This window comes from Ostrinia furnacalis, unplaced genomic scaffold (genome assembly GCF_004193835.3).
Source record: "Ostrinia furnacalis isolate ACB-3 unplaced genomic scaffold, ASM419383v2 OfSCF7613, whole genome shotgun sequence".
Lineage (NCBI taxonomy): Eukaryota > Metazoa > Arthropoda > Insecta > Lepidoptera > Crambidae > Ostrinia > Ostrinia furnacalis.
In genome coordinates this window covers 555,106-699,284 of record NW_021137852.1, presented here as the reverse complement: position 1 = coordinate 699,284, position 144,179 = coordinate 555,106, and the positions used below count along the sequence as shown (strand labels likewise).

General features: G+C 36.7%; 2 protein-coding genes and 2 non-coding genes across 4 annotated transcripts; 3 read left to right on the top strand and 1 right to left on the bottom strand.

The window, feature by feature from the left end:
• The first annotated feature begins 4,740 nt into the window (after positions 1-4,740).
• Positions 4,741-22,860, top strand: LOC114365701 (uncharacterized). Its single transcript, XM_028322334.1, has 3 exons — positions 4,741-4,861; positions 5,535-5,995; positions 22,699-22,860. Exons 1-3 carry the CDS (start codon positions 4,741-4,743, stop codon positions 22,858-22,860), a joined length of 744 nt encoding a protein of 247 aa, XP_028178135.1.
• A 1,690-nt stretch (positions 22,861-24,550) lies between these two features.
• On the bottom strand, positions 24,551-24,622 carry TRNAM-CAU (transfer RNA methionine (anticodon CAU)). The gene has a single exon. It is a non-coding gene; the product is annotated as a tRNA-Met (tRNA).
• A 27,909-nt stretch (positions 24,623-52,531) lies between these two features.
• Positions 52,532-117,400, top strand: LOC114365682 (uncharacterized). Its single transcript, XM_028322305.1, has 4 exons — positions 52,532-52,969; positions 110,641-110,700; positions 114,880-114,954; positions 115,224-117,400. Exons 1-4 carry the CDS (start codon positions 52,841-52,843, stop codon positions 116,220-116,222), a joined length of 1,263 nt encoding a protein of 420 aa, XP_028178106.1. The 5' UTR covers positions 52,532-52,840; the 3' UTR covers positions 116,223-117,400.
• TRNAL-CAG (transfer RNA leucine (anticodon CAG)) lies at positions 68,066-68,137 on the top strand. The gene has a single exon. It is a non-coding gene; the product is annotated as a tRNA-Leu (tRNA).
• Positions 117,401-144,179: the final 26,779 nt, after the last annotated feature.

Sequence of the window (144,179 nt, the reverse complement as noted above, 5' to 3'; positions counted from 1 at the left end):
ACCCCATCTCTATCTGTGTGCCACGATTTGCTATCACGTAGATAGTTTAGGTACACATTGCTGCTCAACATTTAAAGTTGATTTATAACCTGCCTCAGTGTTACACAATTTCAAACAACTGAATTTTCCACTTGATGTTAAAATTGAAAAACCCTCCCAGAATACGGATGCACCTTGATAAAATAAATAGGTGTAGTTTCTCTTGAACAAAGTGGGTTATACATCGTTCCCACAGCACGGACGCTTATTGAATAAATAAGTGGGATTTTATATAACTTTACAGTCTGAATTGTTGTTTGGGAACTAGTATGAAGAAAGAATAAATAAATAAAATGAGATTCAACTGTCATCAAAATATTGTCTCTACGATTTGGTTGCTGGAGAGTTTTCTCGTAGCTGAATAAAAAAGGTGCTATTCAGTAGGACCCGTATCATCATCATGATCATTTCAGCCATAGGACGTCCACTGCTGAACATAGGCCTCCCCCAATGCTTTCCACGTTGATCGATTGGTAGCGGCCTGCGTCCAGCGCTTCCCTGCTACCTTTAAGATATCTTCGGTCCACCTTGTCGTCCTTAACCCGTATGTTGTTCAGAATTATCGCACGTTTGGCTGAACTAATTTTGATACGCTTTTCAGTAAATCAATACAACACGACTATTGAGACATAAGCTAGATATTGGTGTAGTAACTTTTAAAGATAAAATACTAAAATCTAAAAATACTACTCTCTAATGTCTACCAGGCTTGGTTATTATTGCATCCAAACAAAAACAACAAATCTTCAGCCCTTAGTCCAACTAACATTACCTAAATAACAGTGACATCATACATAACGGTTTACTAATATATTCCTATCGTGAGACCGCTGTACTAAATGGGATGCGACAGTTTTTATCAACTTAATAACCGAATATGTATTCAAGTGTAGTGCTTAGCTTTACTCCACAACACCAAATTACATTTACGTCTCATAATCCACAAAACAAACCTTATTGTAATGACTTACAATCCATTATAAGTGAATAGAGTCATAGTGGTTAGATATAAAACAGAAATGGTCTCACGAACCAGTGGCGCCGCCAAGCGGCGGTTGGTGGCAACTCAGAGTTCCTTGTCCTATAAACACTATCAGCTCATACATGATTCATGGTGTTTAAAACCCTTTTATTATGTACTTGAGGTATAGTACTGGACAGGGAAGTGTAAAGTCATGTAAAAGGAATAGAGCTATTAATATAAGTGGGTAATCGTTGAATAAAAGTAACAATGTTTCTCATTAAAGTACAAGAATCTAGTTCAGCTTATGAAAACCTGTAGGCTGAAAAATTGTTTGAAGCTTGCCTAGCAAGTGAGCGGGAATAATGAGATATTTTTCCCATAAAACTACCCGTAAGTATTGCACCATCCCGGCTGATTTGCACTATCTTATTTTAACTTTAGCAAACGTCAAAAATCTGTCAAACTCCATACAAAAAAGACCGCTTATTGTTACAGTTACGGTTAAAGTAAGTTGATGCAACTCAGCGTAATACTTTTCGCCCTAACAGCTCATGTAACTACAGTAAAACAATATCAATAGGTATAAATAAAAAGTTACAAAACCTTTAAAAGATTATGACAAGGTCCAAATCCACTCATGCCTGTCATATTTTTATTACAAATCAACGCCCTCACAAAAACAAAACCGAGCAACAAAACAAAAGACGAATTATCTTTACCTGCGCGCCATCTGTCAACGAAACTCGAGTCGCAAAAATAATAATTCAATTACGAAAACGGACAAAATCCGATCGGATCCGAATCGACAAGCATTAAATGAGTCGGTCGTGCTGTCCTGATTACCATCAGCATCTCGAGATGTGCAAATCTAACTGGCGTACGCCACTGAGACGCGATTTGCGATTTCGAGTGACAAAAGTTACAATAAGTAATTAGTAATTATTACAGCAGGCATACATTATTGTGAGCTAAATTGTTCCTCTCAATGGCACGAGCTTTTGCTTGTGTCATAATCATAAGTATGTATGTAGTACATAATACAATATTATTATTTCAATATAGAATATACCTAGTTCCAAAGCACATCTTTATTATACATTTTGGATGCAAAAGCACGACAGATAAAACTACGTTAAGAAACCACTGCGTTTACCTTAATGAAATGTGTCGACGTCGGTACTTCAGGCCTAAATTGCCGTATATCATTTGTGCACCCATTACCTATCAGAAGAGAATTCTATTCCGATCTCTCGTTCCCACCATTGCAACTTCTGTGTAGCCCGGACCTACAGCCTTGACAGCCAGTCAAAACCGAACCAGTGAGAGCCAAGTTGTCCCGGTCTTAACTCCCCAGCTCTAAAAGTAGTTGCGATTTTTTCCTCCTTCGCCAAAGGCGTCAAACCATTCGCATCCTTGTGGCGGCCCGTCCGCCCGGTAACATCTTAATAATCCGCTGAGGGCTCGTGTCCGCGCAGCATGACGTACTGCCGCCATAATTATTTTTCAACCGCGACAACTACGCGGAATAATGTGAACATGAACGGGCGGGTCAGTTTACACGGGATGACTTCGATCGGTGATCTTTTAGGCTCGTTTACACACCTTTCCATCAAAAAAATTTACACGTAAAACACTTTTGCAACAATTTGGTTGATTTAAGCCTAAAAATATCTAAAAACTGAGAACAATAATAAAACGATTTACTACCCTTCTACCTACGAGTATGTGTCCAACCAGCAACTGTAACAGCAGAAAGAGTTCATCTTTTAACCGCGCTGGACACTGCTTAAAAAAGTTACTCGTATTTGTATGTTTAAATGAACTTTACTTTTTATATTCTTATAAAAATTAAGCATCAAACTTAATAAAATTGTTCTTCCTTGAAACCACGAGCAAACGTATTGTCTTGCGCAGATTTTATTCTCATTTCAAGGTAAAACCCTTCCAAACTATTTTAAGATAATTATGACTTAATTCTATCTCAGCATTCTAAAGTGCAATTTGACACTAAGCAATACATTTCCGCCAAGGACACCAATACCCATTTGATCAGAATCTTAACAATTTAATTTTACGGTCGAATTAACTACAAAGCAATTACGGGCCGATTGCACCTTGCAATATTGTTTTGATAATTAGTAAACCTAACGCAGAAAAACCAAATTGACCGACATAGTCCGCAGAATTGCTAAAATTAAGTGGCACGGGGAGGGGCTGATGGCCGCTGGGGCAGAAAAGTTCACGATAGTAGCGACCGAAAGACGTAATGTGGGCAGGGCCCCTAGATGGACCGACGATTTGGTGACGGTCTCGGAATGTAGAGTACATACTTGGGGGAGGTATTTGTCCAGCAGTGGATGTCATTTGTTTGAAACGAACGAACTTAAACTACGATTATAATCGAACCGTATGGATCTACCTTCGCGACCTAAACATGAGAATAAATAACAATGAATTTAGTGTTGGGTGTATTAATTAATTATCGTCTTAGCAGATGAGTCCTTTCGCCGGCTTTACATTTGGGTGATGTTCCTGAGATACTGTTATTGGCAATACGAAAATATGTGCTTAATTATCAACTGATGTAGGGTTACTTTGTTGTTTAATTTATAGTAATTGCCGTAAGAATACAATACTTTCATTACAGTGTTGCATGTAGGTAATTCTTTTAGAATAACTCTCAACAATGAAACTGTACTCGATACTACATTTTGTTGGCATACATAGTGAAATTCTATCAATTGACTGAGCTAAATCTAAGGCAAAATTGACTTTTAATAATTACCTAATCAATTGAATTTGCTCGAACCTACCTACCTAGTTGTTATACTAAAATGAAGACACTTCATCAATGGTGAGAATCCTCACAAAACGGTTGCAAAGAAGACTAAAAATTTTAAAATAAGATAGGAAATTCTGTCAAAAGTTGGAAAAGCAGTAAAAGCTTTATTGTAGTTTTTATTTTTAGTTTATGTCACTTTCAATTATGCTTGTTGAAGATCTGTCATTTCCAAATGCTATATAGTTATCAAAAAGATTACCTTTATGCGTAAACAGCAATCAGATACCTAACATAGATACGTATCAAGTTCTAAACCCGTCACGAACTATCCGACTGAATATACAGTTTCATTATCACCCAACATGGTTATTAACTGTCACCGGATCCATGAAACTAAACACCTAACCATCAAAGCTCATGCTCTGTCAAAAAATGTCTATTTGTGACACAAAAATATCAGGTGATCCGTGCGGTAACTAAGCTAGGAACAGAAGCTCCACACAAGTTATCATGATGATTTTAAAGACTAAAATAAATTCACATACCTATAAACTGATGGAAAGCCTTGGGGAAGGCCTTTGTCCAGCAGTGCACGTCATTTGGCTGAAACGAACGAACGAACGAACCTAATAACCTAATGCATTGAATTAGTTTCCCTGAATTTAATGGAGATGCTTCATGATGTGTTTTTTGATTAACGGTAATAATAATTNTCATTTAATTTATTTAAAGCAGGTTACCTTTAATCATATTTTTTCGTTAATTTATGAAAATATCAAATTAGCCCGCAATCCTGAATCCTGATACATAAATTTAGCCTATTAATTTAACACATGTACGACTGTACTCAGTGTTGCACTATCAAATGCAATTGACGCGCCTCTATGCCAGGGTTTTTATGTTCCTGGTCAGGCTATACACTAAAATACTAACCAAAACACTAAACGATACACAAATGACAGATGTAACACTTAGCACTAACAATATAGAGCTAAACATACAATACTTCACAACTGCTCTAACGAAAAGCTACGAAGAGTCATGCCCAGAAGTTACTCCCAAAGTTGCGAACAAAGGTTCCTAGTGGGGGCCGGAACTTGAACGCCTTCGGAAAAAACTCAGGACACTTTTCAACCGAGCGAAAAACACCAGAACCAATGAAGACTGGAACAAATACAAAGAAGCAAAGAAGCACTACAAGAAGCGGATCAGATTCCGTAGTAGCTAAAAAAAGTCACTTTTACTTACTTTTTTTTAATTTTTCAGAACCTCATAACTTGTGAACGGGCAACTTTGGATGCGCGCTGATAGCGTAGGATTACAGTCAACAAGCCATAAAACAAGGCTCAAGTAGTTTCAAAGCAAAATCTGTTAAGGCTTAATCGAAATCGACAACTTTATGTTTCATTCCATACAACGAAAATGGAAAATATTTTTTTCCAGCCAAACTATTGGTTTTAGAGAAAAACGTTCATAATATTTATTCATCAGAATAACATACCCTATCGACAGGTATTTTTTTTAAACAGAAATTGTGAAAAAAAAATCGCTGATTTAATTCCTTTTAAGTTTATTAAAATGTGTTTTTAGCAGTAATTTAAGGTTAATTTACATTATTAACGTATAAAATCTTTATATTTTTGTTAAATCTTAAAAGATATTCCAAAAAAAAGTCACTTTTACTTACTTTTTTTTAATTTTTCAGAACCTCATAACTTTTAGATAAACACAATACAATTTTCCAAGCAGAATGCATTGGAATTACCAAAGCAGCACAGGCGGTAACAGCCAGAGACATCCGAGGTCTAAACATAAGAATTATCTCGGATAGTGCATCCGTACTGCAAGCGCTAAAAAGCAACACAATAACAACGGCCCTTATATTGGAATGCCATGAAGCGCTCCAAGACATTGCAGCTGTAAATGGAGTTACCCTGCAATGGATCAAAGGGCACAGTAACTCTTTAGGCAACGACGCAGCGGATGAACTGGCAAAAAGAGGTTCGGACACAACAGTATTTGGCCCGGAACCAATACTGCCGATACCACAAGCACAGATCAGGAACTGGCTGCGTTCCAAAACAGAAGAAAAACACCACACAGAATGGAAAAATAGCGAAGGATGCAGGCAAACAAAAGATGCGGTTCCGGACGTATCGAAAAAGTTCTCCCGCAGCCTCATCAGACTAAACAGGGACAGCATCCGCAAGGTCTTAAGTGTCATAACCGGACACTGTATGCTAAACAAGCACCTATACAACATAGGTGTCACAGACAGCCCATTATGCAGGGGGTGCATGGAGGCAGAGGAAACACCGCAGCATGTGCTCATGGAGTGCAGTAGCGTGGAAGAACAACGGGCTCAATTTCTTCGATCACCGTCGTCGCTACAGGAAGCCTGCAGCAGCCTGGACGGGCTGCTCGCCTTCTGGGGGGATCTGGGGTGGTTGGAGTAGGAAGATAAACCACAAATCGCGCACAATGGCCCTATCATGAGGCTAAGTGCGACATTCGATTGCCCTGCAAAACTAACTAACTAACTAACTAATTACCGTTAATTGTTTTAGAGATTCTAATTTGCACGTTATTATGGAGAAGTGAATTTATGAGATTTTCAGAAAAGTTTTTTTTATTAGAGCGACAGATTACGTATAAAATTAAAACGACCCTAAATCCATTTCACTTTACGCATCATGAGCTTCTCTTGGTCCATTTTTGGACATTGAACTATCTCAATGCTTGCTACTAGGTATCTAGTCTAATCTTCTATATTATTCGCACTACCGTCACATTCGCTATTTTGCTAAGACGTTATCTTTAGTCTCTCTTATTGACACAACAGCAGTTGTACATATAATTTATCTTCATAACCTAGACATCTACTAATTTTGTCCAAAATGAGCCCACTGCCTTTCCCTTACCCTGCTGGTGGTCTCATCCAACGTGACGAAGATTTACCCAAAGCCGTGCTAAGCAAAGAAAAAAGTCACCCACAAGCGATTGCCTCACGGGGATTATGAGACCATCTCAGAATTAAAAGAAAAAGGTTAATGTTAAGATCACTGACAAATTTGTAACAGAACAATGAATCGGATATTAAAGTATCAGTTTTCATGACGCGAGCAGGCGGATGGGTCGCCGTGGTGAGTGCTGTGTGGGGTAGAGAGCGATTTGCGTTTATGGAAATACATATTATGTTTTAAGAATACCTATTACCTACTCGATATTAAGGGAAGAGTGAGGGACAGCCCTTGCTCTAATAGTGGCTTGAAAATATTAACGCCTTCATCATGAGGAAGTGAAAAAGAAGAGTATTTTCTTGAGAAAAGGTATATCAACCGTGTAGTGTAAAGCGCTATAGAAGTACCTACGTAATTATTATACGATTTTTAAGGTGTACCTAGTTATAATGTCAAAATGCTTTTTACCTCATATATAGTTTTGTGTAAATTTTTTTACAATATGACAAAATATATAACTCAAAGGTGGCTGACTGACTGACTGACTGACATAGAATAGAATAGAATAGTATATAGTACATAGTGATCTATCAACGCACAGCCCAAACCACTCTGGACGGATCGGGCTGAAATTTGGCATGCAGGCAGATGTTATGAGGTAGGCATCCGGTAAGAAAGGATTTCACGAAACTCCGCCCCTATGGGGGTAAAACGGGATCCACGCGTACGAAGTCGCGGGCGGCCGCTATAGTATGACATAAATATAAGTATTTCTCATAATATTATTACTGATTATTATTTTGTCCTTGTTTAATAAATTATTTCTTCCTACTTCTTACGTGCTCATATCTATATGTACTCTAACCTCCCATTCCCATACCCAACCATGCATGTCTTCCAAATATAACCTATATCTCTTACAGCAAACCCTATCCTTTGAATAATTTATCCAAAGAAACTTATGTCCCACGTAAGTGCGCGGCTAACTATCTACGCGCACGGAGTGCGTGACACTCCGCACTCGCGGGGAGATTACACCCGCTCTAACTTCGACTCGGCTTACATGGAAACAGATTAAATTTTAACATCCCAACTAATCCCAACTAATATTATAAATGCGAAAGTAACTCTGTCTGTCTGTCTGTCTGTCTGTCTGTTACGCTTTCCCGCTTAAACCTCGCAACCGATTTTGATGAAATTTGGCATAGAGATAGTTTGAGTCCCGGTAAAGAACATAGGATAGTTTTTATCCCGGTTTTTGAAACAGGGACGCGCGCGATAAAGTTTTTCTGTGACAGACAAAATTCCACGCGGGCGAAGCCGCGGGCGGAAAGCTAGTACTTAATACAGGTTTAAAAGAAAAAGAAAAAAAAGGAAGTATGTTTTTGAATCGCAGTTACAAACTTCCTAGGAACGAAAGACAAGGTCTTCTTTTTACTAATCAATTTACAAAATAATGAAACGTTGTAATAGAGCACTATCTACGCGCACGGAGTGCGTCACACTCCGCACTCGCGGGGAGATTACACCCGTTCTACCTTCGAATCGGCTTACTTGGAGGCAGATTAAAATAATGCAGGTAACAGGTGTAAGAAAGAAAGCAAAAAAATACCTGAAGTATGTATTTGAATCGAAGTTACGAACTTCCTAGGAACGAAAGATGAGGTCTTCTTTTTTACTGATATATTTACAAAATAATGACAGATTCATATAATAGGTTAGATAAATAGGTTTACATAGCCCGACAGATTAGAAAGCTTTAGTCACTATGGGCAGAGAATATAGCACACAATAACGGTAGATAGAGCAGCAAGGTTTTGAAATGGAAGTGATGAACAAGTTGCAAAGATGACTTCATAAAGATTGCAGGAAGGTGTTGGATGAAGACAGCTGCCTACCGGCCAAAACGAATCATATGCGCAGCTATGTTACATTGCAGTTAAACACAAATTACACCTGTTTGTTTACGTAGATACCATCAAGTTTGACAACATAAGCTAAAACGTGTGCTCTGACCTTCATCCAATTTAAATCCATGTAAACCAAACCTAACATTGCAAAACTATCGCCAAAGCGGGCATCGCTCATCGCTCCGCTAACGCTGGGCACTCACGCGACATCGCCGGTGCGAATGCATCCGCTATATTGTATCAGGTTGCGACGCCAAAGGCTTGAATGTCTCCTTCAATTGCAATATAGTACACGCTTAGTACACTTGTCAAGTTAAATAATTACTGGCACGAGTGAAAATAATAATCATTACCAATTTTTTTCTGCTTAATGCGGGTGGTCTTCCAGTGAGTTATGTGGGATTCTCCCCGCACCTACCCTCTGAAACCCGACAGTGTTTACCAGAGTAATGAAACGGAGCCATGAGTTATTTATGCTAACGTGGACAGTGCTCCGCAGTACCGTTTAGGCGACGGCTCGCTCTCGAACCAGCCTCTTCAGCTTCTAGAGACCCCCCAATGGTTTGGTGAGGTTTTTTCTTCGTGGTCCTCTTCACTACTGCTCGCCGCTCCGCCTTAAACAGAGTATTGCATCGATATAGCTGTTTAAACGCTTGCGCGTATCTATCTTGATACAGCGCCATCTATTGCCATCAATGTGAAGCCTCTTGTCTTCACCGCTCGCCGCTCCGCCTAAGGCCCGCACTGCATCGATACGGCGGTGTTAAACGCATCCGCCGCGGATCGGGTTACCGTCAAGGCGTGGGCACCGCGTTGTTTTGTTGCGAGTTGCCGAGCTCGGTCAGCTCTACGCGTCGTGACGTGCGCTTGAGCTTGAATTACGAAGGTTTATGGCGACGCTTGTCAAGTGGTCTGGTTTTGTGGACAGTGTAGGCTTTGGATGGTGACATTCGATGGCATTTTGTTTTTAGAATGTCAAAGGAGTTTAGGCTATCCTATTTGTACTACATGTAGTAACATAAGTACTAGTACTTATACCAAATACCATGGCGAGAATGTGGGATGATCAGAGCATGCCTTGGAAACTTGTTAGAAAGTAAATGGTAAAGTTTAGAATATTCCGTAGGTAAAAATCATTGGGAAAACCATTTTAAAAAACAAATAAATCCCATAAAACGTAAAAAGTTAAAAAAAAAACCTTTGAAAATACAGCCTTCATTATTATTATAATATTTGAAAAAAAAGCAATAAAATAGCAAAATAAAATTACGTGGCTCCTTGCTAACAGCGTTGTTATACAAAAAAGTAATTTTCTGAAACAACATCAGCCTTTACAATTACATCGAAATTTCGATTCCTCATAACAGTAGATAATCCATTGTTTTACTTCGTAGAACGCATTATTATATTATTTTCCCACGACCCGCCCACAGTTGCATTCTGGGAACTTGTTCATCACATTGCAAATTTCTTTTTAATTCTTATCATTTTTTTCTTGCATAAACAGCAGCGATCGACGAATCATTATAGTGTAATTATTAATATTCCCTGTCACGCAATGGTGGCCTTAGGGCCTATGGAGTGCTTTAATGGATCCCAAAGGGCAGCCACCATTCAGCATCCATCAGTGATGCGAAGGATTTGACTTTCATTTTATCGATAGTGGCGTGATAATAAATTATTAGTAATAATATTGTGCTTGTTTATCCGTCTAAGATGATTTGTTAAATTTTAATGATCCAAGAACAGCACTTTGACAGCTCATTAAATTATAGGTTTTCAAAATATAACTATTTCAAGATACATCTACCAATGTTCATCTTTAATTCTAATCTAATCCTTTAGTTTTATTTTCATACCTGTTTTATTGGCAGTCTGCCAATATCCTATGTATATTCTATGAAAACAGTTCCGCAGTACCTATGTTACTAGCCGAGAAACATGAACATGCGTCACGATTATCGACAAAGTAACCGCCTGGTGCTTACGGACTATCGATATCACTAAGAATCTCGCACATCACTACCACCACACGATAATTTGAGCTAATTTTCTTAATTCATCCCAATTTTCTGTTGAGGTGCATGTTATGCTCAACGTTATTATGAATGTAGAAATTCGCTGCTGTATTCTGTATTCTAATGCCTACGGCTAGTTATTAGCGTTTTGGTATTTCGAATTTTGTTCTGCACGATACTTGTAAGTTATGGACTTTGTTTTTGTAAGGAATGGCTTTCTTTACTTTACTTTGAGATATAAAGCTAGAAGTTTGCATATTGTGCTATGTATTGCTCCCATATTTTCATGTTTAGTCTTCGTACTACATCCCAAATAATACCTACGTCGCCAACTGCCGACGCCAAAGAAAGATAATATATAATATATAAGTGACATCACATCAGACTATAAATTCTTGGTGAAAGCTCAACTCTATTACAACTACATAAGTTCCAAAAGTGTTTAGGTTGAGTTGCTGGCGTCTGTACTATATCTTTCATTTTGATTTTAACGAGTAAGTATATAAAATGTATGGGTATAGGTACCCTTTATTATCTGTAAAATAAGTAAAGGTCACTTTAGTTCTTTGGTATTCTTTACAAACTTGCTTAATTGATTTATTAACTACGATTTAAAACCTCGTTTAATGTACAGTAATCGAATTAAATCTTAATGAAAGAATTTCGCTTTAACAAAACTGTTGCGAGCAGGAATTAAACGGACGTTTCATTTATCTCAAGCGTTCCAAGTGCTTTTGTTAACAAAAGTTACATTGGGAGCTGAAAATAAAACAAGTTCGTAATTAATGTAGGGGGAGTAATTAACGATAATTAGTGATAAGTACGCCTTGCAATTAACCAGTCTGCACTCTGGTAACTACTTAATACATCAGTAGAAAAAGGTCCCGTCCCTTTTCGGAGAGTTTCATTCGCGCTGACATTTACATATTCATGATTTTGCTCGCAGTCAGCTTACATCAAGGAATATTGCCCGTATATTTTATTTTGTGCAGTGCATGGCAACAAAATGCACAAAATACGAATAAAACTACTGTGAGGCGGGGACCCGAGATTTCGTGTAGTCTTTCATCTAACGCTGTCGTGTTGAATAAATGCGAAATGTATTTATGCAGACACATTGCGTAAAAGTAGTTACTTAGAGTTCATATTTTGTGTATTTTCAGTCTATTTGTTCAAAAATGTTATACTGAATCAGGGTGCAAATTAAACCATTAAATGGCTGGTAGGGGTTTAAATTCACTTTTTGAGATAAAATTCGTGAAACACTCTTGAAAATCAGAGTATATCAAAATAATCAGCTTGTAGAGTTTTTATAATATGTATAATAATTTTACAAAAATATTTTAATCACCATTTATATAAAAAAATGTTTAAAAAATAAATATTCCTACCGAACGAACAACACACGTCCCACTTATAAAACAAATGTCCCAAATAAAGCATCCTAAGCGGGACGCGGCCGTCGGCTCCGCACTGCCCGCCCATCCGTCGCGAGATGGCGATAGGATAGAGGGCACGCACCTACTACCTGTTATCACAGAATACATAATAGTAGCAACAGAAATTGCACTCCTTTGTGTAGGATCAGATGCCGACATTTTAACGGTAATAATAATAATGCAAAATATCCAACGCACATGGTGCATTCGAAATCGCACCTTACTACTACGCTAACAAGAGCGCAATTTTTTTGTGTTCAGAATTGATCTACCTCACAGCTCAAGCGTCAGGGTTGTACAAGCAAAGTAAAATAAATAAAAACTTAATTTTAAGAAGCATTTATTGTATTTAAGATTGGTAAACTTTAATCTAGTGGTGTTTGTATGATCGTACCATCTCTAAAGTGCCTATTAATAAACTTCAGTGTTGCTATAATTCGAAATTGGACAAACAGTTTTAAAAGGTGTAGTGTCGGAAAATAGACACGGTGAAGTAAAGTTAATGTTTTTATTAGCTAAAATATTTTTTTTGCTACAGTTTTTTGTCATAAGTATTTCAAAATTATTTTAAAAGTGTAGATTGAATGAAATGAAATTACTACAGTTAATTGTTATTCCTAAATATTATTATTTTCCATTAAAGAAGAATAACAGTGCTGTCGGAACAATAAATCTTGATTGCGACGAAGATCGACCGAGCGTGTATAGAAATACGCGCGTGTTCACAGGCGCGTGGCGGCCCTGACTGATTTGCAACTTGAAGTTGTCGCGCGCTGTAGGTAATTATCTCGGCCGGCATAGGCGAGTGACGGAGGCCTGCTGTTATTTGCTATAAATATTAACAATGCTCTTACACAAAGTGCTAGATGTAAATCGTACTGGGTTTTGGTAAACGCTTTCACTGGACTTTTCACCTCTCATTGCTACCACAACAACTCTTGTGATTAGATTAGAATAAGTAAATAATAGTCATTAAAGGCTTATTCCAACGAAAAAACTAACTTTTCTTGAATCCCCCAAAGAAATTAATCAGCAAAAAATAGGGTTCCGAAAAGGACTTTTTACCACATCTCGTTTCTACTGCAACTCCTGTATCCAGAATCAAGTTACCCGGGAGTAAATACTTATTAGTAAAAGGCTTAGTCAATCCCTAATTTTTAAGTGACCCCTATGGAAACACATAACAGGAATTTTGTTTTCATAAGGGTCACTTAAAAATTAGGGATTGACGGTGAAAACGGCCATAAGTCAAGTAACTGTTATTCAACTCTCAACGGAAGTAATCAGCAAAAAATTAAATGTTTTGGAAACATCTTCGATCATCTGTAGGTAGAGAAACACGGGTCCCAACGCGACATTTTTATATTACACTAGCTGACCCGGCGAACTTTGTTCCGCCTTAATGGCAATAAATAAGCAGACTTTTTTTTTATTTCGAACGGGATAAAAAGTATCCTATGTCCTTCTCCTGGCTCTAAACTACCTCCCTGACAATTTTCAGCTAAATCGGTTCAGCCGTTCTTGAGTTATAAGCGAAGTAACTAACACGAATTTCTTTTATATATATAGATAGTGCTTACAGCACAGCTCACACCATGACATTTGGCTGTGTTGCTACAGCCGTGGTCACAAATTTCACGTTAATACTCATGTTTCTCTATGAACTTAACTTTCTGAAACGGAACGCGAAAGTTTAAGGTCTTATGTAGTAAAATGTAGTATAGCAGTCAGGTAAGTTCCTATCTGGAAAATGGTCCTGTTCTTTTTTCTGTACTACAAAAAATAATTGGCTGACCGAAACACCTATGTTTTCCATTCCTATTTTTAAACAAGTTATATTAAAAGATATCTTCCACTCTCCCATCTATTTCAAGATGTCGATTGCGAACAGGACACGCACGCAAACCTTTGTTATTTTCATCTTTAACTACAATGCTCGGGAATTGGCAGAAGAATAACTTTTAGTGTCGAGGAAGTTGAAACAAAGCGGATATTTTATATTTTGAACCATTTAATCTAGTTCTAAAATGGTTCGAAATGGAGAAGCTGTTTTTCGTAAACAATGGAATTAGTAGATTAAATATAATATAGGTGCACATTTCCTTAGTTAGAACTTTGTATGTTTAGATTTTTTAATGGGACAATCATGTAGACAATCAAGAAGGCGCTGGGCGCAGGCCGCTACAAACCGGGCAACATGGAAAGCATTGCGGGAGGCCTAATTCAGCAGTGGACGTCCTATGGCTGAGATGATGATGATGATGAATCATGTAGAAGTTGCCAGTAGACAAACCATAAGTAAAAGGTATTGTAATACATCTGCTTAACGTTTTTATCTTCTCTGAGCAGGTATGTATGCCTCTTGATCAAGCATCAAGGTCACAGATTTCGATCTCTGCCACACAAACCTTGCAACACTGTAGCAAAATCGACACTGTTACAACAGCCGAGCTATCACGCGTTTCCGCGACGAATCGAACAGCCGACGCCGCGGGCCGGGACTAGCACATAAAAGCGTTTCCTTAGCTCGTGATACTAGTGATATACCTACGGACCTACGCTCACAAAGCAGGTTCATCAGATACCACAACATTGCGTGTGAAACTTGGATTCCAGCACCAGTACACGATAAATCATTTCAAGTAAACCCCGGTGTATACTGCTAGTAACTCGGCATTTAGGGCTTTGCTGGTTTGAGGAACTAAGCCAGAAGAATCCTGCACAGATTGGAAGTTTATTGTAGAGCAAATCGCTTAATGGTGGAACAATTTATTGACAGACATGAAATGTTTCGACGCCTTTTGAATCATTTTGTTTCAGGTTGAAATGTTTTACGAAGAAAATGATTCATATTTTTTAACATAGATAATGTTTAGGAAACATGCCTGCTCATTTTAGTAGCCACGTAATTTTTTTTACATTAGTCTTTAAAAATAAGACAATGATGCGCCTGTAAAGATATTTTTGAATTAATTTAAGATATTTTGCGAAACATCAGTTTCTTGTCTTCTACGAGTATTTTTATTTTAAAAAGTTGACAATTTGTACTTAATTACCAAGTTCCTTTATCAAGTTGGTTCATTAATTAAATTAACTGTTTCATCAAGTGCAAATGCATCCAACAATGCATCAGCTTAATAGCTTTCCGTGAACGAGTGATATAATGTATCTTCCAGTCAACAATACCCCATATGGGATTTTATCAAGCGAGTTAGCTGATGGATATCGCCCCGAGCCACCTTTATTGGATGAAAAGATAAACTGCTGGCTTCAACACGGGCAACTACAAATTGGTGTGTTTCTTAGGGGCCTAATTTATAGTGTCTTGGGTCGTATGTGGAATAAAATTTGGCAACATTTCTAGATCTAGGGATAAGGTAAGTAAGTTGGTAATATATGACCGGGACATAAGAATGTTTATTGCCTAATATTGACAGCTGTTGTCACTTTGCGTTCAAATAATTATCATTGAAGTAATTATTCAGAGCTTCTACCTAAATTGCCTCAGGTACATAAGGGAAAATCATGCTCCTCCAAAGGAGACTAAATAAACTGATGATGATGAATTATACAGTTGAAATTCCTTTGAGGATCATAGAATTTACTGAAGGAAAACTCTGTGCCTAATAAGAAGTTATAAATGTATTTTTGTGTCCATCTCAGATCATAGAAGGGAAGTCCATAAAGTCATTTCTATTTAAGTTGTTAATTTAGTGAAAGCTAGAATTGTAAATAAAATCATCAATGTAATACAACGAGGCTAGCAACATTTTGTTGTAAGGTCAATGTGATCATCATTAATAGATACAATGTAACACAATCGTGATAAGGGTTACAGCGTCATGGGCAAGCATGCAAATAAAAGTTACTAGTCTAGTACCCTAGTACCAAAGCATACTAGGTATCAGTGCAATTATTAACGTTAAAGATGTCTGTAATATAATGCAGCTTTTGACTGTATCAAAATATTTTTTTACAATTTTCAAGTGAGTGCTTTGATGTGCTACCATAAGCGAATTGGATACACACATGAGTTAAAGATAGAATAGAAAAAACTTTATTGATACATACAAAAACAATTACTGAGCCTCTTGCGCCAATATCTTAACTCCCGCTCAGCATTTGTCTTGACATGCTCGTAAAGGCATGTCAAAAAGCTGATTTTCCACAGAAAGCCTTGCTTTTAGCATCGCGCATCCTTTCGAGGAGACACCAACTCGAGTTCTATATTCCTCAAAAGGGTGCGCAAACGGGACACGATACCGAATTTAGGGACAAATAACGTTCTTATCTAAATACATATGACTGACTTACTGACTGACTGACATAGTGATGTATCAACGCACAGCCCAAACCACTAGGCGGATCGGGCTGAAATTTGGCATGCAGGTAGATGTTATGACGTATGTATCCGCTAAGAAAGGATGTATTATGAAACTCCACCCCTAGTATTTTATAAAGAGTAATAGGATTTAATGAATTTTGAAATACAAAAGCGACTAAAACTGACCTTAACAATGTTAACAACAGGTGCGCGTGCGCACGCCGCCTAAACCACCAATGGCTCATTTCCCAGATGCACTGGCCGATGGCCGTGGCGTTTCCTCACTCCGCAATAAATAAAGGAATGTACCCGCAATAATAACACAAATCAGATTAAGCCGTTGCAAGAACGTTCTGTGTTTTCATGTAATTAGCTTTTAAGCGCTATTATGGTATCGCGATGGCGCGTAGTGGGGAATTGAAGTGTTTTAGACGAATGTGCTGTGAATAAAATGGATTTGTTGTAGTGTAAAAAATATAACGGATTAACCGGGTCTTACAAGACAGACATTTTATTTTCATTTTGTGAATGTGTTTGCAACCTTTTTAGATGTGGTACTTTTTTATTTCTGTTAACGCTCTCATTTAGAAACAGATTCAATTCTATTAAATCTAATTTAAGAGTAGGCGCACACAGTCGATTTTTAGTTGGCCGATAGTTGTGCCCGATTTTAATTTGTATGAAGAATCGGCCAAATCGAATCGGCGTAGTGTGCGCACTCCCATACATGCCCGACTAAACTATCGGATGACGAAAAATCAACGGTGTGCAATACCTAGTAGTGCCTACTCTTATAGACCAAATTATCAAATATCGAATTTAACATAATTTAGCGGGAGATTCAACATTTTGATCAATCACAAACTTTAACCTCCTATTGTCCTAAAATTCGTTCACTTCGTTAGTGTTAAAAAACTGCGAAAGGTACCTGACGCCCGTATTCAGAAACACTACTATGAGGTCTCACAGTGCGCGTGGACGCAAAGGGTGACATACGAACCAATCACAGAGCTCTATTCAACGCTGTGTGTGCATTCGATTTGCTGCTTCTTTTAAGCAAGCATCGTTTGTGAACACGGGCGTAAGTGTTCATAATGATATGAAATCCTGAAATCTCCTTATCTAAATCAGTACCTATTTGGCTCTCTAAAATAAACAAGGCTAGTTTTCATACATTGTAGATCTATCCCCGCTAGATTCTTCAAATAAACCGAATCCGATGTAGCAAAAGCAAAACGCGCCCGATGCCGTTGTGACTGGCATTCTATAGCGCGATCCAAAAACGAAACAAAAGCTAAAGATCAGCCGAAAATAGTGTTGGAGTCTATTCAAAACCGTATGGAATCGCAGCACTATTTGTTATGGAGCCCATTCAGTGATTCGACGAGTGCTATTCGTAACTGGAGTTGCGAGTATGTATGGAATTTATTAACATTCTAGTTACTGCTGACGTTATTGGGAATATTCGTTTTTATTAGTTTTTGGAAAACAACACATCCTTCTTTCCGATTTTAGTGGATCATAGAACTAATATAATTGGATCAGCAGTTCATTGTTTACGAATGTCTTTTTATTTCAGAAACTTTTACACTCAAACTCATTACAATAGTAATTTTGCAACATTAGATTTGGGATGAAATAAATTAAAAACATGTTTCCTAAGTAAGTATTTTCAGTAATTACAGGGTATACCTACATCAAAAATAATATACTAGTGCAATAACTACTGTTGCCTTGTATTGTACCTAGCTTTTTATGAAAATAAATATTTATTATTATTATTATTTATATTTTGTGCTTTTTAACCGACTTCAAAAAAGGAGGAGTAGTAATTCCACCTCAGCTTAAAAGCTGGAAAATTAAAGATCAGCTACGGGCATTGCCAAGTACCTGATCTATAATAAGATTAATTAAGTGTTTATATTACGATGGGCCAGCAGAAGTGGCAGGCTCATCCTGAAGAAAACGACGAACTATTCGGCAAGTGTTTAATATCGCTGCTTTCGCTGCTTTATTATTATTATTGTTACGTTTTCTTTATTTTTACTCGAAGTCCCTCTGGTCTTCGGTTTTAACCATAACTCACGGGCTCATGCCAATTATTATTATTATTATTATTTCTTTATTAAATTTTCTTTCTTATTTTTAACTAGCTGACCCGGCGAACTTTGTTCCGCCTTAATGGCAATAAATAAGCAGACTTTTTTTAATTTCGAACGGGATAAAAAGTATCCTATGTCCTTCTCCTGGCTCTAAACTACCTCCCTGGCAATTTTCAGCTAAATCGGTTCAGCCGTTCTTGAGTTATAAGTGGAGTAACTAACACGACTTTCTTTTATATATATAGATTTTTTCTTTTTATAATGTAATTATCAAAAAATAAAAATACTTTATAAAAACAAAAATCTTAAAACTAGTTAACCCGCTGGCAGCGGAGCAGGGCCCAAGCTACCGGTGGTCAGGGTCACAGGCTGAGGAACCTCTGGACAATGCGTGCCGTGCTGAGGATCACCGCCTTTTGAATCTGACCCTTGAGCCAACCATCTAGCGAGAGCTTCTTTAGATGTTGGTCGAAGCTCTTCGCTATTAGTCCGTTTGCCGAGACAACCAACCAATTATTATTATTATTAATAATATACATCAAATTAGTTACTTGCCAATTATGCAAACATATTTTATTGTCAGGTATTCACTAACAGTCAGTATAGACAGAATAACATGGCGTTTTGCCTTGTGATATTCAGGAACTTAAATTATACCCATAGTTAAGAAATACTTTGATTTAGGACTTATAATGTACCGTTTGGTTGTAAAGCCTCATCCGTCAGAATATTTGCACCGCCATTGGTATGTTTTGTGCCAACCGTTACATCCAGCAATGAGTTCCATACCACATAGAAACGGCCGACTTACGTACGTTCTAACAATACAAAGCACCAATATAGGTGAGTTGGCCAATATTCGGTCACCAGCAACCACAGACGTGAGCTTAAAGTCCTGCCACGCAATACTGTCTTGATACTTTCAATGTCATCTTTCTCGTTCATACTCAATGGAATGCTCATAAGAGTGAAGAAGACGAAGAGAGTCGACAATATTGAAATAAATTTTAGAGTAGACCCAAACTTATTGGCACGTACAAATCAGTATGCGGTCGCGATACCGATTTAGGGACAAATAACGTTATTATTTTATAAATAGTAATCGCTTTTTGCGGTCGATTTTGTAATAATTTTGGAATTAGATTTGGAAATCTGATAATGTTGTGTGGGTTTTAATGTGTGATTACGCCATTAAAATGAGCATGAGCAGCATGCATAAATGGGGTAAATATTAAATTGGCATTTACCATGTAGGCACTGCGGTTTTCATCTTAGACTTCATGGGTAATAGCACAAAAAATCGCAATGAGGCAAAAAGCTTCTTGCTAAGGCTGGCCCCGTGGATTAAAAAGACGAAATAAACGTCACTTTCCATCAATAAAATTGTGATTTAGATCATGTTAGAAGCAAAATAAATATACTCAATGTACTCGCATACTGAAACCCAATGATACAATTGGTAAGCGCGTAAAACCATGCGCATCATAGGCTGGTGAAAGTACATATGGCCGCACATGAAACTAAGCACTGTGAAGCCTAAAACAATTGTAATAGAGCCTATTTTCCAACAAATAAGTATATCTGATGTGCTGTCAACTGTACCAGAGCTTAGTAACTAGGCGTGAAACCCTAGTAATAAAAACGTCACTATTCGTAAAGGTCTTACATTCGATTTATGGTCTGAACTTAAGTTTCTAAGCTAAGTACGGTATAAGATATCACTACTTAAAATCAAATTATGTTTGTACAAACAACGCTAAGCGCGAGCCAATGAGCCGATATCTCAATCTATAACTGGCATTTATTAAAGCACGGTAAAATTTTAACTCTACAGTTTTTTTAACTGATGACTGAGGCTGGGTTGCACCATCTTACTTTAACTTTGACAAACGTCAAAAGTCTGTCAAACTCCATACAAAAAACATCGGTTATCGTTATAGTTACCGTTAAAGTTAGGTGGTGCAACTCAGCCTTTAATTGTGTTGGTGATTTTTTTTAAAGAATTACTATTATATTTTGAAACCTAGTTTTTTATACCTAAACGAGGAAGCTCTTGGCACTCTTGGCCTGCATGCATATAACCTATATAATGATAGAATGTGATGATCAGGCCAAAGGCTGAAGCGAGCTTCAACCGGAATCCTCAACATCAGTATACCTATAGTAAATTTTAGGTGAGGCATCTCAACACCCCGAGAATTAACTTCTAAATGAACGTATTTTTTAGATTATGAAGAATATGTATTTCTACGATCAGCCCTCCATATTCTTCAGGTTGCAACCCTCACATCCGCCGTACAAAAGTAGATAAGTCAGATTTTTATAAATTTTCACGGCACGGCACAGCTGCGCGCGCCTCGATAACGAATGCATTGTCCGTCGGTCCCGATCCGAGCGGACTATTTTTGCTCAAACCTGTCTGTGTCTGTCAGCAGGACTAGGGCACGGGGTGGAGACGCTATCAGATTTAAAGACTTTATTTTTTAAGATGTTAGTACTAATGAGATTAAAATGTGATATTTTGGTAAGATTGTGTATTTATTCATGGTTACCCATTGGCAGTTATTTATTTGTAAGAGTAGTTGCGTGAAAGGAGTTCGCACCTTAAAGAATAAAAATACAAAAAATACATAAATGTGTTGCCAAATCCCGTTATATTGAAAATAAAAAAGCTAACTTTTATAAACGCTGTGTGTGTACCCTTTTTATAAATGGCCAAAAACAATAATTTAATATTCTACTTTTCTTAAGAAAAGAAAGAGGTTCAGGTTCAGGTTCAAACGTTTATTTGCTATTTGTTTGAATGTATTCGTACGTCTTAAAATGTTACCTATATGACGTGGCGGCTCTAGATTTTTTATATTATTACCTAATATCATATTATTTTTTTAAGATAATGAGATGATTTATAATCCAAACAACCCATTTTCGTGCCTTACAATCGCAATAAACCATTGTACTCAGTCAAAATTATTTCGACTAAAACGTAACCTACTCCACAGATTTCCTTTCCCGCAGTGCACCATCATGAATGAAGACACATTTGCCAATGACAGTGGATCCAGCGGAGTTATTTGATTTATTCCAAGACGGGACTATTGAAAATCGCCATCAGCGGCCGTTTATTTCAGACGTAATGAAGATGCAGCGGCGTCGTAGACAATCGGGTTTACATCTGTTCCTGTAGATGCTTTAGGTCCTGGATTGAGCTGTCTGAAGATGCTATGTAAGATGGTGGCAGCCGACGCGTTTGTGCCTTTTTCAGTTTTACAGGTAACATTAATAGAAGCGACTCATCGAGTCAGTGATGGGCGTTAGTTTTATCGAATCTTTCTTTTGTTAAAGTCGGTAAAAGTAGCTTATGATACCCGGGTATAATAACTAAACGATTGACTCTTTATTTATTAAAATTGGAAAAAGATACGTGAATACTAATACGAAGATCAAGGAGCCTTTGTTCAGCAGTGGACGTCATTTAGCTGAAACGAACGAACGTAAATTACATAAAAATCGCAATTCTTCCTTTCGGCTACATTTGTAATCGGGCAAACAATATGGCTGGGTTGCACCATTTTACTTTAACTTTAACAAATGTCAAAAATCTGTCAAAATCCGTACAAAAAGCAAAAAAAAAACAATCTTCCGGCTTTTCACTTTCGAGACATGCGAAAGTCTTGCAACAAAACCAATAATTTAACCCTTTGCACGCGTTGCTCGTCTCAATCACCGTCGGTGGACATTATCCGGAATATTCGGCATAGTCTAGACAGCGCCCACCAACGACCGAGGACTTAGACCACAGGCATCGTGATCGACAAAAAAGAAACGTTGGTTTTTGTCCTTCAAGTTAAAGCTCTTGACATTATACGCGTGATACTGACGTGTGAGGCTTATTGACATATTTATTGAGTCAAGGGTATTTTTTATGGTTTTAAGTTTTTGTCTGCAAAGGAAAAACTTGACGACAAAGACGTTAAAATTAGAAACCAGACACTGATATTATTGACGCGAACGAGGATAAACTGATTAACACAGGTAATTTCGACTTTTATCGTAATAATAACCAATAAAAATATACCTATACATTTAAAGGTTTAATTTAAAAAAAAAAACTAATTTTTGCCAGAACCTTTGCCTTAACATTAATTAACAATTTCCAGAACAACTTGGGGGTGCAATCAAAAGAAATTGAAAACGACGTCAATTTTGGGAAACATTGCAACGATCTTGCAATTTGTGAAATGCTTAAAATAGTTCTGGGGATGGCCACCAACGAATTTGGCGGACACGCTGCTCTCAGGGACAGCGAGCAACTTGATTAAAATAACAAACGTAACAAAAATAACTCAGCTATCTAGTTTTAAGTACATCGTGTTTGTCTTACGATTGAGCCAATAGTTTCACAATAAAAACAATTTGAATTTTGAATTTTTTTTTAATTTGAATATTTTGGAGCGATTAATCTCCCACTCCAACAAGAAAGTATAGAAAACACCGAAATGGACAGAAATGGACCGATAGTTGTGGAAATTTTTGTCCAGCAGTGGACGTCCTTTACTTGAACGCCAATGCGCCAATACGCATACTTTGTAACGTTGTCAGTCACCAGCCAATACTGGCTATCGGCTAAAAATTTATAAAAAGTAGCAAAGTTTCACACATTAATTGCCGTTCCTCATGTTTCCTTCCCCGAAAATATGACACATTTATCCAGAACTGCGATGATACACAAAAAAACATGGCACAATTTAGTTTTTTATTCGCTCTTTGATCTTGCCATCTGTGTTCCCGACCGGGTGGTCGCGCCATAGAAAATGATCCCGTGACGCATGCCCTCTTGGAAGGAGGCAAAAACTCAATTGCAGGAATTGAGGGCAAATAAAAAGCCTAAGCAAACAGTTCAAATCGCTATCTGGTTCTTTGAATCCGGGAGAGTTAGCTTCATTTTCGGTCTAATAAACAAATGTATTGACATAAAGTTTTAGAGTTCCGCCGCTTACAGCTAGACCGTCAATACAAACCCATCTAGTGAAGGTCAAGTCTATCGTAGGATTCGTAGGTCGGTCTGAACTATCAAGGTGGACCCGCGATGAAAAAATAGGAAGTTAACAGGACTACGTGAAAGTTAATTGGAAAAATAATTAAAAAATGCTTCAAACAGAAATTATAATAATTAATGTGCACAGTAAATACGAGTATAACACTCGCTTCATTTTTAATGATTTATTGCCAAATAGAAATCATCAAGAAATAGAAAATACTATACGGATTTATAATTTTCTCGTGCTAAGATCAAGTTGCTCTTTTCCATTTCTACTTTCAATAAAATGGAACCCCAAAATAAAGCACCGGTCACACTTTACCTTTTTATTGGTAGGCCTGGGAAAGACCCAGTCAGGCAAAGAGCGGTAGCCATAAAAAGCCATAAACATCAACATAAATAGTTGCATAATTATAACAAAAGCAAATCCGTCATTTGTTATGTTAATGGGGCTAATTTGGAGCCAGAAAGTTATTCTTTGTGCTTTCGCTGGAGCTTTGTCGGTACTTACAGTTTGATCTGGTTTTAACTTTGAAACAAAAATAAAGGACAAAAACTACTTAATTTGTTATTTTAAGGCAACAAATTAACGGTAAGTAATGTTTTTTAAATTAAGTTACGGTTACTGTAAACAGTTCGTCTTTTGTTTTGGTTTTTCTGTGTTTATTATTTTTAAATTTTTTGCGCTGTACTTAACTGTTGCACTTTGAATATTTTTACAACTTTTCACAATAACTCATTAATAGTTATTGCGTTTACATAAATTTCACTTAAAAATTAAACATTTTATATACAGACAGAGCATCAACGTAAACACTGTGGGATCTTATGAAGTTATATGTACTCGTACTTTGCAACCAAAATATAGCTAGATGTGCTGTCGTCTATATTTTCTTTCTTAGTTTTCATAAAGGTTCACGAAAAATATAATCTAAAAATAATGTTGCTCGGTAGGTGTTAGTTGGGCAATTTAGCAGAGCGTGGTTTCGATCCACGGACCTCTGGGTTATGGGCCCAGCACGCTTCCACTGCGCCACTCTGCTCCTGCACAATTGTAGCGAAATATTTTACTGCACCTATGTCTTCTAGGTTCAGTACTAATTCTGCAATCAGTAGCCCAAAATTAAGCCAGAATGATCTGTTTATAGGGCATTTACGTTAGATACATTTTAGTTAAATTAGTTCATTTAAAGAGAACTAACTCTGCACTACCTAGGTACTTAGAAATTTAAAGGGGCGCCCAGTACACTAATGTAAATAATCGTGAGTAATTTATTTCCCACATACATACTACCTAAGCATATAGAAAAAGCATTAAAACGTTAGTCCAGTTATCAAACTAGACCAAAAATTTATAATGGCTCCAAAAATGTGAACTCAACCGTCACAATCTACACGATAGAACAAGCAGATAGTAAAAAGGTGTCCTACCTGCGACATCGCCAATAAGCGAGGCATGATAATTTAATTATTCGTCCACTTCCTACACCGTTCAATTAACTACAAACTCCTTGATAGCGCCTAATCGAAGATAGCAGCATAATTATATTCTTCCGCTCAAATAGCTTAAAACAAAGAGCAACTAGCGCGTCCGCGCGTGAAATTGTCAGACGAACGAAATTATAAGTGTCACACTCGAGCAGGCAAATTGAAAAATATTTTGAATTGATCAGTTATCTGTTTAGAAAATTGTTATGATAATATCAGTTGAGAACTTTAAGCACTCGCAAGAGTAGAATAATAAAGGTAGCAGGAAGGCGCTGGATGCAGGCCGCTACCAACCGTGCGATATGGAAGTCATTGGGGGAGGCCTATGTTCAGCAGTCGTCCTGTGGCTGAAATGGTGATGTTGATGATGAAGAGTAGAATAAAAATATTAATATTTTCCTGTAGACAATGTAAGATTTAATTTTGATTTCGATTCGAAACCATGAGCGCCTTGCTAAGGCGAGCTTTCATAAAGGTATTAAGTAGTTCATCATTAGTAGAGCAAAAATTAACTATATTATCCCGGATCCCGGTTATTTTAACCGCTCTAGGCTAAGCTACGTTAATGATTCTAGTGTCGAAGGGTGGGTTCACCACAGTACGGCTAGCACGAAAAACTTTCGAGTTCAAATCGTTTGCGTACTCGAATCGCCATCAAAAGATTTAGTAAGAAAACTACACAGCGCCCTTGTGAAGGTGTCGTAAAGTGAACTTAGTATGAGATGTGGTTGCACGAAACTAATTTTGAGAATCAAAATTGTCACGTTATCGTTTCATTGATTGAGTATCGAATTTTATCGAATACGCAAACGATTCGAAGACGAAAGTTGTTCATGCTAGAGGTACAGTAGTCAGCAGTTGATGGGGATTTAACTATCGAACTTCAAAATGGTTGTCGATATTGGGCTCTTGTCGCTAGCGACTCTATCTATCAATCTCAAATCTACAAAATCAATTATGTAGACAGTATTCTTGTATTATTTTTAGCCCTTCATCACTTCAAAAAGTTTTATGTAATTGATTACAGGCTATAAATGCAGATTAACCATACACCACTGTGGTCAGAAGGGTTCTTTTGCCTGGCGGTACAGATTTGATGACTTAATAAGACTACAGACTACAGTGTAACAAGTAAATTACATACAAGAGACCAGGGATGTTATGAATATCCGTAACCGTAACTTTCGGATATCCGAAATAAAAAAATATCCGAAACCGTAACCGTAACCGATTCAAAAGTTTCGGATAGTTTCGGATGTAGGCAGTTTAAATTGTTTTTTGTATAGCATTATATTTATGTAGAGGCATAACAGCCTGATTTACCTTTAGGTATAATGCCATTTAGTATATTTTTTATTACTTTTTAATCGATGTAAAGTGTGCGGCCATGAATGAACCGTGTTAGACAACTATTGCAAATGGCATTCTAAAGCACAGATATCCGTAACCGTAACCGAAATTTTCGGATATTCGAATTAAAAAAAATATCCATAACCGTAACTAAAATTATCCATAACATCCCTACAAGAGACTCTTAAGTAGCGTAAGCACTGACACCTATGTAGTTGTAATAGCCACGGTTTTGCAACAAAATATTTTAGTTTGAATTTCTGTTGACTGTACATACTACACTCTGTAATTATTTTATGTAAGTACCATGTATTTTACTTTTCCAGTCTTGCTTCAAAGGAAAAAGTTTAATTATTGACGTGTTCTTTTCGTTTAAGTTTAATAAGTATGTGTTCTCACAGTGTTTATAAAGATAAATAGTTACTTACAAGTAAACATTTTTTTAATTTTCGTTTTATTGGGTTCCTGTGACCACCAATGGGCTTGTAGGTCCGTTCCTTTGAAAATTATAACTACACGTTGTTCATGTACATTGTACACGCATACTTATACTCTTTCAAGTAAACACCGTGGCCAGGCGCGGATCCAGCCCTCAAAAAAGGTTGTGGACACAGCCACCAAAAATTAGCAAAGTGAGAGTTGGATCACTACATGCCCGGACATACATACATGCCTATCGATCTTATATAGATCATAATTAAAACAAGCAAATTAGGGTTGTGGGCATGCCCACAGTGCCCACAACGGTGGATCCGCGCCTGACCGTGGCTTCTTATTAAGTAACTATTTTCCAACAAATTTTAATATGTAAAATTTTATTTGCTGTCACTTGTGTATTTTGTGATCCAGAATTCGCTGCCATAACAGTAATTATACGTTAAATTGAATTCTAACTAAATAAAAACAATGTGAAAAACAAAACAAAAGCCAAACTCGATTGCCTGTCTCTGATGATACCTACTTTAGGATTATTAAACGGAAGGAATACTTAACTGTTCAAATATTTACCTTGTGGGTTACTATTTATAGATAGAAAATATATAATTAGTTTTAATTACCGAAGTAGCAAGTAAACCAGAGCCGTTCATTAGATTTTCGCCATCGCCACTTTATGGTCCAAAATTATAGGATACCGTAATAATTTCTTTACGACCGACAGCAGTATTTCAGTTCCAATAGAAAATGCTCTAATACCCATAAAAACCAAATTGTGGCTGTAAAAAATCGTAATTAGTGAAACTAATGGGTGTAATCGACTTCCATACAAAAATGGGAATCGTAAAGATACCATAAACACCGGACCGGTCAAATTAAATGAAATGGATGATAATTTACGGATTTAATGATTTATTGCATGGCCCCGCAACGAGTGTGTGAAATGTGTTCCGAAACATGTTATGGAGTTGTATAAGTTTTATGGTTCATTAACAAGTTTAGAAAACAATGTACAGTTGCGGAATGAAAAGGTTCGTCACCTTAGTGTCGGTTTTCGCTTGCACTAGGTACCTACTGTAAGAGTCAAACCTGCCAACATAACAGTGCAAGAAACAGTGCTGCTAACATTTAACTAAATATGGCGTTTGCTAACGAATAAGGCTTTGCTTGTTTATTTTTCTACCCCATCAGTGCAATGCAATGATGACATTGACCAATTGACAATAGTTTTTTTTATTTAATAGAAATAATAATGGCAGGTTTAACCAACAAGAAGGTTTTAGTTTATCAATCATAATAATCTTCTTGACAAGATAAATCGTCAAACAACTTTAATCTGAATAATTTTGAACTTTACTGACGAACAGTTAAAGATTATTTTCTCTAACTCGAGATTATTCTGTAACATAGTTTCAAAAGGTAATAATGTGCTCGCGATTCGTTGAAGGAATCAATTTGAAAACTGACGAACCTTTTCATTCCGTGACTACTGTACATAACTTGTTTGAAAATTATCATTCATTTATTTCCTTTATTGAGACCACGATACCTACTCACAAAACTTTACTTTACTCAAGCTTCAGAAAAAAATTACTAGAACTTACCCAATAGTTTTACCCTACAATGCGATTGATTAAAATTATATTTATAAATTTCTGATAGTTTCAGATAGACTGAAAAAAAACTAAAACAAATGAAATATTATATTGAAGTAAAGAAAAAACATTTATTAGATATTGAAAAAGTAAAAATTGTAATGTTATTCCAGCTGAATCTGAAACGACTCAATACAAACTTAAACTTTATGGGGCAATCAAAGCCATTTACAAAATAATGTCCTTACCAAGTTAATCAAGCCGAAGATAAATAACCGAAATCAACTCTCATTCGGTTCTTTTAAGTCGCATGACAATAATAACAAAAATACAGACAAAACAACATACTCGGTAACTTAATATGCCTTATTCAACCGTTTTCTGCTGTTTGCGTATAGTATTACAGGCAATTTATTTCAATATGGCATTCGAATTTACGAACGTAGATTCTTAAGCGGTTTTATGTTTTGCAATATTTTATTTGTGTGTACACAGAAGATGGTAATGTTATACCTAAGAATGTCCCGCGTTTGTCAAGGAATAAGTTTATTGGTTTGAAATCGCAATTGAGATCCCGCGGTCAGGTAGTGGGTTGGTTTTGTTTTGAATACTTATACGATATTTGATTTTTGTTTGCCGTTTTGTGCGACTTGTGGTGGAGGTTCGGAGACCAATCGATTCATTTCGAACTTAGTGTCAATACTAGCGCTCTTTTGCCATAAAAAAACGAGTAACTTTTCGTAACAATCTAAAAAACAACATTTCGTAAAAAAAATTACAAGTACACTTAAGATTATTTCTATTTTCTAGTATAAAAGCATGACAAGGAAGACAAAGCGCCTAAGGGATGAGAGGAAGCACTCTTGACTCATCAGTCTACTGCAAAGTCCTTTATTTATGCCATCTTGTCTTCATCACGTAAATATGGCAATGAAAGAAATACGATTAGGGTTACACAGTTTTGCATGCGGACAGTGACATTGATGAGAAAGAAGAAGGTTATAACAAAGTTATTTTACATTTATGAAACTTAATACCTACCGATATCCAAAGAAGTTTTACAGACCATTTCGACGAAACAAGAGAACTTTAAACTACGTCACAGCGTCCAGCGAAGCCAACCAATTCAACGATAAAATCTATAATCTATTAACCCCAAACTGTATCTAAACTTCCCAACTCTTTTTCAGTATCACTCACAATCGGTATTGGCCGACCGCGATTGCTATCTTCAGATGGGTCTGTTCGACTCCAGATTTATAGAGGGTTTAATCCGTTTGGTTAGAAAAACTAACCGAGCAATTTAGGGTTAAAGTTACGAGTTTTAGGTGTAAATTCGAAGTTTGATAAATTCTAGAGCTGTTGGGATATCTTGGGAAAGACATAGCGTCCCTTAGCTAACAACACCGCCTAAGTCGATTTTTGGCGGTTTTGACATTTTAATACCATTGGATAGATCTGCTCATCGCGCGTCTAACCATTGGTCACATGTTATAGATTTCAGCCAATAAGAAGCCGTAATTTGAATTTTAGTGACACCGCACAAGTCGGTTTGCCTCGCAACACCGCTCAAGTCGTTAGTCTGCCATACATTTCTCGTAAAGTTCCTTCGCGCTCCGTAATTTTTATATTTTTAAGTGAGTTTTATCGCGAAAAAGTCTATGAAAGAAGTTTTAATAGAAGATTAAGAGGTAAGCTATATAATAATGTAATTTTTAATCATTTACGCGTATTAATATATAAGGAAATTATAATAGAAAATATCTTCATTTACTTAGGCGGTGTTTACAATATTTTTTTACAAACTTAGGCGGTGTTTCAAACTGTATTTTAATTGTTTTAGGAAGCTATACAAGTAAAATAAACTATTGATGGAGAAGGAATTGATTCTTGAAGTATTCCGAGTTCATGTGATGAATTTTTATGTGCTGCCCAGGTTTCAATCGAATCGAAGGCTGTCTCATAGTCCACAAACGCCAAGCAAAGTGGCTGATTATACTCCTCGGTCTTCTGTATAATCTGCCGCAGCGTATGTATGTGATCTAAGACACTAAAGCCTGCTAGCCAGCCTGGTAACCAGCTTGATCAGGAGGCTGGAAAGCCTCGAGTCGGCGAGTTAGACGATTCATAATTACTCGAAAACAGCTTGTAGACATGGTTCAGAAGTTAGATGGGTCTATAATTCTTCAACAAGATTTTATCGCCGTTTTTTGAAGAAGAGTATCACCACACTTCTGTGCCGTGCCATAGGAGTTTTTCCCCCGAGGATGACGGAATAGAACAGCTTCCAAAGAGCCTTTAGCATCAACATTTTACCTGCTTTCAAAAGCTGAGCCGTAATTCAATTTCACCCGGGCCTTGTTGTTTAGAGCTATTCCAGAGCTATTCCAAGCTCGTGTAGACTGTCGTTCGGGACATCTTAGGTATTGTGTCGGGTCAATCTAGCTCTTGGGTCTTCGGTTAGATTTGTAACAGGTGTGAACACAGTCGTGTATAATTGTCCGTAGAACTTCTCAACCTCTTTCAATATCTCAGGCCCCGACGCTCTTCTCGGTCTTCAGCTTGGTCAGTTGGCTTTGGCCAACAGACAGACGAATCTCTTACGAACACCTTAGAGCCCTTGTTATGCTCAATTGTCTGTATTATATGCGTAGGTCGCGAGTCAAAAGACTTAGAGATCTATCTGTTAAGACGCCGATACTGAGTAGCATCTTCAGATGACTGCAGATCCATGTTTCGTCTCTCTTCTATAAGGTTATTGGTGAGATCAGAGATCTTTTTTGTTTCTCTTAAACGACGGGTTTTAAAGACCTTAGACCCAGTCATTTGGACAATTCCCAAGAACCTGCTATTGTACTCTTCCACATTTTTGCAATGTCCTGGCATTGGAAACGATTTTGCAACTCGAGTTGAGCTTTCGGGGTTGGATGGACGCTGGGCGGAGTGTAGACTTTATCAGTCGACATCTATCGAGATTCGGACTTATATTTAATGTGCCCCTTACCATTTGGTGATTGCTTCCTGTTTTGACCAAATTGACCTCACAGACAACATGCTTCTACGTCGACAAGATGAAGTTGATCTCATATTTCATAGCGTCATTGGGATGCGGCGAAATCTACTTTCGCTGTTTACTGAAGAAGGAGTTCATCATCCCTCTCCATAAAGCCAGCCAGCAGTTAGCCAAGTGCGTTCCTCTCTCCATACCCAAATTGCCCCACTTCCAGCTCATTGTCGTTTCGTTTGCCCAGCTTCGCGTTGAAGGCCCCCCCTCACAATATTTGATCTATACACTGTGATTCTTCAGATTTAGGTTAAAGATAGGATAGGTCTTAGGTTATAATGATTGTTTAATTATTTTTTAAATAATTCTTAATAAAATTTTTCTTTGTAAATCATCTATTAATACCTTATTCCTTTACATTTCGGCAAACAACACCGCCTAACTCTACAAAAATATCAGTCAATACCGCTCAAGTCATAAAATATGGGTTAAAATAAAGTAAATCGTCAAATTAAGTATAAATAATTATTTCTCAACCGCTAAATAAAGTATTTAATAAGTAACAATAGGAAAAATCCACCGATTTTTTAAAATAAACAGTTTTTTTCGTCTCCTGTAAAGTTGGTAAAAATGACTTACGCGGTGTTGTTAGCTAAGGGACGATAGGCTATCGTTAGTCGCCATCAATCGTTGAAACTATAAATGCTCACGGTACCTATTATGCAAGACGCCTGTGGTTCGTTGTGAATAAATATTATGTACGTTTGTATGGGTGTTTACTATTACATTACATACAGTACCGATTGTTCGTTCAAGTATCATGTTTTTCCAATAACTTTGTTTTGAATAATGCGGATTTCAGATCGATGCTGTGCGTTATTTTGTAAAGGTTACTCCATGGAACGGTGGAATGACCTTTCTAATTTAACAAACATCAATGTTTCTCTGAATCTTATTTGAAATCTAACACAACAAATGTGTTGCAGGAATTAAGCATTCATTATTTTGTAATTCTTTTTACATTTTCCTAATTAAGTATTAACATTTTGAGTATGAGTGGAGAAAACATAAAGACAACAAATCATAAAGGTAGCAGGAAAGTACTGGACACAGGCCGCTACGAATCGATCAACATGTAAATCATTGGGGGAGGCTTATGTTCAGCATTGGACGTCCTATGGCTGAAATGATGATGATGATGAGTGGAGAAAAGAAATTTAGTTTAGCTATCCAGAGAGGCAATGCTGCTTTTGGGTTTACCATTTTTGAGCTTTTTATACGCACCTTAAATTACTGTGCTTGTGATATCAGTTTGAACCTACCAACTGTAACATAACCACGGATTTTTGATTCCATCAACGCAAACCATCCATGTCCCGTTTAGCTACACGCTAAGTAGACACACATTCAACAAACGTTTGTACATCTGCGCCAACACATAAAAGAGGCGCTAACTGTACCCGTGAATGTGAAACGACAACGTTTGCCTTTATTGTTGACGTGATTAGAAAGGTTTATCCGGGAATAAACCTACATGTTGCCACGAAGACGACCTACTTTCTGTTTAAACGATTTGGGATATTGCTTGCCACATTACATGATGTAGGCAGTTCCTGCAAGGTGTTATCTTGTTTGTAGGCCAAGTTGGGTGGTGGTTAGACAATATTGTGTTCTTTCATTTGACTTTTATTTTTACCCGACTGCGCCAGAATGAAGGTTATTAAAATTAAATTAGCTGTAGCATCGATATTATTGCGAATTTCGACTAGTTTCTGAATTGAGATTGATATAGAAGAGAATAAGCATGCTCAAGTCAAAAAAATCAATTCAGTAGCCGATAATTTCTATCGTTTAAGTATATCATCTGTTTAGTTTATGTATTTCCTATAAAAAGTGAAGATAGTAGGTACACCTTAAAAATAAAAACTAGACACAAATTAATAATTTGTCAATTTCTTAACTAACGACTAACTAGTGTAGCGATAGTTGATTATTATTATATTGATTGATTAGTAATTAATAAACATTAAGTTATTAATAAAATAAAAAACCTCGTATAGTGTACGAGTGTTCTGTAAACACAGACACTCTGTTGTTCGTACGGATTAGATACTTTTTCAGCCCAAACGAATTCAAGCTATAACGATAAGTACAGTTTTAGACGCTCCACTAGAATCCAATGCCTTGACCGGCGGATCAGAACAGTACCACTTTTTTAACGCAAAACCAAACCAACGACAGCGATTCCTAGATTACCCACCATACCTGGTCCCGCACAAAAAGCAACATTGTAAATCCTTATTAGACTCGAAGCCGCGAACTTTTTACACTGAGCTGAAGACAATAAATTGCCATAACATCCACTAAGGGCATAAGACGGGGACTTTTTACATAAATTCCTGAGATATTAACTTTGTTCACCGTAATATCAGTAATATTACAGCGCGGTGCTCTAGGGAGCTGTTACAGGCAGTAAATATGAACACGATACTGTGATTTTGCTTTATTAAATAGTATTTTAGGGGTTCCAGTGAAATTGGCTGTTGGTACGCTGAGAAGATTACAGTGTTCCATTTTATTTTCAATATAGAAGGGAGATGTGATCTACATGATGTCATATTAGTGGAGTTTTCCATGTAAAAATTTAATAAAATCAAATTACTTTTTGGCATACAATTTTCAATAGATCCTACTGTTTTCTTAAATGATTGAGTAAGTATGGCGTCCATACTGTCCATTTTAGCAAATTTTAAGAAGGAGATGATAATGATGATGAAGTGGATGCAAGAGACTTTAACTGCGCTATTTTGAAACCTTAAAGGTTCAGTCAAACCAACGCGATCACACGCGATCAGCCGACGTGCAGAGATGGCGATCAGACTTAAATGCATTGATCGCCATCGCTGCACACCGGCTGATCGCGTGTGATCGCGTTGGTTTGGCTGAACCATTAGACCTAAAGTCAAGTTGAAATTGTCAAATGACGTAGTATTTCTTTCCTCGTTACCCGACTGCGCTACAAGGAGGGTTATGTTTACGATACGCCTTGTAATAGTAATGGGAAATGTACAAAAGACAAGTAAAATTACCGGTAATTTACCTTTATGATGGGAAAATTTAAATGAGACTACATTAATGGGCAACAACCTAGATATCAGACCGCAGTCCGCCAGTTCCGTGGGTATTCGGCGAAAAAATGGCATCTGAATACGAGGCCTGACAATGAGGCCGTCACCGAGTGCCCTTTGAGCTGTCAGCGCGCTGAAGGAACCAGGGCAATTACATCGAAACCCTCGCGATGCTGCAAAAAATACTGGCCGATAGTGCTGTGGTACTATCGATAGAAATGTACAGCCAGCTTCCGGTTCGGTTATCAAACTGGCGAGCTCGGAGCAGCTGGTGAAATTTATTGTTGTGGTGAGGACAGTCAGTATCTTGATTAAAATTAAATTCAATGACGAGTACTCACAACAGTACAATTGTAATTATTTATTTAATGTATATGTAATAGCTAGCCAGTGTCGAAACGGTTTTGGACTATCGAGCTGTCGATTCCAGAGGTCGCTCGCTTATGACTATTCCGGTAAGCCCACGCAAAGCACAAGCACAAATAAAATACCTTCAAAAAGCAAAGTAGAGCTACGTTTTACCTATCATCAAGACTTTACGAGATCTTGTATCCCAACTAATATTATAAATGCGAAAGTAACTCTGTCTGTCTGTCTGTCTGTCTGTCTGTCTGTCTGTCTGTCTGTCTGTCTGTCTGTCTGTCTGTCTGTTACGCTTTCCCGCTTAAACCTCGCAACCGATTTTGATGAAATTTGGCATAGAGATAGTTTGAGTCCCGGGAAAGAACATAGGATAGTTTTTATCCCGGTTTTTGAAACAGGGACGCGCGCGATAAAGTTTTTCTGTGACAGACAAAATTCCACGCGGGCGAAGCCGCGGGCGGAAAGCTAGTAAATTATAAGACTCACTGGAGGAGCTCTACTAGACAAATTCGCTATGAGTGTAGTTGTGAAAGGCGTTGATCGTAAGATTAGAAAATATCACAAGGGGTTAAACGCATTTAATAGTGTGGATTTTCTCTTCCTAAGAGATAGCGGTTCAAAGTGATCGTGACTCTGCAATCGATTATATTCAAAGAAATTATCGATACTTTCCTTTCATAATCCAGATACAAGTAAAGCACTAGCCCTGAATGAAGGTAAGGGATTATTAGTACACCTCCCTGTCGCTCGGTTTATCTCGGGCGTTATAATAAGCTGTCTCGTGGCTCCGGTTCATGTTATAAATATAGGAAATATTATTTTTATTCTAGATCGAATAGAAATAGAGTAACTGTAATGTTAGAGGCAGAATTAAGTACTAAGATTATGGTCTGAAGATGTGGAAAAAGAGTTTTGATTGACACTAAGGCTGAGTTGCACCACCTAAATTTAATCGTAACAACATAACGATAATAACCGGTGCTTTTTGTATGGAGTTTGACAGATTTTTGACGTTTGTCAAAGTTAAAGTAAGATGGTGCAATCCAGCCTAAATATTATATTGTAATCTACGAAGCTTACATTTTTGTATCTGTAGTCTAAAAATATACTAGATGGTGAAGGATTGTTTGCTTAAAACTAATTTAATTAGTTTAAAATTACACAAAAATACCAATTTTGTTAGAGATTGACATAATAATTTCATCGTAACTTACCGATAACTGGATCGATGTTATCTGTAAAAAAAGAATAAAAACAAATTAATATCTCAGGTTTATTGTTAAGTGATTATAAGATGAACAAAAGGACTACAAAAAAAAAGTCAATTTCTTGATACCAATTAAAACCTATTACAGCGATATACGAGTAAGATGCCACAATGTAAAGCTTGATGTGCTGTCAATGTCATGTGCGTAAGTCTGTGCATGGGCGAAGGCCGAAGAGCTTTCACATTTAAATACTGACTTCTAATATTATTGTGTTAAGTATTATTTATCATTTTTACTTCACTGTACACAGCTGACTGGTTTCCATTTCCCAAAATTCGTTGTTCTTTAATTCCACCATCTTACCAAACTCGTTCCGAAGCTATATCGAATGCCTATCCTTTAATTAAGCCTCTAAAACCTCCAGAATATCTGTATTGTATAAAATTTGTAACGTTGTAAAGTTGGGAATTACTCGGGCACGAGTATTATCGGAATAATTTAATTAAGACATAACAGCACCTTTAATGCCGATTAGTCACACGATCCGTGGTTTGGACATAACTGAGCCAAAAACAGTAGGGAAAGTTAGACTCGTATCTTGAACATACACTAAAATTACAAAGGCTCAACTTCTCATTATACTCTCCATTCTAGCTCTAATAGCTCATTTCGAGTTTGTTGCTTTGAATTGAAAAAAATAGTGATGCCACAATCTTGTTGCCCTTTTATTTCCCCTAATTTAACAATGATAGAGCTTTTGTCATATCATAAAAGTATTTATTTAATTTTATCGGTTGTGTCAACTGCACTATTCGAGTCAAATTCAAACAAAGATTAAAAGCCTTAATCAAAAGTTTTAAATCTTTGTATAATATGTTTTAATGTGGCTCGAGTTTTGTGGTTCTAGTTTTCTAGACTGTTTTTTTATTTATTTTTCGATGTTGGGTTAGACTCTTACCAAACTGTACTAATCCCATTGACACTCGTAACAAACATTCTATGTCTTTTGACGCGTCCAGTCATATTTCAACAAGGCTTCACTGAACATACTGAATATCCTTTAAACTGTGGTCTGGGCGTTGTAATTCGATATTTAATGGGTTTACAGCGGCTTTGATAACCTCCTACTCGGACTGACCAATCAGGGCCGACGCTGATCTATGGCTTCCAAAGTTAACACTTCACGAGATTCTCTAATAGTTGCCTTAGTATGTTTAATTATATCCATAGCTAAGACAGCAGCCATGTAATTTAAAACTTGAGTAATGTTTTAATTTAGTTTGCGAGGCAATTAATGATTAAGATGTATTAAGCTTCTAAGACGTAAAAACTATAATATGTAACTCTACTTTTTGCACATTTTAGTAACGTATTTTTAATAATTAGTCATTAAAAATCCGTTCAGCTCTTTTTTATAGTACAAACACGTACTTTGTAAGAAATAGAGTCACACCTATGATTACATTTTGGAAAGCATGATCAAATACAGTCTCACGAATTGTATACGATGAAAAAGATGACCGTTGGGGCGGAAAAGTTCTCCAGTGGCGACCACGGGCTGGAAAACGTAGCGTGGGTAGGCCTCCTACTAGGTGGACCGACGATCTGGTAAAGGTCGCGGGAAGAGCCTGCATGCGGGCAGCGTATAGTGCATTGTGGAAAACCTTAGGGGAGGCCTTTGTCCAGCAGTGGACGTCATTTGGCTGACGAAACGAACGAACGAATTGTAAAAAAAATATCACTCTCATGTAAAGTCTAATAGATACTATCTATTCTGTTTCATCTGATACTCGTACACCAAATCTACTTTATCCATTCACTCCTGACTTCCCCCTTGAAACGCACTTAATTACGCGAACTTATGAAAACATAACGGCACGCTTTAACAGTTCCAAAGACTCCAACTTAACTAACTAAAAAATAATTGCTTCTCCAGATTTTACGGTTTCTTGAATGGGGAAGGGCCATGCAAAATTCCTGAACACAGTTTTCTATTAGTCATAAAGGGGATAGTTTTGCGGCTCAACCACGGGTAGCCAGGGGAAATAAGGATGCCTTCGACCGTTAAATTTACGGCTTGTCCCTGGGCAATGATGTTCGGTGGTCGATATCGAATTCGATATGTAGTTGAAATTACATGAATGTAAAAATACTGCTCCTTGAGAAATTGGTCTGACATTATGACCATATTACACACAGGCTTTATAAATATAATAATATAATTAAGAAAGCAATAACCCTCCTTCTGGCGCAGTCGGGTAAAAATGAATCTTGTTAAAAACTCAGGTTGATAAATCAAAATGCTAAAGTGTACCTAGTACCTACATTATATCGGACTCTACTAGCACAACTATGAAAATAACTTGCAAAAATGGAATCGCCTAAGGTGGGAATCGAACCCAACCAAGACCTTTCGCTGGCTGGATGCTCTCTACTAACACCGTTACTTTGTGTTTGACAATTTTGTTTACAAATATTATTTTACATTTCTTCAATATTTATCGACAAATTAACAATGTCCTAAGTCAAAGCACCGCAGCACTATCCTAAAGAAAGCCTTGTCTCCCACCCGAGATCTCCTTTTATAATTTATTTGGTTTGTTACGAGCTCACGTCCCTGTTGCTCCCATGAAAATGTATGTTTGTGCGTTGAAAAATTTACAGGAAAACTGTTCTTGTATTTATCGCCGACGACAAAGGAAACTTCGGATTTCTTCAAGCTTGTCTGTTTTATCTGTAAACACAGCTTGTGGGGTAAAACTTACTTTTCTTAAATTATTTTAAGCGCTGTATGTTCCTTATAGAAACAAAAACTACTTGACGGATTTTAACGAAACTTGGTACAATTATTCTTCATACTCCTAGGCAGGTTGTAGTATACTTAGGAATTCCCTCGGGAACGGGAATAAGCGGGAAAATTCTTTTGTATGAAAAATCTGAACAGCTTAGACGCTTGAAATTTGGCATGCAGGTATCTTAGTAAACTTAAAGCTTAGTTACAACAGGATATTGCAAAATTCCCCCGGGAACGGGAGTTAGCGGGAAAAATCATTTGTATGAAAAAATCGAAACCGCGTAAGATAGATGAAGGGGTTAAAACGGGATCCACGAGTACGAAGTCGCGGGCGGCCGCTAGTCTTACCTAAGTCTGTCGCCTTAACAACAATGTTAACAGCATTGTTGTGTTCCGGCAGTTAGAGGTAAGATATCCAGTTCCTCTGTGGTTAAGGATTCCGGGTGAAGCTTACTTCCACCTTCGGCCTGATCATCACTTACCATCAGGTGAGATACAGGCCAAGAGCTTCCTCGTTGTGGATAAAAAAAAATTCGCCAAAAATTTATGTTAAGAATAATAATTGTAAATATGACCGAAATACTTGCTCAGTTAATTAAAAGGAAGATGGCGAAAGCCAATGTCAATCATATAATAAAAACTCTAAATAAGTTACTGTACTAGTGACAACAGCTGTGGACATTAACCTTAAAAAATGCCGCCTTTGCCTTTTAAATTTACAAGTTTAATTGCGATTGTTAACCGATCAATCGCAATCAGCAATAAATTTAACTTAATTACACATCTGCCAGCCTTTTGTCCCAAAAATATTCAGAGCACAATTTTTTCCAAATATTTTTTGTGAATCTTCCAAAATTAAATATACCTAATCAAGATTTAACAAGTCAAATTGGACAACATATTTGAAATTTGGTAAACGCAAAGAATGACAGAATTTCAAATTAATTCAGTTGGACCGCATAATTTGGAATCACGAGAATTTCACAAATGTTTCCTATTTTCTTTGCCGCTGGGCTCCGGCGTTTTTGTTGTTAGGCATTTGAAATTAATTGACGAATCTTTGACTATCAAACAGCTATTCTGTCTTTTTGGCTGCGACATCGAATAATAATCAATCTAAACATTAATATTATCGTCTGCTTGTTTATAGAGGTATACATTTGTATTTTCCAGACTTTCGCAAGAACCGATATTTGGTCCGTCTTTTCCAACAACTCCGTTGTAACTACCATTTATTTCTCGTTATGTCATTGGTCCATGTAGCTTTGAAACTGCATTTCTTATTTACTGTATCTATACGTTCAATTTTGTTTCTAGTCGAATTCGACAAAATAATGCGTCATTTGGTTTGTTAACAAATTCAAATTAAATATAATGTTATCTACTATATAAAAATAAGTCGGGTTTTCCTCCCTGACGCTATAACTCCAGAACGCACGAACCGATTTCCACGGTTTTGCATTCGTTGGAAAGGTCTCGGGCTCCGTGAGGTTTATAGCGAAGAAAATTCGGGAAAAGGGGGTAAAACAGGATCCACGCGTACGAAGTCGCGGGCGGCCGCTAGTAATATGTATATCAGAAACTTTACTAGAATCTTCAATCGGAAATTAGTTAGCCTCGTGTACTACGAATATTCTGATAGTGCTCCAAATTAGGCGCCCACCATCTATACTAATATTATAAAACTGAAGAGATTTTTTGTTTCTTTGGTTGAATACGCTAATTTCAGGAACCAGGTCCAATTCCAAAAAGTCTCTTTGTGTTGGAAATTACAGCCCTACAGCCAGTAGCGGCGGAGCACTAAAGAAAAATGTTGCAAAAACGGGAATATTATTCAAACTATTTTCACGCGTACGGAGTCGCGGGCACAGCTAGTATACTACATATAAAGGGATTTGATACTCTTAGTTGTACACCGAACGGACATTTTGATAACCACACAAACTTTACAGGTTTCTAATTTTAATCCCGTTCCTAACTCAGTGTTGTCTAACAGTTAAGGAGGAGTTTTCGAAGTTTCTGGGGTAGTGTCCTTGACCAACATCACACGACCCTTTTGTTAGCTAGTTTATTGCTGGAGAAAGGAAAAAGCAATTTGAAGGTAGAGTTCAGATGGCAACATTGTTGTTCACGTCTTTTAAGGTTGTTAGCTTAACTATTGTTTTTGTAATTTAGATAAGACTCAATAATTGTTATACGTCAATTTTTAAGTAAGCCGCTATCAATCGTGCGATGGTCTGGCTTAAATTAACAACCCATTTTATAATATCTTCTTATTATTAACGAAAATACTACAAATAATATCACTATCCACATTACATCTACTGCAATTTATTAATAGCATAATAATATTTCATGCTTTACTTTGATCTCAGGTAGGTAAATGAAACTAAAATTGTTATTACCATTTAGCTACAAACTAATATTATGTCATTAACAGGGTAATTAATGTTTTCAATGATTATTTGTTTATTAAACTACATCTCTATAAGAACTGCGGTCCAAATGACTTGGGTATCTTTGGCGAACTTTAATGAAGTTTCCTTTTATTATACCACTACACAAAGGATCATTTATGATCGTGTTATATCTTAACACAGCGGATCTGAACTTATGGTGTTTTGGAGCCCCAGTGGGAGATAGAGGCTGTGATAATGTACGTTTTGTTATCTACACTAATAATATGAGAAAGAGGAAAACTTTGTTTGTTTGTTTGGTTGTAAAGTAATGAATAGGCTCAAAAACTACTGGACCATTTTTAAAAATTCTTTCACCATTCGAAAGCTACATTATCCACGAGTAACATAGGCTAAATATTATTTTGGAAAAAAATAGGGTTCCGTAAAATATGTAGATAATGTAGTCCACGCGCGCGCAGCCGCGGGCGGAAAGCTAGTTATTGTTATAAAGATACGAGCGACTAGCGAACTGAAAACTTATAATTTAGGTGTCGTATTTAATTATGCTATCGAGAACAATAAACCTAGTATTTTAGGTAGGAAATAAGCGGTTAAAATATCATTTCAAATATAGGGAATATAGTTCCATTCTACATCTAATGTGGTGGTGGTGGTGGTTATGTCAGATTGGTAAAAGTCTGGAATTTTCGAAGATCCAAGTATGTAATTAATGTTGTTTCATCTACTTTTGTTAAAGTGTGTAACAAACACTCTAACAAAAGTTTACGAATAAAAACAAAATTTAAAAAATGAGTTAAGATGACAAGGGGGTAAAATTAAGTGGGTTTTCCTTAAAGTTTTAGAACCGCTGATTAAAATGGGATGAACAAAATAATATGGTGCTTTATAAAGGTATCATAAGCTAATTTTAACACTTATGCAGTTCGGTTATCTTAATTGCTTCTCCTTTAATGGGTGTTTAAAGAAAGTAGTAAAAGTTTAGCTATTTATTAAGTTGTTTCGCTGGAGCACTAGTATAAGTTTGAGTACCTACTTAAGTTACGAGATCGTGATGATTTTTTTATTCAAATCCAAATGACTTGACCACTAAGGATGGAGGACCAGATTGGCTGATTGGTAGCGTTTCTCAGTTATAAATCAATTTTATTTGCCTATTTCATCGACTCCAAAATCAATTGATTCGTTTGAGTCTACCAAACACTTTCAGTTAAAGTAACTGATGGTTAAATAAGAATTAAAACACAAATTTTGAACTGAGCTGCAGCTTCATTCATCAACGATACAATGAAGAGCCAAGACAATTATTGGAGTAACTCCCACAAAAGTTTGGGGTAACAAAACAGGGGCAACGAGGTAGAAGATTGCACCGTCAGTCCTCCGAGAAAACTCCCCGAGCGAGTGCAATTTCCATAAATTTCACACGCTCTGAGCATGGCGCGGGCAAGATTGGACTTGACCGCGTGACGGGTTTGATGTATGAACTTCTAACTTTGGATCATACAGTTTCTTGCGAACATCGCGATTGGGAATCGAAAGCGATCTGTAAACAACTGCCTGTGAAGTTGATTTATCTTTGATATCTCTGGATATGCCGTCATCAGACGTCACCTATGATCCTTCCTTAAAAATCAATTGACTTTCTATTTGTTTCAGCAAGTAAATACATTTACAGTTAAATATAAAGTTATCATATCTTATCAAACCGCTTCGATCGTGAAAGGTCACGACGTTGTACATAACTAAAAGATATTATACATACATACAAAGCTGTCTTTTCTTACTTTGAGCGTAACAAACGTCAAAAATCTGTCAAATCGTTATAGTTACGGTCAAAGTTTGGTGGTTTAACTCAGCCTAAGTGACTTTTTCTTCGAAAAATCTGCCCCCACTGGGAATCGAACCCGGGACCTCTGCGTCTGAAGCAGGTGGTCTCACCACTAGACCACAGAGGCGGTTAAATTAGTTACTATCCCATTAGTTAATTAACAACAAGATGTATAATACTTTAGTTCGTTCGTTCGTTTCAGCCGAAAGACGTCCACTGCTGGACAAAGGCCTTTAGTACTGTAAAGTCATAATATAAATATCAGTACATAATACCACTGCAACATCTTGCAGCCGATATCGTATCGATCTAGTCTCGACCACGGAGGAGAATGGGCCAAAGTTGTAATGTATCCGCTGACGTGCTCGCCCTTTGAGACCAAAACTCCTTCAAGGGTGGATTCACACAGACCGTTTCCGTATATTTTCGACGTACGTTAGGTACAGTCGACAGCACATCAACCTATACATTTTTGTTACAAAATAGCCTATATTACAACGAGATAAGACGCCACTGTGTTTAGGTTGATGTGCTGTCGTCCGTACATTAATGCATTACATAACTGCTTATTATATTGAGGCAATAATAGTCTAACAGTGCATGTGTCGAATTTATGATTCAAGGTACCGTAGGTGAAAGCACATGCTGAATATCAGCCTTCTAAGTATCTAGTACCCGTACCATAAACTTTGCTTAGTTTGCGATTGGATTGCGCAGTGTAAAAAGTCCAATTTATGTTTTAGGTTTTGTCTAGGCTAGCATCACACTGAAAAGGATTGTCTGCGACAGGGTAATGACTTTTAGTTAGTTGTAGATCACATCATTTTTCGAAATCGTAGAATTATTATTCTGGGGTCTGCTTTTTCATATTGTTTAGAAAATTCTGCATGTAATGACATCTTATAATTAAGGCAACACTATTGAAATACCTTTTCAATTCTGTATTGTCTGTTTTATGGCTGACATTAAATAAATCAAAACTGTATGAATTGGCCTTTACATGCCGAAAGGATCGCATCGGGATCCAAGTCGCAAACTTTGGAAACAAGAGTTTTTCTTCGGTTAATTTTCTAGGGAGAGCTCTAGCGGCTACGCACGAAACTTGGCAAGCGTGAGGCGATCTGTTGATGTTATTTATTTATTTAGTATTGTTAATGTTAGTTCCTGACACTGAATTGACCACCAACAAACAGGGAAAAGAGGGATTATTAGGCCAGAAACATCCTACCACAACCACTCTAACAAAAATGTAACAAACGTGAAGAAGAAGAAGAATGTAAGTCAACTGATAAGAGAGTCTGTGTGCAATATCAATGAAACTAAGGAAAACAGAAGCTATGAGACTTTCAATAAAGATCCTACATAATAGGAAACAAACAGCAAAAGTAGTTTAAGACAAATACCTATTAGATGGACCGACGACCTCATGAAAATAGTTACTAAAAACATTGTTATTATAGATTGATATTGTGCTGTGTACTATCCTTAAATAAATAAATAAATAAATAGCTAGCTATAAGCACGTGTAAAAGTTAAAAAAGCATCGATTACAGTAACTCTTGGTGCAACTTATAAAAAACTATTATCATGATACCCTCTGATAAATAAGCTTTATGATTTTAGTTAATTGGACGAAAGTATGTAAGCACAAAAGCCTTGTAATTCTTGTAAATTAATGATAAATTAATGAACGCTGATAATGACATGGTAATGATTTCGTAACATTTAAATCAAAGAAACCAATGTTTACTTCTGTGTTAACTTTATTTTAAATCATACCACGGATCCCTAAGCATTGCAAACTCCTGCATCTTAGCTGCATGGCCGGGGAAACTTAATTTTAAAAGGTTTTAGTCGCCAGGGATTACTTTGGATGGTATACTTCCCATTTTTAGTTCAAAACTTTCAGTTTTCAGCAGACTTAAAGTACCTACAAGGTATAATAAGTCAGTATATTCATTTCACTTTTAGTTAAAAGTGCATAAAAAATATAAACAATGCAATTCTTAATCATGTTGTGTGTAGAAATGAATTGACTTATTCGCTGACTCAATCACATTAAGAATTTTTCAAAGAAAATGAAATATAAATGAGGGTTAGGTAGGTTAAAAATAATAGGCTTTTTAGCATGAACATTTTAAGCTAATGGTCCGAGTCATGCACGATTCAATCAATATGACGTTTTATTGACATGCGAATTATGCCTCAAAAGGATAGTAAAATAACTGTCAATTAATAAATTGCTGAAAAACTGTCAATTATTGTTAAAATATTTAAATAATTATCATTTTATCAAATCACATCAGCGAAATAAATAATTGACAGCGCACTAGAAGGTTTATTTTTTATCTAAATAGATTTTAGTATAATGCCACTTTTAAATCTCATAACTGAAGCGATCTACAAAATATGAAAATTGAAAAGGCAAGCCTGAATTTAATAAAAGTTTAGGGTTCAACGTCTGATCCAGTCCAATAACATTCTGGTTTCGTTACAATGTATTTAAATCGAGTAGGAGCAGCAAAAAGTTCACTTTTTAAGAATTGGCTTTATTTTTCGCTCTACCTTTATCAAAAGTTCTTTGATTTTTAAAAAAAACATGACTTGGAAATATTTGTTACAGTGATTACTTGATTTCTAAACTAGATTACGATTTAGAATTACTAACTTCATTGACGTTGTTTTATATGTGTATACTTTTACTACTTTTTGCCCGCGGTTTCGCCTACTTGAATTTCGGTCTTAGGCTAAGTTGCACCACTAACTTTAACCGTAACTATAACGGTAACAGGTGTTTTTTGTACGGAGTTTGACAGATTTTCGACGTTTGTCTGAGTTAAAGTAAGATGGTGCAACCTAGACTAAGTATTATTACTTTTACCCTTCAGAATGTTTCTACCTATCCATAAATTATTTTTCTGTGGTTTGCCTATTTGACTTAAAGCTTGAGAAAACTCAAGATTTTTCTTTACAACTCATAACGGAACTCCGAAATGGGTGTTCTTGAACACGGCGGGACAAGCTCGTTGCGGGTGACGTCACAAAAAGAGTTAAACAAGGAGGGACCTGCTCCTCCTTCGCCGTTACAGTTCCATCTTCTCGATTGTGCCCGCTGTGCGCAGAGTATAGGAAATACAGAGAAACGTTTGTTACATTTTTTACTTGAAAAGTGGAATGATGCTTTGTGATGTTCCTTGGGAAGTTGGGATGTGCTTACGTCTAGCAGTGAACTCTTAAATGGTGACATATTATATAACTTTCCCTCTTGAAACAGAACAATCTTCATTTTTTTTATGCATAACAAGGCAGGTATTTGACCACAATCGCACCTGATGTTAAGTGGGATGCAGTCTAGGATGGTACATATCTGCCCTGTAAGTGCCTATTCACTCTCGCCTTGAAGAGGCCTGGATTATAGTTTTCGGGAAAGACAGCAGCAGGCAACGAATTTGTTACATTTGGACCTTACAAGGAGTTACATAAAGAGTAACTTTTCTTGTAATTAGTCAGCTTTAATCTTAATCTGATAAAACATTTTTTGTTTTCTCTACTACTTTCATCAATGAAGAAATTTTATTTTTGTTAGTATCAATAATTGGGATGTGAAACAGATGATTTGACATTTTCTTTACCGTTTATTTTTTACACTTAACCCTTAAATTGGCACTCNAATCCAGCGCCTTTTGCAATCCATCTGGACTATTTACTGTTGATTTTACATAAATTTATCAAAAAATATCCTGACATATAAAAACAGAAAGTGACTGCCTGATTTATCAACATAAATCCCAAACCGGTGGGTATAAAGACACAAAGTTTGGCATGTAGGTTACTTATTAGGGTCTAGGGGTGTTATCAGAAAGGATTTTTCCAAAATTACCCCCTAAGGGGGTGAAATGGGGGCCCAAAGTTTGTAGGGCGAAACAAAATTAGTTACACTATTTAATTCGAAACTTTACAGGATACATTCCTATCGATAAATGAATAAACACGTGTTTCAGGTTATTTCAGAATTCAACCCCTAAAAGGGGGAAATTGGGTAAAAATGACTAAAAATCAACATGAGTATTTATTACTGATACATGGCATTGTCCGTTTTAAGTGACATAACATTTGTAACCTTGAAATGAATGGAAAAAAATCGATATTTTTTTACAGTTTTGGCAATAACCGTCAGTTTTATTCGTTAATATTCTAAAATCAATCAATAAAGCACAAGAACAAGTGTAATACCTACAGTATTGCCACATTTATCAAGAGTGAAAACTTGACATTGCTATTGCATTTATTCAACTCTCTTTATTTTTAAAATTCGCGGCTTTTATTGAACTACAGCCCCGTGTTTCACATAAAATATCATGCTTTTTATAAAATATCCCTTGAAAGTCGATAAATTGCTTTAATTTAGATTCTGTAAGCAATTATTTGACATGTCCTTTAAAACGGACAAAAACAATTTAAGGGTTAAGACGTGTAATTTTTTTAAGACATGCGTAAAAGGAGTGTTATGGTATTTATTCTGGCGTTTTATGAAAGTATTACCTATATTATTGTATAATTAAAAAGTAAGCAGCCATAATAAATATAGCGTGCAAGTTTTATGCCCCAATAAATGGTCCGGGAAGTTTTACGCTCATATTTCTATAAAATATTGTTTCCCCAATAACTAAGACGAAACACCGAGCCATAAAATCACGTATAATGTAAACCAATCGACACTGAAGTTTGTAGATCAATAACAACACATTACACACCGCACATAAAAGTTCAGTGTTAGCACAGGAAAGATAAAACAGTCTATGCTATTATAGATCAAAATTATATTAAAGTTAAAAAAAAGTTTAGAAAATATCAAAGTTCCATTTACTTCAAAAACAAAATAACTATAGTAGACTAGTTTTCAAAATCAAAAGGTAAACTATTTTTGAAAAAACAATAATAAAATTTCCTACCAGTGATCACGAAATAGATGTCAACATCACAGGCTCAGAGGCTCTTTTTAATAACACATTTACCTGGAAAAGCTTATGAAATTATTGCGGAATGGTCCGCGCTGAGACTGTTTGGTTTGGTTTTTTAAGACTACCGATTTTATGAAAAATTAATTTAGTGATAATTATTTCTTTGTTTTTAGCGAAGCTCGTGTCGCTTATAAAAATGTATTAAAATGTTAGTTTCTCAGTAAGTGAATCTGTATTCTTATGAGAAATAAAGTGTCTTTAACCATAAATTCGGAGAACTTTTCCTTCATTAAAAACCTAATCCTGCAAACATAGCAGTAGGTTTCTTACAATGTAAATGCGAGTACAACCAGTTCCTGTACCTCTAGTAGGAAAAACTTTCGAGTTCGTTTCGTTGCGTATTCAAAGTGTCATCGAAAAATTTTGTATGAAAAATTAAACAGCGCCCCCTATATTATAGCCGCCCTAGGGGGCGCTGTTTAATTTTTCATACAAAATTTTTCGATGACACTTTGAATACGCAACGAAACGAACTCAAAAGTTTTTCCTACTAGAGGTACTGATACGCGTAATTCCGCGAAAAAACAAAATCAACAGAGGCGAAACTGGCGAAGGTAAGAACATTGATACAAACGTGCTGTTTGTTTCCTCACAACTGTGGTTTCAGTCCCGACTACTGGGATTAACAATTATCTTTATAGGGCAAGATAAAAAGGGGAATGACGAGACGTTAAGGGTTTCATGTCGTCATTAAACGAGATGGGATGTAGAATCGACGTTTTGGTGACTACGGCGTCATTTGAACCATTAAATAACGAATTGCTTTTAACAGGACTGTAGAGAACGGTGTAATTCTTGCTGATAGTTGTAATTTTAAATCTCCGCGGTTATGAATGGGAGTATTATTTATATTTTTGATGAGGCATTTATTTCTCTAATGACGAAGCGAGCATTAATTTCATGGAACCTATTTTGTTAATTAAAGTTACAGAATACAGACTCTATATTATATTATTAAAGCTTTCAATGTTTATTGAATAGGAAAGGGATTTCTGAACGACTCTTACTCGCATTATGGATTAGGTCGACTCTTGATAAGTATGTCGTATTATGGAACGGAGCTCAAACTCAAGAGCCCAATCAAAATAAAAAAAAAAACAAAAAGAAATCAAACTATAATAAACTAGCTTTTGCCCGCGGCTTCACCCGCGTGAAATTTAGTTTGTCACATATCGTCATAAATTATAGCTTAAGTTTTATTCTGGGCTATAAACAATGATACTATAAAGTTTAATCAAAATCCGTTCAGTAGTTTTTGCGTGAAAGAGTAACAAACATCCAGACATCCAAAGTTTCGCATTTATAATATTAGTAGGATAGTGTTTTATGCAGTGGTAAACAAATATTAGGCCCTCAACAATTCGTAACTACTCTAAGCTTTAGGATTGTGCGATGGTTATACGTACAGCGCCATCTATCAGCCTTAAATGACACTACGTTTACAGCACCCATTGTAAAAAATAGTGTCACCTCTGTATCTAGACGATCTGTGCGCGACAGAACTAAAAAATAAAAACATGGCGACTGAAGAAATAAAGGAAAGTATGCATTATTATGATGACGAGTTCGAACCGGGGCAGCGGAGATTTCTGCGGACGTGGAGATTTAATATTTTCGACTGGTTTTCAGAACGAATCGCCATTTAATATGAATGGATAAGTCTCAAGTAGAACGGGAACTGATTTAAAGCAGTTAAAGGTAATGTTTAGAAGATTTTGAGGTCTTAAGAGTATTACTTTTAAAGTCTTTCGTATAAAGGTGATTTGTATATTTTGTTATTCATATTGGGAATCTACTTAGGTATTAAGTATTTTATAGCATTTTAGTCTTTAATCTCCAAAATATTCTACTTGAATATATTCATAGATTTCGAAATTTAAGCTGAAAGAAAATCAATTTTGTTGAGCCATTATTGAATTAAGATAGCAGCCGTTTGTTACAAACTAAAAATCAATTAAAAAATTGTCACGTGAATACCTGGTTTAACATGAAGATTTTTTCTCAACATAAGTAGGTACGTATAGTTTAGCTACGTTTTTAGTTGGATGTCAAATCCTGTTACACTTTACAAAAATACTTTGACTTATTTGACATTTTAATCATGTTACCGATAGAGATCTCAAAACAGTTCATAGTTCCAATTCGATCAGACTGATTTATGATAATAATAAATTCTCGGATCATAATTTGAAACTGTGACAAAGCTAGTAAAGAAATCCGCATTGCGGCGTTAGTTATGGCAGCCAATTAGTCAATCTCAAATCTAGCAATCACATAATATTTCAGTTTAGGAGACCATAAATCTGTAAATGTCAAGAATTTACCCGTTACCACTGTGTGCAATACAGGTTGAAACTTATCTTAATTAAAATCTTATTTCCACTATATCAGTAAGGTTGCTATTAATTGAAGGTAACACGTAGGCAGTCTAGTGGTGTCTGGTTGTCTCTTCGACCCGACAGTCCTGGGTTCGAGTCTAAAGTAAAACAAATAAATTCCAGACAAACTATTTGTGTGTTATAAATTTCTTGATGTTGGAGCCTTGATATCAATCTCATTATCATGTTACTTTAAGTCCAAAATAAATGCTGGATTCAAAAATTAGACAAATGTATGGATTCACACTACACACTACCGCGTCTCATTTACCAAAAGAAGAAGAGTGTAATTAAAAACCAGCTACTAAATTACCCAAGTGTTCAAAAGATCAAGCATTGTAACTTTTCATTCCCATCCAAAGGGCACCAAGTTTGCCGAAAACAAATCACAGAAATCAAACAAAGAAGAAGGGCATGGCTTGATAATCCTGACCTTTCCAGGCTTGTCTTGTTTTACGAGCCGCCGTCAGCCTTCATAAACCGGCGGGATGTATCTGTCAACAATACACGCTAATAACTTCAGGGATTGACTAGCCGAGGCCTGGGATGGGGGAAATTATTGGGACGGATTTGCTGAAAATTTTAATTTTGGAAATTCTGATCAACTTAAGCTACGTACGACACAAAATAAAATAATACATAGTTTGTGGACAAGGTGTGAACGATACTATCAAGAAAAAAATAACGATATTATAAGACATTATGTACATAATAAATTATAATTCTGCCTAAGACAAAAAGCATTTAAGAAGAGATCCTTTACTCTACTTTTATTTTGCAGATGTGATTCCATGGTTAATTGACAATAGCAGTAGTAGTTTTAAAGATAAACATTGTTCACACTCTACATCTTTCCAATTGCTAAGTAATTGTCTCTGTTCTCCGCATTAGATAAGGTTTTTTAAAGATATAAATAGAAGCGCATAACAATTTTAATATTCTCAAGTAAATAATATCAAAGTCCCGCAATATAATACTCGAGGCTAGATATTAGCTTAGCAAGATCACACACAAGTTGTGAAGGTATATAACAACTAAAGTACAATACTGTTGCCACACAAAAGCCCGCCTCATTGAAATTACGTAGACTTGCATAGACAAAGTCTGGCTGCAAGATTAAAGGATCCGGAGAAAACGAAAAACTCCTCGGAAAGGCCCGGCTCTGTCACGTACACTACATTTTTATTTAATCTTTTTGCGGAGGTTTTGTGAGCCGCTGTACAGTAAGAAATATGCGGGAGTGAAATTACTTGGACGGGAATTCTGAGCAATGTTTCTGGAACATCAGACCCTATTGTGAAACATTGGTTATGGTAATCAGTTCTTGGAACAGCCACGCAAATAATACAATACTTACGCACGTGTCGCATAATCAAAACCCACAACAAAACAAGTTGCTTTTAAAAACAGATAAAAATACTCATCAACTACTTGTTGACCCCAAAATAACTAAATCTGTAATCCAAAAAGTAACAAAATGAGCGTTTTATTATTCATAAACCTTGTGTAGTTGAAGCATGCATCCCCATTAATATTATTAATACTGCACGACGAAAGAACCATAAAGTTCCACAAACGAGAGAGGCGGGATACTTTTTACCACCCGAACTCCCATAAAAACAAGGCCCTGAATTAGCACGATTCTTTGTCACCCCTTTCTGAACAACCCTAAAATTTCTACCACCATCTTTGTCTAACAATAACCACTACATTCCCATCCGTTAAACTGCATCAAGGAAAAACAACGTAAAACCGCCTGAGATGAAACGAGATAGAACAATGTATATGCACTAGTAGATATGACAGAGATCGACATACGCAGTAGTAGCCACGAGCGTGCTGTGTGGAGAGGGAAAGGGACGAGCGAGAACCCTTGTGCGGGAGCGAGAGAGCGACAAAAATTAACCGAACGGAGGGGAGTGGAGTCGAGCTTCTTCAAGCGGGGTGGTTAGTCTGCTTTCGGCCGCGGTAGCGGGAGCGTCGGCTTCTGGAAACCGTTCTCCGAGAACGAATCGAGTTGTGATTTTTTATCTTGTGCTTTAGTTCGATTTGTGTTGACTGATTTTCGTACGCCGCACGCTCGGATTGCCTCCCAAGGATTGACGAGGGAACTGTATTTTTTTTTTTTTGTAAATGTGACGAAAATTTGGACGATTTCGCGAAGTTAACATGACCGTTACAGTTGGATTGTGTTTATGATAAGCGGAAAGCTCCGCCTGAAACTTGAAATCTAAAGAGGAATACCAAAGAAGATGTGTGCCAAAATGTTGTTTAGTTTTTCCATGTTTTCTGTAATACTGTCATGGATTGGAGTTTTGGCTGAAGTGGAGGTGTCCTCGCCGCTGCGAGTAGCGCAATGTAGAGCTACGTGTTTACAAAAGGTAAGGTTTCTCCAAATCTTAGATTATATTTGCTCATCTGTAGACATTGGCTTCGTAGCATTAGTTGATCCTATTGAGTTTTCAACCTTTTTAATTATTCTTTGAAAGGGCTAGTTTTTTATCAACCCAAATATTAGTCAACTAGGCTATTCTACGCAAACATTTTTCCGCTTACTTTGTGTTATTAGTTTTTAGCTCAAAACTCATTCTCATAACAAACATAATATTTGGTGTAGTTTACAAGATATTCCACACATAGAAAAAGGTGCAAAATTTTGAAAAAAAGGCAAGCAGTATTTCGGTAAAGCTGACCCTTAAGATATTATTAAATTCATGCTTGAAACCAATGCAATTCAAGTTGGGAAATAGACCTCTATTAACTAAATGAAAATTAAGAATGAGAACTTCACTCGAACTAGACTGAGAAAATACAAGCGCTCTTTGATTTGAAATAAATAAACGTCAACTGCATCTACCAACGTACCTGAATTTACTATAAGAAAATAATATTACATGCTTAATGTTTGACAACCATGTTTTTACTTTTGTAAACCCATCCATACCTATGCATTAATCCTTGCAAACATGCTTTACCTGCATTGTATTATCCGCTTATTGAAATGGTGTATTCTTACCTACAGTGATAATTAATTTTGATATTACTGCGCCTTCGTCAAAATAAAAACTCAACAATAAAACGTCATTTACTGCTAAGCAATTAATAAATCTTTGAGAGAATGAATAATCTATGCCGAATGTAGCCAACAGTAACTAAATTTTGTATGTAATTAATGTACAACAGCATAATAAATTAGAATAACCACATAACCTAAAACACGTCATTTCAACCTGTCCCTTTGTACGATGTAATTATGGGTGAATTCGTAAACAGACAGACCTAATAGATGATATATAGTCATTTGGAGCCTACTCCATCAATGTGGTTTCATTGACATGGACGTTTATTGAACACTTAGATATTTACTTTTCTGATATCGGATTGATTAGGTATGTTTATTCAGAACTGATAGTTGAAAGTTTGATAACACTTAATGTAGTGGCAATATTATAGACATTACAATGATTAAGAATGAAATATTGGTATAGGAATTATGTTTGTATTCATCTCCGAGGAGCGTAGGCCAAAATTGTCCTTTTACGTCTGATATAGATAGGTTGTGCTCTAACAGAAGAGACCAAAAATGTATGACCTAATGATGATGATTGGTATACATTAAGGTATGATTATAAAAATATTTGAAAACTTTTAAGGGAAAAAGAAAAGCTTCAATTGAAGGGATAGTACACGGTGAAAATATGCGAATAGGTAGAGATGTAGAAAAGCTACAATGATTTTTTGATTTCGAGGTATACGACTAACAAACGATTAAAAGTTAGTGAATATTTCACCGGTTTCTCAACTTTATGGGTTAAATTGAGAAGTCCATAATATAGGGTTAATATGAGGTATAATTACAGCTTTTCATTGGATTGCGAAGTTGTTGTTTCTGCTCTACCAAACTGGTATGAACAAAACGGGTATTGTTAAATTTTCTTTCAAAACATTTAAATATAATTATGGTTATAACGGATAATTTCCTTCAGCTTTATTTGTTTTTACGGAGCATAATTATTTGAAATTGCATCGTGTATATTACTGGATGAAGTTATGATATTTATGTATGGAATATTTGCCGTAACAGTATCAGCAGGAATTTCATTATAGAAATGAATAGCATTTCTAACAAGTTTTCCTGGATAATAATAGGAGTAAGCAAAAAGATACCGTGGATAAATTTGGGCAAATGAACGCTTATCACGGCATACTACAATGCTATACATATTATGTGAAAGCCTTGGGAATGCCACGCGAAGAAATAATAATTCATTAGATGTCAAGGAAGAAATTTCTGTTTCAGCTCATTCTTAGAATTGAATACACCGAGCTCTCTTAATTAGACGTATACCCGATAAAATTGAGGAAGAATGGATACCGAATCCACGTTTAATTACTTTTGATTGATGAGGATGTTAATTTTGGAGGTTATTAAAATAATTCAATAGAAGCATAATTGAAGAGAAAATCTGTGCCTTTTATAGACGATACTAAAAATACAATAAAAACCCTAGAAAGAAAAATTTTAAGTCAAATATTGCTACAAAAATGTTAATTTAGATATTTCTGCAACTGTACTATTCTAAACGTGTGCAGTTTGTGCGTCTTCATAAATAAATCAAGGAATCGGAAATGATAAGAAACAGACAATTGTAATCAGGGTGGGCAATATATCAGATATCGCTATCACAGTTTGTCTGAAATCGATAAATCAAAAAGGCAGCTTATAATTCCTATTTAAACCGAGAACAAACCGGAATCGCATATGCTTTATCTGCACTCGAAGCATTAATCGTTTATCAATCGATCAGGCCTGAAACGCAATTGTGTGATTTAGAAATACTTATCTCAACTCAAACACGATAAGCACAATTTATACCATCCAATATTTACAGATGAAATTTATCTAAACTGGTTCTGTTATTTATTTGAACCATTTCAAACAGGTTGCCTGCTGGTTATCTGAGGGATACTACCATAAATGTAATTTGTATCGGCTATCCTCTCAAATTGGTATAAAGTTATTTGTTTCAGCTCACGGCTAGAAATAGACAATAAATTATATTGTTTGTTAATTATTTCCCTTTCGGCTTAGATTTAATTGGCTCATTAGATAGTTAATGTTTGTTTTGTTTTTTTGTAAAACTTCAAAAAGCTTGATTTGAATTACTCTTACCTGCGTCTGAAAATTTTAGGTCCCCTAAATTTGTCGATTGTTGTTTTTCCACAGCACGTGTATGCAAATTTTAGCTCAATATTTTCAAACAACACAGTATTTTAGTTTGCGGGTTCACTTCATTTTATACAAAACAATGAAACAACTTCGAAAGAATAAAGTTTTAACTTATTTAGAATAAATTAGTGCATTTTCATGTGTATCAACAACACACGTGACTAGTAAATGTTAAGCCTTTTACGATTCCAACACAGGATATTTTAGTATCGGATCATTCAATGTTACGTATTCAGCCATAAAATGATTTAGATGTGGGCTTATAAAGTCGTTTCAAAGTTATTAGTGCGCTCTAAGTTTATGCGCCACTTAAAATCCTTTGAGTCCAATTTCAATGGAATCATAAATTGGCAGTAGCTAAGGCACTGGCTTTCCTGCACTATGTGAATCAAATTACTTGAAAGTGCCCCTTAATCGAACCTTTTGTTGAAGTAAATTGATAGCATTTGTGACACAACCAAGCGTTTGTAGTGTAATGACAGGCTAGATTACGTGCGAGCACACGATTTCAATCTTTATGGTAATAGCAGTAAGACGAGCCGAGTAGGAAATGAAGCCATTGTCTGCGACAGGCTTTGATTATGTTAGCGCCTTGTGAATCAGCATGAGCAAACTCACACAAGGGTTTTGAGAAAATTTGAAGAACTTACGAGACGTTATTACCACCTTTTATAGCAATATCATTTGATAACTATTTATAATGGAATATTTTCTATTCAATGCGGGTCTATTTGTATTTCCAGGTATGAATGCAAAAAAATCACCCGTATCATGATTCGCATCCATCCAAAATCGACATGTGTTTGATAATCCTAGAGCATTTGGTGTGATCACGCATACACTTTTTGCATGGGCAATGCTTTTAGTGGGTGTATTTTTATAACTTCTACCTGCGACAGATTAACAATGAGCCTTCGGCCTTTGGATTTTTTATTTTGTTTGTGAAGGGATGTGCGTGACGTACCGTAGGGCGGAAGGATAGGTAGTTGCCTCCGTTCCTTTGTCGAAATTAGGGTATCGTGAGGAAATGCGCAAATTACATAAATAGCCTTGATTGTGAACTTTTTTGGTGCGAAGATCAAAGTCGCATGGGGATAATTGCCGAACTTTTTTACAATTTAAGTGGTTTAGAGACCCAAAAAGATTATCGATATTTTTGATTTGGGTTAATAATATATTTTGATTCGGAGCGCATTGGGAACTGCAAATTGCTTAAAGGATAATGACATGCACTTATTGAAGTCCTTAAAAATCTGCTTTGTCGTTTCTCTGTTGTCGTATTTCTAAGAACTGTAAATTATAGCAACTATGACATGAAGTATGATCTCAGTCACTATCTGCATTTGTTCAAATAAAGAAAGCATTAATTTGCATGCTGTCATTTTATGTAATCAACGCGTATTCATAGAACTCTCAGAGCCCCGTTAGATCTGCAAAAACATTAGCTTACGGTTTCCATTTGTTTAAATTCAGACATTGTCAAAGTCTTGTCGCCAAATACAACTCCACCATTGTGTCCCATTGGAACGTGGTCCTTTTTAAATATATTGCCTCGTATTTTTTGTATCTTCTTTCACTTTTTTGTTAGTAAGCGTTTTTGTTAAGCGCGCCTCCCTCGAAGCTAAGGCAGCAGGTACACGTGATGAATTCTAAAAAGTACTTTAAGTGCCAAGATATAGATATGGTTATGACTACATTAGCTATGTAAGTTAGCTTGTCATGTAAATTTTATGTGTGTACCCTTTATACAAATTTGTTTGAGCCTTCTCCTCGGATGTTATTATTCGAGAAAATTGTTATGAGACGCGTTTTGAATTTAAATTGTTATTGTGATTTATTTTCACATGCTTATGCGTTTTAAATTCTTTAAATAGCTATTTAATATTCAATCAATGCGCTCATATTTGAGTCAAAGTTGTTAGTTGAAAACTGTAAAAACAATGTCTTTAATCATTTTTAAAACTTCACCGTGCTCATGTTTTTCGAGGCCATTAGCAGATTGTTGGCACAATTTCAGAATTTTTGGGTGAACAACTTTTATTGTTCCATTTTATGTTTTACTGCACGAACTTAAAGTTCCGACAGTCCCTATAGAAACGGCAAGAATAATACCCATTTCACCTTGAGACCTAAATTGCAAAAAGTAAAGCAAAAAGATTGGGTCGGCCGATGAAATAAAATCTCGATTAGAAATTTAGGCGCGTTCTGCCTTCGACTTACGGTTCTATTTGGAGGTACCTGTCCGGATCTGAGCATTATTATTTTATCGCTGTTCAGTCAAGCACGAGAGGTAAAAATTGTGTTCGTTTAAAAACCGAAGAAAAAACACCTCAAGGTTTCGGATGCACGTCCTCGGGCCACGTAACTTAGAAAAAATAAACTAAAAAGTCCACGTTGAAATGACCCGAGTTTTTGTTCATTTGTTTTCGTTTTTGTGACGTTTGAGTTCATTTGGAAGTAGCCATGTCTGCTGCTTACTGAATTAACTTAAATTGCCTTGGCTTTTTGTGTTTAAGAAGATTGCTTTGCGTTGCGTTTCGTTTCGTGCTCGTATAATTTTTGAGTCGGTCGTTATAATTGAAAATATGGTTTAATTTTGTTCTTTGGAACTTTGTAATTTTTGGCACTGATTTGTACAGGTTTTAAAGACCTTGTATGAAGATATTAAGTAACATAATTTGCCACATCCTGACATTACTTTTTTGTTCCTTAAATTACATGTATTCAAGGTATAATTATGTTACATTTGAACGAATATACTAGTTTAGGTTTACAATTTACATTCACATTATGGACTAAGTAAATTATTCCACGAGTAAGTTTATTTTTGTACGCAGAATCATCGGTTCTTAACAAATTAAGAACAAAACATTTTATTAGATGCTGTTTTCACACTCTTCGTCATTACTGCCACACATTGATAATGATGCAGTACAAAAAGGCCAGTATTGCGAACGACTGCGAGCCTCACCTCCGAGGGTGGCTTATCCAAGGCATTCGTAATAGAGTCGTATACGAGAGTAGACGATTAATGATTCATGACCCCTCGCAGCGCAGTGTCATCAATATTATTCTGTTTGTATCCTGGGCCACCCTCGCCCCTACATACATAAATAAGTACGACACGTCGTCTTCTCTGATTACATCTCTCGATGTAGTGAGAAATAGTGTAGATGCTGCGCCTTTGTTCAACGTATAAGCCCAAGAGACGCCGAGTGAATAGTTAACTCGCACGTTCACGGTTTCGGGTTTCTTGAAGATTTCAGATAAGCGGAGAGTTATACGTTTGGTGGCATTAAGATGATGTTACAATCAGCTTTGGTGTGAAGTTATAGGTTTTGTGTAACAAGTTGACCGTATCAACGACATTATTCAACGGAACGACCCAACGTTTAATGTTCCCGTGCCTTTTTATTACGGAAAGGCATTTGAGACTCTCTTTAATTTTGTTTTTAATATTTATGACAATCAATTTGACAGTTAATTGGGAATGCAAATTGCGGTGTATTATTTTTAATTTTTGTCCGGTAAACAAAATCGTCGGGAATTTCGCTTCGAACTTGAAGGCCTTGAAGGGTATCATTTACGTTAGCGTCATCAATATCATCATCGTCTCCACTTTACTTGTCATCACTGGTATTGAATCGTTTATGGACAAATCCTTTATTGGATGTAGCCGTCCTTTTACGGAATCGTTTTGATTCCGACGATCAATCAACTCTTGAGAAAGGATCATGACATCGTTTGTCTTTCCGACTGGTATAATTGTTGGAGCCTTATTTTTTGTGGTGTAAATACATTGTTTCCAATAAACAAGTTTCTATATTATTGGTTGCAGAATGAAGTTTTCTTGGTGATAAATTAAAACTTAATGAAGTCATTGAGGCAGTTCGTTGGCTACACATAAATAATTTAATAATTTGGTGCTATGTGACAATGAAAGAAACACGTCGTTACTAGAAATTACATGACGTGCCGTTTGTTCTGAGCTTGATATAAGAACGCCAGTCACGCGATCGCTCGATAAAGCACGCTCGGAGGATTGTGGATATTGACTTGAATCCAAATTAAGCTTCGATGTTAAAACTACTATAAACTTTATTTAATTTACATCATAAATTGATTGGAAAAACCTATTCTGATGATTGTAAATTAATTACTTACTTCTACAATAAATCTTTTACAACTCATCGTTGATATTAAAGTTGTTTTTTTAACTCCGCTCATAATATCATAAATCAGAATAATCTAGATTGCAAAATGTTAACAAGGATTAAAATTTCAACAACTAACTAATAAATAACTCGCTTCACGGGGATTACCATTAATTCTTTAATTTATCGATCGTTTACAATCGTAATAAATGTTGAATTTTGAAATTTTACACAAATGTCGCGCCAAGATAATCTGGATGGTATCAACGGTATCTAAGAATGATATTAGCAAAATTGTATATTTAATAAAATAAACACCCAGTGTAGATTCAATGATAGCTAAACATTAAATAACTTTTATTAAGTATTTGGATGAAGCTTGTTTTTTAATGTCACAGTTACTTTTGTAATTTTGTGTCGCCGTCGAGTATCTTTAAAATAAATCATAACCATAATATTTTATCTTGAATCTTCACCGATTATTCGCATTCCCGTTTTATAAACTTTAAAGTGAAATATTTGATCAACAACTAAAAGCGATAAATTAATCCCAGCTTTTTTCATTCACTTGAAAAGGCAAATAAATGATTCGAGCCATCAAACTGATACAGATCTAAAAATAATCACCTTGGTCGACCAGCGTTGGTTTGTCCTGATAAATGGTCGTAAGCTACCGCTACATCTCTTTGCTCTTAGTCCTGCCTTCCTATTGTGTTGACGTCGTGGGTCTTACCACTAATATCTTTCATTTTTAGATGGCTTTCTGGCCTGTTGGTTTCTTTACAAATATCTACATCTACAGAAGCAGGTTCAAATCCCGCTAGTGCTAAAATACGACAGACATTTAATTACTTGGATTTTTAGTACAACCTCTGATGTTTAGTGTTTGTGAAATAGCTGGAATTGGCTTTTTGTCATAGGTTTTAACATGCATATTTTAACACTTTATGACTTCTACAAGAATTTGATAGCCATAGTCCAAGTTTCAAACTAAATAATATTCTGAATGTTCTACGTATCTTGACATTTGTCAATCAACATTTAATGGGGTGCTTTATCTTTATTATTTGGAACAAAGGACAAAATGTCAACGGTTTGAGATAACGCGTTGGTCCCTTAAAAGTAAACGAGCTTTTAGATTAACTCCATTGTTTTTTGTTAAACACGACAAACTTCGAGATTGCCTTGAGGTTCTTTTATTTTTGAGAGATGAAGATAAAAATTTATTAAAGCGTCATCAGATTTTCGGATAAAAATGGCACTTATTTTTAAACATGCTTCGAAAACAGATGAAGTTAATAGCTACAACACTCTAATTCTATTAAATATTGCTACTATAAGACACAAGATTAAACATTTTTAATAGCCGTGACAAATGATTAACGGAGTTGATAAATTATGGTGTTAGAATAGCAAAAGATTTTAACGTGTTGCAAAAAAAATGTCACAAATAACAGCTACGCACGAATATCTAGAAGTTTTGCCTAATGTCTTGTGAGCACAGTAAATACTGATTTATTAGTGAACGTTTAATTTTGTGGTATTTTAAATTTGTTAGGTAGAAAGGTCAATGTAAAATGTATTCAAGCTTTAATTATGTCCTTTTGAGAGTTTTAATACACTTTACCACATAGTTCAATCGTATAAATAATTGCATTTAAATTAACTTCAACTTTAGTTGATTTTAGGTATACACTTTTGATTACTTTTTCTGTCGTTAAAATTTCTAATTTATTCTTAAAGCAGGTTCTGCTTTAATGAGTCAAAATTGTAACAATGTCGTAAATAAAACCTAAAAATAGTCGGAAAGTTATAAACATTAGAAATTATGAAACAATATCTCAAGTTTAATAGTTGTAGGAGCGTTGTCGGCAGTCGACTCCGCGTTTAATGTTACAGTAAAACCATTTTACATCGTCCCGAAGTTGATTGGGATTCGATTAGAAGCAGCTGCCTCTAGCGCACAGCCAAAGGAGAATAGCCAGATAATATTCCAGGAAGTATTTGTCATGTCACGCTCAGATACGGTGGCTTTATATATTTCCCTTAATATTTTTCTGCCAGCTTGCTATTACAAGTTTCCTTCGCCCTCCGAAACAGTTCCTTTATCATTGTCAGCGTATTAAAAGTTGATTCAACAGAACTCATTTATAACTAAAATTTCATGTTGACTTTTAATAATATTTGCAATAATTCTCTGGATTATTTAAGACTGCAGTGTCGTATCTTGATCTTTTATGATGTTGCTGTCAAAAAATTATTGCTTGTCAATTTTTATTTTGAGGTTTTCGCTCACGTCCCCTTAGATTCTTGTGACATCGCAAGCTTGTGGTTGTTTTTATGGCTTGGCTGTTCTCTTCAGCTTGTGCTCTAAGGCTCCGTGCGATAAAATAGAGATAGTTTTAATGCTCGTAAATTTCATTTCGAGACTCCGCCCGAGCAGTCCGCTGAAACGCTCCGGACAAACAAATAATGAGTTCGACTCGTCTTTTTTATGCAAATAGAGGATTGTTAACGATGACAGATGTTTTGTGGGAAGGCTTAGCTTTTTGTTTTGGTTTTGGTGCTTTTAATTGATTTGCAGGTACCTACTATTGCTTAGTAATTGTGTAGGTATGATGACGAAGAAGTCTCATTAACTCGGGTATAATTTATATTATTTAAATTCTTAGTAGCAGGATGAGTATGTAAGTATGTTTCGTATCTTTAGCAACTGTCTGGTAAAAAGTTTAATAATCTTGAAGAGTGATTAACATTGTTCGCTCACTCATTTACAAAATCCCTATAGTAAATTCAAGTAATAGTAGAAGATATTATTTACTTAAGTATTCATTCTATAGACATACCAGAGATATACTATCTGCTATAGAAACTTGAGTTTCCCAAGTAGCCGAACACAAAATGAACAGCAAACCAAAATCACGCACCATCCCATACAATGCAACCGTATCGATCAATCAAATATTTCGATTCCCCTAACAGTACAATCGATACAATCTGACGTCTATTAATTAGGACATCTTTACATCAATCTCGATCGATGACCGTCGCCGGTCGCTCGATAAATCAGATAACTGGAGGTTCTAAATGTTTCCACTTTACTAATTGATAAAAAATCATTTGGAACATTCAACGCAGTAGATAAAGCATTTTAAACGAGACTTTCGTTTTAAACTTACAAGGTATGAATCTGCTAGAGTATATTTTTAAAATGTTTTTTACAAGCTTTTTATTACTTTCACATGTCTGGTGTCTGTCGTCAAATCTTGCAACTTAAAATTGACCCACTTCCCGGTTTCCTATTGAGCTGAAATTTTGCATACATGTGTAAGTCCGATGACAATGCAATATTATGGTACCATTGAGCTGGTCTGATGATGGAGTCGGGAGGTGGCCATAGGAACTCCTAAACAAAACGGCGGAAACTCATCGAGTTTGGGTTTGTTGGATTTGTCTTTTCGAGCACTTTAGTGTTAGATAACGTCCAGGGTCCTGAGATTAAGATATAACTAAAAAGTGTAAAATAAAATTATAATAAAAATAAACTTTTTTAAAAACAAGCTTTTATTCTGAATTTCGAAAGCTTGTAGCGCAAACAGAGAAAAAGAGGAATAAATTCCATGCGCGATACAAACTTTCGAAATTCAGAATAAAAGCTTGTTTTTAAAAAAGTTTATTTTTATTATTAATCACTATGAATTAATTTAATAGGTATGGTAGATTGTTATTAAATTGGGCTTATTTTAAATATTAAATACTTTGTGTTTCATTCGCAAAAAATAGTATACCTACTGGTATGAAATTTTTAGTTTGGCGCTATCATGGGTAATGCATTTCAATTTCTAACCAAGGGTAATAAAAATTTGTTTATTAGCCGTCTTAAAATTTCATTCTTAGCTACTATAAAAACAAAGTAGGTAGTTCACGCATCGGCAGTTTTAAAACTGGAGGATGCGCGGTGGGCGGGGCCTGCGTAGGCGCATGGTGGGGGGAACAAAAAGAGCCTCATTATAACTGCCCACTCCAATCATTCCATGAAACTCAACACTTCTGGGAAATTATTAGAAATGTTGTGGTTGCATTGAGAATCCATCAATGTATTGTTAAACGGCTTTAAAATCATTTTAAGGGAGATTCATACTCGAAGAAGTATTTCTTTGAACCTTGTACTACGTTTAATTAAAATTCACATTAAACTCTAAGTTCAAAAACAAGAAACAAATTATGTCGTCCTTAACCAACAAAAACAAAAACCCACGACAAACGATTGCGAACGATAAATTCAACAAATAAAAACAAAAAGCTTGCCCTTTTGTAATTCACGTGCGCCCTTTTGCATACATCGAAAGCCTTTGATACTAAAAATACAAATACACACAAATCATTCGTTCCTTTTTGTTCAGTCCAAAAAACAAAGGTGTCAAAATTTATCGTGTCCCCAAACACCATCGGATGAGTCGACCCAAATCTCTCTATCAGGGAATTAATCTCCAGAAACCATAAAATGAATCTACTAAAATATTTTGTACCAAATTGATGGTCCTCGTATACGGTCCTATTCCATATCTGCACCTAAATCTACGGCGATCAAAATTCCTTGAGGTGTCGATACAACTCCAAAGTATGTCTTAAACGAATATTGTAGTTTAAAAAAAGTCCCTTTAAATAAATAGCGGGACGATACATTCCGAAAGTTTTGATTTATTAGTAAACAAACGTGTTGCAACTCAAATATGAATTTTACATGGGACCGTCGCAGCAGGATTTGACACACCATTTAAATCTTGCCACTAGATGTTGCTAGCAATGTAATTTTAATTTTGAAATGGAATTCTTATGACCATTAATTTTATTTTTTGTTTCCTTTTTTGCCAATCTTAAATGCGTATTTCAAAATGATCATAATATTTTATCTGAAGGTGAAATTATTAATGCAACAACTACTCAGTTTTTACTTCGTTAAAATTAAAGGTTCAGCCAAATCAACGCGATCAGCCGGCATGTAGCTTTGGCGATCAATGCATTTTAGTATTATTTAAAAAACATAGTAATACTACTTGTGTATTTTAATCATGTAATCAACAAAAACTACGTTCACACAATCCAGAGGATTCAAAATGTAAAACAGAACGCAAGAAAAAGATAAAGTGAACACTTATTTCAAATTCAACCGAGTCGGCATTAAGGAAATCATGGTCCCTACTGCCACTTGAGAAATCACTAACAGAGTAATCATTGTTACTTCAGATCAAAGCGCACGTTATCTAACAAAAAGTTGTAGTAACCAATAGCTCCATGGAAGCCAAAAATAGTACGGTTCAAGAATATTATTCACTACTGTCTCGAAATGTCTGTAAATGCTGGATTTTGAACCTTAACACAATTCAGTTAAGACGAATGTATCTTTGTTTCAGTCTGTTACTGTACTAGCACTTTGAGCATAAAGGAAATAGATGAAGCATAATCTTTTGATGAATCTGAGGAAGTGAAAAAAGTATCATTTTCGATGGATAATCTAGATGTAAAATATTTTACTGAGTAATCTGATGTTAATCAGGATAGCATCCATTAATTGATGTGATAATAGAGAAAAAATTACACAAAATAGAGATCTTGAACCTACTCATAAAGAAAAACAGGTAAGAAAAAGAAAAACTGTTGTTCTTCGATATTTAAGACTATACAATTTGGCACCGATCTCCAGGTATGACAGAGGAATATAAAATATAATATGGAACCCCTCTTTTTGGCTCCTTTAAATCCTTGATATTAATGTCACTTCAAGTAGTTACGTAGGACCTTTTGAGATACGTAAACCACCTGTTTAAGTGGCCCTACTGACTTCCCTCGATTTGAACTTTAAGTGTGAACCAATGAATTCCTCTGACAAAAAACACGAGGCACCCCGTTGTTTTAGAGGGAAAAAATAATGAAATATGCCTTTTTATAACCTTTTTTATGTAAAATGCTCAGTTTTAAACGCTCTGCCACAAACTGCTCACGGCCTGTTTTTGAAATCCTGTTTTGTTTTGGAAGAGGTTAGAATTAGTTTAACTGTCAATGATTGCTCGTGAGGTGTTATTAAAAATTGGCTCTATTAAATTTTATTTGCTTTGAACACTGGTAACGACTTTTTTTTCATGTAGGGATAACGGAAATTTTGTGAGCTAAGAGTGCTATTGTGGGTTCAGAATGATTTTGAACATAGTTGTTCTTTAAATTGTTTGTCATTATTGTATACTTATTTGCTTGTGGCCAACTTATTGAAAATTCCTCTAACATCTAAATTATGTAGTGCTGCTAACAACAACAAATAGGTGGTCGGTTTACCTATTTTGTATTTTATAAATTTCTAATGGAAGAAGCGTTCCTGTATAACTCATTACATTTTGCCTGCAAAAGAAAAGAAGCATTTAAAATACATAAGAATAAACATACTACTGGACTTACCCAGTGCTGCACCACCAACCGCCTGGACCGACGTGTAGGTACCTGTAAGGAAAAAAAGACTGTTTAGTATACATTTTTTACACTTTCCTTTATACAATTTTTACTTATATCGTCTCATGCTATGTATTTCAATTATTCTGGACATGCTTTCAAATTCAAATTCAAAATCTTTATTGCATTTCTTTGCTGCAATAATAAATGAAACAAGTACCTATTTAGTTATTTATAACGTTATTTGTCTAACGGCACAGCATGTTGATGTTAAATGTTATACTAAGTTCTAACTATGTCCCGTTTGCCCCATTCCAAATAAATCTTCGTTGATTTTTTGTGGCCATTTCTAAATTCGTCACCATTAAATCACCCGCCTAATTTTAAAGTTTCGACTCATCTGAGTAAACATGAGCGATTGGACGACAGGACTAAGTTGTCTCAGGGTTGCCACCATAATACTAATGTTGACGAAAAGCTCACAATTCCTATTGAAAGCTACTTCAAAAAATAACTATGCGGGAACAACATAATTGCAACATATTTTTGAGTGAGATTCTTAAAAAATCGACAGGCAAATAAACTTAAATCAGACAGTGAAGGGATAAAATGGAATATCATTATTAAATTATGGCATAATAATTATTATTACTCGCGGGATTGCTACCATGTACCTTATTTTGAGTTTCCGATATTTCGGCACGGTTGCAAGCGCCATCCCATCAGTAATAATTATTATGATAGTGACCATGAAAGTTTAAAACAATATAAATTATGGCATTTATGAAAGTCAAAGAAATACATTAAAAAGGTATCTTAGGTGGCACTGTACCCATAAATTTATTTTTAATTTGGACTAAGAGCCTAAAACAAATGACTTTTCACCTGACAACCCTATAGAAGAACTCGGCAGACAAAATAAAAATACCAGTGGATATGTCGCGATAGGCCACTCGCGACACGACGCCTTGTCGCCCGATAGCGCGCGTCAATGTTGCGTGCAACTGTCGCCAGTTCTATACTCGGAGGAGACAATATTGACTTTTACAGTGCTGAGATTAATGCATTGCTGACCTTGCTTCGGGTGACTTTAATCTTTACCGTGCGTGACATAAATAAATCTTTGGATATTTGCCGATAAGATGCCGAAAAGTGCTATTTCATCAACATCGGACGAATAAATAAAAGGAAAAGCAATTTCTGAAACTAAATTAAAAATGAAAAATAAATGATGTTCAGATAATAATTATGTAAGTAACTAACAGTCACAAGGCAATGATTCTAAAATAAATATTTGTAGAAGATATGCTACAACTGTCTCCAGCTCATTCAAGGACGATAAATTGAGTTGATAAAACTAACATAATAACAATCATTCGCTGAATACACAGAGCCAAATTATAGAAACTCAACTAAATTGCTCAATTCCGAAAGCAAAACAGCGTTCAAATACGTTGTTTCCAACATCCAACAAACTAGCAGACAATTAAATCGCTGGCCCGAATCGAAAGTGCTTACTATAGGTGAATTTTCCTCGTCACTAATTCACTATCAATTTTATTCATCAAACTAATCGGCCAACTGTACGCTAAATTTCGAAACAAGATTTTTTTAAACCTCGCATCAGTACTTTTGAATATCATAAATTCACCGCCTCTGTGGTCTAGTGGTAAGACTACCTGCTTCAGACGCAGAGGTCCAGGGTTCGATTCCCAGTGGGGGCAGATTTTTCTGTTCGGTTTGGCTGGTGGTAGGGCTTGTTTTAAGTCCGCCTGGCTAGCTACCATCATCTTACCTAAGTCTGTCGCCATAACAACAATGTTAACAGCATTATTGTGTTCCGGCAGTTAGAGGTAAGATAGCCAATGCCTCTGTGGTTGAGGATTCCGGGTGAAGCTCGCTTCCACCTTCGGCCTGATCGCCACTTACCATCAGGTGAGATACAGGCCAAGAGCTTCCTCGTTGTGGATAAAAAAAAATCGACAGTAAATCTAATTAATAAGGCATACATGTTGTTCATTACGTATAATATTGTCTGAATTTATATTTGATAGCTTTAAGATCTTGCAAATGAAAATGCAATAAAACTCTCCGAACGAGGTAGCACCATCATTGGGTATATGGCCTTTTTAAGTTGTCCCATCATTACCAACTCGATTGTCCCAGACCTGAACTTAAATCTCTCGGCTAGTATCGATTACATCCTCATATTTATCGTTGTATTACTCCGCATGGACAGTTTTATTATCGACTCAAAGATATTTTAACGAAGCCAAAGTGAGTCTAAAATAAAACCGTCGTTCTTTTTTCCGTTTCGGACACACAGTTTAAGTCAGAATCGTAAATTTTATTGAAATGTCGCAACGCGATTGCCGCGAGAGATCTCCTGTCTACTGGGACGAATTTATTCATGATACGTAAACAAATTGACGGTACGACTCTTTGAGAGGTTCCGGCGTCACGATCTGAAGCTTCTTTTCGATCTTTTTAAACTCTTAAGCGTTCGCGTATGTGTTTTGTAAACGTTAATGTGCACGTTCTTGTTAATTTACTGTATGGTCGCGGCGCGTTCGAAATGTTTCCCAAACACGAATGGACTTTTAAGATTTTTCGTTGCCGTCTTTGATGTTTTGGGGGTTTTGGAAGACTTTATCGCTTAACATTTACAAGAAACAAAATGTATTTCTGAACATTCAATTTCTAAATTCGAAGAAACTTTGAATTTAGCTTTTCGACTTGTTCAGCATAAACAAAGATACCAATCGTTACAAATTTACATAAGTCCAACGTCTGCCATCCTGCACTCCTATAGATAACCTGAGTGTATTTACAACTCAAGTCAAAGGATATTTATAGAGCAAGCATTTTCCACTTTCTCACCTCATTATTTATCATCTACTTAATATGAGATTCTGAGTTAATTCTGATAAAAAATAAAAACATAAAATTGCACGTCTTCATAAAGAAATTAACGTAAACGTTACAAACAATTTGTTCGTTTGATATGTTATGAACAGTCTTTTTCAACTGCGCTTAAAACAAAAAGTATTTTCTTTAACACTTTCTAGAATTTCCTCAAGTTTCTGCGTCATTAACAGCATAAGCCAGCCGCACACATTTCACGTGACAGATTTAAGGTATCGCTTGCGTTCTAAAGATGACACCTTAGTTCCGCGGATACGGCTTCGTAAGTCGTAAACGGTTTCACCTTTCACAATAGCTGCTATTGTCTTTTTATTAGAATTCTTACCTTTCATTTGGTAAGCTTCCAATGACTTCATTTTGTTTACCTGATTAGCATAAAAAGCAAAGCTTGAAATAAGATTCAATTCGTTTCTCAATCAAGTCTCGAAATCAAAAAGTATTTTTTTCTATTTCAGCAGTATTTTAATATCGTGATCCTTTATAACTTTGAGCCACTAATTAAGTATCTCCCTCTTAGAGCGCGGTTTTATTAGGATCCGTTTTCCTATAATAAGGTCTCTCGAGGATCGAGAAAAATGATTTATTATTTTTCATGTTTTATCATTATTGACATTCTCAAATTACTTTTAACGTTAATTTCAGCTACAAAAAGATTTTAGCATAACATTTTAAGGTGTGTAAAAAATAAGAATTCAAACAAGCAGTTTGCAACCTCTATAATCAAGAAGTGTACCCACGTCAAGTTTGTAGAATGGGCCGATAAACTTTTTAATTTGTTGCAAATTCAATCAATACGAGCAGTTCAGGTGTCGTTACTGAGTGAGGTACCTGCTGAGAGGCACACTCCAGACATCATGCTGGTTTAGTGAAGTTTCTCAAACTTTTTCGTATCTGTCCAAACTGTTTTTTTACTGTATCCCATTTACTTCCAGCCAAACACTTTTATTTAAATGATAACGATCAGGTTAATGACTTATTTGCATTTCTTAATCAAGACTGTACTGCTTTCATAATATTGTGGTTCGCTGATATTTCCCCATATTTTTGCCCTACATAATATGGCATTCATTTCTTGATAATAACTGTTCAGATCGCAGTCAACTGTTATGAATATTCGTGCATAAAAATGACACAAAACTGATGTTTTTCATTTGCGTCCAATTCTAAATTTCCATATCGCCCACCAGGGGGCAGCGCCATATTGAGAACCGTCATTGTTCCACCATCCAAACGGCTATTAGCTGCGTTTTACGCGATCCCGCCGCGTTCTACCATGTTTATACTTAATTGACTCCTAAATATCGTTGTTTTGGTCGTGAATCGCGTTAATCGGACGTGTTTATTCGTCGGCGGTGTCTTGAGCACCTCTATACAGTTCCGCTTGATGTTAATTAAAGCTCAGTTTATGGACGGCAATAGTCACAACAATAATGCGTCTTGATTCCCCAGGCTATCTCCGACCTGTTCTAGTTTTAATTTATTTTTAAACAGCTTCAGCATCTGAAACGAGTTTATGACTTAGTTTAACTTAACTAAAATCACAAATGAAATCTCGCTCGTGCAAAAATGAATTCGTAATTTTAATTTTTTTCAAATCTAATCCAATAACTTTGGACATTGCCTCGATCAATGTACCTAATTCATTTTTATTTCAAGGAATTCCAATTTAATACAGTCTGTTATTGACTGCCTATTGTAAGTGTTCTGATAAAATTCTGCATATTATTTTAGAATTGTGTCGTGCCAATCTTTATCGTTTTATTAGATTTGACTCCTTATCTAGCTTTGAACCGCTTCTGTGATGAGGGTAGTAAACAAAGCTATTATTGCGGTCGTCGTTCTGTCTGCGTTGCTCCTTTTATCTCCTGTCGCTTATCGGTTGTGATGTGACAATTCTTTTCCTCGACACTTTGTTTTCACATAAATTACTTCGCTACCGCTTCGACTAACACAGCTTTTTATTTTTCCACAGCTTCGTTTTGCATTCCGCCATCTGTGTTTGTTCATTGTCTCTCCGTTTTAAATTAAAAAAAGATTCGGTTTTTATTCCCTTCGCCCACAACTTTATGTGATGTCAAGTTTGGAATGAAGTATTCTTATTGTTCCCGCGTGCAGTCTTTATGCAACGTTGCATAAATTATTTAGGGTTTATTTTTAATTAAACGGATAAGAGGAGTATATTTTATTTCTTTTTTGTGAGTTTTCCTTTGTTTGTTTAAGGATTTTTGATTTTACGATTGTTTTAAACTGTTGGATTGGGGTTTATTGCATCCTTTTTTGGCTGTAATAATCTACATGACGTTAATCATTTCTTGGAGATCAACTTTATAGCTGTATTTAAGTATGGACATAACATTGGTTTTTAAAATGTTATCACTAAAGTCATTATAATCCTTCCGCAGCAAGAGTGACATCGGTCAACAATGCATTTGCTACAATTTGCTAACGTAGCTTTATCAAATGGATGAATAATTATTATGTACATAATGTTATGCAAAGAATTATTAAAAGTAAAAAACACACTTTAGAGCTATAATACAATAGTAAAGCAGTAATTTCTCTTCATCTAGTATTAATGTATAATTTGTATACAGCTCATGTATACATTTATGCGTAGTCACGCGCGCGCCGCACGCCCGGCGCACGCGCATCGGCGACAAATGAGCTGACATCAACCTCTCATTGCAACGATTACTAGCTGAATTTACAATTCATACTTTGTAGTACAAAATACAGTCAACAGCACGTCAGGCTATACAATTGTGTTGCAAAAGAGCACCTATTGCCATCACATAAACAACAATTTGGCTTGATGGCATCTGTTCATTAAGCTAAACGCTATCGCATCTAAGTAGTCGTAATAAATGCTATTTTGAAACATTATTGTAGAGTCTGATGTGCTTTCAACTATTGTTATTAAGTTATTGGAAAAAATATAAATCATAGTATGTACTAGAAAAAATAGATTTAGCACAAACCCTGACGAAGCAGATACAAAGATAATATTTTTTTAATTTTTGGATCAAATAATGACACCAAAAGTTCCAATTCTACTCATTAATAAGATTAATTATTGTGTATTTTATGAGTTAAATTAATTTAAGTAACTTTAAATAACGACAATTAATCCTCGTGATGATAAATATTTAAGCCGATTCCCAAAACATAAAACCTTTCAACAACATTGAATAAAGAGATTAATATTTTTTACAAACAGCGAATAAATTTTTGCAATTTAATGTTGTTGAAAACGACTTATTTAATAACAAGGTATTGGAAAAATTAATACTCTCACTTCATGAAAAAATAGATTTACGAGCAGCATTAAACCGATTTCAACGAGGTAAAATAATTACTTTTTTCACTTAAGAACTGACTAGTATAATTTTCGAGAAAATTGTGTCCCAACTTAGGTAAAGAATACCAAGACGCCTTCTAACGCATAATGTTTAAGGTCCAATTTAGCTTCAACCCTAATCACAGACTGTGTGGTCGAGCATACATCCAATATTCGATAGTAACAAGTGCGTAATCCTTTTTACGTCGTATTAAGGTTCAATGTTGCGTGAATATTACGAGCCAGCTTACAAGGCGTAATGTCTTCGGAGACGTTTCATTTCAGGGTAATTTCTGTAAATGGGTAGTTTCAATAGAGAGTGGTTATTTCAAAGGATTTATTTGCAAAATTTAACTCCATAGTAAATCTCGAAGTGCCTAGTCTAATTCTTTCTACTAATAGATATTTAAACAAGAGCTATTTAGCTTTTCAATTTCAACTTACTGAAAACCATGGGCACCTAGTCATTACTAAAACATAAATAATTACTCAAGTGAAAAATAAAAGGCTTAGTGATAAATAAAGCAGGAGCAGTAATAACTTTCTATAATACCACCTACTATATTTTTTCCCGAATTAAAAAAATTGGTGAGTTGAAATATTGTATCACAAAGGTATACCAGTCAATACCAATTACTTTACACTTTCCTTAACTCTGTCTATATGTTTAGTTACTCCTATACTTTGACGTGTCTAGCCTTTTTATCAATACGTTTATTAATAAACAGTTGATTAACGGCCGATCAGTCAAGTGTGCCCGCGACCTAAGATAACTGTACAACGGATCGTTGACCCAACGGCCGCTGTAAATGAGTGGTAATGTGGCCCCATATGTGCATCTAGCTGCATTAAGGTGCACGGAGATATTAGCAAACACTTGTAACCGAATGCGCAAACAATTGACGGACGGGACTGAGGTAATCAAATTTGGAGAATGGGAGGCTGATGCTTTTGTCAATATTGGAAACGTTACGCAATGGAATGTCATGTTCAAACTATCTTATACATACTACGAATATCACTAATGCCAAGTTTGCAGCAATTAAATGACTTATCATATCATAAAGTCAAAATATGAGTATTAAGAAAGGCTTACCTCTGGATATTGTCCAACAATGATAATGGGTAACATTGAACTCACATACATACCTATTACACATCAAACGGTTAGAAATGACTGTGGACGAAACGTTACAAATTATTAAGCAATAACTGCAGATGCTCACCAACAAAGGGTTTAAAGCAAACCCCTAATTTATGAAACTTGATCTACTCGAGCGACAAATTTGGCAGTTACAGATGTTGTCAGTACGCACCTTTAGTTAATGAAATACTCGGTGTTGCGAGTGCGAAATATTGTAAGGAAATGTAATGTGCCTTGTACTGAATAGTCAATAAGTTTATGATACTTGTTCGTCTCAACATGGGCACACTTCCTTCAAGTTATGGCCTAGGAACAGTATTATCAGACAAATAGACCTATTTAGATACTGATTTATGTTATGTACACAGGAATTACTTTACTGTAATGAAAGTAGTGATATTCTTAACATGTTACAATGTTTCACGTCCTATGATCATAGTAAGAGAGATACCAAACTCTATAGAAAGTAAATTAGTGCCTATAGTATAATATTCTTATAGATAAATCTAACTTTAATTAACAATTGCGTAACACAATTTCCATCAAAACTTTAGATAGCCACTAACCTAATACTTCAATTAAGACCGTGACCTTATATCTACAGGTCACCCTCAAGCTTACCTACTCGATTCAAAATTTACTTTATTAATAACCTAACAGGCTGAGCGCTTGACCTGCAACGCTAGGCCATTCAGACCGTTTAATGTTCCCAGTCTATGATTACATCGCCATGAGCACTTCCTAAGTAGCCACGGCCTGTACATAATGATGAGCGTCGTGTAAGTGTGGCCTGTGCTTGTGAGCCTGTAATTATTTATTTATTTATTTTTTTTTATCCACAACGAGGAAGCTCTTGGCCTGTATCTCACCTGATGGTAAGTGATGATCAGGCCGATTATTATTGATATTTATATTTATTATCCACCGACGCATGGTGAAGATTAAAATCTAGGCACAGTTTTGGTGTACCCAATTGAGATAGTTTGTGTTATTTATCTGTTAAATGCTTATCATTATCAGAATCGTTATTGATTTCGCACATTTCAGTTAGCTTTTACTGCCTCAAAATATCTCCATTTCAGTGATGACGTATCTGCTTTGCATGAATCATTTTTATACGAAAATTTTATATCGATATCGTTTACAATATTTAAAACTCGAGGCTTGTTTAAATCTCGCTACTGCTCACAGAATTCACTTAACAAAACCATGATTGATGAAAACACATAAAATCCTAACTTGAAAGCGGATTCGACGAACGCCCAAATGGGTTCGTGCTAACAACCGCACACAAGATTTTATATCCCCAAATTTCACAACCGTTTAACCGCAATAAAATTCGTCAATGTGTCAAAAGTTGCACGTGATTTTGACAGATGTGAAACTCAGACGTGTGTACGATCTTTTGTAACCATTCATCGATACAATGACTTGCCGCTTCAATACTCTCATTGTGATATGTGCCGCATCCGTTTAATACTAATGTGACTGTTTGTTGCAGGTAATTTCTGTCGCAGGAAGGATCACTTCCTCACATTGTAAGTTTTTATTTTCTAATGCGTAACTGACATAAATTTGTCGCAAACAGCCAACCTATTGTGCCAATGTTGATCCTTTGATCGACCGGACGTTCTTTTTAACCTCAGCTAGGAAAAGAATGATGTCGTCCAAATAGATTTGGCTGAGGATTTTAATAAAAGTTATTGTATTGGCAGCAACATAACAATGGCGGCAGGAAGTTATGTGGGTCCATAGTGTTGTGGCAAGTGGAGTGTTTATAATTCGTTCTTTGTTGGGGACGGGATGGTACGCGTCCAGTCCCGCAGTGCCATTGTATGGAACGAGCGGCCAATACCTCATTCTAATTGGCTTTTTACCGGACGCTCGGGTGACGCTAAATGGTATCGGTGACGAAATCCGTAACAATAAAAGGCATTCGATAATCCTTCTGTTATGTAAATCATGTTTGGTACCTATTGTAAACTGAAGACCACTGAATTTGCGATAATTTTATGTATTCAATATCGACGTTTGTTTTGTAGTGCAAAAAGAAACTTTAAAAATGGAAAATAATGTGCAAGGAAAAAGCTACAAGTTTTATTACTCTTCAAAAGTTTTCTTTGTTAAAACAACAAAAGAATTACCGTTTTTATGAGTCAGTAGTAATGTATAAAATGCATACTTCAAAGTACTCTTTAGCTGTGTTGAAATAGATTTACGTATTTCATTTAATTACTTCGCAACAGTCGAATGGACCTAGAAATTGAACGAGAAGCTAGTAATACGTTTTCCACAAAATAAACAAGATGAAAAGAAACAACTACCCACATACAAGTTCCGCGCAAAAGAAAGTAATAACATCGTCCAGCGAACCACGAATAAAGTCAAAACATTTTCTATACAGCCTTATAATTTATCTGGGCTCAGTGGCAAGATTACAATGGCTACCGCAAGAATGCACGATAAGTAATCGCATTACGTCTGTAAATAATTAATTCTCAGATATTTCATACGATGTGATAGACGTTATCTTCAAGCCCATCTGTAGATATCCGATTCGGAAACCGATACTTTAAAACCAGTTTGCGTTGGACTCTGTGACTGCCCTCTCTGTCATTTATCGGATGCGTTGCGGAGACAATGTCGTGTGCCGAGAGGTCAGGCAAAACTGGAAGCGTTTTACTATCGTCGCACAACTGCGGACCTCCTAGTGGGTCAGTCGTTAAACTGTTTATGCTTATTTTATTGCAGTTTGTGAGCTATATTATAGTGCACTATTAAATCTGAGATAAACTGGACAATTATGAGTTGCGAAAACCGGGCGACTGTTCCTATTGAATATAATGTGACCATTAATTTGATGTGCGTTTTATCTTATACTAACCATGGCCTACGGCGACGCCTGTCCTGATTTTGGTTTGTCATACTTTATTATCCAGTTATACAAGGAAATTGTACCTACCTATACTTTTATAATCACAAAATCTGAATGTGATGAACTTTATAATCACCCTGCCATGTCATAAAAGTATTTGGGTTTTTATTCAAAAACCTATGGCAACACTGCAATGCCCTAAGAAAGAAGTCTAACTCGATCGCTTCACATAAATCTACTCAAGTAATATCGGGTCGGGTATATGACACGACACGAAGCAAAGCCATTCTTAGATAAGTCCGATGCAGGCTGGCTCAGCCTGACAAATGGAGTGACGTCACCCGGCATTATGAGATCCACTTCACAATATATCAGCGGGGATTGAAAGTTGAGCGAATTTTCCTTTAAGATTTGCATTCGAAATATTTCCCGTTTAGAATACAAAATGTGACCTGCTTGATTGGGGTACTCTCCTTGATGATTTTACTCTCACAAGGTCGATTAATGTATGAGTTATTTAACCGACTTCCAAAAACGGGGGAAGTCCTCTAGTCGATTGTATGTTGATAATAACGGATTGTCGGATTCCAGCAAGGTTAATGGACTTTTAATCCTTCAAGCTCCGCGAATCTAGACACAATATATAATCAATTGTTATGACATTAATTAATGCCGCCTGGGACTCAATCGGTTAAAAAAGGATTTAGACCACACCTCGGTACACATAATTACGTAAAGTCTGATACATACATTTAGAATCCTTCATGAGACCAAAAATACATATTACATACCAATAGACAATAACAGTATGCTTTTATCAATGCACTACATTGTTATGAAATAAAAATATAAACAAAAGCTTACGTTGTTTCTAAAGCAAACTATTTATAAGCAACATAGTTTCAAAGATAATACCAACTCAAGATAAACAGGAAGCTAGCAAAACACCGGTAACTCCTCACCGAGTCCTTATCTCTTTGTTTTTGCTGACTTAAGCTACGTTCTAAAAAGCTAGAACTCGCGAGTAGATAATCTTATATTCCTACAAACTCCCAAGAAACCAGCCTTTGTTCACTAATACTTATAAAAACTCCTGAAAAGACTCGCCTTGTTCAGCTAATTATGTACGTAACTAAGTTTATTCACTTTCTCGAATTTCTGAAATAAATTCCGAGAGCAACTGTTAGGTGCTTGTTGTTCTTTAATTTAACAAAACCTTATGTAGGAACAATGGAATTATTAACAAGAGCTACTTGATGTTTGTCTTCGGGCGTTTTGATTTTGAGTTAATGCAAAGACCTTCATTAGAAAATTCGAAAGATATCCTAAGAACCGTTGTTAATATTCCATTGTCATCTTTTGATACAATGCCCAGCTAGGTGCCTAAGTACTTTATTTACCTACGGACGCTATGTAAAATAAGCAACTTTGTTTATTAATATAAATTCTCTCGAGTTTAGTGAGCTCTGATTTTGAGGCACAAAAATGCCTGACAAAGCTACATTCCTTTTGTAGGGTGAAGGTAAGTAAATACAGGTTGCTTACAATATATCTTCCTTCCAAAATCCAATTTACCACCGTCACCACATCCACAGGTATCCGAATATTTTAATTAGAAAGTACAAATAAATAGCTATTACGTTTACAAACGAGGCATTTTGGTAGCGTGACTACGCGACAAAGAGGCGGGTACCGGGGACTCCGTCACCGGCTAAATTGGATACCAGTCGAACCGTGACTGTTTTGTTGAAAAAAAGGCCATTTGAATTTAGGACAAGTGTTCCGTGTAAGGAAGTTTACATTATTCGGGGTGAAAATACTTGCCGATTTGTTTCTGGGTCTAACTGACTCTAACTCTGACATTTAGACAGCATTTCAAAGGCTAGTTCAATAATTCAAGAACTTTAAGTATCTGTTAACCGTATTACGGTAGCTAATTTGCTCTAATACAAATTGTTTATTGCTATTGATTTATGTTTGAGATTTGTTAGCAATCATACTTTGTCAAAGGCTCAAGTAAACTTTTGCAAAACAATAAGCTAATTCTAACATAGAGATAAGAGTTTCCATTGAAATTCAATAACAAGTGATAGAAATAAATCATTCAAAGGTCGGAATCAAATAAATTTGATCACAATGCCAACAAGATATTTCTGTATTGAACTGAGAACGGGATATTTCGTTACATTCCAATCATACGGAACTCTAAATATTCTAAAACCCTTTCAATGGCATCTTTACGTAATTTCGCTGGACAATAGGCAGGTCTCGACGCTTCTGCTATTGACAACATTGTGATGGCTGGAACTAGTTCTGTGTTGCTACTTTTGTATCGTTTATTACTGTAGCACGATTCTGTTGCATAAGTAGAGTAATCTTTTTGCACAGGCTTCAAGGCTTTTTAAGCCATACCTACTCGTAAAACCAATTCAAAAATGTTTGTCAAATTTTTTACTCTATTTTCAATTTTGGAGTTTATGTGTTGCATAGGAAATAATACGGTTATGGAAACTCACCGAGAACTAAATGCTGTTTGATAAATCAATAGGTATGATGGTGTTAAAATTACAGAATTTAAATGAGTTATGAAATTACCAAACATCCTTTAATTTTCTGTTCTCTATGATAAATGATCGTTCCCAAAGATTTATCGAGCCAATAAAACATTAAACCAACTGTTGATAACCGACCTATGGGCATTCAAAACGAAATTAATCCAGAGGTTTAATGAGTGGCTTGCGCCGAACAAACTTAGTCGGAGCATTAATTATCTCCAATCTTGCTGGATCACGGGCGAGCTTGACAAATAGTTCCAGGGATTTGGGTCAGGAACTCTACTTTCAATGCCATATTTCTAGGTCCAGACTTTTATTGTTAGTTAAATTCCCAACCGATCAATAACCGACCTTTTTAATGTTACAATTTTAGTAATATTGTAGCAGTATCACTTTGAAGTGCATGAAATATTTGGATTCTGATGGCTCTAGTGTAAAGCAATTTTCACAAAATCATTTTGAAATTGAAATAAAAATATTTGCTCATTTCACGCCAAAATCGATGTTCAGTAATTAACAAACAAATGCATGTTATAAATTTTAACGTAACAGAATGTTAATGGATTCATTAATTTTGTGGTTTAATTATAATTGTTGTGAAATGGTAGGGATGTGAATTTGATTATGATGTATGAAAAAATGTTTAGTTAGTACTTTATATCTTCGACACATCATCCAAATATAAAATTCGTAGGTACAAAGAAACACTCTAAAAAGTCTGATCCACTTTGAGGATTGATTAATTAGGCTTATTACTCTCAGTAAATTGATAAATAGTATCTGGAAGCTAACACAAATACAGAAAATTACATTTTCTCCAAAATTAGGAGCAGCTGACTGCTAGCAATTATCGTTCGTCTGGCCATTGGGGTTGAATAATTTTTAATAGAATTAGCATCGTAGAATAACCTAAATTAGCACGCGAAAGTGCCAACATAAAATGTACCGTCCAATTTACCATTGTTCAGAAACATCCGCTTAACGCTCTCTTTCTTACGCTCTTCTATTGATTTATCGCCGAGGGTTTTAAAAGCTAACTTTTTATAAAGAAACTCGGTACTTGTTTCCAACTGTCAGCCACATCTGTTTCTTAGCTTCAGTCTTTAGTTGTTCCGGTTGTTCGGGAACTTTGTCATTTTAAAACCTCGCCTCTAATGGACCAAAGGGCGTCCGCGTTTTAACTGTTTGCGTCATTATTCTCGTCATTCAGCTTCTCAATATTATTAAAAAGAGTTTTATTGAATATATTTCATAACTTGCAGACGTTATTATCGACTATTAAACTACCATGAATATATTATATTGGATCACCTGAATACCCATTCTTTATTACCTATTTAAAAGCAATGTAATAGTTTTGATGCCTTTCCAGATATTTAATGGTACTTTTATAACAATAATAATTGGGCATCTTGACAGTAATTTATTCGTCTTTTGAAGTTGTTATTTAGCACCTACTTTTGTAATCTAAAACTTGTTAAGTATTTGAAGTTTGAAATTGCTTTAGTTGGCATGAGAGCGTTTCAGGTGCTTCACTTTTAGCTCAACTTGTGATAAATTAAATAGGATACTTCAATTGCTCTTTCTTTACTTTGAAATTTGATACTTTACTTCTACACTTTGATAAAGGATAAAATTAGTCTGAACGTTATCTAATGTTCACTTATGTAGGTCACATAACAGGTGATTCTTTTAAAAGTATCAAATTCGGTGGAAAACAACAAAACGGGAGTCGCTTGCCTGTTTTAAAATATATTTTTCATTCCTTATTTCACAACGCACTGAAAAATCTAGTGTGCTTTTAAAAGCGTACGCGAGCTAAAGATACTATCGGCATAATAAAAAGTTGCACAAAGCAACTTTAACACTACCCTCATATTGCAGTTCTGACAAGTTGACAATACAGAATGCTAATAAGCTAGAAAATATTATACAAACAATGCGCACGACAGTCCAATTCGCGCTGAACAATCCTCAATCTATTACTGCATTTGCACCGAGAGCCGAGACACTTCAATAGAAAACGCTGGGCTAAGTATTGATTCACCCGCTCCCATTGATGCCGAGGTTATTCTGTTTCCGAGCATATAAATCCTTATTAATCCTCATTTGGAAGTCAATTCTATGAGCAGTAATAAGAGACAGGGCTATAACTCTGCACTATTCTAGTAGTCGGTATAAATCAAACGCGTACTTGTCAACATACTTGTATCAAAGGAATATAAACGGTTTAAGGCTACGTCTGCGAGCAGATAGTTTGATTCGAGCTTTGTACCGCTAATTGGCCGTTATGTATGTTTAAATGACAACTCTTTGGTGTACTGGCATAATATTTTCAATTACCAGACGTTCGTTTGATACATCAAAGAAGGGGGAATTAATTCACTTGTAACTCTAGTATAAACTCATTTGTAACTCTAGTATAAACCATACTAGAGTTACAAATGAGTTAAAATATTTGTCATTTCATTTTGCTGTAACCATTTCCCAACTCTTGGAAGCATTGAGCCTATAACTTTGCAATTTGACTAATTTCTCTCAATTCCTTGTCACGCATGAACATTTTAAGACCATCAGCAACTATCCTCTCCCCCTTAAACTCAACAATACGGAAATCCAAATCTAAAATGGCCAGCTTATTCCTAACTAGATCGATCTGAGCCTTAAACAGAACAATTGCGTACATTCTGCACCTCCCACGCGCCGCAGTGTCGGTCACTTGATATTTATGACGTTGCAATGCATTTGTCCGAGGTGCGTACTAGCATGTTCAGAGAGCGATTGATATCTACTGGTTTTGATTAAAGCATCCCTGTGGTTTGTTTTCTTTATTGAAAACTTGCTCCCAGCTCAGTCTGAGTGGGTTTATGAATATCATTTGAATGTTGTGTCTATATAGCAGAGTTTCATATCAACAGGGTTTAAGAAACGCTAGACAAAGCGCAATTGTAAGAGTAAATAGTAGCATAATAATAGTAATGAGGTGCGTCTGCCAACATATTTACTGATCTAACAAAGAATCACATCTATTCGGGGTTGAATCTTAAATTACTAGAGAAGTGGGAGTGTTCTCAGAAATAAGACTTAATTTTTTTTTATTGACATTATAGTTTGCACACTTTTGTTGCAAAATCGCAATACACAAGATGGCCGCTACCAAACTGGTCAATATGGAAATCATTAGACTTGGACGGACAGGCCTATATGCTCAGCAGTAGATGTTCTATGGCTGAAACGATGATGATGAAGATGCTATAGTGTTTAGCTTGATGTACCATACATTCCGATACTCTACTAAGCTCGTCTTGAATGTAACACCCACAACTCAAGTAGCTTAATTCACAGACAATTATCTTGTTTCGCCAAATAAACCGAAGATCGCAGCTGTAACGCGACTCCGTGCGAAGTGCTTGTTTGTTCTTCGGCACAGTTGTGCTGTGTTGGGATATAGTATTACGTTTTGTTATTCAGTTAGAGCTGATTAAGTGGGACATCTAATTATAATTAAGCTTCAGCATTAAATATATGTCTCAAGATGTTTGCTTCAATAATCTAATCTTTACCAAGTCATTGTATTTTTCTGATAAATTTTCTCATTCGATTATGACAAGAACCAAATAAAATTGCACTGCATATAAAGTATCCGATATGAATAAAGCCTAAAAAAATTACATGAATGCATTGAATAGATTAAAGGCATCAAAAACTAACGTGAGCCAAAATAAAGAGAAAGAGGTACAGAATATTATGTGTAAGTAGTTTCATATGCTTATCGCAAATCTTAAACCATCCCCGCTTTGCACAAAGCGCCTGTATACAAGCTCACAACTGATTTATATACAGGACTTGTAGTCACAAAACTAGGTTCATTATCTAAGCTGCTAATGCAAGCCCTCCCCTAGCTTACTAGAGTGAGGTGGGGACAATTAGTGACATTGCTGAAGCAACACAATGTAGACGCCCACTTGTGAATCACGGGGAACCAGTTAAGGGGAAGGTCGGGCAAAAAGAACTGAATATATTTTTGATACGTGAAGTAAATATTTTAGAAAACGTGTCAAGTTTACTATACGAGTAAATGATAATAACTCCTATTCATCTGCAGCGAATTTATCGTTGCGGAAATGACCGGGGAATGAATGAATGAACGGGGATCCCCCGGACTACTCAACCTTCACTGTTTGGGTTTCATTATAGGTCAAGCTGTAGAATTTGGCTATACAGAAGTCGCAGTGGTGGAATTAGTCGCGTTAACGATTCGTTATGAAATGATTTATAAACATAAACACAAAATGGTAACGTTGACACAAATACTCCATTTTACAACCAATAAACGCAATCAAGGGCAACCAACTAAAAACAAGATAACGACAAGATAAAACAAGTTTACGATCGCAAATATTATTTTAAATTCCCCTTTTATCAAGGATATTAGCCAACATAAACGGGATCCATTCGCGTAATGCATACAACTCGTTTAAAACGATAATAACATGTCATAAATATGCTGGTTTATTGAAACTTGAAATTACTGATATGAGTAATACTACAACTTAGAGGTTGTTAACTTTTTTTAAAGTACTTACTTAATAACCTGAGTTACTTTTTATATTGGCTACTTTGAAATGGGCTAGTCTAGTAAACGAAGGTGAAACATTTAATGAAAGAATTTATGGCCTAAAAGCACAATTTTTTTTGCTAAGCAACACCAAAATCTTTCAAACCTTTAAAATCTTTTAAAGCAAGCAAGCAAAAAAATCAAGCAAGCATTTTTTCTCTTAATCGGATAAGCAAGTTAAAATATTTCATTGTTTTTGAACTTTAAAATGAGGCAACAAAGTTCAAAATAATGTGGTTACTATATTACCATTGCTGAATGCGTAAATTTCTGGAGAGCGTCCCCTTAACCGCCTAGTTTGTGTCTAGGATTACCTCACTTTCCGCGATGATTCCCTCCTGTTTACTCTCAAGAAAAAAGGGCTTATTACGCTGTTGCCTTCCCTTTCTTTCATGCTAATCCGGTAGTTACACTATTTTAGGTAGCGCAATGCAGTCGTGCGATAGAATATTTTGATCGATATGAGCTGTGTCCTTGTTTACGGGACTAGTATTTGACGTAGATGCATCAGGTTCGATTACTAGTGAGGACAGTTGATAATGATGTGGTGAAGATGATAAGTCAAGAGTTCAAAGAATTAACTTAGATGTACCTACTTTAATTTTGGTTTTAAACTTAAACATTGTGCTATGTAGGATCGATATCCGATCGATTAAAATGGACAAAATCGATGGTATGATGACTTGTATTATTAGGGATCACTACACAGTATAAAACAAAGTCGCTTTCCGCTGTCTGTCCCTATTGTATGCTTAGATCTTTAAAACTACGCAATGGATTTTACGTACGACGAAGTCAGGGCGGGTCGCTAGTATTTCCTAATTTAGTTTTTTCTTAAAAATAATTAACTCAGGAACTAGGGACATGAGTCCAGCATTCCCTTACAAACATTCATTGTAACTCTTTGTTCATACAGTGTATTCATATTTGTTTTGGATATTGGCATCTTTTTCTTTCTACACATTTGAGCTTCGTCTCTAACCTCTTAGTCTTAAGGATCAAGAAGACTTATTTACTCACATACGAGTACGTATCCTATACCAATATTTGGTTTAACTTTGGTTTAATTGCTCTTATTTTTAACGCGGAGTTAGCCTAAGCCACCCTGCTACTGATTGGATTCGAGGTAAACACCATTAAACCGAGATGTAGTTTCCAGTTAAAAGTTTATGGGGTCAGAACTAGGGAAGGTTTGGTCTGAGACACAATAGAACTAAAAATATCTGAGATGGAGTTGTTAATATACTTAATTTAGAGTATGGTTGGTACTTAAGAGGCTCTTTTGAGAAGAAATGATGGAAAAGAAGCGTAAAGATAGCTGAGAAACTTAGTACCTTTTTACTGAAAAATATTCATAGAAACATTATTTATTATAATTTTAAGTTTAGTTTCGTAAATTAGTTTATCATAATTGCTTCAGAAAGTAAAAACTTTGATGTATTTATATCAAGTTTCCATAAAAAGTGATTATTCCGTAATTTGCTTGGGCCAGCGCCCTCTGGCGGGGAATAATTAAGGTGCATCAGTCACTCGCAGTAAAAAGTGGACTTAATCTTATTAGTCGTTATGAGACGATTTGATACGGCCGAGGACACAGGGAACATTAAACAGCCGCGACATACGACATGGTAGAATATGACAGTATATCCGTTACTTATCAACTTAGAAGATGATAACTGTCATATTATATCCGTTACTTTTCAACTCGCTAATTATTGTCTTTTTTGGATCAAGAACTTTGCTAAGTAATGAATGTTATATCTAGCCCATAATTTGATTGTAGAATACGAGTAAATACTAGGCTAGTACATACTAAACTACAGGGTAACTTAGAAATCGTTGGTATCCTTTTAAAATAAAACTCTACTCATGATACATTACATTCCCCAAATATGAGCCAGTCACCCTGTATAAGTCAGATTGAGCCTTGACTGTTTAGTAAGCTGTTACAGTCACAAGAAAACGAAGTGATATTTTGTATGCACATTAAATTATTGGAAATAATACAGAACCAAAGTGCCACTTTTTCAAATGCATCACCACGATTAACGGTACTGAGGTAGACGCATACTGCATAACGTTAATTTTTTTTTTTTTATGCTAGACAAGGCAGGTATTTGACCGCAATCGCACCTGGTGTTAAGTGAGATGCAGTCTAGGATGGTACATATCTGCCCTGTAAGTGCCTATTCACTCTCGCCTTGAAAACGCCCGGATTATAGTGTTCAGGAAATACAGCAGCAGGCAGCGAATTCCAGTCCCTAGCTGTTCGCATTATAAAGGAGTCGTCGAAACGCTTAGTGCGAGCTGGTGGAATGTCGACAATGTAGGGATGGTACGCTAGTCTGCGTCTGGTTCCCCGGTGATGGAAAGGGGCTGGTGGAATTAAGTTGTATAATTCCTTCGCACATTCTCCGAAGTGTAGCCTGTAGAAAACCGTTAGAGAAGCAAGTAATAAAGTATACGAGGGGAATTTATAAAGTAATGTTTCTAAATAATGTCATCAATAGTTACTGCTCTCCAATATGATGAATATCATAGTACCTAGTAGATTTTTGAAATTATTTGTTTGAAAATGACTTGCCTGTTCTATTTGACCCATTCCACCTTATAGTCGATTAATATCAAACAACTAGGCTGATGGGAGACGCCCACGAGTGTAATCATGTTACGTTTTGATCTGTTTTACTAACTTTAAACTTTCTTTGCTATTAATGAGAGAGTTATCTTCGACTGACATTATAGATGACGGCACATCAAGCTAACTCTGTGGTATCTTATTTGGTTGTAATAAGATCGATAATGGAACATTTTTTTTTAGATTTATTAAACTACATTATTAATAACAAATCATCAATCCTTACGCCCGTATTCACAAACGATGCACGAATAGAGCTTTGTGATTGGTTCGTGTGTCACCCTGTGCGTCCACGCGCACTGTGAGACCTCAGAGTAATGTTTTTGAATACGGGCATTCTTATCTAAAAGATTCTGACTATACTCTAGGGACAAAAACAAAACACTATACTTATTGGATCAGGAAATAAACTTCAATTATTTATCTGTAACGGATTTCAATAAGCGAACACCTAGATCGGCTCAGAAGTGTTTCGTGCAACTGTACTCGGCGCTAATGCTTCTCTATTGTTCACGATTCTGATAGATAGGTACAGTCCACCGCAAAAAATTATGGCAAAATGATTTTCAACACAATTTCCCGTCGTTTGACATCTTCTTATAGTAATCAAATTATCATATGGATCAAGATACACATGCAAATCTTTTATCACTCATTCAACGCATTTTTAGGGTTCCGTACCTCAAAAGGAAAAAACGGAACCCTTATAGGATCACTTTGTTGTCCGTCTGTCCGTCCGTCTGTCAAGACCCTTTTTCTCAGGAACGCGTGGAGGTATGAAGCTGAAATTTATATCAATTACTCAGGTCTACTGTCCCTTGTAGCTGTGAAAAAATCAAACTTCTAAGCCAACGCAATCAAAAGATACAGCCGTTTATGCCGCAAATTTTCGACACTTGCAAGGGAATCAAAACCTACAGGGTGCTTCCCGTGAACTCAGAATCTTGAAATTTGGTACGAAGCAACGTCTTATAGCATAGATAAAGGAAAAATTACGAAAACCATAAATTTTTAGTTACATCACATAATATATATTTTTTTAATAATTTTAAACTTACTACCCATTTCCTCATAAACGCGTAGAGGTATTAAATTGAAATTCATACCAAATACTCAGGTCTTTAATACCTTTAAGCTGTAACAAAATCAAACTTCTATGTCAACGCAATCAAAAGAAACAGCAATTTAAGCTGCATATTTTGAAACTCACAAGTAATCGCAAGGGAATCAAAACCTAAAGGGTACTTCCAGTCGACCTAGAATCTTGAAATTTGGCATGAAGCAACGTTTTATAGCACACATAAAGGAAAAATTCCGAAAACCTTAAATTTTTAGTTACATTACAAAATATGTATTTTTTAATAAATATAAACTTATTACTTTTTTCCTCATGAACGCGTAGAGCTATCAAGTTGAAATTCATATCAAATACTTAGATCTAATTGCCTTTAACCCGTGAAAAAAAAAACATAGTTATGACTCGATTGTCGCAATGAACGAACTTTGTAAACCTTGCAGGTTTGTACGGAACCCTCGGTGCGCGAGTCCGACTCGCACTTGGCCGGTTTTTTTATTGCAACGTATGTTTTTATAAAAAAAACAGAAGCAATCGCTCGGATCATCAACGACTTTTACCGTATCGGCATGAAATTCGCCTTTTTATTCAAATTAATGCTCTATTTAAATATTGAAACCTCTTATTTTTCTCAAATACGGTTTTGAATAAAAACTTCTTGATTATAATTCCACGAAAAATTGTGCACTTTTAATTCCACATTATTATCTCGTCAGTGATCAAATACAGAAGATAACCCTGGAGCTTCATAAATAAATGAAAATACCCATGTTTTTCTTTCCCAACAAGTTAAGGTCAATCATAACCAGACAAAAACGTTTTTAGCGCAGCTCCGTATCAGACGCGTCAAATACATTGTAGCATTATTACACCAACGTGAGCAGTTTGCTATTCTACGATATCGTAACAGACAAAATATTCATACTGAGCCCTCGTAGACACAACAATTTAATCTAAACAATTCTAAACTAAGAGCAAGAACCCATATACAGAAATAACTGATCACATCGCACTATAAATGACACGTCAGCTCGAATCTGAAGCATATTGAAACGCACACGCTGCGGACTCGCGAATGGTAATATTGAAGTGACTATCCACTGTTACTTACCATATTTACTTATCAATGTTCCATTTTACGGCTAGAGTTTCAATAAATCCTCTGAGGTTATGCAAAAAAAAAAGGAATTAGTTTTCAGTTTTTTACAAGAATATTATAAATGATCATATTAATTGAAGTAAATTAACTACGGTTAGAGTAGTAGGTTCTTTTGAAGATTATGATAAAAACGCAAACGTTATTATAAGTAACAAACGATTTTTCAAAGGTGTGATTAATTTTAAATAGAAAGCAGAACAATTTAATAATATAGCAGCAAAACAGATACTTTTGGAACGCGGGTCAAAAGCATAAAGTTTCAATAATTGCAACACTATTTTGTATTTGCAGTTAGCTCCCCCATTCGAACGACGCCCACAATCCGTAAATTGCTTCCGCAAACAAAATCCTATCGGTACAAAAGATCAAATATTAAGCAAGCCGACTGTATGGTGGATAATTTTCGCATTGCGGCAATCGCACTCGGTGCCAATATCGGGATCTAACGGTCTCGCATCGGCTCCCTTGCATCGTGCACAATAGTCTTGCATCTTGATTACAACGCCTTATCTCGGATAAGTTTAAACTGGAGATATACGCTAGCATCGAGTTTGGATACTACCCTCTCGTGAGCTCCAAAGGCCAATAATTGGCGAAAACTTACCCGCCAATCTATAGCCACACAATTTGCAAGAAATTTTAAATATTAACCACTTGTCGTATCATTCAATTTATCTAGTCCTTTCATTATAGAGCGCAATCAATTTTAATTATACCTATTTAGCACGAAGAAAATTGATTCTGATTCCGTTAAATTAAGACATTTAATGTCGATAAATTGAAAATTGATATTCAGTTATACGCTTTTTAATAAGGAGACTTTATCGCCGATACATATTCTTTCGTAAATAAGGGCCTAGATTTCAATTTAATGCTCCATTGTATTCTTAATAGCTGGTAGGTAATAATATTTTACCTACTTATTATGTAAGTTGTTAGTTTTCTAGAATGTAATCCCAATAACATTAATAATTTAAAAATTGGATAAAAATAGGGTTACATTTAATAGACACAAAAGAAAATTGAAAGTTTGGCGTAAGTAAAAACTCTAAACAAAAACAATTATTAATGGATTCAATCAATCAATTGAATAAACTGATGGAAGCAGCAAATCCCCTTCAAAGAAGCCATCACTTACAGTCAGTCTTATATCTACAAATTGATTAGAACAAAACGACTAAACAGACAGTGTTGTAATTTCAAAAACACATGATTAAAGAAGTTCATTAAATAAAAAAAACAAGCAGCCTCATAACAAATTGAAAACCGGCGCTGTTTAAATAATCAAAGACATGATTGATTATACCGATCTCCTCAAGCATCGTTGCTCACAGCAACCAAGCGCACATCTGTCCTATGCTTCAGAGAACTTCTGAGTCTTACAAAAACGGACAGCGAGACAAAAAACGGTGGGCCACAGCGAGATAGAAAGGGACGAGCAACAGCCAATAGTCTTCGATGGATTCCAACAAAATTTGGGTTAACAAAAAACGCGTTAATCAGAATTCATGAGCTGTCGTAAGCGATATTGCCACAGTAAATGTTATTGATCAATATTTCTGTATTTTTGTCGTTTCAATTTGGGTTGTTAGATCTACTGGTCATTTGTTACTGTTGTACTATGATCTTCATATTGATGATTGTTTCAATTTAAATGTTTATTTCGTTTCTTTGTGAAATGGAACGGTGAATTAAAATAATCTGTTTTGGATTCTGAAAGATTAATTTAATCATTTCATTATCTAACCCTTCATCTTCCATTTGAATCTACCAAGTCCCAAACTACAAAGCTCATCTAAAATTACACGATCTTCCAAAATAATCCGAAATCCGGACATAAACCAAAGAGTTTCTACGAAACTAAACGGAACAATAATAGTTCGTGTAATCCTTTGCATGTCTGTCGTAAAGATACCTTCGAGATTTGTGTCCCGGACGAAATAGACTCGCATGCCATGACTGCCAGGAGATTATGAGATTTCGGGAGTTTAAATTGTTATTTCTGAAATTTTGGAGGGTTTAGCAGTCAAGATTTTAATAAAGAATTTGGATTATAAGGATTTGGGGAACTTGACAATAGAGAGGGTTCAAATAGCTCGCATTATCTAATTGGCTGTGGTTGAGTATTTATAAATTCTGTAATATTCTTAGTTACTAGTTTATTTATAGGCTCAATATATTTGTATTGTTAATTATCATGAAACAGGATACATATTATCAGTCTATATTATCAGACTTTATTGTTCTTTATTATGATATTATTATGATACATTTCTAAGAGTTTTAAGTTATGGAGTTAAAAAATTATAGAGGAGCAAGGCAGCACACATAACGAAAGGAATACGTTTTAGTATTAAATAATAGCATTAATATTATATTTCATTGTTATTGTGGAACTAAAACGACATTATTGACTTACTGTCCTTTTAAACTATGCGACTTTCCAGGCGCCGCGTCCTGCCCATTTAAAACCATTTATGGTCCACAAATAGTGGCAAACCAAATAAATTCGAAACTTTATGGTATAGACGAAATATTGTTTTTGGACTATACTAATTCCGAATCGTTTTACTATCCCATAAAAGTGGTCGTTTTATTTTACATAAACTATTTAAATTTATCGTTGTTGTTTCATCTGTGACAGTGTACGATGTCGACTATAAAATCAGTATCCAAACTATTTTTATTTATTAACCTATTAGAATAACAGAGTCGTTCTAAAACGCCATCACTAAATTTTCATGCTGTAAAAACAATTTAAGAACATGACAAATTTCTCGGTATCGTATTTCTAGCAGATCGTCGATGACTATTTAAACAGGAATGTGAAGTAGTTTGCGTCTCATCAAAATTTTCTTATGACTTTTATGACTCAATTAAAGGAACTCTTATTTGAACTACAGCAAATGTTGATATGGAGACTTGGATCCAGTTCAGGTACTGAGCAAGTTTTCTTGTTGCACTGCACCTATTGTCTCCAGCGAGATATAAAATACCGATATGACCCTACGTCTTCGGTGCAAGAAATATTCAAGGGATACGGCCCACACTTTTAATAGCGGTTACATCATTTCCACACAATGAGAGCGGGGTCCACACCCATTCTCTGTCCGTATGATTTGAAATTATAGCACCGTTTTATTTGCTCTTCGCATTTATATGCGGTCGGCGGGCACAATGTGCCACGATATTATATGTTCAGGCACCTACATAGCCGCGGCGGACGGAGTGTCTTGCATGTGTCGCAACGCGCGTGGGACGCAGAATGAACCAGTAATTTAATCCTTGATTGTGTTCCCATTTAATTTATTCGCCGCATGATCAAATTTGGTACGTGTTTGTGACCATTTATATCATTGTTAGGGACCGGCTTAATTCCAATTTCACAAAATGGCTTTCCAACTCGGACGCCGTTTAAGGCGCTTCAACGTTGACAATTACAAGCTGAATGCAAATAAAGATTTATACTGTCTCCAGAGCATGCATGTATTACAAGCGGACAATTTTATTTCCATACGTAATTACTTCATGAATATTTCACTTAATTGCGTCAATTTCCATATTTTACGTTCAAATTGTTTAAAAACCACGTTAAAATTTATAGCCTCATGGGTACCAATCAAGCTATTGAGGTCGTAACACACATTATCCTTTTGTTATTGGGGCAGATTTTTAGACCGCCTTGGTATAATTTAAAAATAGTTTAAGAACTTTAGTATCGCATCATCATAATTACGGGTCGGTTCCTCAGAGCGGCAATGGTTATAAAAACTTAATGATGCTATAATATAACATCAATAAAGTAAATTGGCAGGATGCGTTCATAATGAGTAAACGGGTCAACACTATGGTTGGTTTGCTCTTTAAAATGGTGTATTATCAGTTTAAAAATCTCGACATGAATTTTGTATGTGTAATTCTTATTGGTCTATTGTTAAGCGCATTTTAATTCATAGCCACGTTTGGAAGACTCTTAAAGTATTTACAAGCATGATTTCTAAAGCTCTTGAACTCAATAATGACACAAAAAGTATGATGAAAATAATACCACAGGACATTATATGCGTCGGAATATACGACCGTACGACTCCATATTTCATGAAAAATTCATATCGTTGCCGGGTCCTAATGATGGCGATGCCATCTTTTATAGCCATCTGGGACAATATTTTTCATTAATCGTTTATTATGATGCCATATGTTCTCTTTAGATCTTGCAAACGTATAATTCTCAATTTCGTTTCAACTTTATCATTGTCAGTCACTATTATTACTATATCACGATGTTTCATTTGTAAGGGAAATAGAAACATCTAATGCAACTGCATAAATCATTGCAATCGATTTCATATTCCGATTCGAATTCGTTTGACAATGGTATCCAATTACTGGCTAGGATATTTTTGTCAGAACCACTGAGTCCAATAACGTGTTCGACTTAGAACTCGACCGGAACAGAAATTCAATTTGTACTTGTAAAAACGGTCCGGTAATAGAGTTTACCTACTGCAGATCAAATAAAATAACAACCAACTGGAGCTACGAGTACATATTTGTCGTGTTCTGAGTGTACATTGCAAGATTTGTTGGAACAATTGGTGCTGGCTTTGCATTAGTGCAAACGTTTGTTCGTGTTCGACTTATAATTTGAATTTACCGTTAGCATGAAGCAGTTCGTTTTATTGCAGGTGAAAGCAATAAGAAAACAAAGATTGAAATTGAATTATTGATTATGAACAACAACGAAAGACTAATATTTTATTATGGAATTTCAAAATACGTTAGCGCAAATTTTCGCAAAGTTAAAATGATTGCATGTGCGTTTTACTATGCCAATAGAAAATTAACTTCAGCTTGAATGTTTCCATGAAACAAACACAGGTATCTATTTGCATTCAAATCGGCCTATACATAGTTTTGCACTATTTCTTCCGTACTTGGAGTCCGTAGAAAATTGCGTTTTTTCTCCGCCATTTGCCGCGCCAGCTTAGATTGTATTTTATCTTTATGCGAAATCATAATTCATGTCGTTTTTGCGCGTTCCTTGGGAGGCTGTTAGGTGTTTAATGTTTTTGCTTCTATCTCAGCTAGATGTAAATGTCACACTTTGCCATTGTTTATTGTGTTCGATAAGATTTGCAATTTCTGATAGCGGTTAATTGATGCCATCCGACTAGTTTGGTATGTGAACGTTCAGCAGTGTAATTGGAGCTGCGTCAACCAATGATATGGGGGCATAAACACCAATCAATGCATGCTATTATTACGTCAATTTCATTATAATGGTTAACACAAGATTTAATGGCACAGATTTTGATTTAGATTAGATTATGTCTACGAAACTTAATACATAATAAAATTATGACCGTAAGTAACTCAAATAAAACTTACTTTCTCAATGAATCTACAAAAAAGTAAGCAAGTAGATTTTGAGCCAAATATCAAATTTTGTTTGTTTCTCGAACTTTCATTTGTTTTCTTTCATTATTCAACGAATAGGAAAAACAAACTCAGAAGCTTCTTATTACAAAAAACATGTTTACATATCACATATCGTAAGACTGAGGCATTTAATATGTTGAGACCTCTAGCATGACCCGAACGCCGGCTACCCACAAAACAAAATGATAAATGAACGCCATCGGTAGTTGGTACTGATGGATTGATTGTAGACGGCTATGCGTGCGCGCAGCCATCGATTAGTTCGTGCTAGGGATGTCGAAATTCGGAAAAAATATATTGTTATAGAAACGGACAATAAAATATCACAACGTATGATCTGAGGCAATCCGTTGCACTTACCCTAGTTTGCACTATCTTAGTTTAACTATAGCAAATAACGTCAGAATTCTGTGAAACTCCATACAAAAGATCAGCTATAGTTACGGTTGAAGTTAACATAATCCAAGTCAGCCATTATTTTCATATTTTAGCCAAGGAGAATAACAGACAAAAAATATTGATTGTGTTTTGTTATAAATTCCCTCATAAAATGCAAAACAGTTTAATTTTCTTTACACAAATCTCACAAACTTGTCGTAGAGTTGTGTGGGCCGTAACAACTGCGATATCAAACTTATGAGCAGCGCGCGCGCGTGTAACGTGCGGAGCGCGAACGCGTACTGGCGATCGATGCGTCGCGGCTATGGGCGGGACGCCGATCGAAAATTCTAGAGCGCTGTAACCGTTAGCGGGGCGCGGCGCGCGGGGTGTAGCTCGCGCGGGATTCGAGCTATGCCCATATCGGGTAGCGTAGCGTGATGCCGGCGCGATAGGCACGTAGTAACCGGTTTGCTATATGCTCCCCCTCTAGACCAGGGAAACGCCCTCGTCCGTGGTCTAGCATTAACCATCATCCCCCCCTAAACCTTACGTGGTCTTCCGCGTTTCCTTTTAGGAATAACGGGCTTCGGAGGGACGGCTTCGCTACCTTGGTAACGGGTAAGATCTTGTGTATGATATCTCCCTATAACAATGTCAGGCTGGTCGGTACTGGAGATGTTGTAAGTAGTAGGGCTAACCTTCTCTGCTATGCGATAAGGTCCATCACGGCGCGGGAAGAACTTGGCCGTCAGGTCTTTGGAGCCTTTACTCAGGAGGTGAGATTTTAAAAGAACTAAGTCACCAACCTGGAATGCATCTGAGGGACGACGCGTAGAATCAGCGTACTGCTTAGCCTTATCCTGTTGGATCTCCACCCGTTCTCGCACAGCTGACAGTGACTTCAGGAATGTCCTGAGATAAGGGGTAATTTGTGGGACGAAATTGTCTTTGTTTGAGATAGCACGAAGGTCGTGTACGACCTCTGTGGGGGACCGCATTTCTCTGCCGAAAGTTAGAAAAGCTGGTGACGTACCTGTAGTGCGGCACTTTGCACTATTCAAGGCAAAGCGGATCACCGGTAGCTTTACTGGCCATGATGTGTGGTCCTCTTCCACGAGATGTGCTAACATTGCTTTCAGGTCACGGTTTTTGCGCTCGGCAGGATTCGCTTCTGGATGGTACAAAGGCACGAAGTTTTGTTTGATATCCAGGACTAACATGCACTCACGCATTACTGCGGACACGAACTGGACACCGTTGTCCGAAATAATCCTGCGAGGTAAACCGTACCGCATAAAATACTCCTCGATAAGAGTGTGTGCACAGGCTTCTGCTGTCGCTTCCTTGAGAGCGTACAGTTCCGTCCATCTGGTTGCTGTATCTTCCACAAGTAAAATCCACCGCTCCCCCTGGTCTCCTTCCGGTAACGGGCCGAATAGGTCAATGGCTAATACCTCGTTACGTTGGTTCATAACCGGTGTCTGAAGTAAACCCTGGGGTTTGGTGTTAGATGCCTTGTATCGTTGGCAGTGGATGCAGGCTTTCACGTAGTCCGTGATTTTCCTCCGCATCCCTGTGAAATAATAAAGTTGGGCAACCTTCTGGTACGTTCTGTCGATGCCTGGATGACCGGCTGTTGGGGAGTCGTGTAGCTCCTTTAGTATTTCTGCAACTTGGCCGGCTGGAATAACTAACTGAGGGGTTTCGCTATCAGAGTCCNATGTCCTGAGATAAGGGGTAATTTGTGGGACGAAATTGTCTTTGTTTGAGATAGCACGAAGGTCGTGTACGACCTCTGTGGGGGACCGCATTTCTCTGCCGAAAGTTAGAAAAGCTGGTGACGTACCTGTAGTGCGGCACTTTGCACTATTCAAGGCAAAGCGGATCACCGGTAGCTTTACTGGCCATGATGTGTGGTCCTCTTCCACGAGATGTGCTAACATTGCTTTCAGGTCACGGTTTTTGCGCTCGGCAGGATTCGCTTCTGGATGGTACAAAGGCACGAAGTTTTGTTTGATATCCAGGACTAACATGCACTCACGCATTACTGCGGACACGAACTGGACACCGTTGTCCGAAATAATCCTGCGAGGTAAACCGTACCGCATAAAATACTCCTCAATAAGAGTGTGTGCACAGGCTTCTGCTGTCGCTTCCTTGAGAGCGTACAGTTCCGTCCATCTGGTTGCTGTATCTTCCACAAGTAAAATCCACCGCTCCCCCTGGTCTCCTTCCGGTAACGGGCCGAATAGGTCAATGGCTAATACCTCGTTACGTTGGTTCATAACCGGTGTCTGAAGTAAACCTTGGGGTTTGGTGTTGGGTGCCTTGTATCGTTGGCAGTGGATGCAGGCTTTCACGTAGTCCGTGATTTTCCTCCGCATCCCTGTGAAATAATAAAGTTGGGCAACCTTCTGGTACGTTCTGTCGATGCCTGGATGACCGGCTGTTGGGGAGTCGTGTAGCTCCTTTAGTATTTCTGCAACTTGGCCGGCTGGAATAACTAACTGAGGGGTTTCGCTATCAGAGTCCGGATTGTATCGGAACAGAACCCCTTGGTCCATAAGGTAACCCCTCTCTGACCATCTTTTGGCATTGAGATCGTTGGTGTCCTCCAGGTCTTTGACAATTTTTCCCACTTCAGGGTCTGCGAGTTGTTCTTGGCGCAGTTGGCTTGGTGACTTCGTGGGCAGATCGCAGATGATCGAGCAAATACCGCAATCTTGGCTTGTCTCGGATGAACAAATAGGTCTGCTAAGCGTATCTGCCACGACGTTTGCCTTCCCTGGGGTATATTGGAACTGGATGTCGAAAGACTGGAGTTTAAGAGCCCAACGGACTAACCTTCCTGCTGGCGATTTCAGAGATAGCAGCCATCGCAGGGGTTGATGGTCGCTGCCAATGATGACTGGTTGGCCGTCCAGGTAAGGTCGAAAACGCTCCACAGCCCACACTACAGCGAGCGCCTCTCGCTCCGTGGTGGAGTAGTTGCGCTCAGCTGCGTTGAGAAGTCGGCTGGCGTATTCTATCGGCCTCTCCTGGTGACCTTCACCTTGTAGTAGCACTGCGCCGAGGGCATAATTGCTTGCATCGGTGCGCAGGATGAAGGGCTGGGTGAAATCAGCTTGCACCAGCACAGGAGCCGAGGTAAGTAGGCGCTTCAGCTCGTTGAAAGCTCGGGATTGGTCAGCACCCCAAGTCCATACTTGGTTTTTCCTGGTTAGGCGTGTTAATGGTTCGGCAACTTTAGAGAAGTTCGGTATGAATTTCCTGAACCATGAACAGGTCTGCAGAAAGGTTCTCAGGTGTTTAAGGTTACCTGGTTCCTTCATCTCGAGGACAGCACTCACCTTCTCTGGGTCGGTGGAAATACCCTGCTGGGTAACAACGTGGCCGAGGTATTTGACGCTTTCTCTAGCGAACGCACACTTCTCCCTGTTGACGTGGAGGTGGAACTCGGCCAGGCGTTTGAAAACTGCCTCGAGGTCTTGCAGATGTTTCTGGATTCCTCCATCAGAAATCACCAGTAGGTCATCTAAGTACGCAAGTATAGTTACGTTTTGTAAAGCTGAGCAGGAACGGAGACGATCTATGNCTCCAGGTCTTTGACAATCTTTTCGACTTCAGGGTCTGCGAGTTGTTCCTGGCGCAGTTGGCTTGGTGACTTCGTGGGCAGATCGCAGATGATCGAGCACATACCGCAATCTTGGCTTGTCTCGGATGAACACATAGGTCTGCTAAGCGTGTCTGCCACGACGTTCGCCTTCCCTGGGGTATATTGGAACTGGATGTCGAAAGACTGGAGTTTTAGAGCCCAACGGACTAACCTTCCTGCTGGCGATTTCAGGGATAGCAGCCATCGCAGGGGTTGATGGTCACTGCCAATGATGACTGGTTGGCCGTCCAGGTAAGGTCGAAAACGCTCCACAGCCCACACTACCGCGAGCGCTTCTCGCTCCGTGGTGGAGTAGTTGCGCTCAGCTGCGTTGAGAAGTCGGCTGGCGTATTCTATCGGCCTCTCCTGGTGACCTTCACCTTGTAATAGCACTGCGCCGAGGGCATAATTGCTTGCATCGGTGCGCAGGATGAAGGGCTGGGTGAAATCAGCTTGCACCAGCACAGGAGCCGAGGTAAGTAGGCGCTTCAGCTCGTTGAAAGATCGGNAACGAATAAACTGTCACTGTAGGTCACTTATACATATTTTACGTTGGGCGCCAGATATGAGCAGCGCGCGCGCGTGTAACGTGCGGAGCGCGAACGCGTACTGCCGATCGAAAATTCTAGAGCGCTGTAACCGTTAGCGGGGCGCGGCGCGCGGGGTGTAGCTCGCGCGGGATTCGAGCTATGCCCATATCGGGTAGCGTAGCGTGATGCCGGCGCGATAGGCACGTAGTAACCGGTTTGCTATAAACTTTATTAGCTGTGACATGACTCGATCACACCGACGACATGTTATTTTATAACGTGTTCAAAATCAGTTCTCTTTTTTACCAAATTGGGAAATCCCACTAAAAGTTTCAAATTCAAATCTATGTTGACTGACAGCCGTCGTTACACATTTAACTATCTGCTAAATTTCAACAAAATGATGATGTAAAATTTAATAACCCAACACAAAAGTTATTGGCATCCCTAACACATTTCGGGTAGCCCGGGGCTGGCTAACGGACGATTATCGTTAATGGGTTCTGTAGATTTTTGAGTGTCGGTATGTGATCCTCCGAAATATGTACCCCAATTTCCTATTCGGGTGAACGCACGGAATAATAACGAAAAGGTTACGTGTTAAACGCTAAAGATGTTTTTTTGGCAATAAATCATCTTATTTTGAACGAGTTTGAGGTTTTATAAATGCAGTGGTAGTTTGATGAACGATATTGTGTATCGTGAATCGTTATTTTGTATTGGTATGGCACTAAAGATAGGAAACATACCTATATCTTGAAAAATATTTTCTACAAAAGGTTTAATAAATTGTGGATGCAAGCCTAGGATGAAAAACAGACAAGTAGATTTTGGAAACTTTTGTGAATAAAAATGTTAATGTAATAATAATCTATATATATAAAAATGAAACCCGTTTTCCGTTGTCACGACATAACATGAAAACGGCTCGACCGATTTGGCTGATTTTTTTTGTAGTTTTCTAATACTCTGTACAAGGTTTTTACGGAAAAAATATAAAAAAAATCTCTACGCTAAGGCGGTACGAAGTTCGCCGGGTCAGCTAGTCTATATATATAAAAGAAAGTCGTGTTAGTTACTCCACTTATAACTCAAGAACGGCTGAACCGATTTAGCTGAAAATTGTCAGGGAGGTAGTTTAGAGCCAGGAGAAGGACATAGGATACTTTTTATCCCGTTCGAAATAAAAAAAAAGTCTGCTTATTTATTGCCATTAAGGCGGAACAAAGTTCGCCGGGTCAGCTAGTAATTTATACAGCATAGCAAGGCATAATGTTAAGGACTTCAATGACTGTGTTAATAATACCCGTATTCACAAACATTACTATGAGGTCTCGCAGTGCGCGTGGACGCACAGGGTGACACACGAACCAATCACAAAGCAAACATCGTTCGTGAATACGGGTGAAAGTCATTTAAGTTCAACTAAAACATTAATTAAGTAATATTCCTACCTTACTTCTGTCCGATCTCCTCCTTCTTTTCACTTCTAGCACCAATGTCATTAAAATAATACACTATCACTTCACAGTTTGTTGTGGTTTGAACTTGAATAAAGTAAACAAACCAATAAACTTAAAATACTTTTACACAATAAAAATTATAGCACGGCTGTGCGTCTCGAACGCATCGCAGCATCGAACTAAACGTTATGAAATTTGATACCCTACAAAATGATATTGATAGTAAAACAAACTACCCTCCGATAATTTAATAATAATGAAATCCGAACTACCCATCTTTACTGGTCATGCAGTCCCGTCCGTTTGTGGTCCCGTGTTCTAAAATTAAATCTTGATTTTAATGTCAACTCAAGCGCATGGGTTTAGTCGATTGGTTCTCTATTGATTACACAATAAGGTACAAATTGGCTTGCGCTCATTTTTGATTTTAAGCAATACTTGTAAATTGTTTTAGAATAGGTATTTTAGTATGTAGCATTTTAGGATTTTATTTTTGTTTTTCGATAACTATTATGATAACAAAGAGATTTTATTTTTGTTTTTCGATAACTATTATGATAACAAAACATTTATCTAACAGAATATCTATTTTTTTTAGAACATCACTGGAAACATGCGCCTGAGTTGATTCCTCGTGATCCGCGTTAGATATCCAATCCCTTTAATTGGCAAGTGGTTTACAACCACTATTGATGCTGTCATAAACCCCGATACACATCCAGACTGCTTTTTATTATGAATATGTAATACTTGGCGTTTAAGGGCATCCTTTGCTGCCGGACTTCTAAGGTGATAATATCTGTGTACAGGTATTTTCGCGTCACCATGTTGGTTGTATGAGGTATTACACCTTGTTACTGGTCAACAGTTGTCAGTATGGAAGATTCCTTAACAAGCTAAACACTGTATACTTAGAAATTGTTGTAATAGATTCTACCTCCTACTTGTGTACTTAGTTGTAAAATGTGTAATTCCACATATAAAGTAACTATGTGTAATTTCAATATATTATTAGATGTGTCAGAATGTGTTGAATACTTTAATAAGGTTTTTTGTATTAATTAGGCCGGAATAGGTACACCTAAAACAGATTTTTATAGATTACATGAATGTGTCATAAAATGCGTTATGTGTATGATTGTGAATGTATTAAATCGTTTACGAATAAGGTTCTATGTCGTAAGGGACGTCCACCCACAAGGTGGACAGATGACATCATAAAGGTAGCAGGGAAGCGCTGGACGCAGGCCGCAACCAATCAATCAACATGTAAAGCATTGGGGGAGGCCTATGTTAGCAATAGACGACCTATGGCTGATATGATGATGATGATAAGGTTCTATGTTCTTACTCTGATATTGTATGATCTGTACTCCAGTTCTCTGATATTGGATTCAATCAATCCAAACCTGAACTCAATGTTTGAGATTAAATTGAGCGTTAGGCGACCATTAGCTTTGTAATACAAGCAGTTTACCCAGAAGTTTATTAAGGTGAGCAGGCGAAGGCTTTTGTTCTCAGAAACACATCATAGATCCACTTCCTGCATGATTTCCTGGAAGAAGCTTTTGTCAATAAACATCGGAAGATTAAGGCCGGGTTGCACCATCTCACTTTATTTAACAAACGTCAAAAACCTGTCAAACTTCATACAAAAATTAAAATAGTAAGACACGGGTCTTAACGCGACGTTTATTAATGAGTTACATTATGTACTCACGGCTTGACGTTTCCTGCGATGCTGCAGCCGTGGTCACAAACAGACCGTCGTTAAGACCCGTGTCTTACTATTTTAATTGAAATGGAACGCGAAAGTTTAAAATTCCATACAAAAATCACCGGTTATCGTTATAGTTACGGTCAAAGTTTTGTGGTGTAACTCAGCCTAAGCTTCGGAAAACGTCGAATTTCAATCAGAATACCTATTTCAGTCAGCTTTTCCGCCATTAACAAGTTCTAAAACTCTTGGGATCGAAAGTCTATTTTTATCGTAGAGCCGAAGCTGAAGGACCGTTTTATCGAATTATTTTAGGTGAATGAATCAAATATAACCTTCATTCGAATCTCATAAATATTCAAACTGAGTAATCTTAACAAAGCTTGCGTTGTTAAGTCTTTTCTTCTTGGTTTAAGGTTCTACAAAATATTCAAAACAAAAACAATTTGATATCAGGAATATAAAAAATCTATAAAGAACGTCGAGAGACGTCTGACAATTGTAATGGTATTTTTTTTCAATCAATGGCGTTTCCGTAGCTCACTTTCTATTAAAACATTAAACTAATTCAACGTCCCAAGTCAAAAACGTAAGATTAATCTATAATATTCGATAACCGTTGTTTGTACAACAATGGCGCAATCCTGGTCGGCATCTTACACAAAAATACGTTGTTTTCAATCACCATTCATTACTCACTCTTCCCTTTGCCGCGCCGAACACTTTTGTTTTGTTTGACTTACGTACAGTGGCGAGCAAAAAATCTGGACGAGTTATTGACGTTATGGTTTAATGCGCTTTTTTACGTTGAAACGTATTGAAGTGCGTTTTAAGTAGACTTTGTACTGGCCAGTTGTGGTCAGTTGTTCCATATGCTATGCTATTTAAGTCTACTTTTTTATGCATTCAAAGCCACAGTGTGCTATTGATTCTGACAGTTGAAATTTTAAAATAAACAAATTTTGTATGTATTTAGACTAGGATGGCAATAACATTATAAATGCTCTTAGTAAGTAACGACCATTCGTATTTTGTACAATCTATTAGTTACACATTACGCTGACGCTAAAATTATTAACTGTGAAAGAAGATCTTATATCTTACTCACAAACGTATTGTTATTAATACCTATTTTCAAACAATTAATGCCAAATTTTTTTTATGCCGAACAAGGCAGGTATTTCACCTCAATTGCACCTGATGTTAAATAAGTAAGAGAGAGGCTGTCTAGGATAAACATAAATATCTGCCCTGTAATTGCTTGTTCACTCTTATCTTGAAAAAGCTCGGATTATAGTTTAAATATTAGTGCACCCAATTAACTTGCTCTTAAGTGTAAATCAAAACTCAAGCGGAGGCGCGTTACAATTGTCATAATTGAATTGGTTGAGTTCTTTGTGGTATATTCCGAGTGAAAGTTGATTGAATGATTACTGAAGCGATTTTTTGGCTTCTGAGATGTTCAGATTGCATGTGTTTTGATTAGAAGTACGTTTGTTTTGTTTGAAAAATGAATGAAATCGTTAGAAGTACTATTGTTCGCGCGGTGAAAGGGGACTGTGTAGTTCTCACTTCGTTTAGATCTCTTGATAATAATAATTGCATTTGCTTTCTGGAAATTTGTATTCGTGTTGGATGTAAATTTTGCTTAGGTTAATAAGACGCCATAACGTCTAACTTTGTTCATGTAGCAATTTACTTTCAAAAAAATAGTTACTGTAAGTTACTTATTGAAAAGTCCCTTTTTTATCCGAATTGGCACCCCAAGTGTGAAATAAAGACTGAAAACAATAGACTGATTACAAAGAAAATATTAAGTATTCATTTTGGCAGACTACTACATTAAAATGTGGCATTCAAAGGACTTTATCTTTGAATTTGAATGATAAAACCGCACACACATGTTGCACGTCGTGTAAAAATAAAATTGTATTCTTTATAAACGTTCACACATGACACTTTCACATGGAGGGTTTGATATTTTACCGCTTATTTATAAATGCATACATAATTATCTACAAATTAATTCATAATGACATTCATTTGTTCTGTAAACACCTGTCTTTATAACCTGCAATTGGCGATCCTCTATCTACTTATTTTTAATTATAAGAAGTAGTAGTAATGCTTTTACTTTAGTTATACGAACTATCACTAAGTATGAACATAGAGAGCCTTAAGTTATAGTAATCGTGAAGCGATTAGCTACGAAAAGATTCTGTAACAAATGTTACTTTGTTTAGACTTAGAAACAAACACTTGAGAGTGCGGTCGCATACTTTCTTCATGTTCTTCTTTACTTCTGTTATAATTGTCTTTTCCCCATTTCATTAAATGTCAGTCCTGGTTTTAATGGACATTGATCTGAGTTCGCTCTAAATATTTGGCATAATCTACTGCCAAATGGGCTAGAAGACGTAGTGTGGGCAGGCCTCCTACTAGGTGGACCGACGATCTGGTAAAGGTCGCGGGAAGAGCCTGAATGCGGGCAGCGCAGGACCGTTCATTGTGGATTGTCATTTAGCTGAAATGAACGAACGAAGGAACTGCCAAACGAAAGTTTCAATCTTAACCATGCAGCTATTCATTTCTAGGAACATAAAGTGATGATTACATTAATTTGTACGTGTGGCTATAAAAAACTTCTTTCTGTCATTAACCGCAATACAATCAAGTTCAAGTGTTCAAGAATAAAAACAAATTGTGTGAAAAGTTACGATGATTGCGTGTTATCAACGCTCATGACCGCGTTGATTCGTCATTAGCGGTAATGATGACTGGATGTGTTCTTGTTTTGTTAGGAGAAAGCGTTATGAATGATGTAGTTACAAGTACGATGCGATCACCTCGAAAATGTTAGTAAAAGTATACGTACAAAAAAAACTTTATAATCTTTATAATTTAAATTAAAAACTAACTTTTTTATGCATGTGATGTTTTACCTTTTTGGAGTTGCGCACTTAGTTCTAAAAATTTTATTTCTTAATCAATCAATCAATTTATTCATGAACCAAATAAATAAATGAAGTAAAAAATCTACCTCTTTATCAGTACCTACTACACACAACATTAACAATTAACAAATTTTCCACATTATTTACTTAGGTACATAATAATTTATTTTTTTTAATTGCAAATGGCAACGTTAAACATATAATGTTTTTTTTATTTTCTGAAGCACTACTTTAAATCCTCATTAAGCTTAGGGAAAATATGAAAAACGTTAAAATTCCGCCTAAAATTCGAAGCAGAAGCATTTTGGGCGGTAATTTTAAAGAGCAATATTAATTTCCGGGAAGGAAATGAGTTCATTAAACAGCTGTTATAATATTAAATACATTATGGCGGACTTTTGTTGGGTTATGGGGCAATTTTCGCAAAATAGCGATAGAGAAGTTATTAAAATTTTACTTTGTTTTCCATAAAAATATATTTCCATCTTTTATAAAATCTTGCTATCAAAAATAATTTATATTAGCAATCAAGTTTTTCCTTTGCTAATTAATAAATGATTACCCAATATTGGAAGCTGAACTTATTTTTTAAAATAATATAGAGCCTGAAAGCACAATTTGTTTTGGATGTGTTAGTAAAATTAGGTTTAGAGTTGCTTTCACATCAATAAATAGATTATTCATTTAATTTGGCGTTCAAGTGCTCCTCTTTATAATCAATTTCAAAAGAGGATTCGCATTTGAATATAATAAAATGTAGGTCAATTGATTGTTGCTGTCAACTACTCTAGTCAAAAAATAAGTATTAAAAATCACCTAATTTACTCCAAGTACACAGATTAACTACGCAATGTGTATTATAAATTGTGCTAATTAATAAGACACATTAACCGATATCTCTTACGGTCATTAATGCTAAAAGCATTGCAATTAAACTTGCTTTTTATTTTTCACTCGTTGCTGGAATCATTATATCTCTACTCGTTCCAGTCAATTAATAAATTAACTACTGTACGTTGATAAGTGAGCCTTAATTTTCTAGTTTTAATTTTAATACAGAAAGTATTAAAATGCATCTTTAACTTTTCTTGTTACTTTCGCATTTTTCGTGAAGACGGGCAAATTCGCCTCAGGTATCGCGTACTAATATTAAATACATACATTTAAATATACGCTACATACTAAAATAACGTATAACTACTTTTACATTTTAATTGTAACTGAAATTGAAATAACTTTGGAATTATACGTGTTTTTGCTCATCAATGTAATAAAAGGACAGAGCTTTTCAACCGACTTCAAAAAAAGGAGGAGGTTCTCAATTCGACCCGTATGTTTTTTTTTTTTTTTTTAAGTATCAATCATGGTATACCTACATAAATATTAATAATTCGTCCTAATAAATAAGTAGGTAATTAGTAATTATTATTCTGCTTTTTAGTGTAGGTTTTTTGGAGTCGGTTTTATTTTTGCAATTCCACTTGTTACGAAAACTACATTTAAATCTTGAAAAAAATAAAGACGAAAGCCATAGATGTGGAATAGTGCTTACATCTGATTATGTTCTTTCATAAACATAACCCCTCCTTCTGGCGCAGTCGGGTAAAAATAACTCTATTTTTTTAGACACATAGGCACTGCAAAAAATTGCAATGCTATCATTATTTCCAACAATATCTGACAATGTTGACTAATCCGTCCTCATTTGCGTCTCTCTCAGACTGTGGTTAAGGAGCCTTTCACTTGAACGGATTAATGACAAACACCCGTTCCGGATCCGTTGCATTAAAACGTTTGACATTTGAGCTTCTGTCTCATATCGAGCAATTAAAGTGAGCGAGACGTACAGAACAGATGAATAAGCCAGCCCACTTGGATAGAGTCATAATTGTAAATGTACAGTTGTGTCTATTAACGTGAGTTAACGAGGGTATTAACGTTTGATAAGGAGAGATAGTAGGTTCATAATATTAATACAGGGTGTCCCATGAAAGGTGTACCAGTGGCTGTCTGGTATTACATGACACTAATACCTATCGAATTAACCCCTATGTAGTATACAGTAGTATCGATAGTTAGTGTCCTCTAACACCAGACGGCTGCTGGCACACCCTTCATGGGACACCCTGTATACATATAAGAAATTGTAGTTACTTGTGTGTATTGCATCATAATCTCACTTGAATTTGTAAACAGACAATAGAACATTAAACAAATGAAATGGTCTCTACATTAGGCCATAAATTATACGCAGTGATGTTTTACTATGTTTTTACACTCTCCTCGAATACTATATTTTTCTCCTCGTATTACATAGCAAACATATTAAAACTTAATGTTTTTAGTAACACTAAAATAAATATTTCAACTCCCATAAACTCAATAACTCGTAACAGTTTTAGTTTCGCTTAAGAAAACGCTTTGTTTCGTCGTTTTTTACTTAACTACTTTACTTTGCTTCGATAACCGATCGCAAAATTGCATCTGTCACAAATATTCGATACTTTGTCCATCAATCCCTAATTTTTAAGTGACCCCTGTAGTAACGGATTACTAATGTTTGGCCAAAAAACGTTTCCCAAATTATCACATCGCAAACAACGTTTCGCAAATTTTCATTTGGCAAATTCTCATTTGGCAAAACAACTTATTGCAAACTTTTAATTCGCAAATGTCGTTTTTGGCATATTATTGCTTAGCAAATTATTGTTTGGCAAAGTATGTTTTGCCAAATGTTTCATTAGGCAAAAATATTTCACGATAAACTATTTACAAAACAATTTGATTGGTGCATAGAATGGAATACAAATTAGCTTGTGGTTATTATTTTGTTTAGTGGGTAGTTAATATATTTTTTTTTCTAAATTTTTCATATTTCATTCTTTTTATCGAAATTTCCAAATGATTCATTAACAATAGAGATGATTCTAGCGCTCGGCGGCCGCTGCCGCGGCACGCTTCGCTCGCCTTCGCGCATTAAGGGTCACTGTTCTAACCTAACCTAACCTACTATTTTCTACAATACCTACTTTTTGCAACCATACTATTTTCTGCAATCTCTATGTTTTACATAAAATTATTGTGAAAACCATGACCATGTGCCTTATGCTTTGATTTGTGGGTAACGGTGGGTACTCGTAAGTATGTGAAGTGTCAATTTGACCAAGCAAATTATTTGGGATATAATATTTGGCAAAATAAAACATTTGCTATATAAACATTTGCCAAGTAAAATTTGGCCAAATGTTAATTTGACCAAATGAATTAGTTGCGAAAAGTACAGTTGCTAAAAGTTTATTTGGTAAATGAAACTTTGGCGATAAGTTGTTTGCGAAGTGAAATTTGGCGAAAAGTAATTTGGCCAAACGGAAGGATACCTGTAGTAACACATAACAGGAATGTTGTTTTCATAGGAGTCCCTTAAAAATTAGGGATTGGTGGTGAAAACGGAAATAAGACACTTTTCTATTGAAATATTTCCGATTCTGATACCAACTGAATAGAAAAGTGTCATATCACCAAAAGCGTCACTTTATCAATGTATTGGCTGACCATCCGCCACTGCGGCAACGGTAAGCAGATGGCTGTCACCTTTATCAAATACATTAAACTGGCCGCTCGACCCGGCCGTTTATTTCCTTTTTTCCGAGCATAAAACCTTCTCGGACCGAAGATAACGAGTAATGTATCGGTGCCCCGTCGAATAATTAAACTTAGCTTTTTATATTGGGTTTGAATTAAAGTGCTGTGGGACAACACTAATTAAGCTCCTCGGTTTTTTACCGACGACAAGTTTTAATGTGGTTGGTAATGAAGTATTTGACTTGATATTTGCGTGTGATTCTTTGTTACGAATTTGCGATGCCTATTGCCTAAAGTATAAAACCTTAATTTTATGAAAACTACACCCTTAATTTAAAAGAAGCTGGTATCATTATTGTAATTTAGTAAATTAATTACATTGAGTATGTTTCATCAAGAACCCGGTGAGCTTAATTAAAAGCTATAAAAATGTACATAACGAAATTGACTTTAATGACTTTAATCAACATCTAAGTAGCAACATTAACAATTTACTACCTGAGCTGAATTTATTGTGTTTCGATAAGTTATAAACGCGATTCAATTCGCCCCAGCAAGAAACATATCTTGCAAACATATCAAGATTTCAAAAGAAGTTCGGTGCAGGTTTCACTGTCGCGGCAAAAAATGTATGAGCCGACTCTATTCATCTCATGTACATCTAGCCGCTTCCTTTTTCGTCGATAAAGCTGCGTACACATGAGACTTGGTTTGTTAATCCAAATCATTATTAACAATTTAATTTAATGTGTAATTTTTTAGAAGTCGCACCGATTTATTTTATCAATGGGTAATAGTTTGATTTCCTGTTAAGTATGTGAGAAATTGAAATAATATGTAAGATAATATTGCTACAAAAATGCATATAATGTGGGTAGTAAATAATGTCATGTGGACTATGACAATGACTCTTTTTTATATATCGAAGAATAACGGTGTATAATTTTTTATCACATTCGATATTGGGTGGGTTGTAACCTCCTGTCAAGTTGACATCTTCTACTGACATAATAATGTGACAATTGGTGACACGTGACTAGGACAGCGCTGAATATAATGAGAGGACACACCCACATCAGTTACTTTTTTATCAATAACTTTGCAGGTGTAAAAAGTACTACGTATCTACTTTGAGATGATATGGTTAGTCATCGTCCTATTTCTTATTTTACGGCCACAAAATGCTTAATGCACAGTAAAATTATCTTTGCAAGACTTGAAGGGATTACCGAAGGACCGAATATAAGACGCTACAATTCCTTCAAAGGGATCGTCAAAGTAACTTAGCGATTAAAACCACAGACTACAAAAACGCAGAATGAAAGAACGATTAAAGATTTAAGATTTAATCAAGTAATGATTTAAGCCGTGTGACCTCACCCTTACAACACATCGCTGCAACTTTTATAAATTATGAATCGCCAAGGATTCTTGGAAGGACAGAAGGACACTAACAAAGATCAAATCTAATTTACGGCGGCAATTTGTTTTGTTTGTAGTTACGCAGAAATTACTGCTATTATTGGACGCGTTCTTGCGCTGTGCGGGATATGTGGGATGTGTGGATTAAATTCCCACTAAGTAAACAATTTTCTTATTCAGCTTTTTTCTGCGAGTTTTCGTTATGTGTGCTCGCTAGCGAGTACGTCAAAAAATCAATGAAGATTTTATTTCTTGAAAGTAGCTGCTAGGGGCGCTGCACAATATGTCATACATTTAATGTCATTTATTTTACGCAGTCGCTAGCGAGCACACCTAACGTAAACTCATGGTAAGCACACGGATAATTTCGCACAATCAGCGTCACAGCGAAAAATATGCCATAGCTATTTTGTTCATTTGTAAAGATTTACTTTAATTGTAAAAATATTGAGGTTGTACAAATAAATGGAGTTATGGAATACAATTACGTATGCTAGAGATACCCCGCACTTTTATTACGCAAAAGCTCGTTGGAACCTACAAATAGTTTGGTTATAATAATGTTACCTTGAATCGTTTAACTGTCAGTCCAATTGAGACATATCAGGCGCATAAGGTGGTTTATAAGTCCAATACTGGGAAATCAGTCGTTGCGACCCACGCGATAGAAAGCCAATCTAAACTTTAATTTAGATCAGATGTATAGTTTTACGTAATAAAGTCCCTTGACTGACGTGCAGTGTGTTTGTTCACAGTTCGCGACGCCGCGACCCAGCGGGGAGTCGTCGTGTCTTCAGGGCCCAGACTGTTTTATGGTAAGTGCTTGCACTGCTTTGGATTTATTCAGGGTTGCTGCTTTCGAACGATCGTAACACTATCAGGGTGTCTGCCAAGCTAGTGGAGAATAGATATGAAAACCAACTACTAACTTCAAACTACAAACTCACGTACCCTGTGGATGAAATGCAAAAGAAAATGATAACAAGACAAAGAGACTTAAAGCAAAAGGTTGATCTTGTCATCAAATCATTTTGATGATATTTCCACCATCGAACCCTTCAAATGTTATCAGAAATCATTACTAATTCGAATTTTTTAGAAAATTACTAATATTCTTCTAATAAGGGAAGTGTTTGATCATTAATTCGTTTTCGCCTACTTACATACATACTTATACTTCCAACCAATTTGCTATTTGAATAAATAATGACTGTATATGACAACCCTATTCCAAACACGTGGGCAACGAGCATTATCTGTGTTCTACTGAGACCAATTTGTGGCGGAACATGTAGCGATCTGGTGCTAAAGTGTTCCGTCGATAACAGTTTCATAAAATGCGGACAAACCAGTCATGGACTTAATCCGTTGCTAAGTATGATAAGTTTTAACATTGTATCATGTAAAGTCCCTATAATACACTAGCATATAAAGATGACTATCTGTTCTTACTCTTTTTATCTTATTTGAACTTTTTTACGCTAAGTGTAAAGAGAAAAGACTTAATTCATTGTTTGTATTGAATAGGCTTTGAAACTACTGTACCGAATTGAAAAAATCTTTCGCCATTAGAATTCCACATTAGTTTTGATGAACATAGGCGGTAAAAAATTCGCCGGGTCAGCTAGCATTAGTAACTTTACACTGTATGGACGATAGCTTATCAAGATAACATTTTCACTTGATAAGTTCTGAAATAAAAACTTACTGACTGCATGATTACAGGCGACCACTGAAAACCAGTTTCGTGGTGCTACGCACTGCGGCATTATGCTGAGTGGAAGCCTATTTTGCATCATTTTCAAATTCTGTAATCATGTTTAAGTTCTGTAATTTGCTGTTTTTAGTGTGCCAGTGCCAATTAAATGTATTTTCTTTCTTTCTTCTTACATTCAGTAGTGATCCAAGTCTTAATCATTCACACACTAGACTTTTTGTGATAGATCCAATTTCAAATCAATGTTATCATCAGTATAATCCGTTTAGGTACCAGATTACATGCTCCCCACGACCTTGACTAGTTTTGAAGCTCTATCCCATCTAGACCTAAATTATTTAGTTCGTCTGCCCACCGCCTTGCGTAATCAGAATGTTCCCATAACATTTTACGCCTCCTCCTCAACTTTTGCAGTAATCCCGCGATGAGCACTTAAGGCTCGCTATGTTCGAAGCATTAAATGTTAAATTGTATTCAGATTTAGTGTTTGGTTAATGGAAGTAATTCCGAAGGCCTTCCTTTATGCGGCATAAACAACGGAGTCGTAAAAACTTTCATTTTTACTAACAAATACGTCATAAAACAGACCCGCTACCGCAATTTAATAATAGTGCTGTTGAAATCGCTTGTCGATAAAATCAGGGTAATTTTCACTACTCATTCCCAAGCAAATCACTTGCAGCCACAGTAATGTTGTTAACATTAATACTATTTACCTACCTATCTAAGGCTTAATTTCGAACTCCTCCTATGTTCTTCTGATTAATTTCGTAGCAGGTCCAATGACAGTTTAACTTTCCCCCGGGACAAACTTGACCTTCATTGGTTGGGTTTTTGTGGCCGTCAAGCTGTAGATCCTGGCTACACAGGAGTTGCAGTGGTGGGAACGAGAGGTGGGAATAGTCCCGTTATCTATCTAAGGCTAGGGTTGCACCATCTTACTTTACCTTTAACAAACGTCAAAAATCTGCCAAACTCCATACAAAAAGCACCGGTTAGCGTTATACATAGTTACGGGTAAAATAAGGTGGTGCAATTCAGCCTAAGTATCTCTTTGATGATTTAGCAGGTACCTAGAGCATCTGAATTTCAAGAAACTAAAAAACCATTTTTTCAACAGCCCTTTGTAGTTGTTAAATTGATTATTTTTCCAATTACCTACCTAATAGAATCATCAGTGCTATCGACAAGTTTGAATATTACTAAGGGAACATTACGACTAACTAAAGGTTTGATTCTAAAAATAATTTTCACTTTGCTGGAGGAAATTGCTCGAATCAAGAAAATACGTCTTCAAAGGCGCCACCATCTACGAGTAGTCGATTGTCAATACAAGTAATTAATTACTCAAGTCAACTAAACCATGCAAAAGGTAGAACAGCCAGTCCGTTCACAAACATGTTTTTTATCAGAATGTTACCTATTTCATTTTCACAACTAAATTATTTTATTTAAAGCACAGTTAAGTGTTCTTAGATAAATTACGAATCTAACAAACCTTGAAGTTGTTCACAATTCGTTTCGTAGTTACAACTGTATTAGTGTATCGGGTACACAAAAAATACCTTTTTTGCTTGGTTATGGTTATACATTTATTTATTTATTGAAGGCACATACCCAGCATTTGGTTTTATCAGAATAAGCTTTAAGCTACTGTGATAGATGTCAGTTTGTGCGTAAAACTTACTTGTACTTACTTTTGGCGCCACGTTTTGTCCGTAGTGAGCTGTCTGTTCTCCCCAACCTATGGCGGCAGTTATAATTATGAAAGCTTGCCGAGGCGAGCGTCAAGTTAACGTCAACCCAACTAATGAGCGCTCCCAATGACAAATGCTGTGTTCGACTCGAATTTTGGCTAGATCTGGCCCATAACTCACCCATAATTGGTACACCGTTGAATTGATAAATACGTTTTTCTCCGGCGACGTTCGCGCGGACAAGTTGTTATGACGGTGCTTATATTTTTTGACTGGATGAAAAATATTTAATTCTATCGAGGCTTCCGGCGACTGGGACCGCAATTAACTAGGACCGCGGTCCCAGTCGCCGGATCCATAAAAAAATAATATTTTTCTTCCGGCGACTGGGACCACTCATAGATAACTTAAAAGAAAATATTATTCAATCCAAAATCGGTACAGTACTAAAATTCATGGGTGGTCCCAGTCGCCGGAAGAAAATTATTTAATTTTTACGCACCCGGCGACTGGGACCGCGGTCCCAGTTAATTGCGGTCCCAGTTGACGGAATCCTCATTCTATCATCGTTACTAACTCATTCATCTGTTTGTAGGTACTTACTACTTTTGTAACTAACCATAATAGTAGAGTTTATTTCATTAAATTTATCAATTTACAAGATTTAAATAAATAAAATAATTTATAAGATTTAAATAAAAAGTGGGCAGGCCTCCTACTAGGTGGACCGACGATCTGGTAAAGTCATTTGGCTGAAACGAACGAACGAAATAAATAAATTTTATAAAACCAAATAGAGAAAAGGTGGATTTCTCGCACAAACCTTACCTAGAGATTCCTTCGTTTCTATCACTTCTTTAAATATTCGTTTTTGCAATCAAAGTTAGCTCAATTGCATTTTATTCTGGGTCTATGATCCGTAAATACTTAACTTTCAACGGTTTAGATAGAGTCAAACTCTAATTTCACATTTACAATGCGTTAAAAGTGTCCTTTCCAGTCTCCGCCACATTTCCAAGCACGCCTCGACCCGGCAGCGATGACAAATGATCATAACCACGCTCATTCGACAGTTGACTAATTTGACAAAAACTTTTATTTTAACCGCCCGCTCTTTGAGATGCAGCGTCAAACTGACGTATAGCTGACGCTCCGCTTGCTCCTAATGACGTACGCTGCGATAAATCAAAGTTCAAGTTGTGACGATCAGCTACGGACTAATATGTGCTTTGCTGGAAGCTTTATTTTATTTTCATTCGATGTATTGAGGTCACTAGGATGCATTCCTTTGTGTCTTTTAGTAAAGTTTTTAAATTATAGCTAGGTTCTGATACTTACTCGTTGATAATTACAGTAAACGCATTGAAGTATTTAGCACTAATCTGTTTTTAGTTTACAACTGGCTTAAAGATGAAAATTCATTAATTCATAAATAACTTTAGTCTGCTCAAAAGAGAAATATTATAATGAAAGCAATTCTCTAAAGAGCCCCACAAAATGATTTCATCTACATAAACCTTGCGAATGTTGCCAGATTAAACTCAGTTGTGATGTCACTAACCTAATTTGTATTGTTACAGTGTTGGGAGAATTGCGAGCTGCTTCAGTCGAACTATCAAGTTTGGGGCGCTGTGTGTGACGAGAAAGATATTTGTGTAAGTAGAAAAGATAAAACATGTATAATTTATACAGTGTTTTGAGTAATTATTCCTTTAAATTGCTACATTACCTGAGATATTGTAAATTAACTACTTACCATTAGAATACTAATGACCATGCCGTCGCAGTACCTGAAAACAAAAACAAAACATTACAGTTTAGTCCCAAACTGCCGGCTGCCAAAAGTTTAAGTCACCTATTCGTTAACGTTAATCCTTTGTCGTCCTAATTCCCCTCACTTAGCTAATTAAATCCTTCTTTGCAGTTCCCCGGTTGCAAAGTCGCGTGCGAATTCCACTCGGAGGCAGCACGTGCGTCGCAAACGCAGCCCGTCATCCACACGAAGGGCGAGGGGGTGATGAGGGTGAGCGGGGCCCTCGCAAGATGGCCGCCGCCTGCCCCGCGTGCCGCCTCCCGCCCCGCGCCCCTCGTCTACGTCGTCATGCGACGAGCAGCCGAAGGGCCTTGGCGACAAATCATCCAAACGCAACTGCTCGCTACACGAGTCCCTTCCAACAACGAAGGAGCACTCCTCAGAGTCTTAGTGGTAGACCCACAGGGACTAGTCACCATCTACAGCCCAGACGAAACCTGGGTCGCTCACGACACCAACACCTCTAACCATGACGAACACAAATGGACTTTGAAAGAGATCTCACTCATCCATCAAAAGGTTCTCGTCATCGGCGAAATCGCATGGGAACCGAGAATAGCTAGAGGAGTTTATTTAGTGACATGGGAAGTCGACGGTGGTGGACTCAAGGGTAATCTATTCACTGACTCTACAAGAGTGACTCTCTCGTTGTGGCCTGATACCATCTACCATATACAAGTGGAGCTCGTGTCTCGCACTCCAGGTGTTGACAATGAGAGGTCTGAGACCATGACCATTGACACGAGTCGAGCTCAACGCGTCTCGACTGAGAGCGTACAAGATGTCCAAGTCAGCGAGGGGGACCGACTCATGTCCGTCCTCGTCAGCTCTATGCGAGGAGAAAGGATGCCAGAGCGAGCACCTGACTCTGAATTAGTTTTAGGTTTCCTATCAGCCATGATTGCTTTTGGCTTGGCGGTGCTAGCTGCTATTGTGTGGAGGCGGAGACGACGAGGCACCTTCCCAGGGACCAATGTGTATGTGGGATCATCATCAGTGCTCAAGAGGAAGCTGGTGGAGGATTTCGTGCCAACAGCACACTGCGTCCAGCCAGTCCTGGCCCCTGAAGCGCCTTCCAACGAGACGGCGACGCGTGATGTGGTTGTGTGACGTCATAGTTTCGACATGCTGTCCATAGAACACCGCACTTTCAGTTCCTAAACAAAATTTTGGACGAAATTATATCGCGTTAACAAAACTGTAGTGGAGTTTGCGTTACACAAATAGGTCGGACGTGTGAGAGTGAACACAGGATCGTAATATACGAGCTCTGAAATTAACTTTTGTGTTTAGTGTTATTCAGTTGTAATAAACTTTGAACTCACTGTGAAATATGCCGCTGTAATAAAACACCTATTGTGAATTTTTTGTATGTAGTTTTAGGGAAAATGTAAATTGAGAAAAATATTCTAATGTATTTATGAAAACACAGTAAGGTTAACACCAGAAAATATAGTAATGTACATATGTTAAGAGCAGATAGTGAAAACATAATTTTCTAATTATAAAAATTGGTTTATATACTGCTTGTACATAATGGATATAATAATATGTGTAACGTCGAATTGTGTGTGGATTCTCTTTGTGTTTTTGTTAGAAAATCTCTGTACGGAATCATGTTTTATAGACTTATCGTTATAAATATTTACTAGAACTATTTTTACAACTAGTCCTTATTACTGTTTAGTTAATATAGTTGTTAGATATATTTTACTATTAATAGGTTTTGTCGAAGAAATTACTCACTCTAGTGAACTCTACGATGTCTTCTTCAGCAATAAATATAATGTATCTATTTGTAAATATTTGAAGCGTTTATTGTAAAAATACAGAGGAAGTATATTTTTCTTGGACGTCAATACAAATATCTCTGATTCTCGAGTTAAAGTGATAATATTTTGAAGTGTGTAAAACGTGATGATTATAAAAAGCCAGAATCGATAGATTCCAGTTTCTTAGTATATTCATTGTAATTACATGTTATGAATCGAGTTGTAGTCATATTTGTTTAAAAATCGATGTTAGGCCTTAAAACCAGCGTACTTAACTAAATATCGTAAGTATTTTCCGTAGAGAAAAGAGTGAGAAGGCCAAAACGATTTTGCGCTCGGACAAAAGATAATTTAGTTTTTGTTTTTGAACCAAAATCTGCGTAGCGTAAGTTAGGTGTTAAAATTATTTATTTTCGTGATTTATTTTGTACCTTCACTCGAATTTGTAAATAATATTACTTGCTATAAATGGCGCTGAACTTTAACGAATATAAATAAATATGTCTGCCAAATTAACTTGAATTTTCATTTTGGGATTCCTTTGACATTTAACAAAAGTTATTTTACAGTTATCTTGTAACAATAGATAAAGAGAAATGTTTTTATTCCATTAGATGAAAATAGACGTGCCTCAGAGGACCTCCTGTGGGTTGCACGCTCGAACTGCGTAGTATTAATTCCTTTTAGATCTTTTAAACAAATATTAACCCGACGTTTTAGCATTAACTCAAAAAGGACACTCGCCAGCCGTCATTGGGATTAAACTGAGCCATTGTCTGGGGATTAACGTCAACGAATTTGTTGTCAACAAATGCCTGATCAAACAAAAAGATTTAAGCGTCAGAAAACGTGGAGACCCCGCTTCGATTTTTGTCGTCGGGGCTCAAAATAATGGACATAGAAAAAGTAGATATGGTACAGTCATTCAAATATTCGATGACTCAGTACAAAGGTCCTATGTTCGGAGTATAGGAACTAGTAGGAAACAGGTAAAACTTATAAGCAAAACATTATGAGACATTAAGAAAATCCAGTTGTGCCAAGGTAATAAAATTTAAGACAATATCGAATTAGGATTACCTAAAAGTTATAACACAAATCATATAATACGTAAGGTAAAATTCAGCTACTCATTGGAAAAAAGCTATTAAATGATTATTAACATAACGGCTTTCAAAATTGAGAACAAGTCTAGATAAAACTATGAAGTATTAACAAACTTACTTAAGCTGTCCAAACCATAACAAGCGATACGATTCGTCGACGGTGGTCAGTCATAAGGAAAGTTGTTCTATTAAAGGTAGCAGAATCACTCCTCAAAAACAAACGAATAAAACCGATAGAAGTAACCTTTAAAACAAACGAGCCTTCTGTTTGTCCCGTCAAGAATTTTAATAAAACTTTAAAGTCCACTGGAGCGTCCAAAAAACCTGAAGTCATCGTAAATTCTGTCCTATCTCTTTAAAAGCCAATTACCAAGTTTGGGTTTCATTAAATTGAGGAATCCATTAAGTTAATCGCCAAGTTGGGAGCCAACGTGATGGTTATGAGAAGGTCATTCCAAGATGCAAATGTGGTATCTTAATGTAAATGACTTGTAAATGGACGAAGGCAAGTCAAGCCATGACTACGATCATGGGGTCGTATAACTCACTGAGATTAGATATGCGTTTTTGTGTTCGTTTTTGAAATGGTATGGATTAACGTTTTGTTTTTTAATCTGCTTTGTAAGCTTTTAGGCTCGCTGTCTGAACAATGCTCGAAAGTCGAGCTTATTCACAGATTCGGACCTATTTTTGAGGCAGGCGAGTAAATTCAATATTTAGACTAACCGCATGAATTTATGTGTTATTATACTTACTCTGTGTCATTTTATAATGAGGTGTGCCCTCATTATCCAAATATTACTTACATGACATTCAAAACTCGATTGAAACTCATACCACAGAATACATAACTCATACGTTTCATCATCATCATCATAATCATCATAATCATCATCAGCCGTAGTCAGACCACTGCCTCCCACGAAGAGCACTAAAAAGTAAAATGCCCCACTTGGATGGTTGAATTTACGGTGTGTTTAAATAGCAAGGAGTAGCCACATCGCTTCTATGAAAAATTCATTTTGCGCCATTCATTTACTATGTATATCGCCAATTATGTTTGCACAACCTCGTTTTACACATTCGATGTTATCTCCAAAGCAAAATTTGTAAGTACCTACGTTTGCGCGTACATTAAATGCACTCTTTAATACCAACAACTCGATATTCGCTATTTCCCAATAATGTATTTTCGATTTTAATGTTAGCCATATGGTAATATTACGCCTTTGCATATTCACCAACTAATGTTAATATGTTTCTTGCTCAGTATGCATAGTGCGTACCACAAGTGTCCTTAGGGCAATCAACATTATGTAAAAGACAGTACAGGACTATTAACATCCTACATATCAGTGTGCCTACCATGAGTTTACGTTAGGTGTGCTCGCTAGCGACTGCGTAAAAAAATGACATTTAAATGTATGACATATTGTGCAGCGCCCCTAGTGGCTACTTTCAAAAAATAAAATCTTCATAGAATTTTTTGACGTATTCGCTAGCGAGCTCACCTAACGTAAACTCATGGTAGGCACACTGTATTCTCTAAACGATACCTCCCTTATCTTTCTGAGTTACTGTCTTAGCTATGAATAGGAATGGTATTAGGTAGGCTTTTTTCATCAGATATTTCTGTAGTTGTTTGCCAACAGGCGCTATGGTGGATATGCATTTTAGAGAAAGACTCCCGTTAAGCTTCTGATATTGATTACCAATAATAATAAACACTGACTGACATAGTGATCTATCAACGCACAGCCAAAACCACTGGACGGATCGGGCTAAAATTTGGCATGCAGGTAGATGTTATGACGTAGGCATCCACTAAAAAGGATTTTACGAAACTCCACCCCTAAGGGGGTAAAACGGGATCCACGCGTACGAAGTCGCGGGCGGCCGCTAGTGTAATAAAGAATTAGATGCTTTGTGTATTTTTTCACATTTTGGAAAGTACGTAAGCTTGAATCAGCCTGATAAAGCTAATTAAAATTCTGTACCACAGAGGGCACGTTATGTTGTTAATCTAATAGAGCCATATCTGACACCGGGCCAATTTTGTCCTCAATGTTTTAATTCAGATCATTACTATTGATAACTTCATTTTCTTTAGTTAATATTAACATCTACACTGTATTATTTATGAGCCCAGCAAAGTGGTAGAGATAGCCGAAAAGTCTTCTTTCATCCGCGGATGAAAAAAAGGTAATAAATATACAATTAGGCCTACAAACTGGCACAGAATACGGGACATTAGTTTTCATTAGGAAAAAAAGCCGGTACATTTGTTTGGGAATCTATGATTATGGTAACATACAGCCATTTATTTTAGTTACCCATTTTATTCTTGGCCCGCGGTTCTAGTGTGAACCCACAGTGACGGGAGGTGCAGTAAGTACCGTCGGCCCTTTTTGAGCTCGAACGACAAAATCATACGTTTAGTTGAAAATAAAATATAAATTGATGAGAGCTTCAAATGGTAAGCGACCACGTTTCAGATCCATAAACAATCACTGGCAGCACACACTGGTCAAAGACTTTTGTCTTAAGACACTGCGGTATTTCGGACGTGAGCATATCGCGAAGTCATTCATGGACGTCATTTGACTGAAACGAACGAGCTTCAAATGAAAAAGAAGAAGAAGAAGAATGAATTGTGTTATTGCTCCACTTTTCCACAACCTTTAATAACTTTATTAATAAGGTAGGTAAAACATTCAACACCAATGCTAATTATGTAAAGCGAACATATAATGAACAGCTGGCATCCTTATCATAACACGATGTAACCGAAAAACGAAATTAACTCATTATTTCTTTCCCTAATTAACTTACACCATACACGTCCTTATCCCACCAACTAGATACCTTCTCAAATAGTAAGACACGGATCTTAACGCGATGTTTATTATGAGTTTATTAATTTTAGTTGAAATGGAACGGGAAAGTTTAAAATCTTATGGATACCTTCTTGTAGGTATGTCTTGTATGTTGTAGTCACATCCTTGTACAATAGGCTAGTTGCCTAAAAAATTTTTTTAGTCCGTAATGTTTAATATCAAAAAATATTGGACACATATATTTTTATTTGTCAATCTAACAAATAATTATATAGTTATGGTGCGTTGAAGTTGCGCACGACGTCACAACGTGCGGCATTTTTAAGGAAGCGTTGACGTCACGGGCCTCTTCTTATGAACTTTGGGGCGCTTTATCTCTTAAAATTTTCATTAGTTTGAAAAAGTGAAAAATACGTGTAGAGTATTTTTTTATAAGTTAACTGACGGACTAATTAAAACTCTTGCTTTTTGACCCAGGCAACATCCCCATTGTACATACTTCAAATTACTGCCTTGTACAAGTTGCACATAGTTCATATTACAGTTTACTTTTTCCACCAGATCATCATCATCATCATCATCAACAGCCCTTTACAGTCCACTGCTGGACTATGAGCCTCCTCCACTATAGTGGAGGGTTTTGCCATAATCTCCACGCTTGGCAGGCGGGTTGGAGATCGCAGTTTAAAAGATTGATGTTTTTCAGAGAGCGCTGCTGCCCATTCTCTGTTTGATGTGTAGTCCCTAAGTCGCCTCTTACGACACCCGCGGGAAGAGTAGGGGTTGGTGACAAATGTATTCTACTCTGCCGTCACCACACGGCTAATCACTTTTTCCACCAGATCATACCTAATCCAAAAAGGTCTTCTCAGCATTCCTGCATTACGGCCCAGTGTAAAGCATAGGCTCATAAATAACGGGAAAATAGAAGGTGAACGCTTCTACGAGTATCCTTTTGGGAGCAGCCAAAGCATTCTTTTAAGATTTATTGTAGAACTTGAGAACATTACTTATTCCTTATGTGCCGGAGGTCCGATACCGTTTTTTTTTCGGTTTCTGTGCGTTTGGTAATGAAATGTTTTTGATATCGGCTACGGTGGAATTCTTTGACATAATTTTAACTATATTGCCGATATTATATTACGGGAAAATACCTATGATAAAGTCATTGCGGGATGCCTATGTTCAGCAGTGAACGTCCAATGGCTAAAATGACGACAATGATGATGTTAATAAAAATAATATTTTGTGGATCATCGATTGTCTGGAGAGAATACAATAATTGTATAAACTTTTGAAACTTGGGACACCTATGACATAACGCAATCTTCAAGTCAAACATGGCTCAATTAACTATACGGCTGAACTTGTACTCCGAAACATGGAGGAAGCGTAATAATTGAATTCAATTTTCAGACAAACCAATTTGAAGTCTTAAAGCGGTATACAAAATATCTAAGGCCCCGGATCGAGATAGATCTATCTTATAAGTAGTCTACAAAATTGTAAAAACAATAGCCTTATATTTGTATTTTCTTAAACTTGTTCTATACGAGGTCAGACCTTATTTACAAACCATAACCGTAACAACTTTACAGCTCTGCTTTTATTTTTATCCTTTTAAAGATATAGAAGGAAATATTTTCAAATTGATTCTACAGTCGTGCAAACAGCCAGTTGCTTCGCTCTATATCTAATTGGCCTTCACTTCACGAACGACTTATAAACCGCTTCAAACCGATAACAAGTATTGGAAATACGGAATTCAGTCCCATAATATTTCTCCATATCCTATGATTGGGATTATCCCCCGATTACAAGCCTCTGCTATACGAGAACTGATAAAGTAATGTGGATGGAGGATGAGGTGGTGTAAAAAGCGGGGAGGTTTTGCACGAGGATGAGGGAAGGGTTTTCACGTTGGATGATCTGGTGAATGTAGCGGGAAGTAACGTCACTAGGTTAAAATGAAGTTTAATAAGCTACATGCTACCAACCAATGACATAAACTATAAGATAAACAAGAGTAAAGTAGGTACAAAACCAGCCGTAGATGCGGATTCGAATCCTGCCTTAGGACCAGTAAATGTTAGTATAATGAACCGTACATTTATAACCGGAGTCGTGGATTTTGTATGTTTATTTATATCGTTACATTCAAAGAATATCCACTTTTTGAAAAAGGCCTCCCTGTCTCCCTCAAGGATAATTCTCAATGTCGAAGTTTATTCATGATACACTCGTACAATATCACTTTCAGTCTATGTAATTTAGTGTGATTGCACACCAATAGATACAGTTAACAAGTTCCAAAACGTGAACTGGGTCTGTCTCACTTGTGACTTGCGATTTATCAATATACAATACACTTGTAACTTCTCACCGCTGGCCAAAAACCACGGCCTTACAACTCGTCGATCTGCCTATTTTAAGTCCCTGCTATCTAAATGGCAGATGCAAAGCAAATGTGTAGGACAGTCTTTCTTGTTAACGACCGCGAAGACAACAATCTCTTACGGCTCCGATACAATCGAGAGCTATGGCTCATATACTGCAGAAGAGTGGATTTTATCTGTGGAATAGAATTAACTCTAATAATCTGAGTTAAGCTCAAAGTGTCAAGATAAATAACAAATATAAATTCAAGAGTAAAAATGAAATGATGTTAATAGATTTATAAAAACTTTATTGGCTCATATGGCTAGTCATTAAAAAGATAAAAGATCAACTCTTTCAAACACTGCTAGACGACATTCTGTAGTTCAAAATGAACATGACAAACATGAAGAATGCACTGTATGTCATCATTGTTACAAAAGTCGACAACTAGGTAACAAATATTGAAGTATCTATTAATGACTAATAAAACAATTTTCAGCAATTTCCTTTAAAGACCTTCAACCTATTTAATGAGAAGACAGAAAAGAACATTATTATGTACAATCAAAAGAACGATGCGTAAATATTATCTGCAAAAGCTTCACCTACAACTAAAAAACGTCCAAGCAAACAGCACATTAACCGTAACCTATTCCTTGCGTATCAAATGGTTGATTACACACATTCATTACGGTGGATGCGCGGCGACCGCGGTTGTATAATAACCAACGTTCTGCGCAGAACGTTACGCAATTACCGAGGTGAGCAGTGTCAAGCGGCGCCCGGAGGAAGCTTATCGTGGACGTATCAACGCGAGAGCTTTACGCACTAGCAGTAGTACTGACGGCTGGCCTTTTTTTAAAACATCCATCTCTTGGGGTAAAGAAAATGTTGTGGAAACAAGTCGGATGAACAGTGATATGGGTACAGCAAAAACAAGTTTGTAGGCAAATAAAGTTGTGCTAGCTAGCTTTCCGCCCGCGGCTTCGCCCGCGCGGAATTTTGTCTGTCACGGAAAAACTTTATCGCGCGCGTCCCTGTTTCAAAAACCGGAATAAAAACTATCCTATGTCCTTTCCCGGGACTCAAACTATCTCCCTGCCAAACATCAAAATCGGATCAGTGGTTTAGGCGTGAAAGTGAGACAGACAGACAGACAGACAGACCGAGTTACTTTCGCATTTATAATATTAGTATAGAAGTATAAATATCTCTCTAACTAAAATAGAAAGACACGGGTATCTCTATTTGTTCAGCAATATTGGCATGAAGTGGTTGTAGTTAATCTATAAAGAGACAATAACTACATTAAATGTTTAAGGGACGATGGAAAAGATAAAAAATAACCGTGGGCAACCCTTACTTTCCATTCCAAACATTTATATGTGGTGACTTAATATGTAAGAACTTTGGGTTTTCTGTTAGCTTATTATGGTGCTCATTAAATAAATAAATAAATGTATTTTTTATAAGTTTTCTGTGGTATTGCTGAAAATTACGTAGTGTTTTTGATCTAAGGAAGTGAGCTACGGATTTATTTGTGACAACGTGAAATTCATACATGTACTGCTGGATATAAAAGATTAAATTTAATGTCAGTCTTACTAGACCGTGACGACGATGATTTTTTCTCATCATTATTAGCCTGCCTCAGTCAATAGAGACGACTGCACATCAAGCTACCTACTGTGGTGTCTTAAGTAGTTGCAATAAGTGCTAAATTCCAACAGAAATGTATAGTCTGATGTGTCTGTACATTGCTCGAAATGGAACTTCTCAATGCAAGCTAAGGTCCAGCGCTTAATTGAGTCAGTTCTTAAGGTATGAGGATGATAGAGGAGGATAATTCCTGAGGTTTGAGTGTGGCACGTGAGAGTGTTTTTTGTGACGGTCAAACTTCAGTGATCCTTCAGATGTGCATGCTCTGTCACGTCATAATTTGTCAATGTCACCCATCCCGTGGCCATACCTCAGGCACTGAGTTTTTTTTTTTTTTTGTTTTCGGCACTTTTTCGATTTTGGTTAAAGTACCTAATAATGTGCTCACAGTTTTTATTGAACTTCGAAAGTTCTGAGCTCCAAGGGCGTTTAGTTGCAGACTGCTAATGGATACAGTCTGCTACCAAACGTGAAAAGAGAGAGAGATCCAACACAACGTAGCTTACAAGCTATGTTTTGTTAATCCCCTTGAGTTGATGGACTATTGAATTAATGAGGGCTATGAGTTAAGTGCTATACTATAGTGACCCCAATTCTTTATCACTTTATCATGCTGGAAGATTACGCCCGTATTCACAAACGATGCTTGCTTAAGTGAAGGAGCAAATCGAAAGTACAGCGTTGAATAAAGCTCTGTGATTGGTTCGTGTATCACCCTGTGCGTCTACGCGCACTGTGAGACCTCATAGTAATGTTTGTGGATACGGGCGTTAGCCTTCCAAGTCGCAGTCATACAGTCTTTGTTTTAACCCTTGAAATCATTCTATTTCAATTGACCTGACTTATCCCCAGCCCCATGCTCCAGCCTAAGTGATTAGTGAGCCCCATGATTACTCAGTTGAAGCTTCAGATCTACTAGAGACAGTTCCATCCGCGCAGTGTTAAGGCACAGTTTAACGGTGCTCATGATAAAAAGGTACTTATCATTAAGCTTTTCTTTTGGATTTTGGGATGTCAAATTAGCCACTTGTGACCATCAAAAGAGTATAATGAAAGTGTTCCATTATCTTGAGAAGTATCCAATTCACATTCTTTATTAATGACCAACCCTTTTCAAAACACGTGTAGTATCCCAAGTTCCCAACAAAGCTCTACCATAGCACAGGGACCGTTACCACATATCGTCCGATGCGTCGCTTATTAGTATAGCTTATCACTGCGATTTCGAACCGCTCTCAATCAACAAGTAAAAGTATGAAAATCTATGCAGAGATTGTCGTTATCGCAAATAGTGACTTAACTGTTAAATCACATATGGCCATACACAGTAGCAAATAGTCTCAAAAATAAATGGTAATTTCTCATCCTAAAATTAACCACCGTTGATAGAAAAGTTCGCTACGAAATCTTCGCCTTAACATGAGAGCCCTCGAGCCGACGCAGGCGCAGCCCAGCTAATGACCGGCTGTCGGCGCGTAGGCGAGAAGGCCGCCCGAGCACGGAGATCGAAATCTAAGGCTTAACTAGAACAGGTTGGTACAATGTTAGTGTTAATCGGATTCGCAAACGTTGTTGCTTTGAAGTTCCTTTCTGGTAATCTTCGCTTGAATCACCTATGTTGTGTACGGGTTGGTAACTTAAAGGTACGGATAGTTCATAATATTCTCAAGAAAGGGAGATAATTATTGTGAAATGCTGCGTATCACCAGCTTTTCTTTCCTCTGAATAGGTAATTCTGGAAACTACGGTAGTAAACGTGTAAAATTAGTTATTCCGAGATAAGTAATAACAGTATTTTCTTCCTAAGGCACTCGTGTAATTTTTTTTCAAAATGTTTACTTTTATTGTGAAAATCTTTCAGAATACCTGAAATAAATTAATTACATGAATACTTTCATTAAATAGTTTTAAGTTTTCAAGGCGAGAGTGAATAGGCACTTACAGGGCAGATATGTACCATCCTAGACTACATCTCACTTAACACCAGGTGCGATTGCGGTCAAATACCTAGCTTGTCTTGAATGAAAAAAATCATCTCTGTATTCACTGAAGCATGTTTTGCTTTACTGAGAAAACAATGCGCAGTTCTGTCAGTAGGGATCTTATTTCTCAACGTCTCTGAAAGAGACTACAAGTGCAACTTGATCGAGTTAGCTGCGCACCTCTTGCTAGAACGCGACTCTCCCCCGCAAGCACACCTCACCGCGTTCGCCCCGTCCGTACCAGAGCGTCAATATGACGTCACAGCTGCCAGGTGTGCAGTAATAATAAAATAATAATAATAAAATATCTTTATTCTCACCATAATCCTACAAATAAGGTACTTATGACTGATTAAAAGGAACATTTTACCGATTATGGCGGGTTGACACCTGAACTAGGAAAGATCCTGTATCTCAGGTTGCCAACCCTCCACCTCTAATACTACTATGGGCTCTGCATAAAATCTTAATTATATTACATACCTACTGATTACTTGTAACTATTAGCTAAATAATTAATACTAAATAATTTTTGAGGTTTATGTTGGTGATTATGTGTGTGAGTGTGTTTGTGTGTGTGGGTGCTATATGTAAGCGGTCTAGCAAGCGATGTCACTGCTCAAGGTTATTATTTTTGGATTATTAGCAGTTGTTCCGTTGCGGTATGATCAAGCCCCAGCAGGGCTGTGGTCATAAATGATTTCAACTGCTTGCGATTCATGTTAAAAATCGGGTTTAAATCATTAAAATGTCGGTACAGGTATGAACCCATATGGGTTATTTGTCGTTGTGCGAAATGTGTGTTACAGGATTGTACCGTGGTGCGTACTCTCCTCTTGCCCTTTGGCAATTTTTGGGGATCAATGTTACGGTGATGGCGAAGCACTGAAGATATAATATACAGTTGCCGGACCCTCGAGCGGGTTATTATGTATGTAGTCTCTGCTCTAACACGCGTTCTCGCCCGGCCTAAACATTTCTCTGTACAAGTAAATATTTGTCTACAATAATTGTAGAGGTGGATGTGGGTAGGAAGTGAATATTAATGGAATTGAATTAATCTAATTGACATTTACAATGCCTGTTTCGTGTTGTTCAACAAACTGCTGAAGCTGTTTGTAGACTGTTAATAGTTTAAACAAACACTGTAACCAATCGGTACAATTTTGGTATAGGACAAGGGTTTGTAAATAAATAACTTACTTGTTTGACTATTAGTTAATTTGATAATTGTCTTCTACTCTAACAATTACTTTAGTAAATATAAGGTAGTGTAGACAACTAAATTTAAAAAAAATAAGGGTTTTGTTATGCCTGATTACTTTGTTTGACATTAATTAAGTAAGCCCCTAATTAAGCCACTGTCTACACTGCCGCCACCTGGCGGTCATTACCAGAACATTTAATATTTAACATAGCTAATAAATAAAGATTAAAAGCATATTGAAATACATTTTCAAACATCACAGTATCATCATCAATACCTACATCGCTAATCAACAAAAATCCACCGTTCCTCAATTAGGCCACTGTCTACAGTGCTGCCACCTGGCGCTCATTACCGGAACCGGTATCAATTGGTGGGCGGGGCTGCGCCGGAGTCGGGTGTGGCGACGTATGAACTATGACCGCGTGGCATGTTGGGCGAAGGAATGTCAATAGCAAACTGTTGGAGCTCATCAGCTTTTTTTTAGTAATTTGTATTACTAATAATCCCGTTAACCTGTCGTACTAAGCTAAATATGCTTGTGCTACAACAATAGTCCAGCGATGGCGGGGTTCGGATCTCGAGTCGGCCAGTCCGACACCTTCACCGTTTGACTATTGCCGCATCATCTCTGAATAATTCAAATTCAAATAGTTTATTCAGACAACATATTATGGATTGGTGTTTTTACAATATACAATACTTTTCTTTTATTTATAACTAGCTGACCCGGCGAACTTCGTACCGCCTTAGCGTAGAGATTTTCTTTATATTTTTTTCCGTAAAAACCTTGTACAGAGTATTAGAAAACTACAAAAAAAAATCAGCCAAATCGGTCAAGCCGTTTTCATGTTATGTCGTGACAACGGAAAACGGGTTTCATTTTTATATAGATTCAGGATCATAATAGCCAATGGCAGTTCATTTCTGTATGCAAGCCTCCCCCAAAGAACTCTACACAGATTTTTCTATGTAAGACGACGCAGCGACACCGCTCCGCCATCGCATCGTGTACTTTGGTTCTAAGACAGCTTACATTAGTAGTTACTAAAATATCCAAGCTCATACATTTTACTGTGTATTCAAGTGTAATCCTACTTTGTAATTACCTCTTTAAAGTGCGTCAGCGTTGTCCCGACAGCAAAACAGCTTCTATTCAAGATCCGACAGCAAAAATCCGATCCACCAGATAGCGAACATTGTAAAAACGCAGCGAAGTGTGCATCGGACAAAGAAAAAGATGGGTCTGCAGGCAAAAATGATTATTTATCTTAAGTTCGTCTTAAGATACCCAAGTGATAACATCTAAATTTTAATGGAAATAGTTTTGATTTTACAGAATTTTTGCGCAAAACTGAATGTGTATGTGTAAACAGTAATTTTATGCATTTGGACTCTTTAATATTAAAATTTTTCGATGGGTAATGCGACAGGGGAAAAGGTAGTTCGTAATCCATTTTAATCCTTTAATGAAGTCCTAGCTGATCACGAAGGAAATGGTGCGTAATTTTTTAGAATTTAACCTAAAGTAAATCAGATTACTTGATCAAAATCAGCCTTAAAGCAAAAGAGGAATAGGGACACATCTCCTAAAGAAGACTTTCTGGAGACAATCACAATGAAACCAAAGGAACCCTAAGCAGCAATGAAGCCTGTATCACGTTGTAATCAACATACAATTTACTAAACTCCACTTAGCTTGCGCTGCGCGTGCGCCGCGCGCAGTCACGTCACGTTGGCGGCCAACGTTTGGTTCACTCCGACTGCATCAAACATCCGACAAGGGTACTAATAAAAGGATGAAAAGAATATAACAATTTTAAGAATTTTGGCCTTTAGGGTTTTTTGAACGGGATTTCAATACGTTGATAAAAATACAAAAGCATATTCATGGACAGCAAATGAAAGATGACAAAATATCTGAACAATGCTTATGTATGGTTCCAAAAAATCACTATGGACTGAATTTCATTATTCGTAAATCAAATGCGACGAAGATTATTTGCGTTTAATTTAACCAATTATTTTTCTTATCTTGTTATCATACACGTTTCCAAAAGATATACCGCCGCCGGCAAGCTATCTTCTACAATAATGTACGCAAAGCACCTGTGAATTCTCATGAAGAAAAATAGACAAACGCTACCACCCACACCCCCAAGTTAAAAGAACTTTCCTCCAACTTTGGAACAAACATTGGCACCAGCAAATCCATACATCCAAAGCTTTAGGGTGCGCGTAAGCTGAGACAAAAATTCGAAAAGATATCTACTGAGTGTCCAATAATACAGTTAGTTCGTTCATTTCAGCCAAATTATGCCCGTTTCTGGACAAAGGCATTCCCCAGGATTTCCACAACAACCGGCCCTGCACTGCCTATGTATTGAATATCCAATAATACAAAAAATGAATGCAACGAACATTGAAACTGATACAGTATTATTTCGAAAGCCTGCTTTCTCTTAGCGTCACCTTAGGTTGCTGAATGCTAGTTCACCATACGTATAGATCGTTTCATCCACGAAGACCCGCCCCACCATTCTTCCGCTAATATTTGAGTGTTATCGATAGGTACACGCTAAATTATCCATGAGTGCACACGCACACTACAATTAAATACAAACTCCCCGCGCCCCGTGCTTCTCTCGACCTAAAATTGGTGGGGCGCGTCTTCGTGGATGAAACGATCTTTAATGGACATTCAAAAGCTTGCTACATATGGACTATTATTCTCTGTATCTCAGAGTTCGCGCACCCTTACAGGAATCGACTTGCAGTCCTGCGTGTTTTTGCGACAGCGATGGAGCCTTATTGCCTACGTGACCTATCTTCCTATACCAGATCAGATACTGGTGTTCGCACAGTGTTTACGTCTGATTCGATTTGGTGTCATTTGATAGCTTACATTATGGAGTAATAACGAGGTGCTTGATTGAAATCATTTATGTTTTTTATTTCATGGGAAAATATTACACAAATGAGATAAAGATACGCAGTCCTTCAAGTAGGCAACGTCATGACGACGACAATAGAAAATGATGAATTAAGACTTGGTGTATTGGCTTGGCCTCTTACGACACCCGCGGGAAGAGTGTACAAATGTATTCTACTCTGACTTCACCACATGGCTTTGGTTACATTACTAAGTCTTTTTATGTAAAGATAATATAACAATTGAATAAGTTAGGCGTATTTTTTTTTCTCTATAGATAATATTGAATAGAATTTCTAATTACTTTTGCTTTGTTCTCACTATAATCTCATATCTCGTATGAAGGTTGGATATTGCTAGCAAGACATGTGACTACACCTGTAATTGTCCAATGTTGTTCTCCCCATTGTAATTTGAGCGCAGTAATTTGTCATTATTCGTCGCAGTTCCCACAGGATCGCGTTAGTCCGTATCACCCATTATAATCTCGTTTGTGTCCGGCAAAATTGCGTCTATCTTCGGATGATAGCCATTTTCTTGTAAATTATTACAACCTTCTACGTTTACTTTGTTTTCCTTAAACATACCGATTCTGGGTATTTTTGGAAAAATATTTTGGCGAAGTTTATGAGAATGCTAATTAATTTTCACGAGGATGGAATGTTTTTCATGATCAAAGCATGTTTTTAGTGAAAATTTTTGTGATATTAATTTGAGATATCATTATTTTAGATACGGTCAACTTGCTTCAGTAAAATTGCGTACAATTTTCCTACTTGTCTATGTTTGATTAAATTTCAACTTATTAAATAATAAATAATTTAATACCTATTAAATTGACATCAAATTATGTAATACTAGTTTTCTTTATAACTAAATATTTTAGTTTAAAAGCACCTATCATTGGATATTACACCCTGATGTCTGAAGTTAATGTTCAATCTTAGTCTCTTATTTTTAATTTTTTCATTCATCATCATCATCATCATTTCAGCCACAGGACGTCCACTGCTGAACATAGGCCTCCCCCAATGACTTCCACATCGCACGGTTGGTAGCGGCCTGCATCCAGCGCCTTCCCGCTACCTTTATCAGGTCATCGGTCCACCTTGTGGGTGGACGTCCCACGCTGCGTTTTCTGGTACGTGGCCTCCATTCCAGAACCTTGCTGCCCCATCGGCCGTTAGTTCTGCGTACTATGTGCCCAGCCCACTGCCACTTCAGCTTGCTGATCCGTCGGGCTATGTCAGCGACTTTAGTTCGTTTACGGATCTCCTCATTCATTCATCATTTTTTCATTAATAACTTATTTAATTTGACCATAAAACTTTTTCGTTCTTAATTGATTGTCACAATAGTCGCCCCTTTCAGTTTGCTCATCTCAAAGCCCATTTCTTTTACATAGTATACCATTACGTACTTACATTTCATTCCGTTATAAGTTAACTAGTGCTGGGAGTCAGTCGGTTGCGAAATTGCCTCACTGAGACGAGGCTTCTGAGGACGTTGGCCACCTCTATAAATCACTGGCACTGCCCGCAACCGATTCAGATTACTGGCACAGTATAACTAAAAGCAGATGCTGCGATATTGTGAAGAACAAACAAACTCCAAGCCTATATCAAATTAGACAGTCATAGTCTTACTTGTATTGTTCGTAGCTTTGACAGTATACGAGTAGGTAGTGTATTGCCATAATTTCGGTTTGCAAGGGAAATGACTAAGGCTGGGTTGCACCATCTTGCTTTGATTTTAACAAACGTCAAAAAGCTGTCAAACTCTATGCAATATACACTGGTTATCATTATAGTTACGGTCAAAGTTAGGTGGTGCAACTCAGCCTAAAACACGTAAGTACTTTTGGTTAAGAAGTTGCTATGGTAATGGTGGTTAAAGTCATTTTACTTTATGCGAATATGCTTCTAATAGTTTCACATGTTGGTCAAAGTGTCGCATGGTCTCTAGATCATTTTATCATTTTAAAGGTTCTGTGATTTTTCTGGTCCAGTTAAGTGATCGTAACCAGCGTTTCATTAACTCTCTTGCTTTGTCTCAGCTCATCAAAAGATAAGGTAAGGCTTTTTTTCGCAACCCAGCGATACCTGCGTCAAATGACGCTGCAGTTTTTTGTCATGGTTTTGTATGAGTTAGATTGAAAACCCACTGCAGCACAAACCATTCCGTCTTATTTTCATCTGCCGTCGCCCCATTTACTGCATCTAGGCCTAAGTAACCGTACAGAGATTGATTATACAGTATAACTAAAAAGTAAAATACAACGGCCAGCGCGCTCCTCGCCTGAGGCGCGCACCGATAGAAAATTATTAAGAAAATTAAATGATCCCGCGCACCCTGTTCATAGATATGCCAATTATTGATAGCATCTAGCAACTGGTTGGCGAGAGAAATGTACGTGAGATTTGCTTACTCCGTTTACAGTTTTGGTTGTGATTGCTGATAGTCTCTAAACCTTTTTATGTAACTAGTCTTTCTAAGCCTAGGCGCAGACCACCGACTTTTAGTTGGCCGATAGTTGGGCCCGATTTTAATTTGTATGAAGAATCGGCCGATACCAAATCGGTGTAATGCGCGCACATTCATACATCTCCATACTGACTAACAGCCCGATCCAACTATCAGCCAACTAAAATCGGTGGTATGCGCCTAGGCTAAAGATAGAATATACTTTCAGTCATGTATTTGCAATTTTGAAAACCAAGTACCTAGTCCACTTCACACTGTACATTCATCTGATCAATTTCCTTGCCACTGACGGGTTTCTAAACAGTTTATAATATCCTAGAATTATTCACTATTGACTAGTTGGGTTTAAGTGACGGCCACACAAAGCTACAGAGGAAAGGGTTTCATTCCATAACCAAGGCCGTATTATCAATACCTCAAATGCATAATACATAATCACTATCGCCCGTATTTACAAACATTACTATGAGGTCTCACAGTGCGCGTGGATGCACAGGGTGACACACGAACCAATCACAGAGCTCTATTCTAACGCTGTGCGATCGATTTGCTGCTTCACTTATGCAAGCATCGTTCGTGATTGCGGGCGTATTTCTTCTGAATACTGAAACTGAATGTCCCTCGAACTGATGTCGTTATCCCGTATAACAACAAACGCATTTAAGTTCCACAGATAACAGCCATAACATCAGCACCAACAAATAACATACAATGTTTGGCCGTTAAAATATAACAAACATTGCCCATTATATTTTTTGTAACCTTTTCGCCAGCGATGTATCGTGACCCACTTTTGTTTCATACTTTTTTATGGCCGTACTAAAGTGGAAGGATGAGTTGCTGATGAAAAAATATACGGCTTTTTAAATATTTCATTAACGTACCCTGTTCTGTAGGTATACACTTGGAAGAGTAATAAATTTTACGTTTTCAAGCTCGCACTTACTGGAAAAGAGTTTTAAAGCGAACCACTGCTGTATAAAAATATTTTTCAATATTCATGATTTTTTAATGTTTGTGCTAATTACTCAAACCCCTTTATTAATAAAAGTTACACCCTAGTTGAATTAACTCTGGTTTAAATTGTCATTTAGTATGGAAATGTCATTTTAATCCAGTGTTCATTCCGGGTGTAACTTTTTATTGATAGGGTAGGGGTACATTCATTTTTATTTTAAAATTATTTTTATTAGTATGTAGCCTCTTTTCAGGGTATTTACAAGTCCCAATAAGGCTTGCCCTACCACCATCTCGAGACAACATTATCGGATGGGGCTGAGGTGGCGGAAGAAACTTATGCCCGTTTTCAAAATCAATCCCAAATTTTTAAGTGACCCCTATTGTAACACATAACTCATGAATTTTGTTATCATAGGGGTCACTTAAAATTAGGTATTGATGGTGAAAACGGGCTTCAGTCACCTTAGTATTATGTGTAGTAACTAGGTAACTATACTATGGTACCAATTAATTCTTTACTAGTATTGTCGCATGAAGGTATATTATTCTACTTTTACTGATAGTAAGTTTCTCGTGTGATATAGTGTATATCTCGGGGCTATACACAGTTCCCGGAGGTTGGATGTTACATCGAAAGATGTGAGTCTACCCGCGGGCTTAGACTAGTCGGGGTGATTATTGAAATTGATGTACAGGCCGTTCAAGAAAATGTTGCAGAATTTTAACTATTTACGAATTAATAGTATGCTTTTTATAATAAATATGACTTTCTATGAATATTATGCACCTACTTAAGTATTTTTTAAAGATAAACTAATGCTGGGTTATGATTGAAATTAAAGTAGCGACTTGATTTACGGTCTTATATCCCCTAGATGAGGCAAAGGGTGTCCACAACAGTCCTCAGATGCAAGGCAAAAGGCGAGTATTCGGCATCTGAAAACAGAATCTCATCACTAGGGAGAATACCAGGAAAAAACCGAGCGAGTCCAGAAGCTCTGAGGTGGCAGACCCACCACCGGACTAGGGTACAGCGGGTTAATCACCCACTTGCCTGAAAATACTCGATTAACGAAACGTACACAACAAATACAAGTAAGTAGTGTAACTTACTTAAATATATTGTTTATGCTACTGACAAAGTTGATTGGTCACAGAGTTAGCGCTACATTCTTTTAAAATCAAAACATATAACATACCTAAACAGACGGTAAAAGCGAAAAATGTTTTACGTAAACAGCACTTGTGTGACGTCACAGTTTACGCCCCCATCGATCTTAGTATGGAGGTAAGCGCACCGTTTGAGAACAAAATGTGACGTGTGAAGACTATCAATGCTCTTTTACTCCGATATTCTTAGATGTATTATAAAATACCTTGGATTTCTGTTCTGTTCCTTATAGGTTGATTCGAAACAGCAACGTTATAAATTTTCATCTAAAGATTTCTTTGCCACTTAATGAAAAATATTAACTAAATCTTAGGATCTGCAATCAAAGAGTGATAACGGCTTAATAGGCTCCCCTGATCAGCTCAATTCAATCTTTGTCACAGATTTGGTCTAAATAGGATAGGATGAAATGCAACTGATTATAAAAGCTTGAACTTGAATTAAGTTTTGAGCTTTGTTCTCTAACTTATACACACCTAGAACCTGTTTTGTGATATTAACATTAAATTAAGGTTACAACCAAAATTTCAACTCTGAAATCGATGCAAAATCCAAATGAACATTCAACGCTACACTCAGTTTATAACAAAGCTAGCCTATTCAATTACCCCACGTTGACACAGATACAAAATGCATCAGTTTAATGCTGACTCACTACAGAGCCCATCGCAATGCAAATGTATGGCCGTCCTCCCTCCTAGATTAACAAATTTGAATTGCTTATTAGCCTGATTGACGTGTACTCTAATCCACAATAAAACTTTAATCGAATCAAGTGGAGGCATTCGAGTCGCGCCTTATAATCAGAGATCATCTGATTAGATGGCGGCTACTTAAAAAGTGATCTAATTTATACAGCTTGGGAACCACTTACTTATGGTGAGTGGGTTCTTGACAGCGGCAGCACAGTTAAAACTCATTTATTTTTGCAAATAAGCTTTTAAAAAGCACTTTTTCCCGTCTTAGTAGCGACCACGGGCTGGAAGACGTAGCGTGGGTAGGCCTCCTACTAGGTGGACCGACGATCTGGTAAAGGTCGCGGGAGGAGCCTGGATGTGGGAAGCACAGGACTGTCATTGTGGAAAACCTTGGGGGAGGCCTTTGTCCAGCAGTGGACGTCATCTGGCTAAAACGAACGAACGAACGTCCCAGTATTAACCCTACCACTGCTTCGGGACAATAAATGGACCAGTGCTGAGAAGAAGCAGCGCTTAATCGGAACTGTGCAAGGTCATTGAGGCGTGATGCGAATAGTAGCTTAACTAAAGGTTTACTTCCTTCTCCTACCACAGAAGTCTGTGCACTTGTAGAGTTTCTTCATAAACGCATTCCGTATTCTGATACGTCATGAATTCAGAAAGTCTATTTTGGTAGATGCTTTTTCCACTGATTCAGAAATAAAGAACTACTGCAGTTCTAATTCCAAATGTCGTCAGTGTTCAAAAATCAACTTCCAGCACCAAAAATGAAAAATCTTAATATGGCTCTCGTTTATTTATTGGTCCACTCCAATACTAGGCACTATTTCGTTTCAGGCGAATTCCGAATAGTTTGGCCGGATCGGGGTCAGGCGAGATGTGGGCTTTGCCGTAAAGGAAGAAGAATACGTAGGGTCTTTAGCTTTTACTTACAACAGTGATAAGTGATCTGCTTGATAGTGAATAATTGGCACTACACTTGGCGGCGCACTGTAGCAGACGAGGCGAAGAAAATCGGCAAGATCTGGAGCGAGATCAAACGCGAAGCTCAAGACCGAACGCGATGGAGGACTGTTGCGCCCTCTGTTCCATCTAGGGGACATAGGACCTTAAGTCAAGTAAGTCACTGTTTTTATTGAAATAGCTCGGGGTATGCGTGTTGTGAAGGATATATAATTAAACTGAGCATAGATTTTTAGAGGTGGTATACTTTAGATATATCTAAAAATAGCAATCTTTATTTAGCTTTGAGAAAAGGCTATACGTGGAAACAACAGCTGGTTATGATTCCCTTTACGTCATTAGCCAAGTATAGAGCAGGTACCCATCCACTAAAATCAATCGTATGCTCACAGTACTATTGGTAGATAATTATAATTACTAAACTAAATCTTAGTTATAGTTACACAGTAGTCGCAGTAGTGAAATTAGACATGTTTCTGATATTAGTTCCTTCTAGGACAACAAAGAAACATACCCTGATTCCTACTGTTGTAGATCATAAGCCCAAGGAAGCTCAGTTATCCTACCGCATCAATTCCTACTGTGCCTTACCCCAGCTGAGCACAAGAGCTTAATTGTAAGCTCTAATGAAAGCTTTCATCTCTTCGTATTTTATGAGTTGCCCAAAAAGCTGAGAAGTTAGCGGTGCATTTCCGTGCATTCATATTTTGATGACATTCATTTCTGAATGCTGTTTCTAGTTCAAGCCAGGTTATGGTTGTGCAACATTCGTATAAAATAAATAAAATAAAATAAAATAAAATATGTTTATTTCGAACCAGGGTCCATATTATAGTGTTAGTAACAATGTAAGCTTAAAACTATGTTAGTATTAATTAATTAAATAATAGAAATTATTATTAATTATTATTATTAAAGACATTATTATTATTAAAATTATTATAATTAATTTTAGTGTCTTTGACGAGATGGACGCGAGTCCAGTGTTGCATAATAGCACTGTCTGCGTCCAGTCTCGCCGCGACCGCCATCAGGAGGCTGTTGGCGCTGCCCCGTACTCGCTGCAGTAGGGACGCGATGCGCTTTCTAATGATGGCCGAGAGGCTATCTACTTGCGCCGCGGCTAGCATCCCGGATGCATATAACCCTAATGTTAATGTAAAGAGGTATTTTAGTTAAATGTTCGTGCTTTCGCAATCATTAGTGTGAATGCTAATGCTTCCTATTTCCATTTTATGCATTTTAGATAGGACACTAAGCGCAGGCTGTTGCTAAATTAATTTAACATAGTTGTATTTTAGGTCACAATTTTTTTTTCATAAAACTGGAATGGCGTGAGTCGACATTATAACTTCAAGACTTCATAGAAAAGGAACAAGAATAAAATTAAGAAAAAAGCCATTGAGTTAAACCAAATAAAAGTAATGTACAATTATGTGTGTTGTTTGGATCTATCTAATTTATTTACACACATACAACATAATACGATTATTAGACAGCAAACTTTTAATGGACTTCTTTACTTTTAAAAGTTCTATTTTTACGAGTACGCGTATGAAGTTTTAATCAAAGCTGTTTTTCACAATTGTGATCCAAAAACAGGCATAACCTTTTAAACTGTCGTGGGAAGTAAGTCAGTGGGATGAATGAACAATAATCAAAATATAAATGCTTTCATAAACATGAAATCATTCATTTAATGTAGAAAATAAATTTTTAAGTTACTTCAATTGAAAAAAGTACTTTCACCACCAACTTACAAGATTTATAGCTATAAAACCACAAAATTGTTACACCACCAGCCGCAGACTATCGGAAGTACAATCAGAAGCTCGTTTTTTATCAAAATTACACACCCACACAGCTCAGCAGAGCGTGTTGGTATAAGAAAGAGAGCGCTCATTGGCCATCGGAGTTAGCCGCGACGCGTGACGGCGCGACAAAAGATCCACCGACAGGTATTCGCTGCTCGAAATTGGATAGTAATCGATGCGTGAACTGCCGCTCGCGTTGAGACACAGCTGATGTAAAAACGACAAGCAAAGCTACGTAGGTTAAGAGACTGCATGAGACTGACTGAGTCTGATCTTAGACTTTGTGGCAGTAAGAAAGCCATCAGAGTTAGCCGCGACGCGTGATGGCGTGACAAAAAATCCACCGACAGGTATTCGCTGCTCGAAATTGGATAGTAATCGATGCGTGAACTGCCGCTCGCATTGAGACACAGCTGATGTAAGAACGACAAGCAAAGCTACTTAGGTTAAGAGACTGCATGAGACTAACTGAGTTTGATCCTAGACTTTGTGGCAGTAAGAGAGCGCTCATTGGCCATCGGAGTTAGCCGCGACGCGTGACGGCGCGACAAAAGATCCACCGACAGGTATTCGCTGCTCGAAATTGGATAGTAATCGATGCGTGAACTGCCGCTCGCGTTAAGATACAGATGATGCAAGAACCAGAAGCAAAGCTGATACTGTAGATGATTAAACAACAAAATTGACTGAGGCCCGATTCGACCAAACTTTTATCTGAGAATAACTCCTGGTGTAACTGACAGACACATTGACAGTTTCAGTATGGGAAATTTGTCAAAACTGGCGATTTATTCTGAGATTAATATTTACTCTTGTTTGGTCGAGTCCACACTGGGACATTTTGACCGCGTAACCACATTATCAGTAGCTAAAAGTCACCAATATGCACCTTGGGAGAGGCCTTTGTCCAGCAGTGGACGTCATTTGGCTGAAACGAACGAACGAACGATGCACTTTGAGCTTTGACACCATAACTCACCAACTTAAGTGAGCACGACACTCCTTAGCTTTACGAACTTCTTTATTTGCCTCATTTGCCTCACTTGTACTTATCATTCCAAATGTAAAATAAGTGAAATATAGCGAGCCATTAATTTAGCGATCAAAGTATAAAATGAGTATATTTTTATTTGCTGGCTGTCCGTCCCAGCAGTGTGTCCCGCCCGAAGTAATAAGAAGTCGGTCGCCGGCTGCCTTCGGACGAGCTTTTATGCACAAACGAAGGTCATTACAAACGGATATTCAATTTACTACAACGATGAATCAGCAATAATTCACTTTTAAATCGAATTGAGCTTTGAAAAGAGCTTTATAGCGTTATATTGAAGGCTTATGCCTCCTTTGTGGGTTTGTGGACAAAGCTTCTGATGGTGGATTGAAGCTAAATTGATTTTGTTAATGAACGGACCTGTCACAATTCACTAAATATTGGAATTGATTAAATTTAATTTTATGGCGCATTTAAACATCAACCGAATTCACACAGTTCAGAAAGTTTTAAAGGGAATTAGTGACCAAGCTTTGGTAATAAATAGTATGCATCTTCTGAGCAGGCTTCGTATTACCTATCAATATCATATTCATCATTGGTATTATTATTACAGTCTTGGAAGCTCCTAGCAATACAAGCTTAATATTATGTTACATATCTATTAAGTATACTATGTATTATTAGGTAGTTGTGTAGTAAGTTGTAACTTAGTTGTTGTTGTAAGAGCCAGCCCATTAAATTTTACAATGCTTACATAATATGATTGTCCTTTGATTTGCTAGCTTGTTAATTGTTGCTAGTTTTGGAATAATTAATTAACCTTGTTCACACAATAAACTTAGTGTTACGTAGGAAATGTTTTAAAATATTGTACAATCTCTATCTTACTTTTAAAATAAAATTTAACAGCCTCTGTGGTCTAGTGGTAAGACCACCTGCTTCAGATGCAGAGGTCCCGGGTTCGATTCCCAGTGGGGGCAGATTTTTCTGTTCGGTTTGGTTGGTGGTAGGTAGGGCTTGTTCTAAGTCCGCCTGGCTAGCTACCACCATCTTACCTAAGTCTGTCGCCATAACAACAATGTTAACAGCATTATTGTGTTCCGGCAGTTAGAGGTAAGATAGCCAGTTCCTCCGTGGTTGAGGAATTCCGGGTGAAGCTCGCTTCCACCTTCGGCCTGATCGTCACTTACCATCAGGTGAGATACAGGCTAAGAGCTTCCTCGTTGTGGATAAAAAAAATAGGATCGCAACAGATCTGAAAATTAATTTTCTCTTTTAATTAACACCTTTGTTATTCAGATTCATGAAGTAAATGAATTAATTTGTATAAATCTCTACCTCCTACTGCTCGTTACGTTTCCCAGAAACTTTTTTAATTAACTTCGATCTTCAACGACAAATTGTCCCATACAAACTCGTTGTATGAAGCGACACTAATAATAATTAAGTTGTTCGAACAATTACCCTCAAGTATGTATCGTATCAAGACATTTTGTGTGTCACTTAAAAGCATACCCAACGTACTGAGATACCGATCTGGCAACACAACACATTCCACAGTTCATGGAGAACAGCCATAACAAACTATACAGAAAACGGACTATTAAAATTACTAAGGCTGATTTGCATCACCTAACTTTGACCGTAACTGTAACGGTTACCGGTGCTTTTTGTATGAAGTTTGATAGATTTGTCAAAGTTAAAGTAAGATGATGCAATTCTGCCTAAGTGTGTGACAATGTCAGATAAATAGACAACACACGTTTAAAATATATTAAAATATATTTATTGAAAAACTCCCACGTAATTTTTTAGCACCTATTAAACAAGGTAAGAAGTTAGACGATTCAAAATTACATGATTATATAAATAAAACTGTCAATAAGTCGGTCTCAAGTCAAATGACCTAGCTGTTCTTCCTCGGCTGCAAAAATTCCGGCCTTATTTGCAAGTAAAAATGCGAGCACTCATTCGGTGAAAAAATCGTAATAATGTCCTGTAACTAATTATTCTACAGTTTAATGGAGTTTTTCTTGTAGGCACCGGTTTATCGGCCAATCAAGTTTCGGGGGAACATTTATAATGGCCGATGCGAAACTTAAGTGGTCCTAATTAGGGTTCCTAACTGTCAGATTTTTTTTATTACAGTTTATTATAAGCAAAAACTTGCTTAAGCTCTTAAAAAAAATAATGCCACACTATTTTACCTTGTGGAATATTCTTATTCCAGATGTATTAATGTCCGGTTCGTAACTCTTCAAAAAAATCTTCAAATGTTTGGTTACCCTGGCTCTTATTATTGGGGTTCAGGATAATTACGAAATATTTACAGCATGCAACTTTTTAAGAACCTAATTGAATACAGAGCAATATCCATTTGTATGAAAAGTCGCCAATATCTGTAATGCAGTGGTTTCGTCGATACTTTTATTGTCATCGTATATTGGTTCTTTAATTGACGATTTACCACCTGCAGCTTGAGCTCGTTTTTGAAAGAAATTCTTGGTATTGGGACTAATCAGAGTTTGTTTTTTCTTTATCAGTTTCGTTGCGAGTTCAACGACTGTTTTAGTTACACGAGAAACTAACACAGCCTTATTTGTTGGGTTCCGGTTAGTTGAAGCCTTAAAAATTTAAAAGCAGCAGGTAGGTACACCTATATGTATATATTTTTTTATATTACACTATGAATTCTACATAACGACACTAAAATGGCAGATAAATTTTTCGACTTTTTAGAGAGTAGTCGTTAAACTGAGTGACACGTTATAGCAGATAGAAATCAAGGAAAACTAACAAAGTCAAGAAATTTCGGCGTTATAAAGAGTTTGTTGGCTTCCACGTCTGTAATAGGCTACACTTCTCTAAGATTCCAGCAAGTAAGTCTAAGTCTTAGTCTGTCGCCGCCATAACAACAATGTTAACAGCAGTTAGAGGTAAGGTAGCCAGTTACTCCGTGGTGAAGCTCGCTCCCACCTTCGGCCTGATCATCACTTACCATCAGGTGAGATACAGGCCAAGAGATTCCTCGTTGTGCATAGAAAAAAAAGTAGTTACCTAATGTCTTATAATTTAAAAAAATGTTCCAGTAATCGCCTCCAAATCGTGTCTGAAAGTATAAATGAACCTCCCAGAGACACCACGAGCCCAGGCCGCGTCACCCGCTCCATCTCTTAACATAAATCGTTGATTTTACAACACCGCCGACCAATAAACTTCTCCAGTTTTGCAGTTTGACTAATTTTAACTGCCGTCCAGTTTTTGCATCAAACGTTTAATCGTCTTGTATTTCACGTTTTATAGTTTCGCTTGTTATTTACGGTGGTGAGGGTAGATTGTAAATAACGTGTAATCGGGATCACGGCAGAAAATTATGTTGATGCACTAAAATTGAACCATTGGTAGTCTGTTTTAAAAGGAAATAATTACTTGGGAAATAACACGTTAATAATCACCGTACAATTAACGTCAAATTACTTAAATGAACAATGAGCTTACCTAATTTCAAGATAATAATCTGCGAGCCTCATTATCTTTACACGTGTTCATATCTTAGTCAGGTCTAGATCTCGTTCGTTTCAACCGAAAGACGTCCACTGCTGGACAAAGGCCTCCCCCAAGGATTTCCACAAAGACCGGTCCTGCGCCGCTTGCATCCAGGTACTTCCCGCGACCTTCACCAGATCGTCGGTCCACCTAGTGGGAGGCCTGCCCACGCCTACTGCCCAGGTCTAGATCTCAATAGTTAGATATTTACGTGCTGGTTTACTAGACCAAACAATACTTATCCAAGTTTAGTAAGTTCCTAATCAAATCTCGAGCCCATTTCTTGAACGGTTAAAACTTGTCTTGACAAGTAAATAAATAGCTGACAATGACAGCTACCGGGTTTCCTTGAGACGTCTGTATGAGAGTACAAATGTTTATTAAATAACAGAAAAACAGACTAAAGTTCCTGTTTTCTCGGTAAGCTTACTTTATATTACACAGCTTTTCTCATATCCACCGTTTCACAGCCTGAGGTCGTTGCTGGTTAAGTTATAGATAGGGAAACAGCGGAAAGCGTTACTAAGCATTAAGCATAAGTAAGTTTTGAAAACACTTTTATAATA

What these genes read in the sequence shown, in the direction of transcription:
- LOC114365682 (XM_028322305.1), top strand. Translation starts at nt 52,841, where the DNA reads ATGTGTGCCAAAATGTTGTTTAGTTTTTCCATGTTTTCTGTAATACTG. An exon ending in GAGCTACGTGTTTACAAAAG is followed by an intron (nt 52,970 to 110,640) that starts GTAAGGTTTCTC and finishes GTTTGTTCACAG; the next exon opens with TTCGCGACGCCGCGACCCAG. An exon ending in GTGACGAGAAAGATATTTGT is followed by an intron (nt 114,955 to 115,223) that starts GTAAGTAGAAAA and finishes CCTTCTTTGCAG; the next exon opens with TTCCCCGGTTGCAAAGTCGC.
- LOC114365701 (XM_028322334.1), top strand. Translation starts at nt 4,741, where the DNA reads ATGACAGATGTAACACTTAGCACTAACAATATAGAGCTAAACATACAA. An exon ending in TCCCAAAGTTGCGAACAAAG is followed by an intron (nt 4,862 to 5,534) that starts GTTCCTAGTGGG and finishes TTTTCCAAGCAG; the next exon opens with AATGCATTGGAATTACCAAA. An exon ending in ACAGGGACAGCATCCGCAAG is followed by an intron (nt 5,996 to 22,698) that starts GTCTTAAGTGTC and finishes AACAATTTCCAG; the next exon opens with AACAACTTGGGGGTGCAATC.